Here is a 120,410-nt window from a genome sequence, read left to right as displayed (position 1 = left end):
GCAGTACGGACATTCACCTTTCTGTTTATCATTCCAAAAGTAGTGTACAGTTTCACAGATCAACCATGTCCCAGCGCAGAAATTTAATCTTCTGAAGAAGGGTCGTTGGCCTTCGAAACGTTCATTCTATTTATCTCTCTACAAAGGTTGCCAGACCAACTGAGTTTCTCCAGCAATTTCTGTTTTTGTTTGTTTTAGATCTCCAGCATCAGTAGTGAGTTGTTTTATTTTAGTTCAGTATTTTGTTGTTCTTCAACAATTACCTTCCCTCTGTCATAAGGTCAACAATGTTCACATGGTTGCAGAATGCAAAGGGCAGTTCCACTTCTCAGATACTGAAGCAGTCCCTATCCAAATGCAGTAAGACCTGTTAATTTATTTACAGATGTGAGCATTACTGGCTTAAATCAGCATTTATTGCCTATCAATAATTGCCCTGGCTCAGGACAGGAAGTGTCGAACAGCCTTGGTGCTACCCAAGTACGAGACAATGGTTATTTCTTACAAGATCTCTTACAACATAATCCCCTTGATATTCAGTGGTATTGCAATTGCTCAATCCTCAGCTATTAACATCTTAGGGGTTCTATTGACCAGAAATTAAACAAGACCTGCCAAATAAATGCTATGGGTACAAGAGCAAGTCAATGGCTGTGTTATCAAAGCTCACCTAAGGCACAAGTCTTACAAGTCTTACGTGATGGAATACTCTCCACGTACTTGGATGAGGGCAGTTCCAAAAATGCTCTAGTTGTTTGCCAAAGTAGTTCACTTTACTGATATCCTATGTAATAACTTTGATATTCAATACCCTCATCGCCAACATTTCCCATCTACAAAGACGCACTACTACAACTCACCAGGGATTTTCCTACAGCATCTTCCGAACCTGTGACCTCTACCACCTAGAAGCAGAATGACAGTAGATGAAAGGGAATGCTACCACCCCTCCAAATCCCCTCAAGCTGCATACCTTTCTGACTAGGAAATATATCCCCACTTCTTTGCTATGGTTTAGTCAAAATCCTAGGATTTGCTCCCTCACAACACAAGGTGTACCTCGCTACATAGATTGTAAGAAAGACATCACCACTATGTTCTCCGGGACAATTATTGATAGGCAATAAATGCTGATTTGACCCAGTAATACTCACACCCATAAATAAATTAACAAAATTAGTTCATTTTTTTAGTACGATTTCTTTAGCGTAATATCTCGTCTTCACATTTTCTAGATAATTTAAACATATCTGACAATAGTTTCTGTAATCTAGAGGCCCCCTAAAGAATTGATCATGGAATCAATTCTACTGGGCTAATGGTAAGATTCTTGGTAGTGTGGATGAGCAGAGAGATCTTGGTGTCCATGTGCATAGATCCCTGAAAGTTGCCATCCAGGTTGATAGGGTTGTTAGGAAGGCGTACAGTGTGTTAGGTTTTATTGGTAGAGGAATTGAGTTTCGGAGCCATGAGGTCATGTTGCAGCTGTACAAAACACTGGTGCGGCTGCACCTGGAGTATTGCGTACAGTTCTGGTCGCCACATTATAGGAAGGATGTGGAAGCATCGGAAAGGGTGCAGAAGAGATTTACCAGGATGTTGCCTGGTATGGAAGGAAGGTCTTATGAGGAAAGGCTGATGGACTTGAGGCTGTTTTCGTTAGAGAGAAGAAGGTTAAGAGGTGACTTAATAGAGACATACAAGATGATCAGAGGATTAGATAGGGTGGATAGTGAGAGCCTTTTTCCTCGGATGGTGATGGCTAGCATGAGGCGACATAGCTTTAAACTGAGGGGTGATAGATATAGGACAGATGTCAGAGGTAGGTTCTTTATTCAGAGAGTCGTAAGAGCGTGGAGTGCCCTGCCTGCAGCAGTAGTAGACTCGCCAACTTTAAGGGCATTTAAATGGTCAAAATGGTCATTGGATAAACATATGGATGATAATGGAATAGTGTACTGTAGATGGGCTTCAGACTGGTTTCACAGGTCCGCGCAACATCGAGGGCCAAAGGACTTGAACTGCACTGTAATGTTCTATGTTCTGTGTTCCATGTTCTATGGTGACGGTAAAAGGAATTGTGAATACAAAGCCTTATGTGACGATAAACTAAGGAGATTATGGAAAATGTCAGTCGTAGCATTGCTTTAAAGTATTGTAAAAGCAACGGAGATAAATATTGGAAAATAAGTCCTATCATGTTTTAATTTGATGGACAGAGTGGCTTCAACCTATCGACATGGGACCGTATAATCTATCAAGCGCTTTTCTCTTGGTCTTCAGCCGCATCTCATCGCTTCAGATTAATTTATTTTCTCCGAATGTTGAACTCAGCTACCAGATTTGGAAAGAAGCTGTAGCGATTGAGAAAATCTGTATCCAGCGGCGAGGTATCTGGATACATAAATTGCTGTTATTCTCATCAGCTCCTCCCCTTCAAGCACAAACTCGCGTTGGCCATTGCAGGATTGAAAATGCCATTTCAAGGCACTGTTTTCTTATTAAAAACAAAATTTATTTGAGGCAGTATACATTGCTAAATTCAAGATATGTTGCTGTTTTAATTAATCTTGCAAAATGAATACCAAAAGCAGTATGCATACCCTTTAGTATGAGTAAAGAAAAACAATTCTCCCCGGCGGGGAATTGAACCCCGGTCTCCCGCGTGACAGGCGGGGATACTCACCACTATACTACCGAGGATGAGCGAACAGTTTCGCTACAGATACCCTTTTCAGAATTTCTGTGACCTGTGTCTTTGTAATTACGTTCTTCTTTTGGATTACTGGAAAATAACACGTCATCCCTGACTTTCAGCATCTACGGTATTTGCCCTTATATCATACTAGCGTTTTGAGTCGACTACCAAGTATAGACTATTGAACGTATCTTTCTCAAATAGCTCCATACAAACAAACTCATTCATCAGACAGACAACGCAGCTTGCGTTTAAGGCAAGAAATTAGCACCATATGTGCACTGTTGTGAGTTCAGCCAATCAAAATAAGAACATACATTTTCCATGCATTTTTTTCACATACAATTAGCATATTGGTTCATTAAAATAGTGGTTGATCTGTATCACACCGATTTATGCCGACTTTTTTACTTGACATTCAAATTTTAAAATATTTCAATTAATCTAACCTCAACAACCTATTGTAGTAGATAGATCCAGATTTCCACTGTCCCTTTCACCACTGCTTCACCGCTTCACCTCTCAATGGCCTGTAATTCCATTTTTAAAGTTGTGCTGTCCCTGCTTGGGTTCTCCAGTAGGAGAAATAGCTTCTCCATTAATTTATCATCGTAGACACTTCAATTAGATCACTGCCTAATATTCAATATGCAAGGGAACAAAAGTCTAATGATGCCCATAATTAAGCCATTTAGCCCAATATCATTCTGGAATATCTGCATCACCATCTCAAAGCCGATATATTCTATCTGAAGTGTGGAGCATGGTATTAAACATGCTCCAAAAACCGTGGACAGTAGAATGGATGCTTGCAAGATAGATAACAAGTGTGGAGCTGGATGAACACAGCAGGGCAAGCAGCATCTTAGGAGCACAAAAGCTGAGGTTTCAGGCCTAAAGGGTCTAGGCCCGAAACATCAGCTTTTGTGCTGCTAAGATGCTGCTTGGTCTGCTGTGTTCATTCAGCTCCACACTTTGTTATCTTGGATTCTCCAGCATCTGCAGTTCCCATTATCTCTCACGTACAAGATAGAAGTTGATAGATGTTTAAGCACTAATTTCTGCATCTTAAAAGCATCAATGAAAGCAGGAAAATTGCATCAAAGAGCAGAATGGTCTACTCCTACTTCTTTTAGCTAAGTTCTGGTTTACATATGCTTTAAGAGAATTAAATAACATATAGATGGGGCAGAGAGGAGGAATTGAGTTGGAGGATCAGCCATGTTGAATGACAGAGAAGTGTCGAAAGGCCTCTCAAAGGGTTTCCTAAGGTCCCCAGCATTATATGTGCCAGTCTTCAGGCAACTTGTTTCATACAATGATGGAATTGTTGCAACACAAAAGAATGCCATTCCACCCAACAAGTCTGCACTAGCCCTCTGAAGGAGCAATTCACATACTGCCATTCCTATAGCCTGCCTCTCCCTACATCCTGTCATATTCTTTCTCTTCAGATATATATATGTTGGAATTGTAGAAAAACTATGGCATAGGAGGCCATTCTGCCTATCGTCTTTGCATGACTAAGAATCATGCCACCCAGCCTAACCCCATTTTCCAGAATTGTTCCATATCTCTGTAGATTACAAGACTTCAGGTACACATCCAGGCACAACATTTTTTAAATGAGTTGAGATGTTCGGCTCTATTGCAGTTTCAGGCAGCAAGAACTATTTTCCCTTTTCCCTCTAATTCTCCTACTAATCACTTTAAATCTGTACCCTCCAGTCACTAGCAAACCTGGGTAGGCAAAATAGGTCCTTCCCATCTGCTTTATCCATGCCCTCAGCAATGTTGTACATCTCAACCAAATCTCCCTTCAGCCTTCCTTCTCTGCTCCAAGAAAACAACATAGCTTATCCAACTTTTTCTTCAGTTTTAATACTCCAGTCTTGGTGACATCCTGGTAAATCTCCATTGTACCCTCTCTACTGCAATTACATTATTTCTGCAATGAGTTGACCAAAGAGTCATGAAGAGTCATTCAGCACAGAAACAGACCCTTTGCTCCAATCAGTCCATGTCAACCATAATCACAAACTAAACTAATCCCATTTGTCTGTATTTAGCCCACATTCCTCCAAACATTTCATTTCCATATAAAGATTCGAATGTCTTTCAAACATTGGAACTAGACCCACATCCATCACTTCCTCTGGAATTTTATTCCACACACAAACTGCTCTGTGTAAGAAAAAGTTGCCCTGCCTGTTTTTTTATAAATCTTTCTACTTGCATCTTAAAAATATACCCCCTATTCTTGAAATTCCCCACTCTAGGGAGAAGACACCTGCCATTTGCCTTTTCTACTCGCCTCATGATTTTATAAACTTCTATAAGGTCTCCACTCAACCTCCCACACTCCAGTGAAAAAAGGTGCCATCCTATCCAGCCTCTCCTTATAACTCAAACCCTCTATTCCTGGCAACATCTGGTTAATCTTTTCTGAATCCTCACTTGCTTAGTAATATCTTTTCTGTCACAGGGCAACCAGAATTGGACACAGTACTACAGAGGAGGCCTCACAAACATCCAATACAACCTCAACACAATGTCCCAACTCCAATATTCAAAGGCCTGAGTAATAGAAACAGACTTGCTAAATGCCTTCTTAACCACCCTATATATATGTGATGCAAATTTCAAAGAATTATGTGCCTGAACCCCCAGGCCTTTCTGTTCTGCAACAGTTCCCAAGGCTGCACATTTTTTTTAAATTGTAGAAGTCATGCCCTTGTTTGTTCTACCAAAATGCAATACTTCACATCTATCCAAATTAAACTGCATATCCCACTCATCAGCCCATTGACCCAATTGATGAAGATCTTTTCGTCATCTTAGATATTCTTCTTCACTACTACAAATTTTGGTGTCTTCTGCCAACTTACTAATCATGCCTTCTGTATTTTCATCTAAATCATTTACATAAATGACAAACAAAAATGGACCTAGCACCAATCCCTGTGGAACACTGTTGGTAATAGGCCTCCAATTTGAAAAACACAACTACTCTCTGACTCCCATCTTTATGCCATTTTTTTTGTCTAACTGGTAAGCTCACCCTGAATCCCATTGTTGTCTTTGTCTCTCCTTAAAACCATTTAGACAACTCTGACAAGAATGTTATGAATGAATTTGCCCAAGGGTCCCACAAAACCAACGCGGTCAAGTCAATATGAACAGATGATGGTACCAATGCAAAACAGTCCCAAATTTATTAGGAACAAAGTTATAATAACCTTTAAAACTAAACATACTATCCTTTATCCTATTTGGCCCCTCAAGCTCACATTACTTCCCAAGTCTCTTGTAGATTTATGTAGTCACTCTCTCTCTCTCTGGCTCTCTCTCTCTTGGTCTGTGAAGTTGCTTTCTTCCTCTTTCTTTCTCTGGATGGTCAGCTGATCTCTGTCTTTTACCATGCTGGTCTCCTTGGAAGGCCTCCGATGATATTAAAAGTGAAGTCTGCAGGTGAAACCTGTTTTTATATCTTTCAGATGGTTTTCTGGAACTTTCTATTGTTCTGGCCAGTCAGGGAGATACACTTAATAGTTTGAAACAGAGTCAATCATTTGGATGGTATGATACTGTGAGTTTCTTTGTGTAGCAGGAGCCAGGGCCTTTCTGCCTGGGCTGTCCTTTGTTTAGTGGATAAGTTGTCGGGGTATGTCTGTCCAGAATAACTGTTGCCTTTTACATTATGTTAATGTCATTAAGCACATGACTGCTGCGTTTGCACTGCATCTGCTTTATGGATTTTCTGATTTCAGAGGTTTACTTGGTCAATGTACCCAGTATTGCCTACTGTATGGCTAAGTTAGCAGTCTACCTATGTTTTAGCAGCCAGGAGGCTGCAACACCATTTTGTCTAACTTCGTTAATTAGTCTACCATGTGGAAACTTGTCAAAAGTGTTACCAAAGTCCAAGTAAATAACATTTACTGCTCTGCCCTCATCAATCTTCTTGTTCTCAAAAAACACAACCAAGTTTGTGAGACATGATTTCCCTCGCACTAAACCATGTGGGCTATCTCTGTCATTCTTTCCATCTCCAAATGCATATAAATACTATCTTTCAGAATCACTTCCGACAACATACTCACCATCGAAGTCAGATTCCCAGATCTATGGTTCCAAGGTTTCTCCTTACATCACTCCTTAAACAAAAGCATTACAAAGGCAATTCAGAGGGCGGCTGAGAGTCATCACAGCAGAATTTTGGGAGACATCACCACAGTCATCACAACTGTACAGTCGACTGCTGAAGGACACCCACCATGAAACAGCAAAGAGGAGTTGCAAGTCAGAAGATAGCTGAGAGGCTTTGTAGTGCAATTCTGGGAGATAGTGCTGCACTCAGCATGCCTGTAAAGCAGGTCAGAAGTAAAACTGGGTCAAGATGTGGTTAAACCCAGAACACTATGTTGGTGTGAGTGAGAATGGGAACTGCAGATGCTGGAGAATCCAAGATAATAAAATGTGAGGCTGGATGAACACAGCAGGCCCAGCAGCATCTCAGGAGCACAAAAGCTGACGTTTCGGGCCTAGACCCTTCATCAGAGGGGGGGATGGGGTGAGGGTTCTGGAATAAATAGGGAGAGAGGGGGAGGCAGACCAAAGATGGAGAGAATAAAAGATAGGTGGAGAGGAGAGTATAGGTGGGGAAGTAGGGAGGGGATAGGTCAGTCCAGGGAAGACGGGCAGGTCAAGGAGGTGGGATGAGGTTAGTAGGTAGGAAATGGAGGTGCAGCTTGGGGTGGGAGGAAGGGATGGGTGAGAGGAAGAACGTGTTAGGGAGGCAGAGACAGGCTGGACTGGTTTTGGGATGCAGTGGGTAGAGGGGAAGAGCTGGGCTGGTTGTGTGGTGCAGTTGGGGGACGGGACAAACTGGGCTGGTTTTGGGATGCGGTGGGGGAAGGGGAGATTTTGAAGCTGGTGAAGTCCACATTGATACCATTGGGCTGCAGGGTACCCAAGCGTGATATGAGTTGCTGTTCCTGCAACCTTCGGGTGGCATCATTGAGGCACTGCAGGAGGCCCATGATGGACATGTCAACTGAAGAATGGGAGGGGGACTGGAGATGGTTTGCGACTGGGAGGTGCAGTTGTTTATTGCGAACTGAGTGGAGGTGTTCTGCAAAGCGGTCCCCAAGCCTCCGCTTGGTTTCCCCAATGTAGAGGAAGCCACACCGGGTACAATGTGTTGCAGTAAATGCGGGAGACGCGGTCAAGGGTGTTCTCGACCACTGTGGGGGGAAAGTTGCGGTCCTTGAAGAACTTGGATATCTGGGATGTGCGGCTGTGGAATGCCTCATCTTGGGAGCAGATGCGGCGGAGGTGGAGGAATTGGGAATGGGGATGGAATTTTTGCAGGAAGGTGGGTGGGAGGAGGTGTCTTCTGGGTAGCTGTGGGAGTCGGTGGGCTTGAAATGGACACACAGTGGTCGAGAACACCCTTGACCGCGTCTCCCACATTTCCCGCAACACATCCCTCACACCCCACCCCCGCCACAACCGCCCAAAGAGGATCCCCCTCGTTCTCACACACCACCCCACCAACCTCCGGATACAACACATCATCCTCCGACACTTACGCCATTTACAATCCGACCCCACCACCCAAGACATTTTTCCATCCCCACCCTTGTCTGCTTTCCGGAGAGACCACTTTCTCCGTGACTCCCTTGTTCGCTCCACACTGCCCTCCAACCCCACCACACCCGGCACCTTCCCCTACAACCGCAGGAAATGCTACACTTGCCCCCACACCTCCTCCCTCACCTCTATCGCAGGCCCCAAGATGACTTTCCATTTTAAGCAGAGGTTCACCTGCACAGCTGCCAATGTGGTATACTGTATCCATTGTACCCGGTGTGGCTTCCTCTACATTGGGAAAACCAAGCGGAGCCTCGGGAACCGCTTTGCAGAACACCTTCACTCGGTTCACAATAAACAACTGCACCTCCCAGTCGCAAACCATTTCCACTCCCCCTCCCATTCTTCAGATGACATTTCCATCATGGGCTTCCTGCAGTGCCACAATGATGCCACCCGAAGGTTGCAGGAACAGCAACTCAGATTCCGCTTGGGAACCCTGCAGCCCAATGGTATCAATGTGGACTTCACCAGCTTCAAAATCTCCCCTTCCCCCACTGCATCCCAAAACCAGCCCAGTTCGTCCCCTCCCCCAACTGCACCACACAACCAGCCCAGCTCTTCCCCTCCACCCACTGCATCCCAAAACCAGTCCAACCTGTCTCTGCCTCCCTAACCTGTTCTTCCTCTCACCCATCCCTTCCTCCCACCCCAAGCCGCACCTCCATCTCCTACCTACTAACCTCATCCCACCTCCTTGACCTGTCTGTCTTCCCTGGACTGACCTATCCCCTCCCTACCTCCCCACCTATACTCTCCTCTCCACCTATCTTCTTTTCTCTCCATCTTCAGTCCATCTCCCCCTCTCTCCCTATTTATTCCAGAACCCTCACCCCATCCCCCTCTCTGATGAAGGGTCTAGGCCTGAAACTTCAGCTTTTGTGCTCCTGAGATGCTGCTGGGTCTGCTGTGTTCATCCAGTCTCACATTTTATTATCTACACTATATTGGTGTTTCCTGTTCTCTGACCAAAACAAAAGTCTCTGTGAGGTGGATAACCAGCAAGGTAAAGGTGTACAAGGGAGCAGCCATTAAGAGAGTGGGCCACTGTTTGAGCGGAAGTGCCAAGCCCTTTGCTCAAGAGGTTTTTGTTTGAGAAGGCTGAGCAGGGTTGCAGATAAAGGTTCTTTAATACTTTCTTTCTGTCTACACTGACGGTAATAGGGATGCGTGCTCCTCTTGCAGGATGTGGGAGATCAGGGAGATTCCCAGTATCCCTGGTGGTTACATCTGTGAGAAGTGCACCTAGCTGCAACTGCTGGGCAGACTGCTTTAGAGAACTGGAGCTGGATGCACTCAGGATCATCCAGGGTCCTGAGTGCATTCCAGAGAACATCGTTGACAAGAGCTGCAGTGAAGTGATCACTCCTAAGGTGCAGGATGCAGATAGCTGGGTGACCACCAGAAGAGGTAAGGGGAGAAAGCAGATAATACAGTGTTCCCCTGTGGCCATTCCCTTCAATGGCAGGTATGCCACTTTGGGTACTGTTGGCGAAGATGATCTTTCAGGAGCCAACAGCAAAAGTCATGTCAGTGGCACTGTGACTGGCTCTGAGGCTTAGACAGAAAGGTTGCTGTCTGCCAGAGCAATACTCAGGATAGTCTGCCAGAGGAGATTCAGTTGTGAGGGGGACAGACAGGAGATTCTGTGGCTGCACAAGAGACACCAGGGTAGTGTGTTATTTCCAGGTGCCAGGGTCAAGGATGTCTCTGAGCAGTTGCAGAACATTCTGAAGTGAGAGGGTGAACAGCCAGAGGTCATTGTGCACATAGGTACAAATGGCATAAGTAGACAAAGGGATGGGGTCCTGTGAAATGAATGTAGAGAGTTAGGTAAGAAGTTAAAAAGCAGGACCTCAAGTGTAGGGACCTCCAGATTACTCTCAGTGCCATGTGGCAGTGAGGATAGAAATAGAAAGATAGGCCAGATGAATGCATGACTGAGGAGCTGGTGTAGGGGACAGGGTTTTAACTTGTGTCAATGGTATCTCATCTCGGGTAGAGGTGACCTGTACAAGAGGGATTAGTTGCAATTGAACCGGAGAGGGTCCAACATCCACGCAGGGAGATGTGCTAGTGTTACCTCGACGAGTTTAAACTAGTTTGGCAGAGGGTTGGGAATCTGAATAATAGAGGGGCCATCAAGAAGTCAGAGGAAAATACATTAGCCATTAAGTGCAAGTTTGCTATTTAGGATAACCAGGTGCACAGTAAAGGGATGGAAAAGACTTCTAGTTTTAAGTGCATTTATTTCAACTCATGAGGCCTGACTGGTAAGGCAGATGAGCTCAGAGCATGGATTGGCGCTGGGGACTGGGATATTATAGCCATAACAGAAACATGGCTAAGAGAAGGGGTGGACTGGCAGCTCAATGTTCCAGAATACAGAAGCTAAAGGTATGACAGAAGTACAATTAAGAAAAGAGTGGGAGTTGCCCTTTCGATAAGGGACAAAACAACAGTGCTTAGAGAGGGTACTTTTAAGGCATCATCAAATGAGGCCATATCATAGATCATAGAATCCCTACAGTGTGGGAACAGTCCCTTTGGTCCAACAAGTCCACAGAACATCCCATGAAGACCCATCCCCCTATAACCCACCTAATCTACACACCCCTGAACACAACTGGCAATTCACCATGGCCGATTCATCTAGCCTGCACATCTTTGGACTGTGGGAGGAAATTGGACCACCTGGAGGAAACCGATGCAGACATGTGGAGAATGTGCAAACTCCATACAGACAGTTGCCATCGGGTGGAACCTGGGTCACTGGCGCTCTAAGGCAGCAGTGCTAACCACTTAGCCACCGTGCTGCCCTTAGAATTTAGAAACAATAAGTGGACGGTCACTCCGTTGGGACTATATCATACAGCCCCAAATAGCCAGCAGATATGAGCAGAGCAAATGTGTAGAGAGATTGCAGATACCTGTAGGAATAATAGAATAATACTGATCGGAGATTTTAATTTACCCTGTATTCACTGGGCCATCCAGAGCGTAAAAGGCTCAGATAAAATGGAATTCCTCAAATGTGTCCAAGAAAATTTCCTTAATCAATATGTAGAGGGATCTACTCCTGATGGTGCAACACTGGACTTCCTCTTAGAAAATGAGGTCGGGAAAGGGACTGAAATGTCAGTCAGAAAGCACTTGGGTCCAGTGACTGTAACTCTCTTGTTTTATCATAGTTATGGAAAAAGATAAAGCAGGTCGACAGGCTAAGGTACTGAACTGGAGCAAGGCCAATTATGGGGCAATTAGGCAAAATCTAGCAGAGGTCAGTTAGTTGGGTCTGTTTGAAGGAAAAGGAACTACTGGCAAATAGGACGCTTTTAAAAGTATGATATCAAGAGTCCAGAGACAATATGTCCCTGTTGGGGTGAAAGGAAAAGCTGGGAGGTTTAGGGATCACCGGCTGACTTAGGATATTGAGGCGCTCGTCAAGAAAAAGAAGAAGGCATGCATTGGCCCTAAGCTATCAAGCTCAGCTGAATCGCTAGATGAATATAAAAAGTGTAGGAGAGCAATAAAAGGGTATGAGATGAATCTGGAAGATAAGGTTAAAGATAATCCCAAGAGGGTCCATAGCTATATTAAGAGTAAGAGGGTGACTAGGGAGAGAATAGATTCCCTTAAGAATCAGCACGCCCATCTATGTGTGGAACTATAGGAAATGAGGGCAATCTTTAATAAATATTTCTCCTCAATATTTAATGCGGAGAGAATCATGGATGCTAAGGAAATGAGGAAACAAGTGGGGATGTCGTGGACTGCATACGTATTACCAGAGAGGAGGTATTTGCAGCCTTAAAGCACATTAAGGTGGATAAATCCCCAGGACCGGATCAAGTCCATCCTCAGATATTGTGGGAGGATATAGAAGAAATTGTAGACACCCTTGCAGAGATTTTTGCTTCATCTTTAGCTACTGGTGAAGTTTTGGAAGATCGGAGGATTCTGTTGTAGTCTAAGGATTTCCTTCTCATTATTAATTACATCACAAATTTTCATCTGTAAACACAGTCATCATACCACTTAAACCCTATCTTGATCATTAATGTACACTGTAGACAGTAAGGGACCCAGCTCCAAACCCTATGGTATACTAACAATAACAGGAGTTGCTGGAAAAGCTCAGCAGTTGTGAAGAAATGTCAGAGTTGACATTTGAGAATTGGTGACCCTTCCTCAGAACTCTGACACGCTACTGGATTCAATTGTGCAGTCATAAAAACTCCTTGAAAAACAACATTTACAAGACACCTGGATGGGTATATGAACAAGATGGTTTAGAGAGATATAGGCCAAATGCTGGAAAATGGGACTAGATTGATTTGGGATATCAGGTTGGTGTGGATCAGTTGGGCCAAAGAGTCTGTTTCCATAGTTCTGAGGAAGGGTCACCTGACCCAAAACATTAACTCTGTTTTCTCCTTCACAGATGCTGCCAGCTTTTCCAGCAACTTTGTTTTTGAGTCTGCTTCCATGCCGTACGCCCTTATGATTCTATGACTCTATTACTTATTGTTTCCTGCCACTGAGTCAATGTAGGTCAAATTTGCCAAAATGCCCTGGATCCCATGGGCTCTTACCTTCTGCTATACAATACCTTGTCAAAAGTCTTATTGCAGTACATTGTATCTGATTGTAGATGCTAGATATTGTTGAGTCAAGTCTCTGTAGTCAGTAGTGCATAGAAATAATCCAATAGAATTTCAAGTTTCTTAACTCTAACCAAACAGATACTTGACTTCACAAAGATGTCCTCTATCTCCAGCACTATAATATTGTCTCTCTTCAGTATTCCTCCCAGACCTCCTTTCTTTCCTTCCTTACTTCATAGAATTGTGGAATCATAATTATATCAAGTGAAGTTGTTTAGTCTCAAACAAAAACAGAGGTTGCTGGAAAAGCTCAGCAGGTCTGGCAGCATTTGTGAAGGAAAAAAAATCAGCGTTAACATTTTCGGTCCAGTGACCTTTCCTCACAACTGATGGTAGCTGGGAAATTGTCAGTTTATATGCAGAATATAAGGAGGGTGATGGGGTATGGAGTGAATGCTAAGATAAAGGATAGAGCCCAAAGTGAGAGAAGAGCAGTTGGATAGACGTTGGAGTTGATAACAATCTGGCTAGGAGAGTGAATAGCTGTTAATAGGGACTGTTAGTGATTGACAGTAGGTAGTGTGTAATGGCAGGCTATGTGATAACAAGGCCTGGTGTGTGGGATAAGGGACTAGGACATGGGAGAATTTAGGCCCTAAAATTATTGAACTCAGTACTGAGTCCGGAGGGCTGCAGGGCCCCCAAGTGGAAAATAAGGTTTTGTTCTTCCAGCTTGAATTGAGATTCTCTGGAACACTGCAGCAAGCCAGGGACAGAGATGTTTTCTAGGATACAGGGTGGTGTGTTAAAGTGGCAGGCAACTCGAAGCTCAGTGTCTTTTTTGCGAGCAAAACGTAGATGTTCTATGAAGCAATCACCCAGTCTATGCTTTGTTTCCCCAATGTAGAAGAGACCACATTGTGAGCAGTAAATGCAATAGACTAGATTCTGGGAAGTGCAGGTGAAGTGTTGCTTCATCTGGAAGGTATGTTTGGGACCTTGAAAAATGGGAGGCAGGAGGAAAATGGGCAGGCATTGTACCTTCATTGGTTGCAGGAGAAATGTTGTGGGGCTTTCGGGAGGGAGCGGTGTGGTGAAGAGTGGACCAGGATGTCTGGAGGGAGCGGTCCATGCAGAAGGCAGATGAGGGAAGGGAGGGGAATATGTGCCTGCTTGTGGTACCTCGCTGGAGATGCCAGAAGTGGCTTCTGATGGGATGGTAGGTAAGGACACTGTTGTGGGAGGGAGGAGAAGGAGTGAGGGTGGAAGTGCGGGAGATGGGTCAGACTCAGTTGAGGACCCTGTCAACAATGGTATTGGGGAAGAAAGTGGATACTTTGCAGGCTCCCTTGATGAAGTTGGCTTCATCTGAACATATGCAACGGAGACAGAGGGGCTGACAGAATGGGATGGAGCCTTTACAGGAAGCAGGGTATGAGGTTGTATAGTCCAGGTAGTTGTGGGTGTCAATAGGTTTATAGTGGATATCAGTGGCCAGTCTATCCTCAGAAATGGTAACAGAGATGTCGAGGAAGGGAAGGGAGGAGTCAGAGATAGACTAGGTGAAAGTGAGGGCAGGGTGGAAATTGAAAGCGAAACCAATGAACCTTTCCAATACTGGATGAGAGAGGGAAGCAGCAACTGATGATACCATCAATATATCAGAGAAAGAATTGTGGGTTGGGGCTGGAATTGGACTGGAACAAGGAATGTTTCACGTACTCTGTGAACAAACTGGCATAACTGGGGACATGCGAGTACCCATGGCCAGCCCTCTTACCTGATGAAAATGAGAGGAGTTAAAAGAGAAGTTGTTAAGTGTGAAGATGAGCTTGCCCAAGCAGAGGAGGGTGGTGGTTGAGTGGGGATAGGTCAGGTCTTTGCTCCAGGAAGAAGCAGAGAGCCTTATGATCCTCCTGGTGGGGGGAATGGATGTGTAGGGGGATTGCATGTCCATGGTAAAGAGGAGGTGGATGGAGCCCGCAAACTGGAAATTTTGAAACCGGTGTAAAGCGTCAGAGAAATCACAGATGTATGTGGGCAGGGATTGGACCAGGGGAAAAGACTGAGTCAAGGTAGAAAGAGATGGGTTCTGTGGGGCAGGAGCAGTCTGAACCAATGGGTCTCCTAGACAATAAAATGTGAGGCTGGATGAACACAGCAGGCCCAGCAGCATCTCAGGAGCACAAAAGCTGACATTTCGGGCCTAGACCCTTCATCAGAGAGGGGGATGGGGTGAGGGTTCTGGAATAAATAGGGAGAGAGGGGGAGATGGACTGAAGATGGAGAGAAAAGAAGATAGGTGGAGAGGAGAGTATAGGTGGGGAGGTGGGGAGGTAGGGAGGGGATAGGTCAGTCCAGGGAAGACGGACAGGTCAAAGAGGTGGGATGAGGTTAGTAGGTAGGAGATGGAGGTGTGGCTTGGGGTGGGAGGAAGGGATGGGTGAGAGAAAGAGAAACACTTCTGAAGGTAATAAAATGTGAGGCTGGATGAACACAGCAGGCCAGATCTGGTCTCCTAGACAGCCCAGTTTGTGGATTTTTGGAAGGAGGTAGAAGCCAGCTATGCAGTGCTGGGGGCCTATCTGCTTGGAGGCAGTGGGGAAGATTTCCCAGCTACCGTCAGTTCTTAAGAAGGGTCACCCGACCCAAAACGTTAACTCTGATATTTTCTTCATATATGCTCCCAGGCCTGCTGAGCTTTCCAGCAACTTCTGTTTTTGTTCTTGATTTGCAGCATCCGCAGTTCTTTCTGTTTTTAAGTCGTTTAGCCTATTGTCTCTGTGTTAGCCTCCCATTCACCATGACAGTACAATAAACAGGTTTTAGTATTGTTTCTAAATATGGAAATACTGACGGTTGTTTTTCGCAAAATCTCCTCTTGACTTCGGCGACGAAACAAAACGTTGCATTGGCCGGGAATCGAACCCGGGCCTCCCGCGTGGCAGGCGAGAATTCTACCACTGAACCACCAATGCACGGAAAAAACATGCGAGATTATACACAGTAGATGCTAGGAGAGGGTGAGTACCATGGTTTTCTATCAAGAGTCCTGTCGCTGTCGGAACGGACCGCGTCCTCGTGCTGGTGAACGTCACTTGCCGTAGGCTCCTCCCTTGTCATGTGAGCAGCTGCCAGCTAAACGGAGAAAGAGAGTGAGTGTCGGATGAGATGTTTGGCATTGGGGATGGTAACAGGGCATTGAACAGGAAAAAGTGGGCAAGGCAGAAAAATCGGCGGGGGGCGAAGCGAGCGAATGCATCAGTAACAAGTGTTGGGGCAAGGAGAGATGGGGTTGAAACTGGTCAGTAAGTGACATGTTTCACTTGGGCCTCTGGTCACGGTGAGGTCGCTAAGGTTTGATTTGGAGCTTACCTTTCCAGCGGAGACACCTGCCCGTTTTCTAAACCATACATGGGCCTTGTATTTAAGACTGTGTTATTTCTTTTAGTTTAGGTTACAGCCTCCTTCACATATCTTCCATACCTCCTTGTGTTTCCAGCTGCCGGCAGCTTCTGTGGGGAGAGAGAGAGAGAGAGAGAGAGAAGGAAAGTGAAAGTGAGTTACTAGATTCAGTGTTAATGGGAACTGCAGATGCTGGAGAATCCGAGATAACAAAGTGTGAAGCTGGTGAAGGGTCTAGGCCCGAAACGTCAGCCCCTAAGATGCTGCTTGGCCTGCTGTGTTCATCCAGCTTCGCACTTTGTTACTAGATTCAGTGTGACCTTTGTTTCTCTCTGCACAGACGCTGCCAGAACTGCAGAGTTTCTCCAGTGTTCTATTTGTTTCAGGTTTCCAATGTTTGCAGTATTTTGCTTTTACTGCCATGAAAATTCATCAATTGTGTACAGTTGCTGTATTTGTACTACAGATATGAACAAATCTAATATTAATGCAAATCTTGTCACTTCAAGCCTTCAAGTCTAAGTACCTTGATAAATTTGTGATAGGTGTTTGTTCTTGCTAACTGACATCTGATGTTGAAGATTAGCTATTGTAACTGTAAAGTGTCATTCAGCTATTACTTGTCTGACTTCTAAAATGAAATTTAACATTTTAGTTTTATCTCTTCTTCATTCATCTTCCACCCACTATAATTTATCTTTCTTTCCTTTGTTTTTGGACTGTTCATTTTGGTCTTTCAACAAATTGGTGAGGGGAATAACAGAATCTTGCTGTTTGTGCAGTTACCAGATGCAATAATTGCCTCCCACTTTCAGCAGCTCCCTGAACTATGAACTAAAAACAATAATAAAAATATGAAATAGCAAATCTGATCAATTACAGATTTTGTTTAAAGGCCTTGTGACAGATTCACTGTCATAGACAAAAAAAATTAACATTCTTGACTGCACAACTATGGTTTTAAAAACAATGCTGTTTGTATTTATAGTACTGATTCATGTCTTCAATTTAAATGTCTCATCTTCATATGTAAGTTTTCTCATGACCACTTCTGTCCCTAGTTTTTTTTTTAAACTTCCTCTAACCTGATGATTCTGTATTGCAGTGGCTTTTTGTGAAATCTCCCACTGCCTTCATCTCCCTGTTAGTGGTCTTGCCTAGGCATCAGAATCTGGTACTCTCTCAACTTTCCCTAAACACAATCTATTTCTACGCTTTCCTCATCTTTAAGACCCCTCGCCCCTTACTACTCACCATCTTAATGCTCGAGTTTTCTGTCTCCGTTGTAACGTAATAACATAAAAGTAAAATACAAGAAGTGCTGGAAATTTGAGATTAAAGAAGTTCAAGTTGGCAACACCTGTGGGGAGAGAAAGAGTTAAAGTTTCAAACCTAGCGTGATTCTTTGGAACGGAAGGCAAATAGAAATACTTTAGGACATCTCTTACTATCTCCCCCAGATTATGACCTCACGGTCAAACATCCAGCCATTGTGTCCGTGACTGTGACTGTCTCTGTCTCTAATCTCATCTGGGGAGCTCCCTACAGGAACAACCTCCCAGCTCATAGCTTCCCCAACCCTATACTGCCCGCCTTTACATTTTCCCCAAAATCCACAAACAGGACTGCCTGGGCAGATCCATTATTTCTGCCTGCTTCCCCCCCCCCCCCCCCCCCACCAGGAAACTTCATTCTTCTTACCTCTGCTTTTTTTTTTCTTCCTATGTCTCCACTTACATCTGTAGTTCTTCTGACACTTTGTCAGTTTCAGAATTTCCATTTCATGCGCTCCAGCTGCTTCCTTTTCAGCATGGATGTGCAATCCCTTTACACTTCAAGCCCTATCAGGATAGTTTCAAGATCCTTCATTTCTTGGAAAGCAGGCTTCATCCTTGACCACCTTCCTCCGCCTGGCTGAGTTCATCCTCACTTTGAACAACTGCTTCTTTAACTCCTGTCACATTCTTCAGGTCAAAGCTATGGCAATAGGTACCCGCTCTTCCCCACCCCCCCCCCCCCCAAAAGTTATGACTGTCTCTTTGTAGGGTACTTAGAAGATACCTTGTTCCAATCCTACTCAAGACACTCCCCACAACTCTTTCTCCAGTACATCAATGACATCATCAGCACTGCTTTGTACTGAACTGGAAAAATTTATTAATTTCACTTCTGATTTCCTCTCTGCCCTCACCTTCACATGGTCCATTTCTGACATCTCCCTTCCCTTACATCTGTGTCTATTTCTAGGGTTAGGCTGGCCACCTATATGCACTACAAACCTACTAATTCTCACAATTGCATTGATAAGATGTCCTCTCACCGTGCTTCCTGGAAGGACTTCATTCTCAAGTTTCTCCATCATATCACAGGGGACCACTTCAAATGTTCACCTTTTTCCTCAACTGAGGATTCTCTGATACTGTGGTCAACAGGGCCCTCAGCTGCGTTCAACCTATCTGTCTCACTTCGGCCTTCACTCCTTCCCTTCCCACTCGCGATAATACCAGGGTCTCTATGGTCCTTATTTACGACTCACCAGCCTCCACATCCAAGGAATTATAAGCCGTCATCCAATGGGATGCCATGATATGTCTTCCCCTCCACTCCCTTGTCTGCATTCCGCAGGCACAGTCCCCCAGGACGCTCTGATCTACTCCTTTTTCATTCCTAACATTACCTCACACCCCCATAGCACCTTCCCATGCAATTGCAAAATGTGTAAGATCTGCCAGTTTGTTATTTTTCTCCCCCCTCCCAACACCCCAGGGTCCCAACATATCTCCCAGGTGAAGTAGTGATTTACCTGCACTTCACTCAATCTAGTCCACTGTTTTTGCTGTTCACAGTGTGGTCTCCTCTACTTTGGGGAGGTGAAGTAAAGACTGGGCGACCGCCTTTCAGGACACCTCCATTCTGTCCACTTAAATGACCCCAAGTTTCCAGTTGCCTGCCACTTCAACATACCTCATTCTTCCCATGCCAACATTTCTGTCTTGGACCTGCTTCAGTGAAAGGTTGAAGAGCAGTATCTCATTTTCTGCTTGGAGACCCTGCAGCCTCTAGGATTCAGCATCAGGTTCAATAATTTTATAGCCTGATTCCATCCTTCCCCACACTTGGCCCAGTTGCGATCTGGGTTGCTTATAGTGCTGTGACCCGCCTATTCCTAAGCCAACGATCACATCATATGGGTTTCTTTCACGAAAGCTCACCCATTCTCTCCTACTCTTAGCTCTCATTGTAGCTAATGCAGTTTTTCTTCTGACCTGGCCTGATATCCATAATCTTCATATTTACCTACCCTTCCATATCTCTGTCTCACACTCTGTCTTGCTCTGGGCTCCATCTCCACCTCCACCTAAATGCTCACCTCTCCGTGTCCCCCTGTTTCCACTAATCTCGTTTTCAACATAAATACTACTTTTCCCTAGCTGCTAACAGTTCTGATGAAGAGTCAATTAACTCTTTCTTCCTATCAATACTGCTAGACCTGCATTTTGCCAGCAATTTCTTTTCTCGTTAGAAATATTTTATGATGTTGAAACAGGAGGGAGGGTCAGGTAGGGGGGAAAAAAAGGATGTCAGGAATAGTTTAGATAGAAGGAGAGTAAATAAAAGGATTTTATGGAACAAAATGCAAATAGAGGGGTAATAAATATGTCAGAAGAGAAATTTGGGCCAAAGTAAGTGTTAATAGCGGAATAAAGGACCACTGTCTGAATTAAGCATATATGTCACTGTTTATGCTTCCCAGTTTTGTCTCTGTCTTCATTATCAATGGGTTTATGTTTGTAACCTACCAATTTTAGGTGCTGTTGCAGCAATAGTATAATTTGGACCATGATCACTAAAGCATCCACTGCTTGAAGCCATCATTTCAACTCTTTAGGCTTCCAGGGATTTGTCAACTTTTCATTCTGTTAATTTTCCCAATTACCTGACTAATACTAATTTATTTCCTGTCCAAACTCTCACTAGACTCCTGAATCTTAATTATTTCAGGGAGACTTCTTGTGTGTTCCGTTCTTCGGACACTCACAGTGCTTATTTAAAAAAAAATGATTTGAGAAACTCAGCAGGTCTGGCAGCATATGTGAAGAGAAAAACAGAGTAAACATTTTGAGTCCAGTGTTAATTATATCTTATTGAGCCAAAGTTAATTATATTCTTCTGTTCATAGACATGGCCAGACCTACTGAGTTTCTCTACTCCCTGTTTTTCTTTCAGATTGCCTGCATCATCTTGCCTTTGTCTTATCACAGTGCTAATTTAGCATCTCTGCCATTTCTCTCTTTCCTGTTATGAAACCTCCTGTCATTTCCTGCAATTAATCCACATTTGCCTTTGCTAATATTTTCCTTTTCATGTACCTATAGAAGTATTTACAAACTATTTTTATGTCTTCTGTTATTTTGCATTCATATTTTTATTTTAATCAATTTCTTGGTCCTCCTTTGCCAAATTGTAAAATACTCCCAATCGTCAGGCTTATGTTTTAGTTTCGGCAACTTTATAAGCCCCTTATTTTGATCTAGTATCATGTTTAACTCCCCTCGTTAGCTATCGCACACTCTCTTTTGCTTTGGGTGTTTTTGCCTTAAAGGAATGTTTGCTTTTTGAAACCAAACATTAATTCTTCACGTACTAGCTCATGTGTATCCAGCATCAAACCTTTTAATGCATTTTTCCAACCCACCATAGCCGCTCTCGCTTCATATAGGCTTATGTTTGGAGTTAAGACACTAGTTTCAGATTCAATTACATCTTTTTCAAGTTTAATGAAAAATGCCATGATGCTATGCTAATTTTTTTCCAAAAGGTTATTTAATGACAAGGTTGTTAATTAGCCCTGGCTCATTCCATAATACTAGTTTTAAATAGCCATACCCTTTGGTTCTTGCACATATTGTTCCAGAAAACTAATTTCACATGAAACTAACTAATTAACACATTCTAGGAATTCTTTGTCCACAGCATTGGTGCTATTTAGATTTACTTAGTTTTAAGCCTGTCAAAACTGAAACTTTAACTGGAACCCAGGAAAATTTGTTATCAAGGAGATAAAAGTTTGCTTGAAAATGAATATGGAATCTCTGGCTCAGGGCTATTTAGATTTAGGAGCTACAGTGTGGAAAGGAAATGTAGTGAAATGTTGTAATGAGCTCTTATTTATTTCATCCAGGTCTGAAATGGATCATTGATAGTTATTAAAAATATTGATGAATCCTTCCAAATCTGCTTCTTTGAGAGTCCAAATGCCCAAGAAGTCCACACACAATAGAAAATATTGTTAGGACATGACTATATTACTTAATAACTAAGTTAATGAGAGTGAAAAAGGAACCCCTAAAAATTTTCAGAATAGATACTGAAAATTTCAGGAGCCCTTAGCAAAAGAAAATTATTTTGACCCCCATAGAAGGAGTACAGGGGAACTCTATGGTGATTTTGGGAGGGAAGAGGAGGAGTAAGGGATGTTGACAATATTTGGCTGATCTGTTGTCCTGTATGAGACTCCAAAACTACAGCATAGTGATTGACTCTTAGCTGCCCTCTGAAATGGCCTAGCAAGCCATTCAGTTCGAGTAATTGGGGATAGGCAACAAATGCTAAGCTCATGAGTGATGCTTGCACCCCAACAGAACTGAGGAAGGGTCACCTAACCTGAGACATTTTACTCTGATTTCTCTCCATAGATGCTGCCAGACATGCAAAGCTTTTCCAGAAATTCCTGCTTTTGTTCAGGAGTAATTGGGCCTGAGCAACAAATGCTGAGCTCACTACTGAAGCTTGCACCCTAGAAAAGACTAAAGGTGATGACTGGTGACCAGACTCTGAAACTGGAGTGTTATTAGTTGGTCAGTTGAATTAAAGCTCTGAAAAGTGACACCAACAGGACTGTTGTGAAATGTGACAGAAAGCAATCAAGAAGTGTGCCTCAGTACTGACAGTTGTGCCCATGAAACTGAGATGGCCCAGACTAAACTCTCAAATTCCATCTTACTTGACTGTATATCTGATGTGTCATTCCCTCATCTTCTTGAGATATTTTTGAGTGACCGTAATATCATCCATTAACATTTTTGATGTCATCTCCATGAAATTATTTCTAATCATAGAATCTATAGTGTGGAAAGAGGCCATTCATCCATTCAACCCAGACAAACTGTGCCTTCAACCCATCCCAAGAGCTCCATATTTACCATGCTAATCCATTTACCTATTCATCTTTGGTCTACATGAGGAAAACAGAGCACCTGCTGGAAACCCAAGCAGTCATGGGTGCATGTGAAAACTATACATCCTTTAAGAATATGTATTGACTGTGGAACATAGGAATAAAAGTAGGCTATTCGGTCCTTGATCCTGTTCTTCAGTTCAGTTAGGCCTTGGCTGAACTTCAGAACTGCTGATGACATCCTTTGATTGCCCTCGAGTAACCAAAAACAAGGACGGCTTTCTTGACTCTGCAAATATCTTTAGCTGATCATTGAGATGCACTAAGCTTGGACAATTCAAAATGCTAGATTTTTAACTATTGGTATTGTTCACAACTAAAGCTGTTGCTTGTCAATAGTGACTACAGTTGACAAGTACTCATTTAGTTGTAATGTACTTATAGATGCCTGAAAGTGAAAGGTGCTCCATAAATACAAATCTTTTATTTTTTTTAGTTCATTGGTGAGAGCAAATAAAGCTGTTAATTATGATTTGGAGGAGTTTTATTATACAGTGAATGTGCAAATAATTTTGCATTTGCACAGCAACATTCGTAGTTTCAAGCAATGAAAAGGCCATTCAGCCCGTCAAGTCTGCGCCAACATAACTACCATGAAATACGTGCTAATCCCAATTTTCTTCTATAAAGAAATAACAAATCTGACTTCCAGTTCCTGGTCAGATTTCCAGTACAGGTTATTTACAGACATCCTGAATTGCAGGGATTGGAAATAATCATCCCTAATTCTGGAATTATTTGATAATTATTTCAGAATTGTTGATTTTTTTTTGCATAAAGACTTTACACACACTGATTCTTTAAAATGTTTCCTTTGGTTTCAGGAAATAATTTCTGTTTTGTATGACCAAACCTGACCTGACCAAATGAGCAACTTGGCATTTTGGGCACTAGTTTATTGCTTTAGCATCATCTTTGGAGTGCCTGCCATCAGCTGTGACGAAGACGCAGATATCCATTCAGGTAGGAATGCTGAACATAACTAGTTTTACTGAGATAACAAAGTGTGGAGCTGGATGAACACAGCAGGCCAAAGCAGCATCTCTGGAGCACAAAAGCTGACGTTTCGGGCCGAGACCCTTCATCATCTCATCATCTCTTCATCTCTCTGATGAAAGGTCTAGGCCCGAAACGTCAGCTTTTGTCCTCCTGAGATGCTCCTTGGCCTGCTGTGTTCATCCAGCTCCACTCTTTGTTATCTTGGATTCTCCGGCATTTGTAGTTCCCATTATCACTGATGCGATAACTAGTTTTACTGTTGTTGGATATGGTAACTATCACAAACTTGATGTCAGTGGCAGCACTGCTGTGAACTAAAGGTAGCGCTATGGGCTTGGGCAGGGCAAAGAAATGCTAGATTGATTTGTTTTCTTCCATGATCATGTTGGTGCTGGCGGAGCCTTGTTTATATCGATAGTCTGTCCAGACCAGTTCACTGCACCCTGCCCACCAATCACACCCAGTTTCCCAGTGTTGGAAAAATGATACTTGGCTAAAATGGAATGAAAGTTTTATCCAGCTATTTATGATTATGACCTGTGAATTTTTGCCAGGAATGAAACTGATTTTGTATGTTAGTAACCTAATTTTGCTCAGATTTCTTGCAAACAATAGAGGGAATTGGAAGTTCATCACTTTTGCTTGATTTAAATTTGAACTAAAATATTCAAGTTGAAAATTTAAAATTGTGCACCAACCTTCCATCAAATGCCTACTTAATTGTGCTTTTAATATTTATTAGTTTTGACTAGCAAAGCTAATTGAATAACATCAGCTGTAAGCTAGAACAGTCTGTATATTACTTCAAACCAGGGAAGACTAGGTATGTGTCAGACCTGTCTGTGGAAGTGACTTGCAAGTTATGGATAAGCACGTTTAATTTCCTTCACTTCCTATAAGTTCAGGTATAGTTTCAGTTAAATCTCCTGCATGGTATTGAAATAAACAGAAGAGGCCAAGGCATTAAGGAGAGCAGAAGGACAGAGATGGGAAAACAAGGTAGAAAGTGAGAGAATATTTCCTATAGTTGACGAATCTAGGATTATTAGGGCCCGTAGACAAAAAATGAAAATTGGGCTTTTCAAGACTAAAATTGGGAATTACTGCTTCGTACAAAGGGTGTTAGAGGTTTGTCTTTGACAAATGGTAGTTGGTTCTGTATTAAATGCTAATTTTAAATTTGTGTTTTTTTAATTGACCAAGTTGCAAGGGATATGTAAAGAGGCAGCTATATAAAGTTATATCAGGGATCAGCCATGATCTCACCGAATATTGAAATCAGAGCTAAATGACCTACTTTTGTTCCTATGTTCTCAGGCTTGTGCAAGATACCATTTCTGGTCTATTGCTAAACCCCACAGAAAGAACTGGGCCTAGATTACAATCAGACCTAGTGCTGGGCCCAAATTCCAATTCACCATTGGTTTTGACCCACAAAGTGGAAGTGCTCAGATTCAATCTGCAGTCTCTACTGAAGTATAAGGAGCCTGTGTCTTCTGCATCTATGGTTTCCATACTATCCCCTTTGCTTGGCGTAGTTTGTATTCTGTTAAGTAACTAATATGTATGATACAACGATTTTGAAGGTTGCTGACTCTGCAAGTGGCAAATCCAGGCTACATTCTATCAAGCAGTGAATTTGAGACCAAATCTCAGGATCTGGGTAAATAGAGGAAAGTGGAACCAAGTTGTTCCAGTACAGCTGCAACATTGGCATCTACCCAGCAGTGTGGAAAATTGCACAGATACATCCTGTACACAAAAAGCCAGACAAATCCAAGCCTAACCAATTAGTACATCAGTCTATGCTCAATCATTGATAAAGTGATAGAAGGGGTCATAATCACTGCTGTCAGGCAGCACTTGTTGCACATGCTTAGTTTCCTTTACAACAACCTGCTCGTTGATGCTCAGTTGAGCTCTGCTAGTGCTACTTGGCTCCTGACCTCAGTACAGGCTTGGTACAAATGCTCCCATGTGCAAATTGCCCTCCAAACCATGCACATCCTGTTTTCACACTATATCATTGTTCCTTTGCTGCTTATTCAAAAACTTGGAACTGCCTCCCTGAGAGCGTTATAGGTCTCCCTGCACTATACTGCAACAGTTCAAGAAGGCAGCTCGTGATCATTTTCTTGAAGGAAATTAGGGCTGTGCACTAAGCGCTAGCTCAATAAGCAATACTTGTCATGTATTGCCCAATACTCCTACATACCAGGAGTGAATGAAATAAAGAACTAGAAAACTCTTTCGAAGAACTGTGTTGCCATTACAAATTACCCCATTTATTGAATCCTAAATTACATTTGTTGAATAGAAAATTCCGAAAGTCATTTCTTCATAACTCCTATGGAGCTGATATTTACATTTGCCCCCCACATTTCACTAGTGCTGATATCTTAGTGGATGATCAAGTGAAGGATATAGGCCTTCTATTTGTCGTTAATTCTGTTATGCATACAGATTGTAAATGAGGGGAAGAACTATTTACACTGATAGTTATGTAGATGATATTTGGTCAACCTGTGTAGAGATGTTTCTGCACACCTCTGGAGAGGTTTGGACAAGAACCTTGGCCTCCTGGCACAGAGGTAGCATTCACCACTAAGCCATAACAGCCCTTCACTTTTATCCTATAAACCAACCTGAATTGAAAAAGTGATGTCAGTAGCTAAAATTGTAGATGCTGAGGAACAGTTTCAGAATTCTATAATTAGATGATAGTTAAAGTTGTTAAGTGTCTTATTCTAATGGTTATAATGTAATAATTTGTTATTTAGAAAGATCTACTATCCACTTGTTATGATTTTTCACATTGCCATCCCTTTGACTTCATGAGAATTTTATACCTTTTACTTTAACTATTGAATAGTGACAAAGAGTATAATTCTATGAGCAAGGAACCCCCTCCTGTACTTTGAAGAAGTCATTTTGACTTTTACAGGTTTAACTCTTGAAATCCTATATGCATCTGTTGAGCTTGTCTCATGCTCTAAATTACATACAGAGATCTCAAGTATGTTCTTGGAAAGGGGTGACCACATTTACATCTGCCTCCAAGTCATTGAGCGTCTTGCTGGGATCTGACACCCCATCCTACGATGAACAGTTGCTGCTTATTATAGTTGTTTTTCTCCAAGTAGCAGCCTGGCCAGCTACTGGGCAAGAAACTGAGAAAGAAATTGTTAAAGACATCTTGCCTCAAAAGCAGGAGGACTTGGTCAGAAATCACATGACACCAGGTTTTGGGCCAATAGGTTTATTTGAAAACTCAAACTTTCGGAGCCTCAGTCCTCCATAAGGTGTTAAATCTTTAAATCATTAGCAGCCTCTTAGGTTTGTTTAGTACATCTTTATCAATGGCGTGAATCTTTGATCTTTTACTTATAAATTCTGTGCCTAATACTATCTCGCTCATTAACACCTGAAGAAGGACTGAGGTTCCGAAAGATTGTATTTTCAAATAAACCTTTTGGACTATAACCTGGTGTAGTGTGATTTCTAACCTTGCTTGAAAAATGGTGGAAATAGATTAATTATTAACTTTCAAAAGGAAATTGAATAAAATGCTTCCAATTAGCAATTTCTAGCCTTGCCTAAAGCCATAATTGTCTGAAAATGCCCTATCTTGTCTGATCTCAGAAACTAAACAGACTCCAGGTTAGTACTTGGAGAGAGGCTCTTGTGGTGTAGTGGTGACATTCCTATCTTTAGACTAGGAGGCCTGGGTTGAAGTCCCACCTCCTCCAGAGGTGTGTAACAACATCTCTGAAGAGATTGATTTTTATTAAAATAGATTTTAGCTTTTTATGGGTATCGTGGAAAATAATAGGATAAGAGGTACATACTCAACTGTTATCTGTTTGTTTTGTGGAGAAAACTTACTCATCACACTCTAGCCATGTTGTCCATTTGGCCTGCTACTAGATAGAAGGTACCTATATAATTTATCTGAGGATGTGCTGTTACGTTTGACAGAATCTCTTTAGCCGCTCAGTGGAGGTTTTAATTTCGTTAGTTTGGTGTATTGTTGAGCATCAGTATCTTTCTAAAAAGGTAATCTACAGATAACATTTTAACTTTTTTTTGGTAAACGATGTTAAGAACTTGAGTATGAAAATAAAGCAAGTTTCTTCCAGCCTTTGGTAGGGTAAACAACGTCTGCTGGAATGTAGATAAATCAATTCAGTCTTTTACTTTGTTTACCATCCAGTATTTGACTCGTGCTTTGGTGTAGGGAATGGAGTTTGTTGGTATTTAATGGCTGAGTTATTCTGGTTATAATGGTTAGGATGGCATGACAGTAGTAGCATATGACAGGGCAGCTTGATCAAGTGGAATGTATAGTTTGTGGAAAATGAGAAGTCGTGGATGCACCATGTGTCTGAGTTGAACATATGGGCAGTAAGTGACCTCTAAGTTTCAAAACCCGGGCAATGGCTCAACTCGTTATAGTGCATCTATGAAGCAGATGACTACGTGAATTTCATGTTTAGGAAGATGGTAACGTCGCACATAGACAAGAAATGGGAAAATGGCAGGCAATCCAAAAGAACCTTGCTCAAATTGGTTTTCTGCTTAGAATACTGGTAGAGGTGGTGGTTCCTTCTTGGAGTGTAGACAGGACCAAGTCGTTGACACCACATTTCTGATTGCATAAACATTATTCCAGGATACTGTGTTGCTTCCCTGTTGCCATGGTCAAGGATGTCACTATCACTGCAGGACATTCTTATCTGGGAAGGTGAACATCCAGAGGTTGTGGTCCATTTTGGTACCAATGACTTGGATAGGAAGGAGGCGTGGGAGCTGGTTTGAGATCCTGAAAACAGGTTTCAGAGAGTTATGAAGGAGATTGAAAAGCAGGATCTCCAAAGCAGTACACTCGGGTTTTTTAATTGACCCAGTAATGTATTCCAATCTTTTAGGTAATGACTAGAATTGGAGTTACAGGTTCATGATTAGGTTTTTAACCCTCTAAAATCTGGTTGCATTTTGCAATGTGCATGTTAGAGTGAATACTTACAAAATCTACTAAACGTCTCACATTCTACCATGACATCTGAAGTTACTCAAAGTTGTAGTTCTGTCTTACTTATATTTTGGTCACTCAAACATACCAAAGTTTGGTATATTTATTAATAGATCACTTCGTATGTTTTAATCCCACAGTTTTTATTCTCAGAAATGAAGAAGCCAATTTTTCCAACAATAAGGTCCTTTTCATTTAACCAATATTTAGCTTTTCAATCTGAGGACCCTCTGAAAGTAAGTTCAATGTACCACAAGTAGTTTCAAAAATTTTAGAGGTGAAATTTTAAGCAGAGTTCTTTCAGAGCCTTTTTAAAGGTAAACCATTGTCAGAAAATTAAAACTGTTCACAACAACAGGAAATATAGTTCAAATAAAGCAGAATTGTTTTAGACCAGTGAAACACAACATGAGGCTTGTGGGCTAATTCTGCATGTTATCATTTTGTCACCCAACTAAGTCTTAATCTTTTATTTGAATTTGCCTGCTGGGGCTTTTCATTGACCCACTGTATAGTCACCCCACATTTAGTAAGATAAAGCGCTGTGTGCACAGCCATTTGTCAATATTAACTTACCAATAATTTAGAAACGACATCCCAACCTTTAACCAAACTCCTGGAGCTTTCTTGTTAAAAGCAGTGTGGATATCCTTGCACCATGTGGACTGTAGTAGTTCACGGTGGTGACTTACTATCACCTTCCATAGGGCAATTGAAGATGGGTAACAAATGTGGACATAGCCAGCAAAACCCATATCCCATGGAAGGGATAAAAGGTTACTGCCTTCCAAAATATTCTCAATTGCTAATGGAAGAGTAACAAATCAAGGGCTCATCGCTTTAAATTGAAGAAAAACAAACTTGTTTTTCACAACCCATCCCAGAGAGAGCATTTCACAATCAATGAAGTACTTTTAAAAGATTGAGTAACTTTCTCAAAGCCCACCCTGACTGTTGTTTTCCTGAATCCTCCCAACATTCCCCTTGCCGTGACTTAGCTGTCATTCCCGACCATCCTGCCATTGTTTAAAAACTGCTTCCTGTTTTACATCAATACTACTTCCCCACTTATCTGAGAACACAACCTCCCAAATATTGGAAGTCTTCCCACTTTTGTGATGTAGGAAATATGGCAGTCAATTTGCACTGACAAGACTTCACAAACTCTTCCAGCTTTTCTGCAAAGCGTGCCATGGAATTTTGAATATCCACCATAAGCTTAATGTCTCATCTGATGTTGCAGCAGTCCCTCAGTACTGTTCTGATTCGGTCTGATTTCTTTTTGGTATAACTTTATGATGCCAGGCTTCACCTAATTACAAGTCAGTGTTGTCTATGGTTTAATATTCCCTGTTTGGTGTTTGAAATGTATTTAAAGTAATGTGACCCTTGCAATTATATGTTGACTTTGTTTAATTTATTTTTTTCCAAAGATAATCCAATTTCCTTTATTTGAAAAGGAAAAGAAGCAGTGGGGTCTTGCAGATTTATTTTGATGGCATATGCAGCAGGAATTGCATCTTGGGACAAATTGGACAGAGAGAATTTTGCATTTGCCATCAAACCTGAAAGACAGTTTTGAACTCTAGCACAGTGATTTGAGCCCAGTTTCCACTTTTCCTGTTGTGAAACAAATGTGTGATAATGCAATTTAAAGAAGTAACTTGTTTTAGATGGGGAAGGTGGCTAGGAAACATTGAGGTAAATCAGCAATTGAGCTGGCATCGTGGGCAAAGCTAGGTAGTGGGATGGAGAAGGGCTCATTGTAGAGCAGCATTTTCTTTTAGAATGAAAGACGCTTGCATTCAAACTAGGGTTTTTGTTTTGATTTGTTTTCTTAACCCATCTCTAAAATCTGGTTGCACTTTGCAATGTGCTGGTTACAAAGTTTGAATAAATTGTAAGGAAAATATTCTCCATAATCATGTAGCAGACATTATATGTCCACCTTCCAAATGTCTTAAAAGGATATAAAGTGAATGATGTACTACATATGTTTCATCATTCTACGGAATTTACGATTTCTTGCAGATGATTGGAAAAGGCCCAATGTTGCAGCTGTTCCTCCGAGGGATCAATCCACAGTTATCGTGGGAAAGGATACCAGCAAAAGACAAGCATCTGGGAAGAATGAAAATCATTTGGAACTTGGATTCATTGCTTGTGCTGTTGCAGTTGTGTTCTTTGGAAGTAATTTTGTTCCTGTGAAGAAATTTGATACCGGTGATGGTGACTATACAATACTGTTTTCATAAAAGTTTTTATTATCTAATAGGCATGCGACCTACAGAAATCTTGCTGAATGTTTGATCAATTAGATGGAAAAGAAAATCTGAAAACACAGAGCAAGTATTGAAAAATCCATGCAATTCTCAGTTTTGATTTCTTAATCCTCTCGGTGGTAACACACAAGACCAGGGACATACTGTAACTTAGTTTTAAATGCATTTAAAATTACTTCGTAGTTTTCCACTGCATTTTGTATTTCAAATAAGATAGCCATTATCTTTTCAGTCTCTGCCTTCATCTTGTTGTGCTTCTGTGTATCTTTTGCCTCTGTCCTCGATCTTATCTTTTGCTTTTCTCTCCTTAACTCTTTTTGCTTTCTTTTCCCTTTGTGTATTACCATTCACAAGATTAAGGAAATCAAAACTAAAAGAAATGTGTGGATTCTTTAATGCTTGCTTTGTGCTTTGCAGGCACATGGAGGGGAACTTATAGGTGGTGCTGTTCTGAAGCCACACACCAGGTTCCATCTATCTAACAGCATTATGGGTTGATGTAAACCATGAGGATAATGGTACTTCAAGAATATGGCAGATCACCACCAACTTAAGGTCAATTAGGTTATAAGTCTTGACCTAGCCTGTTACATTCACATCCCCAGTATGAATAAAAATGCGAAAGGCCACATTTGCCATTCAGAGTTTCTCTGCTCGTACAAACAGATTCAAGAACAGCTTCTTCGTTGGTGTTATCAGATTTTAGGATGGACCTGTTAAATATTAACGTTGATCTCTCTCTGCACCTTCTCGGCAGCTGTAACATAGGGTGCAAGATACAATCTTGTTTCCTCGATGTACTATACAAATGCAATGTTCCTACAAAGCATGTAAGACAACACTCTTCATTGTACCTCAGTATACAAAACAGTAGTAAATCCCAAAACCACTTGTCACCTTGTCCGTAGTTTGCTGCACCATACCACGCATTAGTTCTCATGGTTGCCATTAGACTAGCTTTTAATTCTAGATTTTATTGAACTGAAATTTCAGGATCTGCAGACATGAGCAAAGTATGAGGCTTTTTTCCAGGGTGGACAGATCAGTTACTAGGAGACACAGGTTGAAGGTGCAGAGGGAATGTTTAAAAGAGATGTGCGAGGCATGTTTTTCACACAAAGGGTGGTGAGTGTCTGGAACACACCGCCAGAGGAGGCAGTCGAAGCAGACACAATAGCAACAGTCAAGAAACACCTGGACGAATACATGAATAGGAAAGGAATAGAGTAATACAGATCACGTAAGTGAAGACAGATTTAGGATGGAAGGGCAAAATGTGTTGGTGCAGCCTGGGAGGGCTGATTGGCCTGTTTACGAGCTGCTTTGTTTTTTGTTCTAATTCCCAACGATGTTAATTGAGCCCTCCAATTTACTAGCCGAGTGACATTGCCACTTTGCCACAACTTTCTCTTGAAGTACTTTTCTTGCAGATCGTCTATTATTTTATGCAGTTTGTAGAGTCATACAGCATAGAAATAGACCCTTTGGTCTGACTCATCCAAGCTGACCAAATCTCTCAAAAAAATTGTCCCACTTGCTTGCATTTGGCCCACATCCCTCTAAACCTTTCCTGTTCATGTACCTGTCCAAATATCTTTTAATTGTTGCAACTGTATCTGTATCTAAAACTTCCTGTACAGTCCATTCGATATACGAATCATCCTCTGTGAGGAAGTTGCCCCTGAGGTCGCTTTTAAACCTTTTTCTTCTCACTACGGGGAAAAAAAACTTTTGGCATCCATGCCCCATGTGATTTTATAAATCACAACCTCCTACTGTCCAATTGGGGGAGAAAAAAGAAGTCCCAGTCTATCCAGCCTCTCCATATAACTCAGATTCTCTAGTCCCGGCAACATCCTGTTAAATGTTTTCTGAACCATCTCCAGCTTAATAATAACCTTCCTATAAAAGGAGACCAGAACTGCATTCAGTACTCCATAAGAGGCTGTACCGATGTCCTGTGCAACCTCGACATAATGTCCCAACTCCCATACTTGGCGATCTTTGCAATGAGGGCAAGCTGCTGAATGCCTTCTTAACCACCCTGTCTACCTGTGATGCAACTGTCTTAGAATTGTGCACCTGAACTCCTAGGTCTCTATGTTCAACAGTATTCCCCAGAACCTTACTCAAGAGGTGGCTAGATATAGCACTTGGGGCAAATGGGACCAAAGGTTATGGCGACAAAGCAGGATTAGGCTATTGAATTGGATGACCAGCCATGATCATGATGAATGGCGGAGCAGACTCAAAGGGTCAAATGGCCTCCTCCTGCTCCTATCTTCATGTTTCTTTATAAATTGTGTTGGTGTTGCCCTTGTTTGTTTTACAAAATGCAATAGCTGTCAGTTATTCAAATTAAACTCCATCAGCCACTCCTCAGCCCAGTGGCCCAATTCATCAAGATCCCCTTATAATCTTAGATAACCTTCTTCACTGTCAACTATACCACCAATTTTGGTGTCATCTGCAAACATACTAGCCATGCCACCTAAATTCTCATCCAAATGGTTACGAGAAGTGAGAAACAACAGTGGACCCAGCACTGATCCCTGCGGAACACCACTGGTGACAGATCTCCAATCCAAAAATAAACGCTCCACCATCATCCTCCGTCCCCTGGTGTATAACTCAGTCAATAAAGAAAAGCATCCCATATATTGTCTTGATCATTTTAGTTACCTGGAAAATTGCTGTGGCGTGTTTTATCCACAAAATGCAGGACTGATTCAGTTTGGCCACTTAGCACCTTATCAATCCATTCACAAACATCAGCAAAGTATCAGAAAGTGTCATTAATTGTGTCATCAGGCAAAAACAATAATTTGCAGACCATTATAATAAAATGTGAGGCTGGATGAACACAGCAGGCCAAGCAGCATCTCAGGAGCACAAAAGCTGACGTTTCGGGCCTAGACCCTTCATCAGAGAGGGGGATGGGGAGAGGGAACTGGAATAAATAGGGAGAGACGGGGAGGCGGACCGAAGATGGAGAGTAAAGAAGATAGGTGGAGAGAGTGTAGGTGGGGAGGTAGGGAGGGGATAGGTCGGTCCAGGGAAGACGGACAGGTCAAGGAGGTGGGATGAGGTTAGTAGGTAGCTGGGGGTGCGGCTTGGGGTGGGAGGAAGGGATGGGTGAGAGGACGAACCGGTTAGGGAGGCAGAGACAGGTTGGACTGGTTTTGGGATGCAGTGGGTGGGGGGGGGGAAGAGCTGGGCTGGTTGTGTGGTGCAGTGGGGGGAGGGGACGAACTGGGCTGGTTTAGGGATGCAGTAGGGGAAGGGGAGATTTTGAAACTGGTGAAGTCCACATTGATACCATATGGCTACAGCGTTCCCAGGCGGAATATGAGTTGCTGTTCCTGCAACCTTCGGGTGACATCATTGTGGCACTGCAGGAGGCCCATGATGGACATGTCATCTAGAGAATGGGAGGGGGAGTGGAAATGGTTTGCGACTGGGAGGTGCAGTTGTTTGTTGCGAACTGAGCGGAGGTGTTCTGCAAAGCGGTCCCCAAGCCTCCGCTTGGTTTTCCCAATGTAGAGGAAGCCGCACCGGGTACAGTGGATGCAGTATACCACATTGGCAGATGTGCAGGTGAACCTCTGCTTAATGTGGAATGTCATCTTGGGGCCTGGGATGGGGGTGAGGGAGGAGGTGTGGGGACAGGTGTAGCATTTCCTGCGGTTGCAGGGGAAGGTGCCGGGTGTGGTGGGGTTGGAGGGCAGTGTGGAGCGAACAAGGGAGTCACGGAGAGAGTGGTCTCTCCGGAAAGCTGACAGGGGAGGGGATGGAAAATTGTAAATGGCGGAAGTGTCGGAGGATAATGCATTGTATCCGGAGGTTGGTAGGGTGGTGTGTGAGAATGAGGGGGATCCTCTTGGGGCGGTTGTGGCGGGGGCGGGGTGTGAGGGATGTGTTGCGGGAAATACGGGAGACACGGTCAAGGGCGTTCTCGATCACTGTGGGGGGAAAGTTGCGGTCCTTAAAGAACTTGGACATCTGGGATGTACGGGAGTGGAATGTCTTATCGTGGGAGCAGATGCGGCGGAGGAATTGGGAATAGGGGATGGAATTTTTGCAGGAGGGTGGGTGGGAGGAGGTGTATTCTAGGTAGCTGTGGGAGTCGGTGGGCTTGAAATGGACATCAGTTACAAGCTGGTTGCCTGAGATGGAGACTGAGAGGTCCAGGAAGGTGAGGGATGTGCTGGAGATGGCCCAGGTGAACTGAAGGTTGGCCAGTCCAACCTGTCTCTGCCTCCCTAACCGGTTCGTCCTCTCACCCATCCCTTCCTCCCACCCCAAGCCGCACCCCCAGCTACCTACTAACCTCATCCCACCTCCTTGACCTGTCCGTCTTCCCTGGACCGACCTATCCCCTCCCTACCTCCCCACCTACACTCTCTCCACCTATCTTCTTTACTCTCCATCTTCGGTCCGCCTCCCCCTCTCTCCCTATTTATTCCATTTCCCTCTCCCCATCCCCCTCTCTGAAGGGTCTAGGCCCGAAACGTCAGCTTTTGTGCTCCTGAGATGCTACTTGGCCTGCTGTGTTCATCCAGCGTCACATTTTATTATCTTGGAATTCTCCAGCATCTGCAGTTCCCATTATCTCTTTGCAGACCATTTCTTGGTTTGGATTATGTCAGGGCCATTTAGCTTTGGATCTTATTCCAGCCCTGCTACAAGAGATAAGTAGAAGATAGAACAGAAGAGTAACTAATCTTGAAATCAAGGCAGCATTTGACCAAGTGTTTTGTCAGAGAACTGAAGCAAAGTTAAAGTAAATGAGGATGGGGTGTAGCAGACAGGAAAGTGAGAGGACCTATGCACTGTTTGGTACTGTCCCTAGAGCAAATGAAAATATTTGTGATTGTTAGAGGCCAATCATATCATCCCCATGGTATGCCTGTTGGGGTTCTTTGTTATATTTTCTAATCAACCTGTTGAGTGATATTATTATACAGACCTTTGAAGTAGGTAGAATTTGAACCCATGCCTCCTGACTCAAAGCTAGAACATTGCCACTGCGTCGCAAGAACACCCCAACGCTGTTTGTTTATTTTTCTTTAAAATCTAAAGTGCTGCTTTACACAACTGAACATTTCTTTCCCAACACCAAATCAGCCATGGTATTTTTTCATCTTGTAACTGCTACCAGTAAATTACACATTTTCCAACTAATTAATTTACATGCAAAACCTGTTAAGGACAATGCAGACTACCAAAGGTGAGGAAGATGTAGAGTTCTTTGTTGAATCCTAGCTGCAATTATCCTGAGCTGGTTCATCAACAAACTTGACTCCACCTTAAATCAGAGTGGGAATGTTCATAGGGTATTGCAACATTCAGTCCATTCACAGTTCTTCAGATACTGAAACAGCCCATGCCTATCTGCAGCAATATCTGGACAAAATTCAGACTTGGCATAAGGAGATTTGAGCCACCCAAGTGCCCAACAATGACTATCTCCCTCAAAAGAGAATTTGGCCATCTCCCCATGATGTTCAAAGGTAATATCATCTCTGACTACCCCAAAATCAACATCCGGTGAGTAATTATCCAGAAATGCAACTGGAACAGCCATATAATTATTGTGGCTGGAAGAGCAAAGTTTGAAGCACAAACAGAAATTGCTGGAAAAGCTCAGCAGGTCTGGCAGTATCTATAAAGAGAAATCAGAGTTAACGTTTCAGGTCTGGTGACACTTCCTCATCTCCAAACCAAACCCAAAACATTAACTCTAATTTATCTTCATAGATGTTGCTAGACCTGCTGAGCTTTTCCAGCAACTTCTGTTTTTGTTTCTGAATTACAACAACCGCAGTTCTTTCGGTTTTTATTTAGCAAAGCTTGGAAATTCTATGGTGAGTAAATCACTAATTTCCAAAACCTATACAATCTACCAGGGGCAAATCAGAAGTGTGATTGGAAAACTGAACAAATGCCTAAATGAGCCCAGCTCCGACATTCTGGAAGCATGCCACTATTTGAGACAAAACAACCTGCTTGATCACTTTATTATCAGTGCATACCATCCGCAAGTGTATTGCAGCAACGAAAAGTCTTTCAAGAACATCTAAACTGATGACCTCTACCTCAGAAGATCAAGGACAACATTTAAAGAATGCGAGTGCCTGCAAGTTCTCTCCCAACTCTCTCACCATCCTGACTTGAAATGATGTAGCTTTTCCTTTCCTATTGCTGCTTGAAAATCCTGAAATAAATTTCTTAACATGATCTATGACCTTCCACCATATGGTGTCCTTTATTATCTTAAGTATCGATACTGTTTTTTTTCCTGTTCTTTATTCTTTAATGTTTCACCACAATTAATTTGCTTCTTTTTGTCTTCTTTCTTCTTGAAAACACATCCTTTAAACTCTTATTTATTATCCCTTTAGAGATTTCTCAGTATTTTTCTATTCTTTATTTGGCACATTTTCTCTCAGCTTATCTTCCTTAGTTCCACATTAATCGTAATGTGTTCCTTCCCATACTATAGCACTACACTCTGCCTGACTATTATATTCTATTCACTGCTACTCAGATGATCTGCTTTTGCTTCTCCTGTCTGTTCTGATTTAATACTATTGCACAGTCCACTTGTGATCCTTTTTAGAATTCTTAGGCACTGGGTGAGCCCTCCTATACGTGCAATAAAATCTTAAACACTGTTTCTCCTTTCACCATTCCTTCCTGTCTGTCAACTTCTCTTATTATTATTCTTATTATTTTCTAACTCCAATTCCCTAATTGATATCTATTGTGTGCTCCTATTAGTATGATGAAACTTTTTTTAGCTTTTAACTTAATTTTCGTGGATTCTTTGTCTTTCTATGTCTGTTATTTTACTGCCATTCTCTCGTATTTAATTATTAAAGTTACTTCACCTCTTCTCCCCCCCTGCCCTATCTTTTCTGTAAGTATTATACCCAGCAATTTTGTTGTCTGTCACTTCAGTCACCTTCACCATTTCCAGGTCTTCTGGACAAATTATGTGTCCAGATCATTCTTATTTTTCAATATATTGCGGATCAACAATTTAATTTTTTAACGGTATTTCTCTTGTTTTTAGCCGTTATTATACCTTTGTGCTCTGAGATTTCGTCTGATTTCTGACCATTGTAGTTTAATTTCTACAGCAGATCTTGTATTCAGCAGTCCAAATTGTTGTTGCAGCTGTACAAGGAATGTAGTGAACACGCTCTTGAAACTTGTGTCACACTCCCATTTATAATCTATCCCAGTCTGTATGTGGGTAATCAGTTTCCCGTTATTACTACTCTATAATTCACTCATCTCTGTAATTTCTTTGTAATTGTGTTCCTGTCCATCTTTCCAACTAGTTACAGGGCTGTAGATTACCAGAAGTAATGTAGTCATACCTTTCTTTTATTCCTTGGATTTCTTAGGTCAAGATTGGTTCTTGACACCTCTGAGACATAGCGCTCTCATTCTCTTTCCAGCACTGAAATTAATTAATTCTGTCACCCTCACCCTGTTTCCTTCCTTTTCTATCTTTACTGAACAGCTTGTAGCCAGGAATACTTAATGCCCAGAGCTTTCCTTCATTGAGGCAGGTCTTTGTTATAAACACAAAATCATATTTCCACCTGGCAGTCTGTGCCTGTAACTCACTGACCCTATTTAGCCACGTTGTACGTTCATACATGGGCTTAGCAAAATTTATTACTTTCTCTTGTACAGTATAAACTACTTAATAACTTAATATTTTTATTTTGTTACAGCTATCCAGAGCCAAACTATTCCTTCCTTCACACTGCCTGGTATTCCAGCTCTGTGCACTATTCTCCTCTTTTCTACTTCCAGTTCCCCATGTGAATATAGTGTTAACGCTCCTTAACCACAAGAGTGAACCTTGCTGCAAGGTCCAGCCTTAGTGAGGTGCAACCTGTCCCTTTTGAATACCTGCCCCTTCTATGTCATTGGCGCTGATGTGTCAAATACCTTCCGTTTGTTTCTCCCCTGTCCTGCAGAATATTCTGCATCCTTTCTGTGATGTTCTTTATCCTGGCACCAAGGAAGCTTTATACCATGTAGGCCTTATTATGATAGTATTGGAATTAGCTATCTATCTGAAATCTGCTAGAACAGCTGCATTTCTGTACTTTGCTCTTTTCACCTGTACTGTTCCTTTGCCAGTGGTGTCCCAGTCTGCTAGTCAAGCGCTTACTATGCTGAAGTCTCACTGCCTGAGGGTTGGCAACCACCTGTAGTGTACAATCTAGGAAACTTTGATCCTCCCTGACACTCCCATGTGACTCCAACTGCCCTTGAGCTTGGGGATCCTGAGCCCGAACTCAAGCAGCTCGAGGTACTTTGTACAAACGTTGTCACCCAAAATAATTGAAATTTCATCAAGTTCCCATACTGTGCAGGAATTACAAGCGATAAGCCACTGATGCCCATCTATGATGAAAACTACCTCCTTTTAATGTTCAACTAGTAACCGGTTTGAACTAAATGATAACCTCCATAGCTGTTTTGAACTTGTAACCTTGTTAATTGACATGCTATTTGCAGTATTTTAATTTGATTTCCCATCTCTTTTAAACAAAAAGCTGAGTTTTGATAGAAAAGAGAAAAACAAACACCAACCAATCATCTTCCTCATTTTCCTTTAATTAACTCTGGAGGTCTCTGTGTGTCTCATTCTGTCTACTGCTTCAATGATCACATGATGCTCCCCCTTTCCTGTTAGTGTTTCTCACTTTTTGCACTGCTGCTTTTATTCCCACAGAACTTCCTCTCTCCTAGTGGTCCCTTTTACTGTCTCTTACAGCTCTTTCCATCCCACAATTTGCCCGCTCTCTTTCCCTAGCTCCCTGGCTTGCATCACAGTCTCTTTCACTCTGTCCACCACTCCTTTCTTGCCACAGTGCTCCCCCTCTCCTGTTGGTCTTTGTCTTTCTTACTCTCCACTTGTCCTTTGATCCCTACAGTGCTCCCTTACTAATTCTGATTCTGAGTTTCTCCTTCTCTCACATCCTCCTTTTATGCCCACATTCTTTCCCTTTCTCGCTAGTGTCTCAGAGCCTCTCACCATCTTTATCACTGCTTAAATTCCTACAGCATTCATTCTGTTCCACTGTGGGCCTCACTGCTTTTTTCACTCTGCTGTTCTTTTTCTCTCCATGGTTCTCCCCTCCTGCTTGACTCTGACTTTCTACTATTCCTTTCAACCTGACATTGATCTCCCCTGTTGGTGATCTCCCATTACTCAGAGTGTCTCTCATTCACTTTGCATTGTTTTTAACCCCTACAGTGCTCTTGCTTCAATGCTAGCCTTGCTATATAATACAATTAGTAAAACCACCTTTCAGCATTTTACATGATAAGGACACTAAATGTCAGAAGGCTTTGTTAGGAAGACTGATTAGAACCTGAGACAAAGAAGTCGGTCTTAAAGTTTTTTGGATAAGGAAATAGTAATGTAGTGGCACACAATTTTCAGGACGTACTCCTAGCACATGAGACCTAGATGGCTTATTTGTACAGCAGTAGTTTGAAGAGAGGTAGACATGCACATCTGGAGAATGAACCATTTATATCTATGTTGGAAAGGGGCTGGATAGTTGATGCTGTAATAATAGAGGGAGTAAGGCTTTTAAATATGAGATGGGGAATTTTGAAATTTCTGAGGGCAGTATGCTAATGTAGGTCAGAAAGATAGGCAAAATCTAGTGTGGGATTGTTGTCTGGTGCAGAGCTTTTCATGACCTGAAGTGTACAGAGAAGAAAATGAGAGTAGACTGGAAATAAGTACCTGTAATAAGGATATTAATACAAACCTCATTGCATTTTGTTTTAGGGATGTTTTTCCAGTGGATCCTTTGTGCAGCAATATGGATTGTATCTCTGGCTGTGAATTTAATATTGAAATGCCCAGAGTTTTGGCCCCTTGCTATGTTGGGTGGCTTTTTATGGGCTACTGGTAAGTGCATGATCCAGATTGTATTTTAGTCATTGTCAAAGAGATGAAGTTGCACTTGCTGGCTAATGTTGGTTTTTATAATTACTGTAGACCATTTTGGACTATTGGATGTTGTGTCAAAATAAAAGGCTAATGGATCATCTCTGTTATTAATTAATAAATAATGCCCGAACTTCAGGTGTTGCACCGATATATGATTATATGCAGATATTCAAAAGTTACAGTCTGAATTACCATCCTATCTGTGTCCCCCGTGATTTTATACACGTCAATAAGGTCGTCCCTCTCTCTCCTACATTCCAAGGAATGGTCTTATACTGGCCAACCTCTCCCAATAACTCAAGCCTACTAGTCCTGGTGACATCCTCCTAAATCATCTTTGTAAGCATTTTCCAGTTTAACTATGTATTTTCTATAATTGGGAAACCAAAACCATAGACAATACTCTAAATGTGACCTCACCAATGACTTATACAGCTGTAACACAACATCCCTACTGCAATACTCAGCAACTTGATCAATGAAGGCCAGCTTGCTAAATACCTTCTTTACCACCCTATATACGTGTGAGGCCACTTTCAATGAACTCTGAACTTGTGTTCCTAGGTCCCTCTTTTCCACAACACTCATCAGGACCTTACTATTCACTGTATAAGCGTTACCTTGATTTGACTATCCAAAGTGCAACACCTCACACTTATCTGTATTGATTGTATAATTGCATTTGCCAATCCTCAGCCTACTTCCCCATCTGATCAAGATCCCTCTGTAATTTTAAATAATCTTTCTCATTATCAATAGTACCTCCTAATTTTGTATCATCTGCAAACTTACTAATCATGCCTTGTACATTCACATCCATTTAGTTTATGTAAATAACAAATGTCCCAGTTCCGACCCCATGGCCCACCACTAGTCACACGCCAAAACAACCTTCAGCCGTCACCCTCTGCTTCCTACCATTTCAGCCAATTAGCTAGCACTCCCTAAATCCCATGCAACCTAACTTTCATGACTAGCCTGCCATGCAGGACCTTGTCAAAGGCCTTACCAGGTCTGTTTAGACAACATCCACTGCCCTACCCTCATCTAGCACAGATAGGATGGTAATTCGAAAAACTCTAAAAGATTTGTCAGACATGACTTCCTGCACATACATCTATGCCCACTATCCCTAATCAGACCTTGACTATTCAGATGTTGGTTGATCCTGACCCTCAGTATCCTCTCCAATGGCATGCCTACCACTGACGTCAGACTCACTGGCCTGTAGTTCTCTGGGGCTCGTCTTTGCTATCTTTCTTAAACAATGGAACAACAATCGCCACCCTCCAGTCTTCCGGAACTCCACCAGTGGCTAAATATGATTGATTTATTTTTAGAGAGAAAAATTAAGGTCAGGCAGTACCTTCTGCATGAACTCGTTTCTTTCGGAATCAAAGTCAAAAGATCATCTAGTTATACCTGCGTGTTGTTACTCTAGAAAAGGCGAATAAAGAAAACACATGAAATTTCCTACATAGGGCAAAAACATAGTGCAGAATGGCAAATCTCACTGGACAGTTTGAGTTGTCAAAATTATTTTAGTCATGTAAGTCTTATTTTATAATGCACAACTCGTTCATTCAGTTTATTTGGGATAAGCTGCAATTTGCTTGGATTTGCTTGAATTCATGCAAATTAGGCAAAACCTCAAAAGTTCTGATTGTTCTAGCATTGAATCTCAATTTTATTTGAATAGTTTTAACTGATTCTCCGGCACCTTTGTGACTCCATGTCATATAGAACTGAAAACTTTTAAAACATTTGTCCTACTTATCCTAATCAGTATGCTTTATTTAAATGTTGTGCCTTAAGGCTGAAACTTGGAGTATTGCAGTCACTGAGATTAGTGTCAATTGAAAACAATTCGAAATGAAATAATAACATTTCTAAAACAAATAAAACATCACCTTTAAACAATTAAAATAAATCAAAGCAGCAAGTGCTGAAGGAACTCAGAGGAAGTCAGTGGACATTAACATTTTGTGTCCAATATACTGTCTTCAAAACTAAGAAAAAGAGTCATAGCACTCAAAACAGTAACTCTATTTGTCTGTCCACCGATACTGCCAGACCGGCAGAGTTACTCCAGCATTTTGTTTTTATTTCATATCTTTGGTTGCAGTACCTAACTTTGATTTGTTTTTAATAAAACTTGTTTCTTTAGTAAATGCTTTCTATGGAAGATTTAACAAAACAAGCACAGCGTCGAAGTGAATTTATATATTATTTTGTTAGTGATTTTTGCAGGCTATTGGAAAGTTAAGACTGTGGTTATTTAAAGTCAGAATTCATAAAAGACTGGGTTGCTGTAGTCATTTTTTTTCTTTTTAATTCATTCATACAATGTGAGCAATTACAATTGGGTAACAGACCCTTGAAAAAATGGCGATGAGGTGCCATTTTAGATCTCTGCTGTTCTTGCTGGGTGTACATATGTCCACAATACTGTTAAGGAGAGAGTTCCTGGACTTTAACTCAATGACTGTGAAGGAATTGTGATGTATTTACAAGGTAGGATGGTATGTGACTTGAGCACATTTTCAGGTGGTGGCGGTCCCATGCATGTGCAGATAGTCAAAGTCCTAAGTTTGGAAGGTGCTGTGTGAGGAGCTTTGCTGCAATGCATCTTGTGATGGTGCACATTGTTGCTTTGGTGTGTAGGTATTGAAGGTTATGCATAGACTGGGTGCCAGTCAACGGGACTATTTTGTCTAAGATTGTGTTGAACTTCCTGACTGGACTTGGACTTACATCCATGCAGGCAAATGCAGAGCATTCCTTTACACTCCTCACTTGTGTCTTGTGGATGTTTGGAGAGGAGGTGAGGATAATTCCCAACCTTTGACCTGCTCTTTTATCCAGAATATTTATACAACTGATATAGTGTAATTTCTGGTTGATGGTAATATCCAGATACTAATGGTGGGATATTCAGCAATGGTAGTGCCATTAATCATGAAGGGGCAGTGGTTAGATATTTTCTTGTAGGAGATGGTCATTGCTGGGCTCTTAAGTGAAAAGTAACATTCATGCCACACACAAAGTCAAGCTTATATATAGCCCAAACAGTGCTGAACATTGTGCAATCATCAATAGCCCCAGTCCTGATTTCATGAAGGAGCAAAGGTCCTTGATGAACTAGCCAAAGTAAATTGAGATGAGGACACTGTCCTGACGGACAAAGATAATTGATTTCCAACAACCACAATCATCATCCTTCGTGCTAAGCCTGACTCCATTAATCAGAGTTTTCTCCTGACTCTGGTTTTGCTATGACTTTTGAAATACACTGCAAAAGGCTACCTTGATGGCAGAGACAGTCACTCCCACCTCCCCACTGGAGTTCAGGTTTTTTGACCATATTTGGATCAAGGCTGTAAAGAGGTCATAGTATTATCATATGGAGAGTCTTGGTTGACAAAACACTGCTTACACAAGTTTATACGATCTAGAGGGCATTGCATGTAAAATTCAAAACATACAACAAGCAGCATAAGAAACACCAAACACTAGAAAATCATGTTCTTCATAACCGAGATTTCATTTCTGACTAGAACAGCATGTATTTAGTTAATCTCATTCAAAGCATGGAAGAGATTAAATAACAAAAGTTCAAAGAAAACTGGTCGAAATGTTTGCTGGATTCTATAAGCTCATGATGTGATGTAAACAAAAAGCAGAATTGCCTGAGTATTGAAAATGGGATTAAAAGTGTTCCATGTCATAAATGAAATGGAAAGCTGTGACTATAATGATTTGGCTGAAGTGTTTTCTACTGACTTTTCTCCAGCTTTGAAAGCAATTCAGTGGCGAATAAGTTTAAGAAAATGCGTAAGCAAAACACCACTCAAGAGCATGTATAGTGATAGCATGAAAGCATCGACAATAAAATTGAATCCGTTTGCCACACAGAACAGTGAACAGTTATCTATTTCAAATTCAAGTCTGCCATCATGAACTGAGGTGATTCAGAAGGCATGAGTTTAAGCAAAATGTCCAACCTCCCCATTTTCTGAAAAGAAAGCCCCAACTGCAATAAAAAATATGTCTGGCAAGAATGCACATCCAAATAACATGATAGAGGAACATTCACCAATAATTAAATTACTGCAGGGAAGGAGAATGCCCAACATTTTCAGGGGGTTGAAGCAATAGGTCCACGTATCTAGCAGAGATCTACGGGTGGAATGGAAATCAAATTTCTTTTGTACAAGCTATGGATTTATTGCATACAACATAAGAGAAAATACCACAAAGAAGGGACAAATAATGTGCTAAGATCCAAGATATTACAAAGAAAAAGAATCACCTATTATAGTACGATTGATACCAACAGATATAAGCAATAGATGTATGTCATCAAGGTCGTCTGCAAAAGAAGCACAGTAGATTGAAGGCCTCCATTTCAAGAGGAGCAACAGAATGTGTGCCATCAGGAAGACAGTCCGAGAAAACTGTCTTCAATCGAAGGAACTGCCATTCTTCTGAGAATTGTATTAAGTTCAGATCATCTGAATTCTAAACTGGACTTAGGGGTTTGGAGATAACAAGGTGAAGACCTGGATGAACACAGCAGGCCAAGCAGCATCAGAGAAACAGGAAAGCTGACATTTCGGGTCTGGACCCTTCTTCAGAAAACCTTTCCTGAAGAAGGGTCCAGACCTGAAACAGCAGCTTTCCTGCTCCTCTGATGCTGCTTGGCCTGCTGTGTTCATCCAGTTCTACACCTTGTCATCTCAGATTCTCCAGCATTGGCTGTTCCTACTATCTCTTAGGGGTTTGGGTTTTGCAGGGGAGTGAGATGGTAAAGAATGAGGTAAATGTGTAAACAATTATATGCCCACCATTAAATGAGGGAACAAAGATTTTGGGTGTCCGTTTGTGGAGGATGTGTTTGGGTCTGAAAGGGTTAATAATTAATTCTGCACAGTAGGCACTACCCGCTGTAATGTTATGTCATGGGGACTTTGAGCAGAGGAAAAGACAGATCTGAGGCTAATGTGCTCTTAACTGTCACGAATAATGTAAATCCTATTCATGTAATTTATAAATTGTTGGATTAATGCAGTAGACTTCCTTCTGTTTACTCAACAATGCTTTTCTAGTTAGATCAGAAAGCTGGCTATCCTCACCCACATGATACCATTTAGGGATTGGAGGAAATCATGCACTGAACAGGGGGTAGACAGAAAAAGCGTATACACAAATACAGAATGTGCTGACAAGAGCTTGATCCATTAAAGCGAAATAGTTACAAGAGGAATTATTCAATTTTCCTTTGGCTCTAAACAGTTATTCTGGTGAAGTTGAGAACAAATTGCCATAGGATTGTTTTGGACTTATTAAGGCACATCATTTTAAATTGATTGTATGCAATGATCAATTTGAAGTTTTATGGTATTAAGAACATCGAAAATGGCCCCCTTGAACTGCTCTACAATTCTATAAAATCATGGCCAATTTGTGATCATAACTCCATTTCCCTGTTTACATACCATAACATTTGACTCCTTTGTGTATCAAAAAATACATTTGGCCGATCAAAACTCATTTTCATTTGTGCAGCCAATCAAGATGCCTATTGTTAACTTGTGTTTAAACTATAATTTCAAGGAAATCACTTTTATATTTGAAGAGCAAAACTTTTAGAAAAGTAAGTCTATTGCATTGAGTAGAAAAGCTGACATACAAATAACATTTTAGCAATTTATGTCAAGTTTGTAACTCTAATTATTTTAGCAGTTAATTCGCCAAAGACTGATTGGCACATTGGTCGTCTTTAACTATGCAATTAATAAGCACATTGAAATAACGTACAGATGCAGCCGCTTTCACGAGCTGCAATTGTGCTGAACAATATTTTCTTAATTTCCAACAGCGGGAAGTTAGTCAGCTAATATGCAACTAATGTAGTTGTATTGTTCTCAGGCATGCAAAGCCTTGTAGCATTGGGATAGCCTAACTGTAAGAATACTAAACTGTAACAACCATTGCTAATGACAGGAAAAAAGGAAAAAGAAATGTTAGCACACTAGTGGTAGCCCAGTATTTGATATGGCAAGAATTGTTAAGGAATGGAAGTACCTTGCAAATGTAGCCACTATTGCAATGTGGGAAGCATGGCAGCCAGTTTACAGACAGCAAGCTTTGTGATATTGTGAAACGTAAATGTTGACCTGCATATTCACATTCATAGTTCAGCACAACAGTCCCCTTGTATGGTGCTGGATTGTCGGTCTTGATTTATATGCAGACATCCTGGAGTAGAACTTGAACTTGGAGCTTTGTTGCTGAAAATTGCTCATGTACAGGCATTGATCCAGGTGCTACAAATAGGTAAATCCAGATAAATACCGTGCATAGTACAGTTTCACAATCATTCCATGCATAAGGGCAGCATGGTGGCTCAGTGGTTGGCACTGTTGCCTCACAGCACCAGGGTCCCGGGTTCGATTCCATCCTCAGGTGACTGTCTGTGTGGAGTTTGCACATCCTCCCCGTGTTTGTGTGGATTTCCTCTGGATGCTCTGATTTCCTACCACAATCCAAAGATGTGTAAGCTCAGTGATTGGCCATGCTAAATTGCCCATAGTGTTCAGGGATGTGTAGATTAGGGGGATAGGTCGGGGTGGGATGCTGTGTGGGTCAGTGTGGACTTGTTGGGCCATAGGGCCTGTTTCCACACTATAGGGATTCTCTGATAAGCTATTCATAACTGATTTACATTCTGATAGTGGTACTTTCACACAAGTTGATGCTGAATTCAAGAATTGATTAAAAACAAAATATATTAAGAATAGCAAGAGAAGCAGCATCTGAGACGAGACAAATAGAGCTAACTGTTCACTGATGATCTTTAATCTGAATTGAGATAAAAGCATAATCTGTTCGGATGAAGAGTCTGACCAGAAACAATGACTGCTTTTTTCTCACAGATGCTACCTTACCTGCTGAGTATTTTCTGTTTTCATTGTAGTTAAAAACAATTGTTTTTACAAAAGTGAAATGGGGGAGGGTGGGGGAATAAAAAGCAGAAGGGAAGCTAGAAGTGCAGATGGAAGGTCAGAGAGATTAATTGATAAAAGTGTTGGTCGTGCAGGGCCAAGATGCCAGATGAAACAAGTAAAGGCAAAAAAACAAACAGAGAATGCTGGGAAAACTCAGCAGGTCTGGCTGCATCCATGGAGAGAGAGAAACAGTGTTAACATTTTGGGCCCAGTATGACGACTTTAGAACTGGACGTGAAACATTATCACTATTTCTCTCTCCAACGATAGTGCCAGACTTGCTGAGTTGGTTCAACATTCTGTGTTTCAGATTTACAGGATCTATTATTTTGCTTTTGTTGGTTCTCTTTATTAGGACTGTTGTGGGTAAAAGGCGCAAAGGATAGGGGGAGAAAGTGGGAACAGGTTGCTGAATTAGATGATGCGCCTTGATTATGTTGAATGGTGGAGCAAGCTCAAAGGGCTGAATCATCTACTTCCTGTTCCTATTTTCTATTTTAAAGAAATGAAAGCTGCGTATGGAGAAGGTATGAATGATAAATATTGTCAGAAAACAAAAATGAGAGTAAAACAGATTGTTACAAAGAAGAGAGAAAGCGCCAGGAAAGAAAGTGCACACTGAATTCTTCAACTCAACTTGTGGACTGAAAGAAGGTATTCTACAAAGTGGGAAACCAGTCTGCACTTGATCTCCCCAAGTTGGAATAAACTGCAGTGTGAGCAGTGACAACAATATATTGATTGAAAAAGTAGAGTAAATCTCTGTGTCATCTAGGAGGTGTGTTGGACAATGAAGAAAGAAGTGGTAAAAGGGCGGTTATAATCCCGAGTGTGCATTTAATGTTTTAACGAAGACCTGTAGCTCGGGTTGTGGCTGGAGTTGGTTGGTTGGTGTGCAAACATTTCATGTTGTCTAGCCTCCGTTGAAGTGCTGCTGTTCTGTTCCATTCTGAATGTAGGTGGTCTGGTCATGGTGGTTAGTTCTGTTTCAGGTTTTGCTTTGTAGTGGTATGTAGATGGGATCTATTTCAACATAAAAAACAAAAGAAATGCAGATGCTGTAAATCAGGAACAAAAACAAAGTTTCTGGAAAAGCTCAGCAAGTCTAGTAGCATCTATGAAGGAGAAGACTGAGTTAACGTTTCAGGTTCAGTGACCCTCCCTCGGAACTGTTCTGAGGAACGGTCACCGGCCCCAAAACATTAACCCTGTCTTCTCCTTCACAGATACTGCCAAACCTGCTGAGCTTTTCCAGCAACTTTGTTTTTGTGTCTATTTTAACATCTTTGTTTATGGCACCAGTGGTTGAAAAACCAGGCTTCCAAGCATTCTCGTGCTTGTCCTCATACTATTAAGTTGTCCTGGTTAAACTGATGTCCTTTGTCAAAGTGAATAGAAATGAGGAAGAGTTCATCATGCCATTTTGCTGTGAGTTGGTGTTCGCGTATCCTTGTGGCGAGTTTCCTGCCCGTTTGTCCTATGCAGTGCTTTTCACAGTTGCTACATGGTACTTTGTATATCACATTTATTCTGCTCATTGTGGGTATGGAGTATTTCACTGTTTAGAGTAGCTGATGAAGTGTGGCTATTGTTTTGAGTTTTATCATTATTCCAAGAGGTCATAGGAGACTCGTAGTCAGTACTAATGTATTTCTCATACAGCGTGGCCAGTGTATTCACTCCAGTGAAGTAGGACATCAGTTTAACTGGGACAACATAACAGTATGAGAACAAGCAAATCAAAGACAAGCATGAGAATCCCTGGAAGCCTGGTTTTCAACCACTGGTGCTGTCAACAGACATGTTGAAATAGACCCCATCTACATACCACTAAGGAGCAAAATCAGAAACAAAGCTATCCACAATGACAGACCAGACAATATAACTTCAGAACGGAACAGAACAACAGCACTTCAACAGATGCCAGACAGCACTGAAGATGTCACCTAGAAGTGGAACGAAATGTTTACATGAAAACCAGCCAGTTCGGTGAACCAACCAACAACTTGAGCATGCATTGTTAAGGTGCCAAGGGAAGGGGTTTTTGGGGGTGATTGAGAAGAACAATAGGACAGAGCATTCCCTACAAAGTGCTGAAAAAGAGAGTGGTGAAGATGTATTTGGTGAAATCGCATATGGTTAGTGGAAATGGCAGAGATATTCTGTTGAACATGGAGTCTGGAGGAATGAAAGCTGAGGACACACTGAGGCAAGAACTAATTATTTTGGTTTCTTCTCTATTTTGTTTTCAGGAAATATTACTGTTGTTCCAATTCTGAAAACCATTGGCTTAGGCCTTGGTGTTTTAATCTGGGCTGCATTTAATCTCCTGATGGGATGGGCAAGTTCTAGGTAAGTCCAGATAGCTAACTGCACACATCTGATATTACCATCACTGCTCACTTTGATTTAAAGACTTCAAGTGTAGTGGACAGTTTTGTTTTATTATGGGAGGATGAATGTATTCCATTCGTGCAGTCCTGTTACCTTGGGACTCTTGCTGTAGTTTATAATAATGCTGTTTATTGCTGCAGTCCCAGTAGGAAAACTTCATGAAATATCTTATTGCAATTTGGATTTTGTACAATGAATAGTCATAATCACCAGTTCAGAGAAACTGTTGAGAAAACAGTGTAATATCTGTGATTGATTAGTGTATGAAAATGACTGTCTAAAGGTGTTTTGTTACAATCTAGTTAGGGACCATTAACCTTTTTATTTAAAGTAGACAGTTTGAAATCCTAGGGACTTGCTAAAGAGAATAAAGATTTCGTGGTTTGAGCAAACAATACATGTACTATATCAGGTTAGCAAAGTAACATGAACTATAATTATACAATTTATACTCTTATCCAGAATTAACACAAAAGAAATATGGGGTTAACAGATCACCTATGGTTGATACCCCTCAGAGAACATAAAACATCAATGTTGAACAACGCTTAGAGGAAGCACTGAGGATGACAAGGGCACATAATGCATTCTGGGTGAGGGATTTCAACGTCCACTCCCAAGAGTGGCTTGGTAGCAGTACTACTGATTGAGCTGGTCAGGTCCTAAAGGGCATATCTGCAAGACTGGGTCTGCGACAGGTGGTGAGGGAACCAACAAGAGGGAAAAATATACTTGATCTTATCCTCACTAATTTTCCAGCTGCAGTTGTATCTATCCATGAGAGTATTGGTAAGAGTGACCGTTACACAGTCCTTGTGGAGACAAAGTGCCACCGTCACATTGAGAACAACCTCCATCATGTTGTGTGGCGCGATCACAGTGCTAAATGGAACAGACTTGGCACAAATCTAGCAACTCAACACTGGACATCCATGAGACGCTGTGGGCCATCAACAATAGCAGAATTGTACTCCAGCACAATCTGTAACCTCATGGCCCAGTATATCCCCAACTCACCCATTACCATCGAGCCAGGGGATCAACCCTAGTTCAATGAAGAGTGCAGGAAGGCATGCCAGGAGCAGCACCAGGCATACCTGAAGATGAGGTATCAACCTGGTGAAGCCACCAGACTGCTTGTATGCCAAACAGCGAAAGCAGTTAGTGATAGACAGAGCTAAGCAATCCCACAACCAACGGATCAGATCTAAACTCTGCAGTCCTACCACATCCAGTCATGAATCACCATCACGTGGACAATTAAACATCTCACTGAGATTCCACAAATATCCCCATCCTCAATGATGGAAGAGCCCAGCACATTCATGCAAAAGATAAGGCTGAAGCATTTGCAGCAATCTCAACCGGATGTGTCGAATGGATGATCCATCTCGGCCTCCCCCAGTGGCCGCCAGTGTTACAGATACCTGTCTTCAGCCAATTCCATTCACTCCATGTGATATCAATAAAAGGTTGGAGACACTGGATACTGCAAAGGCTACAGGCCCTGACAACATTCTGGCAATAGTACTGAAGACTTGTGCTCCAGAACTTGCAGCTCCCCTAGCAAAGCTGTTCCAGTGCAGTTACAACGCTGGTATCTGCCCGACAATGTGGACAGTTGGTCATTGTTGGCACTTGTGCAGCATGAATATTGCCTGCCGCTTGTCAAACCAAACTAGATATTGTCTAGGTCTCACTGCACTTGGATATGGACTGTTTCAGTGTCTAAGGAGTCCCTGGTACCGATTGGTGCAGCCATCAGGGAACATCCTCATTACTGACGCAGTGATGGAGGGAAGGTCATTAATGAAGCAACTGGTGATAGTTGGACCTAGGACATTACCTTGAGGAACTCCTACAGAAACATTCTGGAGCTGAAATGAAAGAGCAGCAAGTACAAGCATTTTCTGTCATGCCAGGTATGACTTCAACCACCAGAGAATTTCACCGTGATTCCCATTAGCTCCAGTTTTGCTCCTGTTCCTTCGTGCCACACTCAATCAAGTGTGGCTTTGATGTCAAAGGCAGAGACCTCCTGTTGTCTTACCTCTGGAATCAACTCTGTTGTTCATGTTTGAACCAATGTTATAATGAGATCGGGCTGAGTAATTGTGTCCATTTATACTGGCTTTGTTAAATTCCCTCATTCTTATTAAAGCCTCAACATTCCCACTATCTCTGGATCAATTTTGAATTATATTCTGTGATATCAGGCCTGGTTTAGTTAATATTTTTACAAATTTTTGCCCCATACCTTCACTTCCCATCCCTTTTCCACACCGTACTCTCCAATACCAGCCCGACACTCCTTCAATCAGAAGTTCTGCAATTCCAGATTTTAGGTTATGAGCTATTAAGCCTAAAAGGAGAATGACCAGTTTCAGTGAGTTTACATGTGATTTAGTAGTATATGACATGCCAAAAGTTGCTTCCTCATTTCAAAAACAAAACTGAAAATGACCAAGCATTAACTTTATCAGAATTGGGTAACCTAATGCATCAACTCGTTCTAGCAAGGTTAGCTGAAAATGTTTTCAGACTGACTGATTTGAGTGAAATCTTCAAACTGTTTCTGCTGATTATAAGATGTATTTAAAGTGAATTGGGCAGATTGTGTTTACTTTTGCTGTGGGCATTAGTTAAAATATTATTTTTCACTGAACTAGCAAAACCAGGGTACTTTGTACAGAAACTAAAAATACCACATTGCATGGGGTGCTGTCTTGAGTTTAAGATCAAAATCCAGGAAACTTTTCTTTACGTGTATTTCTCCTGTGCTCCATCCTTGACTGTGTTAGTGAGAATGACTCTCAAGAAAATATAATTTCATAGTTGTCACAGTAAATTTTGGCAGCATAATAAAAGGACAAGTGCTGGATTTCTCTGTAACTGTTACAGATATAGAATCATGCAAAAGGAACTTGATGCTTCCCTTTGGCAGACTCTGTTTTCAGGCTAAGTGCTGTGTAGAATGGTAGATTAGCCTGCATCAGGCATGCAAATGTGTCTTAGTGAATAACATACTACTCAGGGAAATTGCCAATCCTTAACATTTATAACATTTCCCACATAATTTACAGATGAGCAATAGGTGCTGAGTCTTTAGAAGTCCTTGCCACAGAGAGTTCTTGGTGTAGAGTCCTTGTGTATATTTAAGGCTGAGATAGATTCTTGATCAGTGAAGGAATCAAGGATTACTGAGAAAAGGCAAGAAAATCACTGTGAGAAATGTCAGGTCATCCATAATTATATTGAACTAACTTAGTCATATGGTGTAAAGGCACCCTCACTGTCAGCAAAACAAAGGAACTGATTATCAAGTTCAGGAGTGGAAGTGGAGTACGCACCTCTGTTCTGTATTAATGGCACCAGTGGACGTGGTTGAGAGTTCCTAGGAGTAAATATCACCAATGATCTACCCTGGTCCATCTACATCAATACTACAGTCAAGAAAGCAAATTTTTCACACAGTGGGTGATTAATGTTTTAAAACACTGCCAGTGGAGTTGGCAAAGCAAGCACGTCAGCTACGTTTAATCATTCCTTGATAGACACATGAACAGGAGGATAGAAACCGCACATGTGCATTAAGTCGCAGGTCAAATACGAATTAGAATAGGCACAGGCTTAGTGGACTGAAGGGCCTGTTCCTGTACTGTATTGAATTGAATTGCATTGTATTTGGATAACTACAGCGATGCGGTGGGTCAAATTGCCAGCTGCACTGCAAAGATTTTGTGAAATCACAGGAGCCAGTTATGTTTTATGTTTGACCATGGTGCTTAGAAAACTCATCATAGGTGTAGTAGTGATGTTAAGGCAACAAACCATTGGCTGTGACATCTCTGGGATGTGAGGCATAATAATCCAGGGTTAGAATTCTGATTTGCTGCTCAGTGAGCTCAGATGTTTACAGACATCAAATGAGGATCTAGTTCTGTATCAAGGTTAACAAATGAAAAGTGATCTTTTGGTGAGATGTTGAAACATACTAGTGCCTGCAACATTCTTCCTGAGACTTTTTCTAGAAGCAAAGGAAAATCAGAAATGAAGCATTTAATGTCTGTTGTTTCTCATATCACTTTGGCTTATAGATAAAGTTCATGGTGCCTCCTTAAATTGCAGTACCCTTTTATTTATTTCCAATTGTGCTGGTTTTTCAACAATTCCTGGTTCTTTGCCAGAAATGTACCCAGTAAATATATTTACTATTCTTTTCCAAACCGCCTTTCATCCTGATTGTATGGTTGTTATCTGTGTAGACAGTTTCTCTTCATAAACGAAATTCCTCCTTTCTGGAACCAGTTTTATGAATTTCCTTCACACTTTCTTCAGGGCCTTCATGTTCTTCCTAAAGTGCAACGGCAAAAACTGAATGCAGCACTCCAACTGAGGCGAACCAGTGTCTTATATAAGTTCAACATAACCTTCCTAATCCTCTTCTCTATATATTCTAATCTTAACGATCTTGACTATGCGTCTCCTCCTTCTGCTGAATTCAGCTTCCTCATGGTAATGATCTTCAATTTTTATCAGCAGTGGGTCTGTTGGAACTTCTATTTCTTGGCTACAATAGCATATTGATCTTGATATTAATCCTAATGACATCAACTGATTCTGCCTGTACCAAAGTTGTTCTTTTGCATGTTCATCCCAGTAACTTTTTTTTCTTTCTATTTGAAAATTATATTATGCTCATCCTGTCTCTACCTGCTTCCTTCAGTTCTTTCTAAAATTTTCTTACATTTGAACATATAATGCTCAATTATCAGATAACTCCTCACTCCTGTGCTTCATTGGTTGAATTTCTGTATCCTGACTGTGTATGTATTTGTTGATGATTGTTGTTATCACCATAGCACTGTTGACTCTGAGCCAAGAATAAAAGCAGTCATAATTCTCACAGACATTATTAATTATTTCTGAGAACCGTTTCTCTAATTGAAATGCAAAAGCTACAGAAGACTCTATGTTGAAGTTATTGAGCTCACTGTACAGTTTGGCACTACTACTACTTCAGAACTCCCTTAGTTTTTCTCTTATAAGCTCAGCTAAAATATCACTGAAATTATCTTTTCTATGACCATTGCTCTTAGTTTTACATTTAATTCCATTCACTCAGCATTCTACAAAGCAGGTATCATAGTAGCGTCTTCTTAAGTTTTAGGGAATACTGGCTTTACCAGTATGATGGTACTGCCCATGATGACAATTATAGTCATTCTACTCATAAATACCTGTTTGAACGTAATTCCATGAAACTGACTTAACTATGAAATGGAATCTTGAACGTGGGTTCTTTAATAAAATCTTTCCTCGAGTATCTGGCTAGGAGATAACAAAAGGAAGAAGCCTCTAGTAGGAGTAATTTATGGGCCCTCTAATGGTAACCTCAGGGTGGACAGATTATAAACCAAAAATAATGGGAGTTTTTAGGAACTGCAAAAACCATGTGCAAATTTAGTCTTCATATTGATTGGACACGATATATTTGGCAAGAGAAGCCTAGAATAATAATTCATAGTCTATTTTGGAAGTTTTTTGGAATCACCCAAGGAACAGGCCATTTTAGCCTTGATAATGAAGTAGGATTAATGAATAGGCCTCTTGGTAAGAATGATGACAACATGAAATTTCATATTCAGTTGGCTACGGTGGTTGTACATTAAAAGGCACGATGATAGATAAGTGTGGCAGACACTTGACATATTCCATAGCTGTCAAAGATATTTTCCATTATAAAAGAAAGACAATACAAGGAGGATGTGGTATTTTTGGGAATAGTATCACATAGAAAGGACAAACACAGTGCAGCAAAGATTGACGGTGGGCGTGAGTGTTGAGAAAATTTGAAATGAAAACGAAGTGACATAAAATGAAGAAGCAGAAATTAGAATATGGAAAAAAACTAACAAGAAGTATTAAAATAGTAAGATATTACACAAATATATAAAAAGGAAGCAAGTAATCAAGGTAGATATTGGAGAGGATGAGACTTGCCAGGGAATTTGAACAAATATTTTTTAATTGTCTTTACAATACAGCGCATCCCAAGAATGGTAGAAAATCAAGATGCAAAAGAGAAGAACTAACAACCACTCAGTTGAGAAAAAGTGCTAGCAAAACAAATGAGTTAAAGGCTGCTGAGACTCCTGGACTTGATGGCAGGCTTTATAGTGTCTTCTGGGAGCTGGTTATGGAGAAATAATGGATGAAATGGTTGTTTTCTTGCAAAATTCCTTATTTCTGAAAAGGTTCAAGGAGATTAAAAGATTGCATATATAACCCCTCCTTTCTCAAAAAGAGAAAAACCAAAACAAAAACTATTGCCTGGTCAGTTTAATGTCTGTCATCAGGAATACACTAAAATCCATTATTAAGGAAATAGCAGCAGGACATTTGAAAAATCATAATACAGTCAAGCAGAATCAGAATAGCCCTGTAATAGGTGTTGTTGAGAGCCCAGAGAACACTACCTCCAGTTGTCGGCTTACAAAGAGTGGAGAAGAGTCACTTCTCATAACCTCACAAATTACTTTATCAGTGTATTAAATAAGACGTGTTGCTTAACCGTTTTGATCATAAGACTAGACATTATATATTTTCCCACAAACTGAACTGTGTCCTACTTATACACCCACTAGAGTCCTCTGACACTTCCCAAGTAGTCACAGAACATTAAAGCTAATAGCTGATCAGGATAGCTGCTACTGCTGATGAGACCTGACACTGGCCAGGTGCTGCACACGATGTCATCACCACATCCTTTGCTTATTTGTTGTGAATTTCTAATTAAATCACCACTTGTCTTACGGCACCTTGTGGGAATTCGATGTGATCAGTTGCAGGAACAGCAACTCATATTCCGCTTGGGAACCCTGCAGCCCAATGGTATCAATGTGGACTTCACCAGCTTCAAAATCTCCCCCTCCCCCCACCGCATCCCAAAACCAGCCCAGTTCGTCCCCTCCCCCCACTGCACCACACAACCAGCCCAGCTCTTCCCCTCCCCCCACCGCATCCCAAAACCAGCGCAGCCTGTCTCTGCCTCCCTAACCTGTTCTTGCTCTCACCTATCCCTTCCTCCCACCCCAAGCCGCACCTCCATCTCCTACCTACTAACCTCATCCCACCTCCTTGACCTGTCCGTCTTCCCTGGACTGACTTATCCCCTCCCCACCTATACTCTTCTCTCCACCTATCTTCTTTTCTCTCCATCTTCGGTCCCCCTCCCCTCTCTCCCTATTTATTCCAGAACCCTCACCCCATCCCCCTCTCTGATGAAGGGTCTAGGCCCGAAACGTCAGCTTTTGTGCTCCTGAGATGCTGCTTGGCCTGCTGTGTTCATCCAGCTTCATACTTTATTATCTAAATGACTGTGTCTGTTTTCTGGAGACTGCGTGTTGAGTTTTATTGAGGCAATTGTGTTTGGATTGACTAAACATAGAGACTTAGAGTTGATTTTGTTTTCTTTACTCATTAATGGGATGAGGGCATTGCTGGCTAGGCAGCATTTATTGCCCATCCCTAATTACCCAGAGGACAGTTAAGAGTCAGCCACATTGCTGTGGGCCTGGAATCACATGTAGGCCAGACCAGGTAAGGACAGCAGTTTCCTTCCTTAATGGACAATAGTGACCAGATGGGTTTTTCCTGCAATCGGCAACAGATTCATGGGCATCATTAGATTCTTAATTCCAGATATTTTATTGGATTCAAATTCCACCATCTGCCATGGCAGGTTTCGAACCCCAGAATGTTATCTAGGTCTCTGGATTAACAGTCCAGCAATAATACCACTAGGCCATCATCGCCTGTGATATGTAAACCATTTCTAGCGAGTATTACTTAAAAGGTTATCCAAAGTGTGTGTAGAATAAGTGAATAGCAATCTTCAGTATTTACAAGGTGGACTAGATAAAAACATTCAACCACAGTTCACATATTCATGAATGATAAAAGTCAAAAGGAGTGTACAGTTCCAAAATTAACCACCCACAGAAAGAAGTTAAATCTTGTATGAAAAGAATTTTTAGATGCTTTGATTCTGTATTATAACTAAAAGAAAACTCCTAACACTTAGACCTGCAAACTCTTGCTATACCTTTCTCATAGTATTTTCCTTCCTGTCTGTCATCATGCACTTTATTCTTCTTCTTTGGTTTCTTCCGTACACAGAAGTTGAAAAAAAAGCTGACTGCCTAACAGTGATTTTTCAAGTTATTCACAACTTCTTCCTCTTCTCAATATCAACTTCTAAGAAAAATAATCTTCACATATGCCTTCTGAAAACGTCAGAAACAGGAGAGGAGAGGTCACACTTTTTTATAGGCCCCCGCAAAGTTCCAGGGATGTGGAGGAGAGGATTGGCAAAACGATTCTGGGCAGAAGTGAAAGGAACAGGGTGGTCATTATGGGAGACTTTAACTTCCCTAACATTGACTGGAATTGCTATAACTCTAGTACGTTGGATGGATCAGTTTTTGTCCAATGTGTGCTGGATGGTTTCCTGACACAGTATGTCGAAGGGCCGACAAGAGGGGAGGCCACACTGGATCTGGTACTTGGTAACAAACCAGGCCAGGTGTTTGATTTAGTGGTAAGTGAGCACTTTGGAGAGAATGACCATAATTTGGTTACGTTTAGTTTAGCAATGGAAAGGGATAGGAACATGCCACAAGGCAAGAGTTATAGATGGGGGAAGGGCAATTATAATGTGATTAGGCAAGACTTAGGAAGCATAGAATGGGGTTGCAAAATGCAGGGAATAGGGACAATCGAAATGTGGAGCTGGTTTAAGGAAGAGAGATTGCGTGTCCTTGACAGGTATGTCCTTGTTAGGCAGGGAGGAAGTGATAAGGTAAGGGAACCATGGTTTACTAGAGAAATTGCATCTCTTGTTAAGCGGAACAGGGAGGCTTATGTGAAGATGAGACGATATGGCTCAGATGAGGCGATGGAGAATTACAGATTAGCTAGGAAGGATTTAAAGAGAGTGTTAAGAAGAGCAAGGAGGGGACATAAGCAGACATTAGCAGGTAGAATAAAGGAGAACCCTAAAGCTTTCTATAGGTATGTGAGGAATAAGAGGATGACTAGAGTAGGAATAGGACCAGTCAAAGACAGAAGTGGGAAGTTGTGTGTGGACCTTGTGGAGATCGGAGAGGTGCTAAGCGAATATTTCTCATCTGTTTTTGCTCAGGAAAAGGAGAATATTGTAGAGAAGACTGAGGTATGGGCTACTAGAATTGAAAGGATTTGATAAGTAAGGAGGAGGTGTTAACAATTCTAGAAGGTGTGAATGTAGATAAATCCCCTGGTCCAGATGGGATTTTTCCAAGGATTCTCTGGGAAGCTAGGGAAGAGGTGGCGGAGCCTTTGGCCTTGATCTTTGAGTCCTTGTTGTCTGCAAGTTTAGTACCAGAGGACTGGAGGATTGCAAATGTGCCCTTGTTCAAGAAAGGCAGTGGAGATGATCCAGGTAATTATAGACCTGTGAGCCTTACATCTGGTGTAGGAAAAGTTTCGGAAAGGATTATAAGAGATAGGATATATAATCATCCAGCAAGCAAGAATTTGATTGGAAATAGTCAACGTGGATTCGTCAAGGGCAAGTCGTGTCTCACAAACCTCATTGAGTTTTTTGAGAAGGTGACCAAGCATGTGGATGAGGGTAGGGCAGTTGCCGTGGTGTACATGAACTTCAGTAAAGCTTTTGATAAGGTTCCACGTGGTGGGCTATTGGAGAAAATACAGAGGCATGGGATTGAGGGAGATTTAGCAGTTTGGATTAGAAATTGGCTTTCTGTAAGAAGGCAACGAGTGATGGTTGATGAAAAATATTCAGCCTGGAGTCTAGTTACTAGTGGTGTGCCTCAAGAATCTGTTTTGGGACCACTTCTGTTTGTCATTTTTATAATTGACTTGGACGCAGGCATTGGTGGAAGGGTTAGTAAGTTTGCAGATGACACTAAAGTCGGTGGAGAGGTGGACAGTGTGGAAGAATGTTCCAGGTTGCAGGGAGACTTGGATAAACTGCAGAATTGGGCTGAAAGGTGGCAAATGGAGTTTAATACAGATAAATGTGAGGTGATTCACTTTGGGAGGAATAATACGAAGGCAGAATAGCGGGTCAATGGAAAGATTCTTGGTAGTGTGGATGTGCAGAGGGATCTTGGTGTCCGTGTACATAGATCCCTGAAAGTTGCCACCCGGGTTGATAGTGCTGTTAAGAAGGCTTATGGTGTGTTAGGTTTTATTGGTAGAGGGATTGAATTCCGGAGCCGTGATGTCATGCTGCAACTGTACAAAACGCTAGTGCGGCCTCATTTGGAATATTGCGTGCAGTTCTGGTTGCCCCATTACAGGAAGGATGTGGAAGCATTGGAAAAGGTGCAGAGGAGATTTACCAGAATGTTGCCTGGTCTGGAGCGAAGGCCTTATGAAGAAAGTCTGAGCGACTTGGGCCTGTTCTCATTGGAGAGAAGAAGGCTAAGAGGGGATTTAATAGAGACATTCAAGATGATCAGAGGATTAGATAGGGTGGACAGTGAGAGTCTTTTTCCGAGGATGATGACTTCAGCTTGTACGAGGGGGCATAGCTACAAATTGAGGCGTGATAGATTTAAGACAGATGTCAGAGGCAGGTTCTTTACTCAAACAGTGGTAAGGGCGTGGAATGCCCTGCCTGCCAATGTAGTGAACTCACCCACATTAGGGACATTTCAACACTCCTTGGATAAGCATATGGATGATGATGAGATAGTGTAGGGGGATGGGCTTAGATTAGTTCACAGGCCGGCGCAACATCGAGGGCCGAAGGGCCTGTTCTGTGTTCTATGTTCTATGTTCTAAAACCCAATAGATAATTCCTTCATATCTCCTTTATCTGGTAAAGCACAAATGAATGATATTAATAGCATTCCTTTTAATGTTTAAAAGGTTTTTTTCAGCCGAGATTATTTTTCCTCATGTGACATTCTATTTGCATAATTTTTTCTGACACATTCCTTCATCACTTTACAGTCTCCAATTTAATGGGTGCAAGGATGCTTCATTTTATTAGCTATTTCAAAAAATAATAAAGAATTTCCGTAGAAACATTGTGTAGGGTAATGCTGTAAAGTTCAGGTTTGATTGTACTGTGATTCATTTAAATTAAGTTTTAAGATGAATGGAAAATGGTGATAATACTCAGCAGGTCTAGCAGCATTTGTGAAGAGTGATAGAATTAATGTTCCATGTTAAAAGCAGTTCATCAGATTTGCAATACAAAATTTATTTCAGATTTGGTTGGTTTGGCATTGACCCTGAAGAAGTGGCAAAACCTTGGTTAAACTACCTTGGAGCGGCTCTGTCCTTCATGAGGTAAACCTGTCCAGCCATTTTGAATTAAGAGTAGTTGATACAGTGCTATTCACCAGCTACGTTTATAACATGTGCTTGATCTGGTAATATAGATTGGTTATATTTAACTAATGTTGTATAATTGCAGGTGTTTTTAGTATTTTTGTACAAGTTATTATTTTAATTGATTTGTGGGGAACGAAAAGTGTCCACTCATCTGGAACGTTGACTGTTGTAATGAAATTCAAAAAATTGAATTTGGAGCCATACATTTTAATATGTTGATTTTAATACTTCTTGTTTCAGTGCTATCATATTCTTCTTTGTCAAGAGTGATGTAAATACGAGAAACCATTCTGAATCAACACTTCCGCTACTAATTGACAGTGTAAGTAGCAGTTCCCTGTCGAATTCTCGGAAAATTTCATTCAGTGGAGCAAACTGTTCTGCATGTAAATTAAGTAAATTGCCTGTTTTGTGTTGCCTCTGGATTTTGACTATGTATTCTGTGAATATTGTATTCAAATAATATTCCATAATGATGGAACACATAAAACATGATCAGTAAGATGATTTTTGTTTTCTTCTTTTGCACCTCCATTGGTCATATTGTTATTACAGAAAATTATGGCTTATTCCTCAGAGTAGGAATTACTTACAATGCACTGTTCATGGCCCATGCTGAATTCAGGTGTGCTCAAGGACTCCACCTACCTTTGGGGGAGAAAAATTAAGGAAATAAGAACCCTGCTTCAAGTTTGAAGGCATGTATAGTACTTTCACGCCTGTTGGCAGTTAGCCCTTTTTGCTGCAGCCCGATGGGGTGAAAATTCATTGGGATAGTTTATAATCTTATGCAGTTAATTTTCTGGGGCATTTGTGGCAAAGGGCTTGGGGTGCTGAGTGCGGATGTGGTGATTTCTGCAAAACCAGCAGCAGCTCTGTGGAATGCACATGACTGTACTCTACAATTGCAACCACACTGGAGAAGCCTGGGCATATGTCTCTATGTTACAAGTCCAATTCCCTCGACCTTCCTCCCCACTCCTGGGAATAACGGGGTAGTGTAAAAGAGTTGGAGATGCATCATAATGGAAATTATATCCTCTCTATCTTGTTAGGATTAATGGTCATAGGAGAAGTAATGCAGGAAAATTGATCCCGTAATCTTTGTTAAAGTTATATGACTCCATTTTGTGACTAATCTAAAACAGTGCAAAATAAACCTTTCATTGTGCAGTTTAAACATGTAAAAAAAATCAAAATTCTAGAATAGATTAGTATTGTTTGATCAGCAGTACATTGGCCAATTATATACTTAAGATCTCATTAATCCCCAATGGGGTTTTAATTTTTTATGGTTTGTCAGCGTGAGAGTTGATCATAAGACATTTAACAAGAGCTGCAAACATCCCTATGTTTACCTTGGTTAAATCTATGGTGAAATGAATAACATTTATCATGCAGACAAAGAAGACAAAATACTGGATGAATTTAAGGATAGATAATGTTTGAATAAACAATTTGTGTGTTATTCATACTGTATCAAGTACATTGAGAAACACCGAATAATGACAATAAATTTCACTGTAAAGCAAAATGCTGTAAATGCTGAAAAAATAGAAGTGATGAAAATGCCCTGCAAGCCAAACAATATCAATGGAGTGAGATAGAGATAACTGGTGAAATTTAATGTCCTCCCATGGCAGGAGGTGCAGCAAATTGTAATCCTGCTGCCTACCTGCCACTGCCCTGATTAAGTCAATGGTGAGGTGATCCGTATGAAGATAGTCAGTGCCTGATTAAGAGAGCCTGCAATGGGATGATGCTGCCTCATTTAGAGCCAGTCACCTGCCATTTTTGCCGACCCACTCGACTCTGTGATTCACCCCTCCTGCCATCACTTACCTAAGTCTGCATCCATTAACAATTTTAAGTCTTATGTACATTAGTATCAGCAGCAACCATTGCCCCCACAGAGCAAGGAATAGCTACCAGCCACTGGTTGACAACTTTCATCAAATGGCACTTCTGCACTTGTGGCCCTTGATCCCTCAGGGAATGCCGACCACTACCCAATCAAGTACCTGATTGATGGGTAATGCCAACATTGACTCCATTAAACATCTTCCAATATTTTATATCAAAGACCTTTTATCAGAATGGTTGTGATGAAAAGTCATAAACTTTAAATATTAGGTCTGTTTCCAGCCCACAGATGGTGCTTACTTGCTGAGTATTTCCAACATAATCTTATTAGTGATGTTTTGAAGAATAAAACAGTAATTACATTTCTCCCTACAGTTCTGATGACTTTTTTTTACTGTAAGCAGTAAAATATGCTCCATCTAAGCTGCACAGGCAAAGCAGCATAATCTGCTATCCACACTAGACATTAGGAAACACATCTACACATACCCTTGTATTGTGTCTGCATTACCATTAACTTCCTTTAATTCAGCTACATACGAAGCAATCCACAGACACTCAAATACCGAAACAATTATTTCAACTTCATTGCATTTGCAACCAAAATAAAACACTCAAGTAGGTAAGTTAAGCTTAACAGCCCAAACTAGCCCTTACCCGATTAATTGTGAAATTGAGTTATGAATCCAACCAACGGAATCTGTCTCTGGCTATGTCCAGTGTTCAATCCTTATGAAGCATCATTCTTTGGAGTTCTCATAGAACCCCTACAATGTGTGGAAATAGGCCATTCAGCCCAACAAGTCCACACTGCCCCTCAGAGCATCCCTCATAACCCATCTACTCTATGCATCCCTGAACACTGTGGGCAATATAGCATGGCTAGTCCACTTAGTCTGAACATCTTTGGACTGTGGGAGGAAACTGGAGCACCCAGAGGAAATCCACGCAGACATGAGGAAAATGTGAAAACTCTGCACAGACAATCACCCAATGGTGGAATCGAAACCAGGTCTCTAGTGCTGTGAAGCAGCAGTGCTAATCACTGAGCTATTGTACCATCCAGTTTTTAAAAATCTTAGACTTAGAATCCCTACATTGTGGAAACAGATTCTGCTGCTGAAGATTCCAGAAGTTTAATTCTTATAGGATTTTCTTCTTGTTAATCTGTGATGTGACATTATTCATGATCTTCTGAAGTCACCAAGTCTGTGACTGAATTTCTTATCAGGGGTGGCTTCTCTGTTCCATGTTTCATTCAGTGTTAGCTGTTGATTTGAAACAGAGCCTGTCCTGCCCTTAACTCCTTAAATTCTTCTGCAGGCAATCTTATTTGCTCATTTAGCACAAGGCAGCTAGTTATAAAGCAGTTGTTACCTCCCCTCTCCAGGAAACAGTTTGTTTATTTTGCTTCGACTCCATTTATCCAAGTGATTTTTAATTGTTTTCAATTCCCTTATTTCACTTTGTCCTTTCCTCTCGTCTTGGGAAACAGTTTATTCCAGGAAACTGATTCTTTCAATCCACGAACAGTTTTTCAAGTTCTACAGTTTACGTTGTCACACTTGGGACCCCTCGGATTGTAAGCTGATGGCACATTGTAAATCAATATTAAAGGGAATATTCATTGAGAATATGAACCCAATCAGTGTTATGTGAGAAAGTTCAAGTTATGTCCCTTGACATCCTTTTCCCTCCAATAGTATCTATACTTTTTTCTCTCTATACAACCAACTAACATTCACTGTTAACAGACAAGGAGCAACATAATGGAGACATGGGTACAATGGGAAAGAAAACCAGAGAGGCACAAAGTAATGGAGAACAGGCAGATTAGAAGTTCAATTGCAGGTTTGATTAAGATTTAACTTCGGCAGATCATTCCATTAGAAAAAGGATTAAATGAAGACAAAGAGAGTAAATGCATTTGTGCACTTAATGATTTATGCAAGTAGCAAATGAATTCTGGGGAAGAAACAGAATTTTTGCCATGATCTATAGCAACCTGCTTAACATTTTCTCTTTGTTTTTGAGCTAATTCTTTAATTGGCTCAAAATTCTTTGAAGTCTATTTTCAAGATGCAGTTTATCATTTTTAAATTTTGAATTATGGTTTTAGATTTTATGTAGCTTTCCAAATGTTGTATTCCATTATCAGGGTGACTGTTATTGCATAAATATTCACATGCTTTGTTGTTGAGTGTTTTTAATGCATCTAGAAATTATTTGAATGATATAGATTTTATGTGCGAGTCACAACCTGGGTGGAGTTATAGTGGTATTTTTTTGTTCATTGGTATCTTGCATTCTTATTCTCTTTTTGAATGAAAATGATATTGGAAAAGTTTCTATTTTGAATCTTTAACAATCTTTTTATTTATGAACCCCATGCATTCCAAACTCCATATCATGGATTCTGATACATAATAATAGCCTACAAGCAAGAAATGCTAAAGATGCATCAGTTTCTAAAAAGGAATTTTTGAATTTTCTGAGACTGTTTATTTCCTTTAAAGAGATAAGCAGTTATGAGTAGAAGTTTGATACTGATTTGGAAGTGCCTAACAGCATTTATTTTTAAATATAGAATATAAATACTAGTGAAGAAACGATCTTGTCAGATGAATCCTGGGTAGACAAACTTAGTCCCCTAAAGAAAAGACTTGTGTAAGTATTGTGTATTCTATTGAAAGTGATGTAAAGGCCTTTTAAACCAATGATGAACATTTGTGGTCTTCTAGATCTAAAAAGCTTGGTGTTATTGGTGTTCAGACTGTGCACTGACACTCAGTTTAAGCCTGTGCTGAAGATACACATGGCTTACTGAGAACTTGTACTTGTACAAACTGCACACGTTTCACTGTGGCCCTAATTTTTATTCAGGGCAGAAGCCTCCCCAAAGTAGAGCTGGACTGTTTGTGTAACACTCCAGTTGTGCATTCAGTTTCAAAGGGAAACATTGCCGCAAAAAATTGCATGTCTTGGTGATATTCTTTTCAAAGTAAAATAGTTCCATTCATTCATCAAAACATTTTACTCAATTTTTCCTTCAAATAGCTAAGTCCCCAAACCAGGCCTCGTGTTCATAGGACATTTTCTTCTTAAAGATCATCTCCTGATGTGCACCTTCACATGAGTACATCTTGAGCAATACACTGGACAAGCACTAAATATTGAACTGCATCAACCTTATATGGTCATATGAATTCAGTTAATCTGGAAGTGAATTTAAACTGGTGTTTAATATGTTTGGCTTCTGAATGTACAACCTTTAATATCAGTTGATTCAAACAGAATCCAAATGATGTAGGGAATAATGAGAGAGTAATGTTATTTATTAGCTTATCTCGCTTCAATAGCCTTCAATTTTTTGTGCAGTCGACTGGTAGGTCTTGGAATGCTGAACGGTTCCTTTTATGTGTACCTGTGAAAATTTTGATCCATAGATTACTTTTTGAGTTTAGTGGCATTAGTTGCTCCAAGAGCAATCTGAATGCCTCAGTGTTAGGAAATTTGACATCCACTGCCCTGTGTCATCTTGTTTGATAGTGTAATCTAACAATAGAGCCCCATTTCAATCTGATGTGGATATTCATGTTTCTTCGTATGTGCACCAATCATTATAAAGGCAGACCAAAACACATGGTGAGGTAAATTAAGAAAAATATTGGAATCAATTATTATGGAAGTTATAGCAGCATACTTTGAAAACTACAATCTGATCAAGCACTGTCAGAATGACTTCATGAAAGGGAAATCATGTCTGACTAATTTATTAGAGTTTTTGAAGGAATTCTGAACCAGCATGGATGGGGGAAAGCAGTCTCTGTGTTGTATTTGGACTTCCAGAAGGTATTTGACCTTGTACGTCACAAAAGATTATAAAACAAGATCCCCTGGCATTGGAGGTGGTATATTGGCATGGATAGAGAATCGGCTGAGGGGCAGGAAACAGCACTTGGGGATAAGGGATTCTTTTTAAGTTTTGCAACCCATAACCAGTGGGGTTCCAGAGGGATCAGTGCTGGTAATGCAATTGTTTACAATAGATATTAATAACTTTGTGGAAGAAAGTAAATGTATTGTGGCCAAATCGGCAGACAACATAAAAATAGGCAAGGACAATACAAACAGTTCACAAAGACATATCGATTAAGTAAGTGAGCAAAAAGTTGGCGAATCGCTTATGACATAGGAAAGTGTGAAGATGTTCATTTTGTTACGGAGAACAAAAGACCAGTGTTATTTAAATGGAGAAAGGTGAACATAAAGGAACTTGGGTGTACTTGCACATTAAACACAAGGCTAGCACACAGATGTAGCAGGTGATCAGGAATGCTGATGGAATGTTGGCTTTTATTTCAAGGCATTTGAAGTATGATTAGAAGAGTCTTACTGCAACTGTACAAAGTGCTGGTAAGGCCACATTTGGAGTACTGTAAGAAGTTTTGGTCCCCTTATTGAAGGAAAGATAATATTTTATTGGAGGCAGTTCAATAGTATCATCCTTGTTATGATGGGATTGTTTTAAGGAGCAGCAGCAAATCGGGTTGGGATTGTATTCACTGGAGTTTAGAACAGTGAGAGTTGATCTCATTGAAACGTATGGGATTCTTGAGTGGCTTGACAAGGTAAATGCTAAGAGTATGCCTCCCTCATAGGAGAGTCTAGGACCAGAGTGCATAGTCTCAGAATAAAACATTGCCAATTTAAGACGTCTCGAGGGATTGAGAATCTTCAAAACTCCTCAGCACAGAGTTATGGGGCAGAGTCCTTGTGTATATTTAAGGCTGATAGAGATAGATTCTTGATCAGTGGACGAATCGAGGGTTATGGGGAAAAGGCAGGAAAATAGATATGAGGAATGTCAGTTGTTCAGCGGAGTAGGATCCCAGAAGGGCACGAGTGGTTGGCTGGGTAACAGTTATCTTTCACTGAATAAATTTGGGAAGTAACTAATACCCGAGGCACTACATGTATAGTGTCTCCCATCCTTCCACCTCCTCTAACCTAGTAATAAAGACTAAGTGTGGTGAGCAGGTAAGCTATTTGCATTTTTTTCTCATCTCATTATTATCTTTTGGGAAGGTTACCTAGATGCCTAATCCTCTGGGAGCGGTGGGGAAGGCAAAGCCAGAATCTGTTTGAGTATATATAACGAAGTAAACTTACTGGTGCAGAGAACACTTAAAGAGAGAAGACTACGAAACTAGAAACAAACTAATCAACTAAGTAGAGACGGCAGGTCAGGTGATATGCTGTAGCTGTATGATGTGGGAGCTAGCTAATCGCATTGAGATCAGCAGTGACCACATCTGCAGCAAGTGTTGGCTGTTTGAGGAGCTCCAGCTCAAAATTGATGAGCTGGAATCCGAACTCCAAACACTGCAGCACATCCGGGAGAGGGAGAGATACCTGGATGCTGTGTTCCAGGAGGGAGTCACACCTAGTTGATTAACTAATGTTAATTCGATCGGCAGGCAGGGACAGCAGTGTATGACTGGAGTGAGGCAGGTAGAGGGACCCTGCAGACGGGAACACAGGAGGCACAGCCCTTGACATTGTCCCACAGGTATGAGGCACTTGCTTCCTGCGTGGATGAGGAGCAGGGCTGCAGGAAGGATGAGTCAACTGACCATTGCACCATGGTCCAGGAGGCCATTCAAGAGGGGGGAGCTAAAATACAGATAGTAGTGGAACAAACTGTCTGGAAGGACAGACAGGAAGGTAAGGGAGTTGGTGTCACTCTGATTTTTAAGGATGATATCAGGGCAGTAGTAAGACATGATATAGGTTCTACTGAACAAAAGATTAAATCCATTTGGGTGGAAATTAGGAATAGTAAGGAGAAGAAGTCATTGATAGTTGTGGTCTATAGGCCACCAAATAATGACATCCTGGTGGGGCGGGCAATAAACATAGAAATAGCTAATGCAGGTTAAAATGGTACAGCTATTATCATGGGGGATTTTAATCTGAATATCGATTGGTCAAGCCAGATCGCCCTTGAGGAGGGGTTCATAGAATGCATCCGCGATAATTTCTTTGAACAATATGTAATGGAACCTATGAGGGAGCGAGCTATCCCAGGCCTAGTCCTGTGTAATGAGGCAGGAATAACAAATGATCTCACGTTAGGGATCCTCTCGGAAGGAGCGATCACAATATCGTCGAATTTAAAATACAGATGGAGCGTAAGAAGGTTAAACCCAGTACCAATGTCCTATACTTAAACAAAGGAGACTATGATGAGATGAGGGAGGAGTCAGGTAAGGTAAAATGGAGGCAAAAACCTTATGGTGTGTCAATTGAGGAACAGTGGAGGACTTTCAAAATGATTTTTCAGTGCTCACCAGAAGTATATTCCACTGATAAAGAAGAAATATAGGAAAATAAATAGTCAGCCACGGATATCTAAGGAAATAAAGGAAAGTATCTGATTTGAAAAAACGGACAAAAAGGCAATGATTAGTGGGAAACTAATAGACTGGGGAGTCTTTAAATGCCAACAGAAAGCCACAAAGAAAATTATAAAGACAAGTAAGATAGATTATGAGAGTAAGCTAGCTCAAAATATAAAAACAGGCAGCAAAAGTTTGAATAAATATGTAATTCATAAAAGTGTGGTGAAGGTAAACATTGGCCGTTTAGAGGATGAGAAAGCCAATTTAATAACAGGGAATGAGGAAATAGCCGAGGCATTAAACAGTTATTTTGTTTCAGTCTTCACAGTGGAAGACACAAATAATGTGCTGAAAACCGATGAGAAGGCTATGGCAGGTAAGGACCAAGAAACTATCATCACTTAAGAGGCAGTGCTGGGCAAGCTAATAGAGCTAAAGGTCGGCAAGTCTCCTAGCCCCGATGAAATGCATCCCAGGGTACTAAAAGAAGCGAGGGGGGAAATAGCAAATGCACTAGTAATTATGCACCAAAATTCACTGGACTCTGGGGGTGGTTCCTGCAGATTGGAAAACAGCCAGTGTGACGCCACTGTTTAGAAAAGGAAGTAGACAAAAAGCAGGTAACTATAGGCCAGTTAGCTTAACTTCAGTAATGGGGAAAATGCTTGAATCTATCATTAAGGAAGAAATAGCAAGATATCTGGACATAAATTCTCCCATTGAGAACAGCAAGCTTGGGTTCATGAAGGTAGGTCATGATTAACTAATTTGATGGAATTCTTTGATGGCATTACTTGCATGATGGATTGTGGGGAACCTGTGGATATCATGTATCTGGATTTCGAGAAGGCTTTTGACATGGTGCCACACCAAACGCTGCTACATAAGGTAAAGCTCCATGGTATTACAGGTAATGTATCGGCATGGATAGAGGATTGTTTGACTAGTAGAAAGCAAAGAGTAGGGGTAAATGAGTGTTTTTCTGGTTGGCGGTCAATGGCTAGTGGTGTGCCTCAGGGATCAGTGTTGGGACCGCAATTGTTTACAATTTACGGAGATGATTTGGAGTTGGGGACTAAGTGTGGTGTGTCAAAGTTTGCAACGACATTAAGATGAATGGTACAGCAAAGTGTGCAGAAGACACTGAAAGTTTACAGAGGCATATAAATAGTCTTAGTGAGTGGGCAGAAGACTGGCAGATGGAGTACACTGTTGGTAAGTGTGAGGTCATCCATCTTAGTAGGAATAACAGGAAAATGGACTATGTTTTAAATGGTAAAAAATTGCAGCAGGCTGCTGTGCATCGGGACATGTGTGTCCTTGTGCTAAAAGTAGGATTGCAGATACAGCAGGTAATTAAAAAGGCAAATGGAATTTTGTCTGCCATTGCTAGAGGGATGGCGTTTAAAAACAGGGAGGCTGTGCTGCAGCTAGATAGAGTCCTGGTGAGACCACACCTGGAGTACTGTATGCAGTTTTGGTCTCCTTACTTGAGAAGAGATATACTAGCACTGGAGGGGTTGCAGAGGAGATTCATCCAGTTGATTCCAAAATTGAGAGGGTTGGGTTATGAGGAGAGACTGAGTAGGCAGGGATTATACTCATTGGAATTCAGAAGAATGAGGGGAGATCTTGTAGAAACATAAGATTATGAAGGGAATAGATAAAGTGGAGGCAGGGAGGTTGTTTCCATTAGCAGGTGAAACCAGGACTGGGGGACATAGCCTCAAAATAAATGGAAGCAGATGTAAGACTGAGGTCAGGAGGAACATCTTCACCCAAAGGGTTGTGAATCTGTGGAATTCCCTACCCCGTGAAGCGATTGAAGCTACCTCGCTGAATGTTTTTAAGGCGAGGCTAAATAAATTTTTGAACAGTAAAGGAATTAAGGGTTATGGTGAGCAGGCGGGTAAGTGGAGCTGAATCTCAGCCATGATGTTGTTTAATGGCGGGGCAGGCTGGAGGGGCAGGATGGCATACTCCTACTCCTAGTTCTTATGTTTTTATGAATGTCCGATCAGCCATGATCTTATTTGATGGTGAAGCAAGCTCAAGAGGCCGAATGGCTTCTTCCTGTTCCTGTTTCTTATGGTCATAATGCATGCATGAATGAAAGGGTCACATTCTAGTTAATTGCATTACATTGCTAAAAGAGTTGTGCTTCTGTGAGAAGCAAACTATCTTCACTGAAACAATTTGATGAAACCAAAGATGCTCCAAGGAAACAAACATTTAACAGCAACCCTGACTCCAGAACATGTCCTCTGTAAAGAATATCACCACAATGTTACATTGAGCTGGTGGGAAGGTGGTAGGCTAGCCACCTATGTTAAGTGCCCCATGGCAAAAGAGCACCTAGTGACAGCATATAATATCCAGCCAGTGCAATAACTATGCAACAAAGACAGAAGTTGCCAGGAGCTGGTGGCTTACACCCAAGTGTTTTGAAGGAAGTGGCTGCAGAAATGGTGAAGGCACTGGTCGAAATATTCTAAAACTTACTACATTCAGGGAGGGTTCCAGCGAATTGGAAAACTGCTTTTTTTTAACAAAGTGTGGAGCTGGATGACCACAGCAGGCCAAGCAGCATCTCAGGAGCTTAAAAGCTGACGTTTTCGGCCTAGACCCTTCATCAGCGAGGGGGTGGGGAGGGGGAACTGGAATAAATAGGGAGAGAAGGGGAGGCAGACCGAAGATGGAGAGAAAAGAAGATAGGTAGAGAGGAGAGTACAGGTGAGGAGGTGGGGGCGGGATAGGTCAGCCCAGGGAAGACGGACAGGTCAAGGAGGCGGGATGAGGTGGTAGGTAGGAAATGGAGGTGCGGCTTGAGGTGGGAGGAAGGGATGGGTGAGAGGAAGAACAGGTGAGGGAAGCGGAGACAGGCTGGGCTTGTTTTGTGATGCAGTGGGGGGAGGGGACGAGCTGGGCTGGTTTTGGGATACAGTGGTGGAAGGGAAGATTTTGAAGCTTGTGAAGTCCACATTGATACCATTGGGCTGCAGGGTTCCCAAGCAGAAAATGAATTGCTGTTCGTGCAACCTTCGGGTGGCATCATTGTGGCACTGCAGGAGGCCCATGATGGACCTGTTGTCTGAGGAATGGGAGGGAGAGTTAAAATGGTTCGTGACTGGGAGGACCACCCGAAGGTTGCAAGAACAGCAACTGATATTCCACTTGGGAACCCTGCAGCCCAATGGTATCAATGTGGACTTCACAAGCTTCAAAATCTCCCCTTCCACCACTGCATCCCAAAATCAGCCCAGTTCTTCCACTCCCCCCACTGCATCACAGAACCAGCCCAGCTCGTCCCCTCCCCCCACTGCATTCCAAAACCAGCCCAGCCTGTCTCCGCTTCCCTAACCTGTTTTTCCTCTCACCCATCCCTTCCTCCCACCTCAAGCCGCACTTCCATTTCCTACCTACCACCTCATCCTGCCTCCTTGACCTGTCTGTCTTCCCTGGACTGACCTATCTCCCCCCCCCACCCCCCCCACCACCACCACAACCGCCTCACCTATACTCTCCTCTCTCCCTGTCTTCTTTTCTCTCCGTCTTTGGTCCACCTCCCTCTCTTCCTATTTATTCCAGTTCCCTCTCCCCATCCCCCTCTCTGATGAAGGGTCTTGTCCCGAAACATCAGCTTTTGTGCTCCTGAGATGCTGCTTGGCCTGCTGTGTTCATCCAGCTCCACACTTTGTTATCTTGGATTCTCCAGCATCTGCAGTTCCCATTATCACTGTTTTTTCTAACATCCTGTTTAAGAGAGAAGGAAATAGAAAGTAAGAATCTACAGTCCATTTTTAATGAAGAAACATCAGGGCATTTAGAAATTCTTAACACAGTCCACTAGAGTCAATATGGTTCTGTGAAAGGGCAGTCACAATTGACAAATTTGCTGGGGTTATTTGAGGATTTAACAAGCAGAGTTTATAATGAGGTTTTGGAGAAAAAAGGTTATATGAAATAAGAGCTTGAGGTATTGAAGGTAATGTATTTATGGATTGAGGATTAGTTAACAAATAGAAGACAGTCAGGATTTAGCTTTTAACTATTTTTTAAATTAAAAGTAGAAAATATTTGGAATGCTTAGGCCAAATCAGCAGGAATGGGGAGTAAAATAAAGCTGGAGATCTTTTGGCTGAAAGTAACTTAACACTTAATGTCTTGAAAAAATCTAATAGTTATTCCCTGTGGTAAACTTTAGTCACAGAAGTACATTGCACAAATCTGTGAATTTGCAAATATTTGAGGAATCTTGCAACTATTATAATGCCTATCCAACTATCCATTGTATGCTCAAGGAGGTCAAGGCTCCTGGTCAGAGATGCCAATTCAAAATTATCTCCCCCAACGAAACATAATTCTGATAAAGGAGCTCAGTCCCAAATATTGGAACAGGTTAAAGAATATGTGGAACGTGTAATTTGTCATATTCTTGTTAAACTGATTTTTGTTCCCTTCCTCTCACTTACTTTAGAGGCTCATTCCTTGCAGTGACTGCAGGGTTATTGTATGGTTCTAGCTTTGTGCCAGTGATTTATATCAAGAACCAAGCTCTGAAGAATGAAACAGAATATAAAAATGCAAGCCAGTTTGGTAAGAATATTAGTGGATGCCTTTTTTCACCTGTATAATATAAAAGTTCACTATTTTGTCAGATTTAGAATAGGGACAGAAAAAAGAATAGAAATAGTTATGCTTCTAAACCTTAAAATTTTCTTTGAAGCTGTCTCGCTCTCTCGCGCTCTCTCACTCTTCCCTTCCCCCACCCACCTCTCTCTCCCCCACCCTCTCTCTCTCTCTCAAATTTCGATAGTCCCTTAGAGAACAGAATAAGTACTATAAACAAGGTTTCTGTGTTCCTGTCAATTTTCTACTGGAGTTATGGCAGAAGATCAGAGTAGTTCTCACATAAATTTGGGACAACTACATTTAGTATTTTCATTAATGATATGGTACTTCCAGTTTACAGAATGGTTAAACAAAATGTGCAGCATGTGTTCAGAAGAAAATACATGAGTTATTTTAAGATTTTAAAAGAAATTGATTTCTATAAATGTGACTCAATTAGTATAATACATTTTGTCTGTCTTTATGAGATCATCTGATCTCCTTTGCTTGGTGTAAAGTGCCAAGGATGTTAGTTTAAAATCTCCAAATGCCATTCTGTATCGTTTTCTCAAAATGATTTTACATCTACACGTTATCTTAATATCACCCAGACAACATGTTCATATTACCCACATGTTATCTTCCTTAAAAGTTTACGAACATTGAAAAATAGAAATTAAAAAATGGCCATTCAACACTTTGAATCTGTTCCTCTTGGTACTCAGTACGATCTGGCTGATTTGCAACCTAACTTCATACACCCAGCTTTATCCAGATACCTAGCACTTCTGGCTGAGAAAAATCTATCATTCTTAGTTTTAAAAAGAAATTGGTCCATCATTAATTGCCATTTATGGGAGGAGTTCCAATCATCTAAGTACTTTGCATGCCGAAATGCTTCCTAATTCCACACCTGTGATGTTTTTACTACCATTCCTAATGTGTAGTGTTTAGAAATGAACACAGTAGTCCAGATATGATCTAACCAGTGCTTTGTATGGCTGAGGAATTAGCCTCTGACCACTTGTAAGGAAGGGCCAGTTAGCTCAGCTGGCTGGATGCTGGTTTGAGATGCAGTGTGACACCAGAGCACAGGTTGAGATTGCCATGAAGGTTGTATTCTTTCAAACTCACCCCTTGCCTGAGCTGTGGCAGTACACGGTTAAAATACCATAAGTTATCTCTGTAATGAGAGAGCAGCCCACAATCCTCTGGGATTATGGTGACTTTCGGACCACTTAGCTCAGTTGGTTGGTTGACTGGTTTCCAATGTAGACTAATGCCAGCAGCATGAGCTCAATTCATGGACTGGCTGAGTTTACCACGAAGAACTGTTCTTTTCAACCTCTTCCCATAAGCTGGCCCTGAAGTTAAACAAGTCGCCTTTCTTTACTGAGAGTGCAACCCTATAATCCTTTGGGACAGTGTCAACATGACCTGTTCTGTTCCACCAGACACTAAAATCTGCATCCATTTAACCTTTTTGATTATCATTTTCCAGTTCATGATATTTTCATGGTCTGTGCAGACCTTCAAATCTCTTTGGATCTTGACTGCATCTAGCTTTCCACATTTAGAAAATACTTGGTTTGTTCATGTTTTAGGTCTTTAAATTTGTATACATTGATGTCTGTCTGCCACTGAACTGACTCCTTTCACAACATCTTAAAACATTCTCCCCTTTCTCCCCATAACCCTTGATCCCCTTTACAATTAAGAACCTATCTATGTCTGTCTTAAATATACTCAATGACCTGACTTCCACAGCCTAGTGTGGCAGTAAATTCCATAGATTCCCCAATCTCTGGTTAAAGATGTTTCTCCTCATCTCTGTTCAAAAATGTCTTCCCTAATAAATGGTGAATTGTTGAGTCCCCAACAAAGATCCGTGTGGGGTAGCAGATTATCTCTGCTCTCTGAATCCCTTAGCCAAGATAACAATTTGTCTTGAATTCCAAGAGTTTTAACTTTATTGAACGGTCTGTTATGGACTTTGTCAAATAACATTTGAAACATCACACAAATAAAAAGATTGCTTTTTATGTCTATTACTTTAGTCGGCTCTTCATAAACTCAGTTGAATTCATGAGCGTAGCCCATGATTTACAAATCAATTTACAAGCCTGCTCTTGGATTAATTTTTTTTCTGGTATGAATCACTGTTTCCTTACTTCTAGACTTCATTCATTTCACCCGATGCCGTATGTTAGGCTAACTGGTCTTTAATTTTTGGGTTTCCTCTCCCCTTCCTTAATAGTGGGATGACATGTCCCATTTTTTACATCTAAAGAAAAGTATCAAGAGAACTTTGTAAAATTATATTTAAGGCATCTTTTATGACTCTGAAATTTAAACTATCTGTCTTGTGTCATGTGCCATCATTTTTTTTCATTATTTTTACTTTCTTTACATTATTTTTGTGAATCCCTGACTCAAATGCAGCATTATTTTCCTTGGGATGCTTGATATGCTGACCTGTTCATGTCTGTCATTATGCAACATGTCCACAACATGACTTATGAACAGTCACCCTTTTAGCATCCCTTTTTAGCTTTGAGTATTCAAATTAAAAATAACAAGCAACAAGGCTTTGGTTTTAAACAAGATCAAATCTTAGTTTGTTACACAGTTCTTGCTTAAGGTTGCCAGGCAAAAGGTGATATAGTTATTGAAGAGAAAACAGATTACAAAGATTAAAAATAATATGCATGACTGATACTTTAAAGATTTAGAATAGGATTGATCTGTTATTGTTACTTGAAAATTCCTCTTTTCAAGGTGAAGGCCTTTAAAACTTAAGTCAGAATTCAACAACAGTTGATAGATTCTGTAATTGGGTCATCGCAGGTTTCTCCGTCATGGCCTGAGCAAAAACACGTTCTGGGAGGGATAAAGGCTCCTTTAAATTTGCCTTTTATGGCACTTTGGTGTGGCTTTTTGTCGCCTAGTTCAGTATTGCAGTCCTTAGCTGGTTAGCCATGTTTCAATATGGTTATGCTGTATAAGCTTCATTTATGTTAGCAGCTCGTTTAGTTTAGCCTGGCAGCATCTGTGAAGAGAAATCAAAGTTAACTTTTCGGGTTTGGTCACCGGACCTGAAGCATAAATCAGAGTTAATGTTCACAGATGCAGTTCAGTGGCTCAGTGGTTAGCACTGCTGCCTCAAGCGTCAGGGACCTGGGTTCACTTTCAGCCTCGGGCAACTGTCTGTGTGGAGTTTGCACATTCTCCCAGTGTCTACATGGGTTTCCTCCAGGTGCTTCAGTTTCCTCCCACAGTCCAAAGATGTGCAGGCTAGGTGAATTGGCCATGCTAAGTTGTCTGAAGTGTTCAGGGATATGTAGGTTAGGAGGGTAGTGGGGAATGGGTCTGGGTGGAATGCTGTCAGGGTCGGTGTGGGCTTGTTGGGCCAAAGGGCCTGTTTCCACACTGTAGGGATTCTATAATTCTATGCTGTCAGACCTGCTAAGTTTTTCCGGAAATTTCTGTTTTTGTTTCTAACTTACAATTTCTGCATATCTTTTGGTTTTTAGTTCATTAAAAATTTTTATCCTATGGTCCATGCTTTCACGTTGATGGAATTATTTGGACCACACACATCATCATTCTGCTCTAATTTTGTTCACATGTTCTAAAATGTCTTCCCTTTACTCTAAGGCTGTGCCCCCAGGTCCTAGCGTCCCCTGCCAATGGAGACATCTTCCCAACATCCATTCCGTCCAGGCCATTCAATATTCCGTAAGTTTCAATTCGATCCCCCCCTACTCCATGTAAACTCCATCAGGTATAGACCCAGAGTCCTGAAATGTTCCTCATAGGTTAATCTTTTCATTCCTGGGACCTCATGAATCTCTTGTGAACCTGCTCCAGGGCCAGTACATATTCCTTGAGATATTGGGTCCAAAACTGCACACAGTACTCCAAATGTGGCCTGACCAGCACCTTAGAGAGCCTCAGAAGTACATCCCTACTTTTATATTCAAGTCCTCTTAAAATAGGTGCCCGAGTTGCATTTGCCTTCCTAACTTGTGACTCAACCTGCAAGTTTACCTTGACAGAATCCTGAACTAGAATCCCCAGGTCTCTTTACGCTTCAGACTTCTGAATTTTCTCCCCATTTAGAAAGTAATTCATACCACAATTCTTCTTACCAATGTGCATGACCTCAAACTTTCCCATGTTGTAGTCCATCTGCCACTTCCTCGCCCACTTTCCCAACCATGCAATGTTCCTTCTATGTAAGTAGAAGTAAAGTTCCTTCTATGCTTCTCCAAATTACCTGAGTGTTTTCTGGTACATTAGTGTGATTTTGTGCATTTACCAACCTTGTGACCACCCTAAACGTGTGATTAACAACTTTGATCAAAGATGGTCAGAGATAATGGGAACTGCAGATGTTGGAGAATCCAAGATAACAAAGTGTGATTGTTATCTTGATCAAAGATGGATTTGTTTTGCTTTGTAGACTCATGCTTACTGGAACATTAGCTTACTATTGGTATAATCAGCAAAGAGAAACAAATGAAATTTAGTCCATCGCTTTAGGATAGATTTTAACTTGGTTTCCAAGAATGAAAGAACAGTGGGCTAACTGCTTTAATAGTTAGTTCCTACCTTTTTTAAATTTTAAAATAAATGAAATATGTCCTGTGAATAAGTATATGTATTCTGTTACCTTGTACTACTTAGAGCTTGGTGTCTGCATAAAAGTATGTTGCTGCAACAGATATTCCTCACCAAGTAAGAGCAACATCAAAAATAGAACCAGGTCAAAGATATGCATAACTAAAAGATAGTCAATGTTTCATGTCTGGTGATTGCTGTATGGTTCAGTTTCTCAAGGGTGTTGACACACAGGATCTATTTAATAACTTCTCAAAAGAGAGGTGTTTTCAAAACTTCTGATAGATTTTTGTTCCTGGATAGAACTTTTAGTTTAGTTTGTTTTTTGTGGCCTTACAGAATAGCATGGCCATTCAGACAAAGCTGATATTTACAGAATTGTTGCAGTGCAGAATGAGCTATTTTGTTATCTGTTGCTAAGTTCCTCTCTTTTCCTCCTGTCCCTGCACAGCATATGTATCTAAATAATGACTTCTTGAATGTTTCAATTGATTCTGCCTCAATTCTATTTCCAGGAAGTGACCGTGACTACTTGCTGTTTGAAAGATTTTTCTCACAACACTCTAGCTGCTTTTGCACATAGATTTAAATATATGCTCTCTCGATCATTCTTCTTTTATGAGTGGGAATAACTTCTCCCTACCTACTGTATCCAACCTGCTCAGGATTTGCAAAACCTCTTTCAGATCTCCTCAGCTACCTTCTCTCCAAGGAGAATAGTCCTGGCTTCTTCAATGTATCAATGTAACTGAAGTACCTCACTCATGGAGTTACTCCTGTCAATCACTTCTGCACTCCAGTGCATTCATGTCTTTCCTGTCATGTGGTGCCACAGATGGATGCAATACTCCTGTTGGGTTCAAGCAAGTGTCTTATTTCCAATAGCAATCCTTCCAACCAAACACCATTGATAATCTATGTAGATCAAACGTGCTACTGAACAATGGCAAATGTTTAAATTACAGGAAGAAAAAGAATATCACAAAGAATGTCCAGTATTTTAATTGCAATATTCAAAAGTATGGTACTATAGTTATAACTAATAGTCAGAGCCTGGCCTAATGATTCACAGTACAGTTTCAAGTCCAACAAGACGCTGGGAAATCTAAGTGTTATTAGTCAGTGAATCTGGCATTAAAAGAATGAGCTAATGTCAGTAATTGTGATCATGTAACTGCCAGATTGACACGAAACCTACCTACCTCACTAGCGGGAGGCAATAGCCTAGTGGTATTATCGCTGGACTGTTGTTAATTCAGAGACCTGGATAATGTTCTGGGGATCAAATCATGCCACGGTGGAATTTGAATTCAATAAATATCTGGAATTAACAATCTAATAATGACTGTGAATTCATTGCCAATTGTCGGAAAAACCCATCTGGTTCACTAATGTCCTTTAGGGAAGGAAACTGCCATCCTTACCTGGTCTGGCCTACATGTGACTCCAGACCCACAACAATGTGGTTGACTCTTAGCTGCCCTCTGGGCAATTAGGGATGGGCAATAAATGCTTCTTAGCTAGCGACGCCCTCATCCCATGAATGAATGAAGAAAAAAATTTGTCCTTTAGGAAATCTGCAGTCCTTATCTGATCTGGCCTCTGGACCCATAGCAGTTTGTTTGGCACTTAACTGTCTGCTGAAATAGCCAAGCAAGTCTGCCAGTTAACTGCAATTACTGACATTAAATGCTGATCTTAACAAATATATTCACATCCAATGAAGAATTAATGTAGGGTCACTTGCTGTATATAATTACAAATATGCCCCACAAATTAAGTGATCTATTCGGTAGCTTTGTGTGGAAGTGTGTCAACAAAAGGTGAACACAACAAATTACAAGCTAGTTTTCTCCATTGCAATTTGACACTAAAAAATTAATGATGATAAATTAAAACAAAAATGTGTGTTACCACTTTACTAATGATGGCAGTGGTGAAAATGACCGTAAGACATAGGAGCAGAATTAGGCCATTCCGTCCATTGAATCTGCTCTGCCATTCAACAATGGCTGATATACTTCTCAACCTTATTCTGCTGTCTTCACCCCAAACCATTGATCCCCTTACTAATCAAGAACCTATCTATATCTATCTTAAAGACACTTAATGACTTGGTCTGTACAGCCCTCTGCGACAATGAGTACCACAAATTAAAGACCTTCTGAAGAAATTCTTCCACATCTCAGTTCTAACAGTGTAAAGTATCTGTTAAACTCAATCGGTAGCAATATTGTCTTTGCAACCCCTTTTCAGTTGGAGATGGTGCTTGTCTTGTTTTAATGATGTTCCTATCGGCTCAAACGAACAATTCAGTTATGTTTTAAAAGAAAAATGTTTTTGAATTCTTATGATGAGTTGGTTTGCCTGGACTCTACTGATGGTATCCATATGCATCCTTAGGGAGAAACAGTAAAACTTACTTAATTGGGCATACTGATTCCACTATATCACCAGTTCCCCTTTCAAGTTTAATTAGGATCTCTGCCATTGGAAGTTACTGCCCTCAATCCCACACTGCAACTTAAATGGCACTAAAGCTATCTCCTGGGAATTAAAGGTGCTGTACCTTCACAGTTTACCCTGGAGTTTCACTAGCTTGTCTTCTGAGTTATGATAGAAGACTGGTGAATCCCCAAAGAATTTCAAGCACTCTTTAAATAATTTGCTCCCTTTTGATTAAAGTACCTGTTTTGATTCAACTTTTAGGGGACACTGAAACAGTCCAATAGATATTCTACTTTTTGTCTGCTGCAAGTGAAATTCAAACTTCATTTCATTAAAGGGCCACTTGCTTTTCAGTCTGAAGGCTAGCATTAATCAAATTTACTGTAAATCGGTGCATTTATGACAGACAAGCAAATCTGATCAACATTGTGATTTAACTGAATATCTGAATTTACTTAAGGGTAATTGTAAAATTATGCTTTTCTCTCAGATCTAGACTATGTTTTTGCACACTTCAGTGGCATTTTTCTCACAAGTACAGTCTACTTTGTGATCTATTGTGCAATAATGAAGAATAAGCCAAAACTTTATCCAAAAGCAGTACTGCCAGGTAAGAAGCAGTTTGTCATTGTAAACTACCTTCTATTTTTCCATTTGTCAACATTTTAACAAAATCTATAATACAGTTTTTGTTACGCGTTGATACAATTTAATTAGCTAAAGAGGTGAAACTATCAATGCCAACATATTTAATTACTGCCTTTAATGTACTAAAACCCCTCCAAGGAATATTATAAAACAAAACACTAAGCCTTGCAAGATGTTATTAGATCAGAAAACCAAAAAGTTTATTGAAGAGGTTAATTTTAAGAAATGTCTTAAGGAAATTGGCAATGCAGCAATTGTAGTGTGCTTTTTAAAATTCATAGCCACTGTAGGTCGTGAAGCTGAGATTGATAAGTTAGATAGTAAAGGAAGTACTTGTGGTGCAGTGGTAGCATCCCTACCCCTTAACCAGGAGGCCTAGGTTGAAGCCCCTCCTGGTCTAGAGGTGTGTAATAACATCTGTGAACAGGTTGATTAGAAAAATAGATATGAGGTATTTTAACACTGGTGCTACCCCTAGTGCTGCCCATAATTTTTTTGACAGCATTCCATGTTTATTTAATATTTTTCATTTAAGATTCAAAAGTCACAGGCATCACAGGCAAGTACAGTATTTGTTACCCATCCTGATTTCCACAGAGAAGGTGGTGGTGCGCTGTTGCCTTGAGTAACAGCCGTCTCTGTGGTTTAGCGACACCCACAATGCTGTCAGGAATGGAATTCCAAATTCGTGATGCAATGCCAGTGAGGAAATGGCAATAAAATTAAAATGTGTGTAGCTTGGAGGGGAACTTGCAAATCGTGGTACTACCATGCATATGCTGCCTTTGTCCTTCTAAGTGGTAATAGTTGCGGTTTAGCGAAGTGTTCTCAAAGCAACCTTGCAGTTACTATAGTGCATCTTGTACATGGTACATACTTCTGTGACTGTGTCACTGGTGGAGGTAGGGGTGAATGTTTAAGTTGATGCAAGAAATGTCAATCACATAGGCTACTTTGTTTTGGATGGTGTTAATCTTCTTGAGCACAGCACTCGTCCAGGTGAGTGGAGTGTATTCTATACCAATGTATTCTATCCCACTCTGATTTGTGCTTTGTAGGTAACTAACAGGCTTTAGAGAGTCAGTAGATGAATTACATAGAACATAGAACAATACAGCACAGAACAGGCCCTTTGGTCCTCAGTGTTGCGCCGGCCTGTGAACTAATCTGAGCTCATCCCCCTACACTATCTCATCATCATCCATATGCTTATCCAAGGAGTGTTTAAATGCCCCTAATGTGGCTAAGTTCACTACATTGGCAGGCAGGGCATTTCACGCCCTTACCACTCTCTGAGTAAAGAACCTGCCTCTGACACCTGTCTTAAACCTATCACCCCTCACTTTGTAGTGAGGTAGTTCCTCTACATTGGGGAAACCAAGCAGAGGCTTGGAGACCGCTTTGCAGAACACCTCCGCTTGGTTCACAACAAACAACTGCACCTCCCAGTCGCGAACCATTTTAACTCCCCCTCCCATTCCTCAGACAACATGTCCATCATGGGCCTCCTGCAGTGCCACAATGATGCCAGCCGAAGGTTGCAAGAACAGCAACTGATATTCCGCTTGGGAACCCTGCAGCCCAATGGTATCAATGTGGACTTCACAAGCTTCAAAATCTCCCCTTGCACCACTGCATCCCAAAACCAGCCCAGTTCGTCCCCTTATCCCACTGGATCCCAAAACCAGCCCAGCCTGTCTCCGCTTCCCTCACCTGTTCTTCTTCTCACCCATCCCTTCCTCCCACCTCAAGCCGCACCTCCATTTCCTACCTACCACCTCATCCTGCCTCCTTGACCTGTCCGTCTTCCCTGGACTGACCTATCCCCTCCCTACCTCCTCACCTATACTCTCCTCTCTACCTATCTTCTTTTCTCTCCATCTTCGGTCCGCCTCTCCCTGTTTATTCCAGTTCCCTCTCCCCATCCCCCTCTCTGGTGAAGGGTCTAGACCCGAAACGTCAGCTTTTGTGCTCTTGAGATGCTGCTTGGCCTGCTGTGTTCATCCAGATCCACACTTTGTTACCCTACACTTTGTAGCTATGCTCCCTTGTACAAGCTGAAGTCATCATCCTTGGAAAAAGACTCTCACTGTCCACCCTATCTAATCCTCTGATCATCTTGAATGTCTCTATTAAATCCCCTCTTAGCCTCCTTCTCTCCAATGAGAACAAACCCAAGTCCCTCAGCCTTTCTTCATAAGGCCTTCTCTCCAGACCAGGAAACATTCTGGTAAATCTCCTCTGCACCTTTTCCAATGCTTCTACATCCTTCCTGTAATGGGGCGACCAGAACTGCACGCAGTATTTCAAATGAGGCCACACTAGCGTTTCGTACAGTTGCAGCATGACATCACGGCTCCGGAATTCAATCCCACTACCAATAAAACCTAACACACCATAAGCCTTTTTAACAGCACCATCAACCCGGGTGGTAATTACTGTGCAATTGCCAGTCTGAATTACTGTTGCAGTCACATATACTTGGTCTAGTTAAGTTTCTGGTCAGTGGTAACTCTGAAACATTTTATGATGAGAGATTCAGCACTGCTATTGCCATCAAATATCAAGGGCATGGTTAGATTCAGCATTATTGGAGAAGGCCATTGCCAAGCAATACATTTCCTGTACATTCTCCTGGCAAACAAGGTCCTATACATAAAGTGCAAAGTCTCCATCGACCCCAGATTATATACAATTCATGCTACCGAGGCAAACTAAATATATGATAAACATTTTTTAACATGTGTCATTCCCATCATCTAAAACATTATTAAACATTGGTATCAATAACATATCACTGAATGAATATTGCATTTTATCACAATTATACACAATATAATGCAGAGGAACAAGTCATTTGACCTCACAAGGCCAACTGTGTTGAGCTTGAGCCTCCTCTTATATTCTCACATGCAAAGTTACCATTGCAGATTTTGCTTACCTTCTTGCTCATACTTGTCTAGCCTTCTCTAAAAGCCAGCAAATGTATACAATTTGCCTCAACTTTGGTAGTAACTTACACATTTTCACAAGCTAAAAAAAAAGTACTGTGGATGCAGGAAATCTGAAATAAGTACAAAGTGCTTTAGCAGCTCAACAGGTCTGATAGCTGAGAGAGAAAAACAGAGTAAATTTCCAAGTTATAAATTGTCTTTGAAGACGGCTCATTTTGGACTTGAAATGTTAACTCTGGTTCTGTATCCACAGATTCTGCTACACCTTCTCCAGCACTTTTATTCCACTTTCTCACCCCTCTTTGAATAAAGAAATATCCTCTGATTGGCTCTTGGATTTCTTGATTGTCTTATATTGATGATCTGTATAGTTATGGTACTCTCCACAAGAGAGAATGTTCTGTCTGTACACACTATATCAAAACTTTCTGTAGTTTTAAGGTCATCTTTTAGGTCACTCCATAGCCTTTTCTCATGAGAAAAGAGCTCCAGCCTGTTGATCCTTTCCTGATATGTAAAACCACGTGTTTCTGGTATCATCCTTGTAAATCATCTCTGTACCCTCTCCAATACCTCAGTATCCTTCACTTCAAATCATTTCATCAGCCATTGTTATTCAAACCCCATTTTATTTTGCACATGGAATCAAACTACAGCTCAGAAATAATGTCTATAAGGAAATACAAAACTTATACTTATGTAGCATTATTTCACAACCCTAGAATGTCCCAAAGGCCATTCTTTGAGGTAGAGCTTTTGTTGTGGGTCTTTTTAGGCTTCCTTTTGTTAGATCCAGCTGTAGCAATATAGCACTTTAGTATTGGTATATTTTCATTACAGAATCTTAAAGCTCAAACAACAACAGAGGCAATTGGTGCAAGTGATGATTGTTTCTAACACAATGCCAAAACATTCCTCTGCAACTTTGAAAGAATTTTACTCAAACCTTTGTCCTCTTAAGAATCTCACACTTGCCACATCAGAGCAATAAACTAACACTTTGATTTTCAGTCATTTCCTGGAATAGATTCCTCAATACTTCTTTTTACTTGCACAAACCAGTGACCTTATTCCTAGGATTTAAAATACCTCCAACATCTACTGGATAGTAGTGGGAGTCTTAATCCACATTGGAATGAGTTATTCTGTCACAGCCCGAGATATTTTATTGAATATTGAGCTGACAATTGAACAGAAAGGAAATGAAACACAAGAAATCAATTTTATTTCTGTTTAAACACTTTCCTGATTACCCACCTGAATTGTTTCTTATTAAGGAACTAAACTTTTAAGAGTGAATGTTATGAACTGGCATTATTTATTAACTCTGTGAATGACACATTGAAGGAGGATTTCAATGAAATTACAGGACTGGTTATCAAAATACAGATAAGTATTTCGTGATAACATGCGGAAATATATGACATCCTTGGAAAGAAAGTATACGTAAAATTTCAGCCCAGCCCCACTGTCAGAACATTATATATTATAACTCTACATTATATTTATAAAAATTTCAAAGGCAAAACTAACATGCTGTTTTCTTTATCAGGCTTTGTTTCAGGTGTGATGTGGGCTGTTGCAAACTGCTGCTGGTTCCTGGCCAATGACTTCCTCAGTGCAGTTGTTAGTTTTCCAATAATCACCGCTGTAAGTTGATCAGGTTCTTTCCTCATGTTGTACATTGTGGGGGATGAACTCTTTTTTCCAAAGACATTGCAGCTTATTTCACTGTTTTCAATCCATACAGATTTGTGTCAACTAAGAGAGTTTTGACATGGCATCATTTTCCCAGTTTCATTTTAAACAATTATCTTAACACACTCTATGCATTTATACTGAGGTGAAAGTTTTCAGAGCATTTAACACTTCATAAATTTAAATTCAAAGCACTAACAAGGTACAAAGTTAATATTTTTTCAAAACTGTACAAAAATAGCTCAAGGTAGCATGAGCAATTTTGCTTTTGTTATGAGTGGTTACAGTCTGAAATGCCCTGACTCGGAGGGTACTGGAGGCAAATTCAGTGATGGCTTTCGAAAGAGAGTTGCATAAGCACCTCAAGAAAATGCTTTTGGGTAAATGGTAACTTGAGTTGACTTTCCACAGAGCCAATATAGACTTCAAGAATTTAATATGCTATAACCATTATGAATCTGAAGGCAAATTCTTACTGGATTTGGTGGCACGTTAGAAGTGGGAGGAGGATGGTGTGATCCTTGTGTGTTTCTGCCAACAGTCATTCTTATCAGCTGTCTGCAGACAATGGGACTGAGATGGAGTGCTCCTATTCAAAAAGGTGTGGTATAGCTCATTTCAGCTGTTAGAGGCAGGAATATTCCTTGAGAAATTCATTTCCGTGAAGGGGTCAAGTGGCTACAGGAACAGCATGGTAGCACGCTGGTGAGCGCTGCTGCCTCAGCACCAGGGACTCAGGTTAGATTCCAGCCCAGGATGACTGTGTGGAGTTTGCATGTTCTTGCTGTGTCTGCATGGGTTTTTGCCAGTTTCCTCCAAATGGCCTAGAATTTTTGATTGTATTGAAGGTGAAATTTCCAATTGACTGTACCCTGTATAGACTGCAAGAGTGAAAATCTGAGGTCGCTGACATTGGATCTCATCTCCTTCACAGGGTGCATTGTGAAAGACTTTAGAGATTTTTTAAAAATCCAAAAATCCATGAGAAATTATAATTGCAAACAATTCTTACTGTGAAAGCGTTGAAACTAACTTGAATGAGGTGCAACTGAGTTTTTAATTGCTGATGAGTAACATCTCATGTCAACATTATAAATATAGGGTTCATTCAGTTTGAAGTTTTATAATTTTTAAAATCAAAATTGATTTTTCTTCAGTTGAATATTTTAACAGCTATCTTAATTCCCATTTTTATGTCCCAGTCTTATTTCACGTTATGTGAAATAATTAATGTTGTATTCTGTGCATTTTTTACTTCACAAGCTGTGGGAATTCCTTGTAGAATCAAAATTGAAATCCAGATTCAAAGTCAAATCATAACCGTGGAACCAGCCAATTAGATTAGATTAGATTCCTACAGTGTGGAAACAGGCCCTTCGGCCCAACAAGTCCACACCGCCCCTTGGAGCATCCCACCCAGACCCGTCCTCCTATAACCCACACACCCCTGAACACTACGGGCAATTTAGCATGGCCAATCCACTTAGCCTGCACATCTTTGGACTGTGGGAGGAAACCGGAGCACCCGGAGAAAACCCACGCAGGCACAGGGAGAATGTGCAAACTCCACACAGATAGTTGCGCGAGGCTGGAATCGAACCCAGGTCCCTGGCGCTGTGAGGCTGCAGTGCTAACCACTGAGCCACCGTGCTTTGTGGGCAATTTTATTCTGAAATCAGCAGTCCATCTCATTTTTTTTACAGATAATTGCAAAATCCAAGCCAAAGACACTTAATGCTTTCAAATTTGACTGTTTCAGCCCCTTTCCCCACCATATAAACAACCTCAAATTGACACTTCTGTCCATTGAAGAGGTACTGGTGCCCTACTTCTTAGAAAGTAGTAGGTAAAAAAAATTAATGCAATCAAGTTATAATTGTGATGTAAGTAATTTTAGTATCGAGTTAGTGTAGAGGCTTCAGGTCCACACATTGATAACTTTAATTCCTGTTCTAACCTTAGCCATTGACTCAGCCAATGTATACAGGGTTGGAGGGCCATCTCTTAATTTGAACAATCCTGATAAGATGATCACACCAGTATGAATGACATCTGAAGCATTTGATGTAGGAGGAATGAGCAGGCAGAGTGATGTAGCAGAATTCTTCAAGGCAGTTGCACCAGCTGCTTTCATACATGATTTCACAAGGTTTATGAGCTTCAAATAAACTTGAATAGGATTTGACAAACTTAGACTTCTTTTGAAAATGACTTAGTCAAAACAGCAATATCTTAAAAGGCATGATAAGATACTCAAATGGCAATAATTATGATAATTAGAACAAAGACACATACAGCAACATCTTCAATTTTAAAAATGCAATTTACAATTGTTATTTTTTCTGTGAAATGTTAATAAAAACTTAAACTATGTGAGTCAAGCCATTTAATTATCATCAAAATGGGTTTGGTTGATCAAGGTTGAGAGCCACCCTTGAATCCTTAACAACCACAAGGATCCTCGGCTTGTGAGGAGGGTGTGAATCTTGACTTCACCCTCTGAGAGGGGTCCAGACTGGCCGCCCAGTAGACTCATTTGCCTTTATTTCATTAAACTAACTGGCTGCCCATTTGAATACAGAGAAGGCACAAAGAAGCTTGTATCCTGAAGCTCGCATTTCCCAGCAAATCCTCCTGTGATGAAGCAGGGTTCCCTTAATAGGACAGACAAAGTTTATGAACCAAAGAAAACCAATGGAATTGAATACAGAGAATGAAGGAGAAACACAGCAGGTCGGGAAGGATCCGTGGGGAATTGAGAAGAGTCATACCAGACATAAAACATTAATTCTATTTCTCTCATAAAATGTTTCATAAGAACATAAGAACTAGGAGCAGGAGTAGGCCATCCGGCCCCTCGAGCCTACCCTGGCATTTAATAAGATCACGGCTGATCTTTTTGAGACTCAGCTCCACTTGCCCGCCCACTCACCATAACCCTTAATTTCTTTACTGTTCAAAAATTTATCTAACCTTGCCTTAAAAACATTCAGCGAGGTAGCTTCAGTGGCTTCACTGGGCAGGGAATGCCGCAGATTCACAACCCTTTGGGTGAAGATGTTCCTCCTGACTTCAGTCCTCTATCTGCTTCCCTTTATTTTGAGGTGATGCCCTCTAGTCTTAGTTTCACCTGCTAATGGAAACAACCTCCCTGCCTCCACTTTATCTATTCCCTTCATAATCTTATATGTTTCTACAAGATCTCCCATCATCCTTCTGAATTCCAATAAGTATAATCCCAGTCTACTCAGTCTCTCCTCATAATCCAACCCTCTTAACCAAGTGGATCTCCTCTGCACCCCCTCCAGTGCTAGTATATCCCTTCTCAAATACGGAGACCAAATCTGCACACAGGACTCTATACAGCTGCAGCATAGCTGCACTGTTTTTAAACTCCATCCCTCTAGCAGTGGCAGACAAAATTCCATTTACCTTTTTAATTACCTGCTGCAACTGCAATCCTACTTTTAGCGATTCATGCACAAGGACACCCAAGTCCCTCTGCACAGCAACGTGCTGCAATTTTTTACCATTTAGAACATAGTCCATTTTCCTGTTTTCCTACCAAAATGGATGACCTCACACTTACCAACATTGTACTCCATCTGCCAGACCTTTGCCCACTTTGACTATCTGTATCCCTCTGCAGATTTTCAGTGTCTTCTGCACACTTTGCTGTACCACTTGTCTTAGTGTCATCTGCAAATTTTGACATACCACACTTTGTTCCCAACTCCAAATTATCTACATAAATTGTAAACAATTATGGTCCTAACACTGATCCTTGAGGTACACCACTAGCCACTGACCGCCAACCAGAAAAACACCCATTTACCCCATCTCTTTGCTTTCTATTGGTCAACCAATCCTCTAACCATGCCAATACATTACCTGTAATACCATGGACCTTGACCTTATGTAGCAGCTTTTGGTGTGGCCCCTTGTCAAATGCCTTCTGGAAATCCAGATGCACGACATCCACAGGTTCCCCATTGTCCTCCATGCAAGTAATGTCCTCAAAGAATTCCACCAAATTAGTTAAACATGACCTACCCTTCATGAACCCATGCTAGGTGTTTCCAATGGGGCAATTTATATCCAGGCGTGCTGACTTTTTTTTTCAGATTTCCATCATCTGCAGCATTTTGCTTTTATAGGAGCAATAGAATTACTGACAAAAGCTTTTGGGCATATTATGATATGTGACGAGAGTTTCAGAAGGTTTTAAGGCTCTACCTCTTTGGTTGAGGCGCTGTGTAGAATGATAAGCAATTAGACGTAAATGGGCCTAATTTTTTTTTCTTTATTCATTCATGGGATGAGGGCATTGCTGGCTAGATAGTATTTATTGCCCATCCTTAACCGCACAGAAGGTGGTTAAGAATCAACCACATTGTTGTGGATCTGGAGTCACATATAGGCCAGACCAGGTAAGGATGGCGGTTTCCTTCCCTAAAGGACATTAGTGAACTAGATGGGTTTTTCTGACAATTGGCAATGGATTCACAGTCCTCATTCAACTCTTAATTCCAGATATTTCTTGAATTCAGATTCCACCATCTGCCATGGAGGAATTCGAATGCAGGCCCTCAGGGCATTAGCTGGGTCCCTGGATTAACAGTGTAGCATTAATACCACCAGGCCATCACCTCCGCATAATGCTTATACTTGTATAAACATCCCCTGAATAATTTTCAAAACACGGTTGAATAATGACATTTAGGTAACTTAATGATTATTAACAGTATCACTAAAGTGTTTCATTTGTGTGTGTAGTTTATGTATTTTCTGTATCCGCACTTATAGATAGTACAAGCTAAATTTCAAAAGATTTTACAACTATGCAAAAATAATTTAATACTGTATGTTGTATTTAAGGACCTTAATACTGGGCCCAGATGGATCAAAGGTACTTTTTCAGTCCTGGACATTTATAAGAACTGAAACTGGATGCAATAAGAAAATTAATTTGAATATTCATTAGAAGTTTCAAATGGCTAATTGTTTTGCTTTACAGATGTGTTCCACTGAAATAATTCTTTCAGCTTTGCGTTTAGATGCCACTGAGGCAACTGATCTTTTGTTACATAACACAAAATTGCTTACTGTACTAAAGGGATTTAAATTGTGCTACAGGGGAAAAGTAATCTTGTAATTTACTAATGCTATTTTTAAGAGTCCTTATTTAATATTCAAGAGTTGTGTACTATTTCAAATGTAGTTTCACTTTCTAGGTAAAAGGACTTTTTATTCAAAGCAAATCATATACTAATGTGTAAATACTGTTTCTTTCTTCAGGTACCTGGTTTCATTGCTGCTTTATGGGGGGTGCTTGTCTTCAGAGAAATAAAAGTAAGTGTTTATATGTTTTTTACATTGTCTATTTCTGTGGTTTCGTGAAATACAGCAACTTTGTAAGCTTTGGACGAGTGGTCATAGCCTTGTCTGAGAAAGGAAATGGGTTCTGGGTTCAAGACAATTCATAAACTTTATTCATGTAGGTTGATATTTTAGGATGGAAAGCCTTGCTGTCAAATTTTCTCATTTACAACTTAATTGAATTGAATAATTATATTCCTCATAGTCTGTACTTCAAATGATCCATTAAAACTTTAAACGTTTTGTTAAAATTACAGAAGCTGTGACTACGAAAGGAGGTATTGGACTGAATCTTATGAAATTGTCTGTGTCCACTAGTACAAGAGATAGGACCCGAGGGCGCAGCCTAAGATCGAAAGACTGACCCTTTAGAACTGAAATGAGAGCAAGTTCTTTATGCAGAGGATGGTAGGTCAGTGAAATTGAACCCTGTGTTGTTGAGTGTTTTTAAGACAAACAGGTCCTTGATTAATAAGAGGTTCAAAGGTTACAGGGAGAGGGCAGGAGAATGGTGTTGAAAATGCTGTATTTCAAAAGGGTGTTAGAGATAAAACAGAGAATTATAGATCGTTAGCCTGACACTGGTAGTGGGACAAGTGGTAGAGCTTCTTTATAAAAGAATTAATAGCAGAACACTTGGAAACCAGTGACAAGATTATGCAAAGTCAACATGGACTTAAAACAGGGAAATCATGCTTGATAAATCAACTAGAATTTTCTGAGGATGTAACTTGTAGAGTTGATGAGGGTGAGCCAGTGGCTGTGGTTTACTTGAGTTTTCAAAAGTTTTTGATAATGTCAAACCCAAGAGATCTGCCATTTAAGACTGAGATGAGAAATATTTTCACCCAGAGAGAGTTGAGCTTGTGGAATTCTCTGCCATAGAAAGTAATTAAGGCCAAAACTTTGAATGTTTTCAAGAAGGAATTAGATATTGTCCTTGGAGCTAATACGATCAAAGGGTTTGAGGAGAAAGCAGAAACAGTGAACTAAGTTGTATAAGCAGCTATGATCGTATAGATTGGTTAAGGAGGCTCAAAAAGCTAAATTATCTACTCCTCCCATTTTCTTTGTTTGTATGGAGAGTTTGCCTTGGCCACAGTGACCTAAGACATCATTTGTGACTTGATAAAGAGTTGTTTCATAACTGTTAGAGGTGAAAGCCCAATCAGAATTCAAATGTGGAATTCCAGGAACAGATCGAAGATGCCATAATGGATTCTGATTGGACTACTTTTATGCCCCTCTCTGATAATAGGCTTACAGAAAACCGCTTCGCCACACAAAGTTTAGATCAGTCAGTGATGTGGAGAGAGAAGTCATTGTTTACATTGAATATTGGACCAAGCTTCTGGCCTGTTCTGTGTCCAGATTTTGTTCCCATTTTAAAGTAGATAATGATTTTTTGATTCAATCCTCCAAAGAAAAACTAATACCTGAAAGATGTGCTGTAAAATATGTTCAATTCGTGTGGCATGGTCAAAAAATTTCCCCAAGTGTTGTCTTAAAATCAATCAATTTTGTGAATTTGAGATAACCCGCTCGTTCTTTTCAAAGAAATGTTTTTGTTATTAAGGTAATAAACCTTAAAAGAAATGCTTCAGAACTTACTTTATAAATGTTTGTTTTGATCTATGAACTTTCCAGATGTGTTGTTAATTTATTGCATGTAATGTTTGCTAAGTGGCTATTAACATAAAACCTTTGTGAAAGGAAAATATTGTAGCATTGCTCGTTTTAAAAGATTTTGTCGATTATCCATTTGTTGACTACAATATGTTAGTAAACACTAAGTAAATCATTGCAGGTTTTGAATTCGTACCAGCAGTTACTTCCAAAAGCATACCAGTAGATGCTTCAAAATATCTGGATGCCTGCTGTGGACAATCTAAAGATAAATGAGTTCATTAGGAGATGAATGCATAAATTAGTAGAGGAACATAAAATGCATAGTGCTTATTGAAACAAAACAGGAATATTACAATAAACATTTTTAAAAAGCTCAGATTTGTTACTGTTTGATACTTCAATATTACTCATTTTTGAGCTCCTCGAAAATAAAGAATTCTTACACTGATTTTGTGATTAACTTATTAATAAGTGACCTATATTATTGTTTCTATTATTTAGAGCCACAATAAGCATTTCAATCAGTAGAAGTGCATCTGGTAGGAATCTGCTTTTCACAATTTTCTTTTCCAAGTTTTCTTTTCCCATTTTTTTTTTCTCCACAGGGACTGCGGAACTATGTTATTCTTAGCATAGCATTCTGCACTGTATCAGCCGGAGCATTAACAACTGCGTTTTCCAAGGTTTAACTAATTGTAGTTGCAGAGAATGAACCAGAAGATGGCATCATTTTGAAACTGGTTGCTTTTAGTGGTTTTAAGTGTTGGAACGGTTGAGATCAAAGTTCTGTTTTTGGTGTTACCACAGTCTCAGCCACTGTGCAGTGCCTTTCAACAGCTGTTGGTACAGCTTCCTGGAGAAGTAAGCCACGAAGTTGCAAAATTTTTGATTTAAATCCTTTTTATGACTCTAATTGTTTTTTAATTTTGAAATGTTTACTGACCTTAGTACTGTTGTTCTCATTCAGAAATACATTAGTATTGCCTGAGGTGCTTTTCTTGGTATCAGAGTTACTACAAATAAGAATTTCTAATTAATAAAACATTGTAGTGTAGCTTATTAACTATTTCATTCACTAACAAACCAAACAAGGACACCATGAAGTGATTAATACTTGTTAAAAATTAACAATTGATTCTTCCTTTATTCTTTGGCAGAATTATGATTTCTGAGCTTGAAGTTGTAGATTCAAGTCCCATTTGAGCACGTAAAATTGGAATGGCACTCTAGTGCAGTGTTGAAAGTGTACAGGCACTGCCAGGAATTACTCCTCTCTACTGACGAACATGTAGTGATCAATAAGACCGCTGTAATACATTATTTATTATTATTGCATTGTGTGCAACATGTGAACATATGAACATGCAGGTGAAGTCTCCATGATTTTCAGACTATAAGTAAATGCAAGTTCATTCTTTTAATTAGCACAAAACAAAATACAAAATTTCACTATCTATAGGTGTGAGACTGGAAAAGCACAGCAGGTCAGACAGCGTCTGAGGAGCAAGTAAGTCAACGTTTCAGGCCAATACCCTTCTTCAGAACTTTAAATTTCACTGTCTTTTGCCAAAATTGGACAGTAAGCTAACTATACCATGAGCTCAACCACTCATTGAACACCAAATATGACCGCACTGTATTGAACACTGTTGATCCCTTTTTGCCACTATCTTCATTGGAACTGGACATTTTTTAAACTCAGACTTGTAGTTCGCCCTGAGCTGAACACCTCTACTACCTCTACTTCAGGGATAAAATAGTATTTCCCTTGCTTCTGTTACTGAAGCCCTTACTTATTTACTTCTCACCCCCAAAGTCAACTACAGGATGTTCTCACCTGGTTGAGATCCCATGCCCTTAGTTAAAATACTGCATCACTTGTATTTGAAATGCTAAATTCCTACATTGGAAAATGAAATAGCAATTAAAATAAAACTTTAATTATGAAAGACAACATTAACCTCCTACTTACAGTGCATCTTGTTGTCCCTCCAAAAGTGGAGCCTGGGTCTACAATGGAGTCCTTTGTTCATAGTCAGCTACAGGCTCTGTGGAACCATCGCTTGAATCATAGTCATAGGGATCTGCAGCACTGAAAAAAGCCCTTCATTCCATCATTTCTGCGCCAGTCAAAAACAGCCATCTAACTATTTTCAATCACTTGGCCCATGGCTTAGTATGCCTTGGCATCACACAAGCACACTTAAGTGTGATAAGGGGTTCCGCCTCTACCACTGTGACAGGCAGTGAGTTCTAGATTCCTACCACCCTCAGGGTGAAAATGTTTTTCCTCATATCTTCTCTTAAATCTGCCCCTCACCTTAAATCTATATGCCTGACTCCTCCATTAAGCAGGAAAGTTCCTTTCTGTCCATCCTAACCACGCTCCTTGGATTTCTATACATCGCAGTCATGTCCCCTCTCAACTTACTCTGCTCTGGAAAAAAAAACCCAGTTTGTGCAGTTTCTTTCCATAACTGAAACCATCCGGCCCATGCAACATCTGGGTAAATGTGCTGTCCACTCTATCAGATCCCTCTTATTATGTGGATTTCAGATCTGCATATAATACTTCAGCAAGGGCCTAACCAACATTTTATACAGGTCCAGCATAATCTTAAACTCTGTACCTCACCTAATAAAGGCTAAGCCCTCAGTGGTCCCCAGAGTCCTACAGTTAATCATGAATTCCCTAGCCTTGTTTGTCCTGACCATGTCTGGTGGCTTTTTGGGGTTGCAACATCCCCTCTATCTGGCTGTCACAGTCTCCGGGTTCCATTCGGGCATCTCCTTGGTGAAGGTGATCATCTTGGCTACCTGTGGGTCTTTCCTCTTGTGACTCGGGACCTGATGGATGGTGGCTCTCTGATGTAGACTTTAATAGTACAGCATAGGATGATGTGAGATAATAGAGCACTGGATGCTTCAGGTTAAAGTGTGGGAGCAGTTGTACCAAAATGGTAGCAATCAGGTCAGTGACTATAGTAAACAACATTAGTACAAACCTTGTGAAGGTGAATGAGATTTCAAGCCTCAGTAACTTTCTAATGTGAAAGCAATTCAGCACTAAACAGAGAAATATTAAACAAGAGCTTCCTGTACTCCATACTGTCTTGCCAAGCCTCCAGGTTCCATGAATTTCAACTGATGCAAAATTTCACTACCTGTAACTAATTTCTGTATCACGCCCTTCTCATAAATCACTTGGTTCCTCATTAACCTACATTGATTCCTAATTCACCATGATTCAAATTCAAATACTATAGTCACTGACCTGATTCTTTATGCTTCATTATTAGCATCTATTGATTTTTGTTCCTTATATCCTCCATAATCTCTGCTTATTTCACTGAGCATCAATTCTTGTGTGATTATATTTCTGTGTAGTGCCTTTTCAATTTATAATGTATAAAATGTTATAATTAATGTGATAATCATTCTAATTGATTAAATGCGGGACAAATTTAGGGTGGTTTTGTAGTGAGTAATCTCTAAAGATTATTTAAAATTGTTTTTAGAATAATCTGATTATTTTCTGTTTCAAAATATCATTTCTCTTCCTGTTGGCTTAAGCAGGCATACATTGTATAAATAGGAAGTGCAGACCAATTGCAAATAGTGAGATATATTTACTCTTGGGAGGAACATTCACAGCCTCCCTCTGGATTTTAACGCACACAATTGAACTATCTGCTTGTAACATTTTCTCATTCAACAAAGCCCCAATTTAAAATAGGGTGACCTTGAGCTTCATTCCCTACCAATCCAAATCAAAAATTCATGTATTGCCCAGGGATTAGTAATTATTCATTTCGCTGGTTATAAAATGGTAGGCAACATCCATGTTTCTGATGTGTGCAACTGACAGTATGGCTGAATATGTTTTGTGTTTTGCTGTATGTAATGCTTAAAAGCAAACTTTCTTCTAATTCAGTTTACTGTCTATTTCAGCTACAATGAAGAGTCATCTAGACTCAAAACATTAGCTTGTTGTGTCTCCACGGATGCTGTCTGACTTGCTGTTTTCTCCAGCAATTGTATTCATTTCATCAAAATTAGCACTTGGATTGAGCATGGATTTGAAAATTTCACAACTTACGAATCAATTTATGACAGCACAGATATAAATATTGAGACATCTCATTGAATGGGTTATGTTGACCTGAACCAGGTGGAAGCGCACAGGGATAGGAGAGACAAATGTCTGCAATTATAAAGTGAGATTAAGTCTTTCATTACAAGTCTAGATTCTGTAATGTAAATTGGCCAGATAGAGATTATGACTGTGATCTGCTATGGTGAATTATAGACACTAAATTTGTGAAGTAAAGATTAAAAAATTAAAATAACGCTTAAGAAGTGCACAGCATGACAAGCAATAGAAGAGATTAATTCTTCCAGAGTTCAATTAAATGTTTTCTACACTCCAGTTTTGCAGTTTTGTCTTTTTATTGCCAACAGAAAGTGAAATGATAATGTTCATATAATTCAAAGTGTTCACAGAAAACAAAATGTCTCCGCAGAATGCTGAAATGATGCAGTTTGCATTCCTTTTCTAATTAAAAACTTAATTGTTCTACACCAAAACTGCATTGTAATTATCTTTGTTTTCATGTTTATACAGTCTGTTTATATACCTGGCTAGTTTACTCCCAATTCAGTTTTTGCCTTTTCATCAACTATTTGGTAATCCTTTACTGGTTTGATAATACTCCCATTTTCATGTCCACTAACCCTTTCTGCAACATGACAAATCTGAACTTTTAATCTAATAAGATCAATAGCTTCCCTAGTAATTCACAGATGGACCTCTCTTGCATTGGTTTTGTTTATAATGGAATATATTTTTGATGAAAATTTTGAATAGTTTCTACATTTTCTTAATCCATTTAGTGACAAATTTGTACTCAATTCACTTAATCAGCCTTAGTCAATTGCATTTTTGTAAGAAAACAGCTGGCTATTATTCAAGTTGACAATTTTTGTTTGAGACAGGAGGATTTCATTTCAAACTTAATATGGAATTATGATCACACCTTGCTCACAAAAACCTTTATCAAACATTATTAATAAAATATGCCTCTTTCTATGAGTGATAATGGGAACTGCAGATGCTGGAGAATCCAAGATAACGAAATGTGAGGCTGGATGAACACAGCAGGCCCAGCAGCATTTCAGGAGCACAAATGCTGACGTTTCGGGCCTAGACCCTTCATCAGAGAGGGGGATGGGGTGAGGGTTCTGGAATAAATAGAGAGAGAGGGGGAGGCGGACCGAAGATGGAGAGAAAAGAAGATAGGTGGAGAGGAGAGTATAGGTGGGGAGGTAGGGGGGGGATAGGTCAGTCCAGGGAAGACGGACAGGTCAAGGAGGTGGGATGAGGTTAGTAGGTAGGGGACGGAGGTGCGGCTTGGGGTGGGAGGAAGGGATGGGTGAGAGGAAGAACAGGTTAGGGAGGCAGAGACAGGTTGGACTGGTTTTGGGATGCAGTGGGGGGAGGGGAAGAGCTGGGCTGGTTGTGTGGTGCAGTGGGGGGAGGGGACAAACCGGGCTGGTTTTGGGATGCGGTGGGGGAAGGGGAGATTTTGAAGCTGGTAAAGTCCACATTGATACCATTGGGCTGCAGGGTTCCCAAGCGGAATATGAGTTGCTGTTCCTGCAACCTTCGGGTGGCATCATTGTGGCACTGCAGGAGGCCCATGATGGACATGTCATCTAAAGAATGGGAGGGGGAGTGGAAATAGTTTGCGACTGGGAGGTGCAGTTGTTTATTGCGAACCGAGCGAAGGTGTTCTGCAAAGCGGTCCCCGAGCCTCCGCTTGGTTTCACCAATGTAGAGGAAGCCACACTGGGTACAGTGGATGCAGTATACCACATTGGCAGATGTGCAGGTGAAACAAGCGGAGGAGATGCTGCTGGGCCTGCTGTGTTCATCCAGCCTCACATTTCGTTATCTTGCCTCTTGCCTCTTTCTATGATACTAGATCTAAGTAACCTCACAGAATCACAGATATGTCACAGCCCAGAAGAAAGCCATTCAAGCCATCGTATCTGCACCAGTTCTACTACCTAGTAACAATCATCTGCTTTTCCTCATACCTTTGCACATTATTTTTATCCAAATAATCATCCAATGCCTCCTCAAATGCCTGACTTGAATTGCATGCACCACGCTTGTAGGCAATGCATTCCATAACAAGTCAGTGATTTATTTCTTCCTCAATTAATACTTGTTCTTTTACAGTTGAATTTTAAGTCTATGACCTCTTGTTCTTTTAAGGAGTGGAAAGGAGTTTACCTCCATGTACTCCATCCATCATGTCCATGATTTTGAAAACTTCTACCAGTCTTACCTTGGCCTTCCTCTCTCCAAGGAGAATAGTCCCAACTTCTTCAATCTATCCTCATGACTGAAGTTCCTTAGCCCTGGAACTAATCTTATAAACCGTGTCTGTACTCTCTCCAAGTTGTTCACATCTTTCCTATAATGTGCTGCACACAACTTTACACAATACTTTAGCTGAGGCCTAACATGTGTCTTATACAAATTTAACACTCCTTCTTAGAATCCCTATTTTCTATTGTTTTTCAATGTTCTTCCTACCAAAATACATCACCTCACATTACTCTACATTGAAACTCGCTTTCCCACACCTCCTCCAACTTGTCTGTATCCTTTGGCTCTACCTTGCTGTCCTCAAAGGTTACAATTCTTACAAGCTTTGTAACATCTTTGTGCAAACTTTCAGTTTTATTCCTAAAGGCCAATGAGTCCCTGGACCTGATGGGTTGCATTTTAGGACACTACAAGAATTATCCACAGACTGGAATGTACTGGAAGCCATCTTTCAAGAATCCTTAGATTTTGGCAAAGCCCCAGGCAGTTGAAAAACTGCAAATGTGATAGTGTTATTCAACAAGGAAGGAGACAAAAACAGGCTAGTTAGTTTAACATCTGTTCGGAAAATGCTCAGTTTATTATAAAAGGATTTAGAAACACAATATAATTAAGCAGGAGCAGCACGACTACATTAAGTGAAAATCATACTTGATAAATTTATTACAGTTATTTGGGGAGGTTCAAGCTGATAGACAAAGAAGAACCAGTAGATGTAATATTTTTAGACTTGCAAAAGGCATTTGATAACATATTAGGCTACTTAATAAGGAAAGAACCCATGATGTTAGGTGAAATATATTAGCATGGGTTAAAGATGAGCTAACAATAGAAGACAGAGTTGGAATAAAGGTGCATTATCAAGATCACAATTTTTAAATAGTGGAGTGCCTCAGGGATCAATGCTGGGTCATAATTGTTTACAATATGTTTGAGTGATTTGGATGAGGGAGATGAATGTACTGTAGCCAAGTTTTCAGATGACGGAGTCTGTAGAGGATATAGACAGATTAAGTGAGTAGGCAAAAACTTTGCAGATGGAATACAATGTGAGAAAATGTGCAGTTGTGCACTCTGCAGACCCCAGAAAGCTGCAGCACAGAGGGATTTGGAGGTTCCTTGTGCATAAATCACAATAATTTAACATACAAGTTTGGCAGATAATAGTGAAAGCAAATGAAATATGCAAACTCTACCCTCGGGCAACTGTCTGTGTGCAGTTTGTTGATTTTCCCTGTACCTGCGTGTGTTTCCTCTGGGTGCTCCAGTTTCCTCCCACAGTCCAAAGATGTACAAGTTAGGTGGATTGACTATACTAAATTGTCAATACTATTCAGGGATGTGTAGGTTAGGTGTGTTAGTCATGGGAATTGCAGGGTTACAGGAAAAAGGTAAGGGGATGATCTGGGTGGGATGCTGTATGGTAGGTCAGTGTGAGTTTGTTGGTATGATGGGCCTGCTTCCACGTTGTGGGGATTCTATGGAGGTGTACCGAAGAACACTGTGGGAAGTTAGGGAAATGATTGTTGGGCCCTTTGCAAAGATATTTATATCACCAACCACAGGTGAGGTGCCAGAAGACTGGAGGTTCTCTAATATGGTGCCACTATTTAAGAAAGGTGGTATGGAAAAGGAAGGGGACTGTAGACTGGTTAGCCTGATATCATTGGTGGGCAAGTTGTTGGAGAGAATCCTGAGGGACTTGATTTACATGTATTTGGAAAGATGAGGACTGATCTGGGATAGTCAACGTGGTTTTGTGTGTGGGAAATCGCATCTCACTTACTTGATTGAGCTTTTTGAAGAAGCAGCAAAAAGGGCAGAGCAATCAATTTGATCTATATTGATTTCAGTTAGGTGTTTGACAAAGTTTCTCATGGTAGACTAGTTAGCAAGATTAGATCTCATGGAATACAGGGAGACAAACCATAAGTTAGAGGGTGGTGGAGGGTTGCTTTTCAGACTAGAGGCCTGTGACCAGCATTGTGCCACACGGATCAGTGGTGGGTCCACTATAGGAGGTACAGTTAGTAAGACTGCAGCTGACACCAAAATTGGAGGTGTAGTGGACAGCAAAGAAGGTTACCTTAGAGTACAATGGGACCTTGATCAGATGGGCCAGTGGGCCAAGGAGTGGCAGGTGGAATTTAGTTTAGATAAACTTGAGGTGCCGCATTTTGGAAAGGTAAATCAGGGCAGCTCTTAGACACTTAATGACAAGGCCCTGGGGAGTGTTGCTGAACAAAGAGACCTTGGAGTGCAGGTTCATAGTTCCCTGAAAGAAGAGTCCCAGGTAGATGGGATGGTGAAGAAGGCATTTGGTATGCTTGCCTTTATTGCTGTCATCGAGTATAGGCGTTGGGAGGTCATGTTGAGCTGTTCAGGATATTTTTTAGGCCACTTTTGGAATACTGCGTGCAATTCTGGTCTCCCTGCAATAGGAAGGATGTTGTGTAACTAGAAAGGGTTCAGAAAAGATTTACAAGTATGTTGCCAGGGTTGGAGGGTTTGAGATTTAGGGAGAGGCTGAATAGACAAGGGCTATTTTCCTGGAGCTTCAGAGGCTGAGGGGTGACCTTATAGAGGTTTATAACATCATGAAGAGCATGGATAGGGTGAATAGCCAAGGTCTTTTCCCTGGGGAGGGAGAATCCAAAACTAAAGCGCTGAGATTTAAAGTGAGAGGGGAAAGATTTAAAACAGACCTGAGAGGCAACATTTTCATGCAGAGGGGTGGTACATGCATAGAATGAGCTACCAGAGGAAGTGATTGAGCTTGGTATGATTAAAACCTTTAAAAGACATCTGGATGGGTATATGAAATAGGAAGGTTGGGCCAAATGCTGGCAAATGGGAATAGATTAATTTAGGATATCTGATCGGCATGAACGAGTTGGACCAATGGGTCTGTTTCCATGCCGTACAACTTTATAACTCTAAGAGAGAAAATGTCCTTATTCTTATGATTGCAAGTTCCTGGATGCTACTTCATGTCTCTGGATATCTTTTTTCTGACATTAAAGGCCACAGTTCACTGCTGTGAGTTAACTGCACACGGGAAGGTTGGTTTTGGTGTATGAAATAGTGGCTCACAATGGGGACAATCCACTTTTACAAAGAGTTATGATCCATGATTGTCAGAATTTTCCTGTTGTCACTTGGTGTAGATTTTGAGGGTGATGGTATGTGGAGGTGTTCTATCCTCCTCTTTGCATAAGAACATTTCAATTTACATCTGTTCAAATTTTTGTAGTCATTCTCGGGATTCTATGAAATGATTGTTTGTTTATTTTTGGAGTGTGGTACTAAGTCCCAGACATTAGTATTCCTTTGTAATTTCTTGAGCGCTTCGGATCAAGTGACTTAGGTAGCCATTTCAATGTGTCCCAGCTCATTTTTAATTGTTTTTCTTTCAACACTAAAGTCCAAGGCTTTAAAAGTAGTGATTGAGATTCTAAAGCTTAGTAGTTTCTACTTTTTATCATAGTGACCATCTACAGAATGCACTGCAGCAACTCACTAAGACTCCTTAAGCTCTACCAACCCATCAATCTCAACCACCTTGAAGGACAAAGGCAGTTGATGCATGTTTCTCTCCAAACTACACAATATTTTGACTTGGAACTCGATTGCCACACTTCTTTGCTGCTACTGTAACAAAACACCTGGATCTTCCTTCCTCTCAGAATTGTGAGCATAACTCCACCATATGGACTGCAGTGGTCAAAGAAGACTCCATTTAAGGGTAATTGCGGAAGCACAATAAATGCTGGTCTTGCCATTTATGAATAATTTTCATCTAAATTGATAAATAATACAGTGCCTGATTTTCTTTTCTAGTGCTTTCATGTATTAAATTTTTAATTTATGTAACAATTAATATTGGCTTTCATAGTTTTCAAAGCAACTTTCAAAGATGCTATAGCAGTTCAGGAATTACCTTAGGTGTCCACTCATTTCAAGGAGTAGTAAGAAGAAAATGACAATCATCAATACTGCTTTTTGGTTCTAAACAGTGTCTCCCTTCTTTCTTTCCTCAATGTCTACAAATATTTAGCATCCTGCTCTGCCCTTCTTTTGAGCCGGGTTTTATTTTGTCAAGACATTATTTTCCTACATGGCTATCTGCACTTACAGCCCACCAAGTTGTCAGGAACCTTTGATTAAAACAGAACACTTAACGGGACTCAATCAAAATTACTTGTGAAAACCTTTGACCCTATCATTGGACTCACACTGAGCTTTGCGTGATCAGGAAGTAGGGATTATATTCAGAGTCAGACCATATAGCCACAAGATACATGAACAGAATTAAGCCATTCAGCCCATTGAGTCTGCTCTGCCATTTGATCATACTTAATATGTTTCTCATTCTCCAGCCACCCTCCTGTAATTCCTTGATCCCCTTGTTAATCAAATACCTATCTATCTTTGTCTAGGAATCCGAAGTCCCTTTGCGTTTCAGATTTCCCAAGACTTTCCCCATTACTTGCCTCATTACACATCATCAATTCAGAATTGTCTGTTCCCTCATAGGATCTTCCACAAATTCCTTTTCTTGAGATCTGTAATCAGTCTGATTTTCCCAGTCCAGCTGTATTTGAGGTACCTTTCTTACATGCCTTTTCCATTTCCTAATTTATTTTCATCACAACATCCTAACTACTGACAGGAGACCTGTACACAACTCCTTTCATCATCTTTGTTGTCTTTGTAGTTCTTCAACTCTATGATCAAGGATTGTAAAAGGAATTTGTGCACGGAGCCTAAAGAGATAGGAGAGGTCCTTAATGAATACTTTGCTTCGGTATTCACAACTGAGAGGGACCTAGTTGTAGAGGAGGACAGTGTGAAACAGGCTGGTAGGCTAGAGGAGGTGAATGTGAGTAAGAAAGATGTGCTAGGAATTTTGAGAAAGTTGGAGATAGATAAGTCCCCCAAGCCTGATGGGATTTATCCAAGGATTCTATGGGAAGCGAGGGAAGAGATCGCAGGGCATTTGGCGATGATCTTTTCGCCCTCACTGCCCATGGGTACAGTGCCAGAAGATTGGAGAGAGGCAAACATCATTCCCTTATTCACAAAAGGGAATAGGGATAACCCCAGAAATTATGGGCCAGTTAGCCTTACGTCAGGGGTGGGCAAATTATTGGAAAGCGCTCTGAGAGATAGGATTTATGATCATTTGGAAAGGCACAGTTTGATTTGTGTAGGTTGGCATGGATTTGTGAAGGGTAGCTCGTGCCTCACAAACCTTATTGAATTCTTTGAAGAGGTTACCAAACACATGGATGAAGGTACAGCAGTGAATCTGGTATGCATGGATTTAAGTAAGGCATTTAATAAAGTTCCCCATGGTAGGCTCATGCAGAAAGTATGGAGGCATGGGATAGGGTGAAATGTGGCAGATTAGATTCAGAATTTGCTGACCCTAAGAAGACAAAGGGTGGAAGTGAACAGAAAATATTCAACATGGCGCTCAGGTACAAGTGATGTATCACAAGGATTTGTTCTAGGTCCTCTCCTATTTGTGATTTTAGTAAATGATTTGGATGAAGAAGTAGAAGGGTGGATTAGTAAGTTTGCAGACGATACGATGGTGGGTCGCATAGCGGACAGTACGGAGGGCTGTTCTAGATTACAAAAGGACATTGATAGGATGCATAAGGCTGAGAAGTAGCTGATGGAGTTTAATCCTGAAAAGTATGAGGTGATTCATTTTGGAAGGAAAAACTTGAAAGCAGAATACAAGGTTAACGGAAAGATTCTTGGCAATGTGGAGGAGCTGAGGGATCTTGAGGTTCTAGTCCACAGTTCCCTGAAAGCTGCCAACCAAGTAAATAGAGTTGCTCAGAAGGCGTATGGTGTGTGAGCTTTCATTAATAGAGGGATTGAGTTCAAGAGCCATGAAGTTATGCTCCAGCTATACAAAAGCCTGGTTTGGCCGCATCTGGAGTATTGTGTCCAGTTCTAGACATCTCATTACAGGAAAGATGTGGAAGTGTTGGAAAAGGTGAAGAGGAGATTTACCAGAATGTTGCCTAGAATAGAGGGAAGGTCTTAGGAGGAAAGGTTGAGAGAGCTAGGGCTTTTCTCTTTAGAATGACAAAGGATGAGAGGTGACTGGATAAAGGTGTACAAAATGATCAGAGATATAGATAGGGTAGACAGCCAGAAACTTTTTCCTAGGGTGCAGGCAGCTAGTATGAGGTGGCATAGTTTTAAAATGAGTGGAGGTAGATATAGGAGAAACGTCAGAGGTAGGCTCTTTATTCAGAGAGTGGTCGGGGCGTGGAATGCTTTGCCAGAGCAGATGATGGAGTTGGCCTCAGTAGGGGCATTTAAGTGGCTATTAGACAAGCATATGAATGATAGTATAAGGGAGGGGTAGATGTTAGATAGATATTAGGATTAGTAAAAGTTCGGCACAACGTCATGGGCCGAAGGGCCTGTACTGTGCTGTAGAACATAGAACATAGAACATAGAACAGTACAGCACAGAACAGACCCTTCAGCCCACAATGTTGTGCCGACCATTGATCCTCATGGATGCACCCTCAAATTTCTGTGACCATATGCATGTACTATGCTATGTTCTACGTTCTATGTTCTATCCAAACAGTAAGTGAAGGGAGGAGTAGAAAATTTTCAAAATGGAGAATGGCTTTGGAAATCTGAAGCACAAAGGGACTTGGTAGTACTAGTTCAGGATTACTTTTAAGGTTAACGCGCAGGTTCGGTTGGCAATTTGAAAGGCAAATGCAATATTGGCATTCATCTCAAGAGGGCTAGAAAACAAGAGCAGAGCCAGAATCATACAGCTTTCAACTTTTATACTTCAGTCATGTAGAGTCAAAGGTTAATTCTTGACTTTGTGCAATAATGTAAACAGAGTGACATTTAGTGCAATTTTAATTTCAGTTGAAGTCATCTTTCCGGTATTCAGGTCACTGGGTGCTTACAGCATGGAATGCTGGAAAAGCTGAAGGATTGATGATGTCCTCCACTTTAGACCTCAGACCACTTATGGTCAGTGGAATGATCTTTTCTTCCCAATAGTCAGGAACACAACCTTGGCCAACCCACAACACTACCTAGTTCCCACAAAGATATAATCTTATTAAAAGCTGGCACTAGATCCTGGCTCATTATATTCATTTTTCATTATTAAATTGAAAATTATATTTGACTCTCAAACAGAACAAGAGAACTATTGCTGACAAATCTACATTGGTGTAGAAGGAAAGCTGTTGCAAGGGTTCAAATGCAAAATACTGTGGGGGCTGGAAGTCTAGTTGAAATGAAAAGAGAAAATGCTAGAAATGTTCATCAAGTCCAGCATCTAAGGAAAGAGAAACAAAACTAACAGTCAGAATTTTATACTCACCCACCCACACCCACCCCCAAGGAGGGGATGTAGACGGGATGAGGAGATGTGAAAGTAAGAGAATGCCAGCAGCACCATGCTCACTACCTACCCACCTGCCAATGCCTCCATGGGTATTTTCTGTGCAATGGGGGAGGCATCAGACACCACACTCCTATGTGGGGCTACTTAAGGCCCCCCCAGTCAATGGCCACTTTATGACCACAAAGTTTTTCTTGCCATAGCAAGAGGCCTGAGATATATTTCCTGGCCACTCAGTAAGAGCTGTCAACCTGGTGGACATTCCTGGTATGTGTGCATGGGGGAGTGTGATCACCCTGTGTCCACATAATGTACCCAAAATATTGATTGCCCACCCCACTCCCCACCATATTCACGTCCTTTGGCTTGACATCTTTGCCCTACACCTCCTTCAATTTTCCTTTTGGGCTTTCCAGATAGCATACTAGTGAGTCCCTTTAATATCCTCATAGTCTGGACTCCAACAGTGAACAACTTGCCTGTAGACAACTACAGTCCCAGCAATTGCCACCACCACTGGCTACACTGCTGAAACAAGAGAGCTATATCATTGACTAGAGGTTCTTTGAGATAGGAATTCTGTTTGAAAGAGGATAGAAACACTGTTTCAAGCCAACACAAAACTAGTTAATGATTTCAGAGTGAGGCCTTGACTGTTCTGTTAGAGGGCAGGGACCCTGACACCAGCCAATCAATAATTGTTTGTTATGCAAGTAAACCTAAAAATTGGTAAAACACTAACTTGCAAGAACTTATTTTCAAATATTATACTGCATTCACTACTCATGAATCAGTGTCCACTGAGAACAATACGTCTGTTCAGTCTACGAAAGTGACTGTGATCTTCTGGTCCCCTGTCATTTCAATTCATTGCCCCTCTCTGATTCTGACTCTGACTCTGACCTCTGTGCACTCAGCATCCCCCGCTGTTTCAAGGAACCTTTGCTTAGACACGTTACAACCTTTCATACTGAATATGTTTAGCAATTTCAGATTATGACCAAATGGCTACCTTTTTAGTTTTTGGGTAATGGCTGATGATAATGGCTCTGCTCTTCTCATTTCCACCTTCTCTACAACTCTCTTTCTTTTTTTAGTTTGTGCCACAACTTTACATAATCAATTTATTTTGTATAAAGTCTTCAGTGAGTCACTGCCCTTTCCTTTTGCTGCACCATCTCTACACACCTCTGCTTAAAAATATATTGTATCTCTAATTGTTTCCAAACTATTTAAAAGGTGATTGACCTGAAATAGTTGCCTAATGTTTTGCCTTAATTGATCTAATTGGCTGCCTATTTCTATGGGCAGGCAGCTGACCCAGTTCCCACTGTACTGTGACTGTCCTCCCTAGGAGAAAATATTGTAGGGAGTTATGACATGATAACTTAATCATAATTCCTACGGCCCCCACCTCCAATTACAACTTCATGGAGTGAGGAAAATTTACCCCATTAACTTCTTTTCTCTTCCTATTGATAACTGACAGGCTGCCGGGGACCCGGGTTCGATTCCAGCCTCGGGCGACTGTCTGTGTGGAGTTTGCACATTCTCCCCGTGTCTGTGTGGGTTTCCTCCAGGTGCTCCAGTTTCCTCCCACAATCCAAAGATGTGCAGGCTAGGTGGATCGGCCATGCTAAATTGCCCGTAGTGTTCAGGGGTGTGTGGGTTACAGGGGGATGGATCTGGGTGGGATGCTTCAAGGGGCGGTGTGGACTTGTTGGGCCAAAGGGCCTGTTTCCACACTGTAGGGAATCTAATCTAATGACCTTCCAAAGAACATCCTATATTGCTGCATTTCCCATGACTAACCCTAGCCTGCGCATCCCTGGACACTATGAGCAATTTATATGGCCAATCCACCTAATCTGCCTATTTTTTGACCATGGGAGTAAACCAAAGCACCCAGAGGAAACAAATACAGACATGAGGAGGATGTACAAACTCCACACAGACAGTCACCCAAGAGTGGAATCAAACCTGGGTCCCTAGCTATATGAAGCATCAGTGCTAATCACTGCATCACCATGCTGCCAAGTGATGAATATTGCCAGGAAATGTGAGACTTTGAAGTTTTCCATTGTGTGTTCTTGGATTGATCAACTTACCTTTCTCAGCAAATGTTTACTCATGACTGCAACTGTAAAGATGCATCCAATCGTGGTCACCACATTTTAAGGAGGTTGTGAAGGGTCTTGAAAGGCTACAGAGAAGAATTATCAGAATGGTTTCCGGAATGAGGGTTTCTCACTATCAGCTTTGCTTGGTGAAATTTGGTAGGGACATACTAAATAATGACAGGTATATAAGACTAATAATGTAAAACTGTTTCCATTAGCTAATGGTACAAACATTTGCAAGCACAGATTTAAAGTTTTGTGCAAGAGATACAGGGGATGTGAACAAGAACATTTGCATGTTGCAAGCAGGAATCGTCTACAATTTGCTGCTTATAAATGTAGAGGAGGCAGAGATAGTCAATGATTTCAATATGTAATTTGATGAAGTCATGAAAAAAAATCAACTTGCATGCTGTAGGAACAGAACAGTAGAATGAGACTGTGTGTGTTGTTCCTCAGAAAGCAATACAAGCTTTCAAAGAAACGAACAATGATGAATAAATAGAGTGAAAACTATACAATAAAGAAATCCTCTGAGGTTTAACATTAAAGAATCAAGCTATAAAGCATTTGACACTGATTGAAAAATAAGACACATACATTATGTTAGAATGACCTTTAGACCCCAAGTGTCATGATGTACAGAGAGAGATAAAGAAGATTGCTCCTGAATTTATGAAGGGTTTGGTCAAATCTCCTGATGTACCCATAGAAATTATACCAATAATTGAAAGGTACCATTATTGCTTTTTTTTTTGCGCTGTTATCCAGTTGAACTTACAACAGGACACTCAAAGGTTAGAGTGAGATGAGTCAGCTTTGTTAAAAGGGAAGCTCTGATGACTTTTGCTAAAACATAGAGATTAGAAAAATCTGAAAGTTAGTTAAAAATTATCTTTGAGATCACAAGAACTTCAGATGCTGGAGTCAGAGATAACATCATGTGAAGCTGGGGGAGCACAGCAGGCCAGGCAGCATCAGAGGAGTTGGAAAGTTGACATTTCAAGTTGGGACCCTTCTTCAGAAATGAGGTTGGAGGTGGGAAGGGAACTCAGAAATAAATAGAGAGAGGATGGGTGGGGTGGAGCTGGGGAAGGTAGGTGGGATGGTGATAGGTGAGTGCAGGTAGGGAGTGGTGGGATTGGTCAGTTAGGTGGGAGGGGCGGATAGGTGGGAGAGAAGATGGACAGGTTGTGTCAGGTCAAGGAGGCATGGGTGAGACGGAGAGTTGGACATGGGATGAGGCCAGGGATGGGGAGATTTTGAAACTGGTAAAATCCACACTTGGGCTTTTGGGCTGTAGACTCCCGAGGCAGAATATGAGGTGCTGCTCCTCTAGTTTCTTGGTGGCATCATTGTGATACTGGAGGAGGACCAGGATGGACATGTCATCCAGGGAGTGGGAGGGGGTGTTGAAAGTGTTTGTGACCGGAAGGTGTTGACGTTTGTCGTGAGCAGAGCGCAGGTGCTCTACAAAACACTCTCCAAGCCTCTGCTTGGTCTCCACGATATAGAGGAGGCCACATCGGGAGCAACGGATGCAATGCAAGTGTACAAGGATTAGATGTCCATAGTGAAGACGAGGTGTTGGGGGGCTAGAGAATTGGAAGTCTTGGAGGAAGTGGAGGGCATGAGTGGTGCCCCAGATGTAGGTGGGGAGTTCTTGGACCAGGGAAAGAAAACAGAGTCAAAGTAAGTTTTTTTTTGTCAGGACCCTTCTGCAGACCCAAAACTTCAACTTTCCTGCTCCTCTGATGCTGCCTGGCCTGCTGTGTTCCTCCAGTTCCACATTGTGTTACCTCCAAAAATCTTCTTGTTTTAAATCAGATATTGAATAAGATATCCTAGGCCCGAAACATCAGCTTTTGTGCTCCTGAGATGCTGCTCGGCCTGCTGTGTTCATCCAGCCTCACATTTTATTACCATGTTCCATATGATGTTACTTTTGAATTCTGAAGCCTCCCGCGCTCTCCCTATTTATTTCAGAACCCCCTTCTCCTCCCCCAATTCTGGAAAAGGGTCTAGGCCCGAAACGTCAGCCTTCCTACTCCTCTGATGCTGCTTGGCCTGCTGTGTTTACCCAGCTCTACACCTTGTTATCTTCAAATTCATTTCCTGGGCTTTAGAGGGATGCAGTGTCACTGTAGTGTCGGTATGTCCTGGCATTGGATGATGGAACTGTGCCGGATTCTGGAATGGTGTCTGAGGGTTACCGGAATGGGAGGCCATCCTCTCCCAGTGGCTATGAAGGTCACTACAGTGCTCAACCTTTATGCCACTGGCTCCTTCTTGGAAAGGATGAGTGATCTGTATGAGTTCTCTCAGTCATGCACCAACAAATGCATCAGGCAATGACCTATACCATTTGTGCAAGTTCACATTGGTTTATTTTGCCCAGACTGTAGGATGTAGGAACATAGTTAGGTTCGCCTAAGTTCAGGGTGCCATTAATGGTACACACATAGCATTCAGATGACTGTATCACAGCATTGTAGAATTCATCAACAGGAAGGTCTTCCATTTGATCAACATTCAGCTGATCTGTGGTCACTGTTGCCACTTCCTGGGGTTGTGCGCCCACTACCTTGGCAGCTGTCACATATTCTACAGCCTGGAGAACTCTTGTGTACCTGGTGTGTTTAATAGTTCAGGTGCCTTGCAAAGCTGGTTACTGTGGGACAAGTGCTATCCACTATGATCTCGGCCAATGGCACCATTGCACAACCCCAGATAGACAAAGCATTCCAATTCATCCTGGAGTGATATGTTCTGCACAACTGGAGCAATCAACAAGGTGATATCCTGAATGTAGAGGAATTTGGGGAATGGGAGAAGCTGTGAGTCTACATTGGCACTGGGAACAGGAAAGCGCTGACTGTAGAGTGTGCTCAGTCAGGATATACTCGGGTCAAGTAAAGTGTGTGGTGTGATGGTTAAGCAGTGATGAGGGTGAGTGATGGGATTGCATTTGTGAGGGAATGCAAGTCATGCAGCTATGTGTCATGGGCAGCATGGCTTTTTGGCTGCTGTGCCTTGACATTGCCAGAGAGTACACAGTAGCCTGTCAAACATGGCAGTTAAAAGGCATGTTGGCCTTCCAGCGAATGTTCACCGAGTGGTAAGTTGTTCTAGGAATGGTATGTGGTAAGATGGGATGGAAATTGAACCTGAGAGACATTATAGTGCTGTCAGGGTGAGGTAGGTAATTAATGAGATTAAACAAAAACAAGGAACCAAAGATGTTGGAAATTAGAAACAATAACAACTCGGATTTAGCCAAAACCAAATGATTCAGCTCAGTGCATGAGATGAAGAGAGAAAGCATTTTAATTTGTTTTAACTCTCATGCAAGTATTCTATTCTTAAGCCAGAGACCTTGTTTGCAAGACATACCTGGGGTTAGCTTTGTTGTCTTGAATCTTGAATGCACCACCAGAATTCCCTAACTGTGAAAATGGAAGGCTTCCTCACCTTTCGCTCAGCCAAGATTCCACCATCATGTGCCCTTATTGCATTGATACCTGATTCTAATGGAGGTGTTAAGGGAAAATTCTACTCTTTTCTCGATAAAGTTTTAACTGCCATCACGAAAGTTAAAAGGATTGTTTTCCTGAGGGACTTTAATGTCAGGGTTGCCTTGACTCTGGTGTCTGAAGCAGAACCATTAGCAAAAACAGTGGGAAAATCCAATGCAAAGGTGTCCTCCTGCTGATAAATGTGTTCAACATGGTCTCATTTTAACAGACACTATTTTCCTCCAGAAGAATGAACAGAAAACCACTTTCTAGATCAAGACACTTGCATCTTTGGATTATATTATTATTTGAGTCAAAGATGTAAGTGTTGTCTGTATTGCTCAATCTTTGCAGAGGACTGATACCTACTGTTCAGATCATTGACTTGTTCAATTGGTGATGAACATCCACCTAACACCAAGATACCAAGACATCACAAGGACCAAAAATCTGAGATGAAGAAAATCAATGTCTTAGACCTAAACCAGCCTGACTAAAGAAAATGTTTCTATATGGAGTTCACAATTAATCTGTAGAATCTCCAACTCAGCTTCAGAAACAGTGGCGTCAATTAAAAACATCTGTACTGGATAGACATGTCCAGAATGTTGATTTGACGAAAACAATGTCATTGTAAGTTAGAATTTGGAAACTAAAGAAAAAATAGCATTTCTGCTTGCTTGCTTTCTAAGCCCAACTAGAAAATATAGCTAGACGAAGGCAGAAGCTAGCTTGTTTATGATGCACTCAAGGGTCAAATAGTCTGCTGACACTCAAGAGGTGTTGTTCAGAATTTAATCTAGCCCATTGCAGTGGGTAATGTGGTTGCTGGGCCCAGTTAATCACAGGAGAGGCCGTTTGCCTGGTGGAGAAATTGCTTGCAATTAAATTGGAGGCAGTAATGATAACTGAAGTGACGAGGCTCACACTCACAGCTGGATGTCATTACCAAGGAAATTGATACCAGCTATTCCTGAGATCACCATGGCCTCTAGGTGCCGAGCGGCAAATTCTGCCTGATGGGATTTTCTAAATCCTGGTGGAAGTCCTGACACCGGCCAGGAAATTTGGTCAGGCTTTCCACTGAAGTGATGGAGTGGGCAGTGAATTTGTGGAATTCTTCACCACAGACGGCTGTTAAGGCTGAGTCATCATGTATATTCAAAGCTGAGATAAACAGTTTCTTTTAAATGAGTAGAGGAATCAGAGTTTGAGGAAAAAGCAGGAAAGTGGAGTTAAGGACTATAGATCAGCATCAAATGGTGGAGCAGATCACTTTTGCCAACATGAAACCAGCCCCATTTTTCTCTTCATGGTTCCTGCATGGCAAAATATTGGGGAATGTGTCCTAATACCCAACATGCCTTCTAGGCTGGGGGAGAGGTTGCAAATTCCTTAAAGTATCTCTTTTACATATATTGCAATGTGCCAACAATAGTCATGGTTTCATTGATTATCACCGTGCATTAATAAAATTAAGGTAACTATCCTTGACACAGGTGATGTGCTGTAAAAGAACAAATGTAACTTTTACTGATGTCATGGCAGTTCAATCAATTTTGAAAAGCAACACTTATCTTGAAGTAATGAACTGAGCATTCTTATCTTCTCCCTTTTGAGTTGCTAGCAAACTCAGCAATGAACTGAGTAAGTGGAATCAATCATCAAACCAGATTGGTTTCAGATTTATCACAATGGGGTGTCACTCTGAATTGCTATTCAGTAGATTTAACAAGAAATAAACTATATCTTTTTCACAAAAATCATGAAGAATCCTTTGGTCATATTCTTATCCAAAATAATTAAGATAAAGAATCAAATTTAGTTCATTAGAATTGAACCACGCACACAGTGGAGGCTGAATTAGCTTCCTACTATTGGGTTGCTGACAGTTGTTTTACAGACACATTTCCTCACTCAATTTTCTTGACAATTTTTCTTTTTGCCAAGGTTCTGTCCCTGGAAAATGACAGGGAAGGATTTAGTTCTTTGTGCAAGCTAATGGTTCAGAAAGCACTCATGCCAATGTTGTAGTAGCTCCACCAAACATGATGATGTAACACAGTCTCTGTGTGGACAATCAAACAGTCTTGTGTAAGATCTCAATGGAAAAAAATGGCACGCATCTGGTTCTGATAGTTGCAATCATGTAATTAAAATGAGCTGAGACAGAAGTGGAGTTGCGCGATGATATAGGTCTGAGTAATGGTGTGGATGTAGGAGCTTTATTAAGGAGGTGTTCACAAGGCAGGTGGCAAGGCCAGACTTAGCTGTTTACCTCCAAAATAGTCACTTATGTCATTATGCAATCAAGATCTTAAGTGACTGCCCACTGTGTTATTAATTACACAGCATCCCTCTCCCTTTGTATCAGAGGTTCCAGCAAGAAAACATTCACAATATTTATAACCATATTTACAACAAGAAGATGTCATTTCCTGGATGGCTGTCAGCACACCTGAAGCATAGATTCATTTTTCTCATAATCCACCATTGTCAATATGGATTCTTTGCTGTGACTTTTCTGGCCATTCCTGGTGGTTATAATAACACTAATGAGGTAGGTTGTGAATTCTTGCACATATTGCATCTATTCCCCGCTTCTCCTCAATTTCAGAGACAAGCCCTGGCCACAAAAAATAACTTCGAGCAAACCTCCTTTATTCTAACAATGCCACAGTAGGAATTTCAACTCTATGCGTTTTCCTCATGTTGTCCCACGGATCCGAAATTTGTATCATTTTGTATTTTTTTTAAATTGGAAGGGCCTGCCTGTGCAGCAGGACAAACCCAAAACTTTAGAAGTACCTCATTTTTTCCCCAGTTAAAACACAGTAATTCTGTGCTCTCCCCGCACAGATCTGCTGATGTTTGCCAGCAATTTCTGTTTTTATTTTTAAAACTGCCTGTTACTTTCTGAGGCTACACCCTCCAGCTAAAAACATTTCCCTTCATGTAGGTACTCATTACTCACAGTGTTCCTCCAGGGTGAAGCAGATGGGAGCTTTTCCTGGATTATTACCTTTTCCCTGAGGTGAATTCTTTATTTTCCTCACTAACAAACCCGTTTTTATACATCAAATCATTTGTTTAATTTTCTTATTTTTATCGTAGGTATCTTCAAGACCTACACATAGGACCACAACTCTGTTCACTTTATTTACAACAAATCAGTGGATTCAACCAGTTAATTCTTATTACCAATTTTCTCTTGTGTTACATTCTAATAGTTAAACAGCAAGAGTTTTATTAAGAAAGCATTCACTCGACAGGCAGCAAGGTTAGACTAAGCTGTTTCCCTCCAAACTGTCTGATGTCATCCTCATGATGCCGCATGAATGGGATCTTAACGTGATAGTCCAGCATACATATCTATTACACACAACAGATATATTTGAGAGAATTTGTCTTTGCATCAGGGATGTCATCCATCTTGTACTATGGCTGTATTGCTGATCTAACTGTGATAGATGCAAATAATAGCACATAACTGTGCACTGGACAATCAGCAGAATTGACTTAATTCGACCACAATTTGTATAATTAACCACAATTTGATGTGGCATATCCCACACTTTACCATTACCACAAAGGCAAGGGATCAAATTTCATTCAATGCAACCTAATTGAGGTATAGATGATTCTAAAGGGAGTTGACAAAGTAGACATAGAGAAGATGTTTCCCTTTGTGACACAATCTAGAGTGGAAGGTCATATTTTAGGCTAAGGGGTGGGAGATTTAAAACAGAAATGAAGAAGAATTACTTCTCTCAGTGGGTTCTGAATCTGTGAATTCAGAGTGCAATATACACCGGATACTAAATAAATTTAAGGAGGAGATAGACAGATTTTTAGTTAGCAATGCATTAAAGAGCCATGAGGAGTGAACAGGAGAGTGGAGTTGAGGCAAAGATGACATCAGCCATGATCGTACTAAATGGCACAGCAGGCTTGAGGGGCTGAATTGCCTATTCCTGCTCCTAAATCTCATGTTCTCACGGGGAGGGCATGCAAGGAGTAGCATCAGCCAGGCTCAAAAAGAGAGTAGGGGAAAACCTCATAAAGCTAAATAACACCAATATACCAGTGCAATATACCCAACTTTAAAGATGATGTGGTGTATGTAAATCATTGAGGGTGGCAAGATGAGTGGAGAGTGCACTTAATAAAACATTCAGTATCCTTGGTTTATTTTTAGTGGGAGCAGAGAGTTGAACTTGTAGAAGACACTTGTTTGACCTTAGCTGGGGTATTCAGTTTGATTGTGAACATTGAATTATAGAAAAGATATGAATTTTGTTGGGACAATCTCTAATTTCCTTTTATTTTTCTTTGGTTTAAAACTGTGAGTTGAGTCTAAGAGTTGAATTCTGAACAGCTGCTTGTGTTAAAAGCAAACAAAGACAGATGTTATCTGTTGGGAAGTGTCCTGGAAGATAATGCAACTTAATTACTGATCTAAGGACACTGTGGACAAATGAACACTGAACTGATGATATGCACAGGGCTAACAGCAGGGTGAACATTGAATTAGTCAATCAGGGAGTATTAATGCTAACCAGTCAATAACAGAGAATGTTGAGCAAACAGAGAAAAAGGGAGAAAAATCGATTCAGACTGACATGTCAGCCTGTCCAAACTTAGTGGAGGTTGTGATCAAAGAAGGTTGTAGATATTAATTAGATTACCTTGTTGTTTATCTTTGTTCTACCAACATTACATTATTAATAACAGTTTCTTTTTGTTTAATTTATAAACTGAATGTCCAAGACCTGTCATTTGTAATTCTGGTCAGGAACAATTAGGCAATTTTGAAGGTAATTGAATGTTTTCACTGCACTGTGTGAGCCCAGTGATAGTAAGGCTGATTTGGTGTAGTTTGCTATCCCTTTGTTGCAGCTTTGCATTGGAGAGATTTCAGAAGTGATTTTCCAGAATTGTTTCAGGTATGAAATATTTCAGCTATGAGGATAGATTGAATAAGTTGGCGCTATGGTCCCTGGAGAGGAGAAGGCTGAAAGCATATCTTATTGAGACTTTCAACATTCCGAGAGAGCAGGCAGACAGAGATAGGGTAAAATTGTTTCTACTTCTAAAAGAAATAAGAACGAGAAGTCACAGATTTAAAATGATGTACAAATGAAGCAAGGGGAATGTGAGAAAAACATCTTTCAAATAGGGAGCAGTTAGGGTATGGAATGCACTGCTGGAAATATGGCAGAGGCAGGTTCAATTGAAGCATTCAAGAGGCCATTGATACTTTTTGGACAGTAATATTGTGTAGGGATATGGAGAAAAGGCAGGAGATTGGCACTAGATAATAGGACGTTGTGCAGGCACAATGGACTGAACAGTCTCTTGCTGAATCGTAATAATTCTGTGATTCTGTGATCGATTGCTCATGCACTCTGTCTCTATTATCCTGCATGTAAATCTCAGTGTAGTGGAAGCCATACATTTGTAGGTTTCTTCTTTGTTTTTCATGTCTGCAGGTACATATTATTTTGGAATACATGGAGAGGTATTTTGGCACTGGCCCCAGTTAATCTCAGCCAATAATTTGTCTGAAATAGCTGCACAGAGACTGGTATCCCATCATCAAGTCACCCTTTATTTACTTGTGCACAGTGCACTGGCTATGGCCAGCCAGCTTGCAGTCAGTCACCTGAACTAAGAAAATTCAAATCTCTTTTTTTTGAAATACCACTACTGCCTTACAGCAGTAGTGTTTATTTTTCCCCACAGCACTGTGTTGTGTGTGTGTAAGTGCAGCAGTCGGTAAAAACACAAAGTGCCAGATAATTTTATCTGACATTTCCACCACCAGGAAAAACACCATGCGACCTATGAACCAGTAACAAGCAAAGCTCGGAACAAGCGATGCTTACATGAAAAAAGCAATGGGATGATAGGGATCAAATCAAAGTAGAATTGGATTGGGAAATAAAGCACTCCACCTGCTGTGGCACCCGTGTCTCCCTAAAAGAATCGAGAGAGTCGATGCATACCACATGGTCCTTTTCTAGGTACGACTGGGCTCAAGCACAACCATGGAAGCGGAGCAGGCAGTCAGCATAAATGCCCCCACGCCATGGCCCACTCCCTAACCCAGGAGCAGTCCCACGTGGAGAACCTCTGACCCCTCCCTGGCCCCACTCCACACTGGGTGCCCAAAGATCAACAGCGTTGGGCTGAAGTGCAATCAGCAGCAGAAGAGAAAGACTAAAAACGGAGAGGAAATGCCCACACCCAATACATGCACAGTCCATGGCACAAAACAAACAGTTGGTCTGGGAGTCCGTGAACCACCACAATTTGTGGTTGTACAGAACTGCTGTGTGCAACTCCCTCCACCCCAGATCTCTTGAGAAGGAGCAAGGACTCCCTTGTAGAGATCCCTACACTGGAGATCTCCACCACCCCCAGTGGTGAATGGGCAGGCTAAGGCATGTCTGGGCAGTGAATGAAGGAGAAGAGGTGGATGGTGCAACAGCAGCCTATGCAGGGCCTGTCGCTTCGTCCCTCTAAAACCCTTTCAATCCATATTGTGGAGGCAGCTCAGGTTGTGGGGCACAGGATGCCTGGTGAGGTATGGGATCCTAGGGCCACTGTGAAATTCCGTCTGAGCAGAGGGACATGCTGATGGGATTCCACCGCACACCTGAGCATCCTCCAACTAGTGCACAATGTTGCATCCGAGCACTGCCATTTTGAGGCAGTGGATGACAGTGATCACAGGCCAGACATTGTGCCACTGCCCTGCGTGCCAGTTCCTGCGGCAACATCCACCCAGGCCGCCTCCACCCAGCATGTCCCCAACCCAGGTCACCCCCATAGCCATGGCCCTCACCTCCACCAGCCACTCGAACCAGCATTTGTGGAGGTGAGGATTCCTGAGCAATGGCTCTCTGATGATAGCTGCTAATCCTGACAGAAGTGAGGCTTGGTGCAAGTCAACCATGTTCCAGACAGTGATCA

The 120,410-nt window shown here is 41.0% G+C and overlaps 1 protein-coding gene and 2 non-coding genes across 14 annotated transcripts; 1 reads left to right on the top strand and 2 right to left on the bottom strand.

The window, feature by feature from the left end:
• Nucleotides 1–2,631: 2,631 nt before the first annotated feature.
• trnad-guc (transfer RNA aspartic acid (anticodon GUC)) lies at nucleotides 2,632–2,703 on the bottom strand. The gene has a single exon. It is a non-coding gene; the product is annotated as a tRNA-Asp (tRNA).
• A 13,164-nt stretch (nucleotides 2,704–15,867) lies between these two features.
• Nucleotides 15,868–15,938, bottom strand: trnag-gcc (transfer RNA glycine (anticodon GCC)). Its single transcript has one exon. It is a non-coding gene; the product is annotated as a tRNA-Gly (tRNA).
• A 50-nt stretch (nucleotides 15,939–15,988) lies between these two features.
• Nucleotides 15,989–104,105, top strand: LOC125459897 (transmembrane protein 144-like). 12 transcript variants are annotated; one of them, XR_007249141.2, is made up of 14 exons: nucleotides 15,989–16,115; nucleotides 23,428–23,566; nucleotides 30,666–30,863; nucleotides 40,752–40,874; nucleotides 50,179–50,278; nucleotides 61,610–61,690; nucleotides 61,976–62,057; nucleotides 66,186–66,265; nucleotides 74,480–74,598; nucleotides 82,175–82,294; nucleotides 86,839–86,936; nucleotides 92,283–92,336; nucleotides 92,621–92,771; nucleotides 94,598–94,705. XR_007249141.2 is itself a non-coding variant. In XM_048546893.2 (14 exons), the coding sequence occupies exons 3-14, from the start codon at nucleotides 23,470–23,472 to the stop codon at nucleotides 94,679–94,681; spliced, it is 1,236 nt and encodes a 411-aa protein (XP_048402850.1). In that variant the 5' UTR covers nucleotides 16,078–16,115; nucleotides 16,412–16,518; nucleotides 23,428–23,469; the 3' UTR covers nucleotides 94,682–98,567. The 12 variants fall into 12 exon arrangements, 10 of the variants coding, with proteins under 10 accessions (XP_048402883.1, XP_048402843.1, XP_048402864.1 ...); XR_009445602.1 differs by lacking the exon at nucleotides 94,598–94,705 and adding an exon at nucleotides 94,171–94,189; XM_048546893.2 differs by lacking the exon at nucleotides 92,621–92,771 and adding an exon at nucleotides 16,412–16,518 and having other exon boundaries at nucleotides 16,078–16,115; nucleotides 94,598–98,567.
• The last annotated feature ends 16,305 nt before the right edge of the window (nucleotides 104,106–120,410 follow it).

Source organism: Stegostoma tigrinum, chromosome 1 (genome assembly GCF_030684315.1).
Source record: "Stegostoma tigrinum isolate sSteTig4 chromosome 1, sSteTig4.hap1, whole genome shotgun sequence".
In the NCBI taxonomy this organism is placed as follows: Eukaryota; Metazoa; Chordata; class Chondrichthyes; order Orectolobiformes; family Stegostomatidae; genus Stegostoma; species Stegostoma tigrinum.
Note: the sequence above shows the minus strand (reverse complement) of the source record. Positions and strands in the feature narration are given on the sequence as shown.

What these genes read in the sequence shown, in the direction of transcription:
- LOC125459897 (XM_048546886.1), top strand. Translation starts at nt 23,470, where the DNA reads ATGAGCAACTTGGCATTTTGGGCACTAGTTTATTGCTTTAGCATCATC. An exon ending in CCCCTAAAGAAAAGACTTGT is followed by an intron (nt 66,266 to 74,479) that starts GTAAGTATTGTG and finishes CACTTACTTTAG; the next exon opens with AGGCTCATTCCTTGCAGTGA. An exon ending in TAAAAATGCAAGCCAGTTTG is followed by an intron (nt 74,599 to 82,174) that starts GTAAGAATATTA and finishes CTTTTCTCTCAG; the next exon opens with ATCTAGACTATGTTTTTGCA.